The 107,376-nt window shown below is 40.3% G+C and overlaps 12 protein-coding genes and 1 pseudogene across 13 annotated transcripts; 7 read left to right on the forward strand and 6 right to left on the reverse strand.

The window, feature by feature from the left end:
- The first annotated feature begins 2,621 nt into the window (after positions 1–2,621).
- On the forward strand, positions 2,622–62,155 carry LOC108110191. The gene is given in 14 exon segments (XM_017219144.2): positions 2,622–2,677; positions 3,677–3,912; positions 20,778–22,547; positions 25,267–25,388; positions 25,920–26,529; positions 26,594–26,716; positions 33,674–33,710; positions 51,802–51,935; positions 56,891–56,939; positions 60,123–60,196; positions 60,198–60,414; positions 60,482–60,660; positions 60,728–60,931; positions 61,005–62,155. Coding segments are annotated over 12 exon segments (4,167 nt in total). The 5' UTR covers positions 2,622–2,677; positions 3,677–3,912; positions 20,778–20,915; the 3' UTR covers positions 61,791–62,155.
- LOC108110193 (protein artichoke) lies at positions 5,696–7,619 on the reverse strand. Its single transcript, XM_017219154.2, has one exon. The coding sequence runs from the start codon at positions 7,554–7,556 to the stop codon at positions 5,898–5,900; it is 1,659 nt and encodes a 552-aa protein (XP_017074643.2). The 5' UTR covers positions 7,557–7,619; the 3' UTR covers positions 5,696–5,897.
- LOC108110195 (leucine-rich repeat-containing protein 15) lies at positions 9,471–12,350 on the forward strand. Its single transcript, XM_017219156.2, is given in 2 exon segments — positions 9,471–10,979; positions 10,981–12,350. Coding segments are annotated over 2 exon segments (1,287 nt in total). The 5' UTR covers positions 9,471–10,640; the 3' UTR covers positions 11,929–12,350.
- On the reverse strand, positions 12,453–15,099 carry LOC108110194 (sensory neuron membrane protein 1). The gene is made up of 7 exons (XM_041819794.1): positions 14,878–15,099; positions 14,665–14,822; positions 14,452–14,599; positions 13,687–13,941; positions 13,127–13,633; positions 12,889–13,067; positions 12,453–12,831 (listed from the first exon to the last, which is right to left on the reverse strand). The coding sequence occupies exons 1-7, from the start codon at positions 14,986–14,988 to the stop codon at positions 12,573–12,575; spliced, it is 1,617 nt and encodes a 538-aa protein (XP_041675728.1). The 5' UTR covers positions 14,989–15,099; the 3' UTR covers positions 12,453–12,572.
- Positions 62,156–62,918: 763 nt separating the features above from the next.
- LOC108110252 (DDRGK domain-containing protein 1) lies at positions 62,919–64,078 on the forward strand. Its single transcript, XM_017219240.2, has 2 exons — positions 62,919–63,103; positions 63,163–64,078. The coding sequence occupies exons 1-2, from the start codon at positions 63,013–63,015 to the stop codon at positions 63,993–63,995; spliced, it is 924 nt and encodes a 307-aa protein (XP_017074729.2). The 5' UTR covers positions 62,919–63,012; the 3' UTR covers positions 63,996–64,078.
- Positions 64,079–64,090: 12 nt separating this feature from the next.
- On the reverse strand, positions 64,091–65,448 carry LOC108110251 (transmembrane emp24 domain-containing protein eca-like). The gene is made up of 4 exons (XM_017219239.2): positions 65,224–65,448; positions 64,611–65,158; positions 64,380–64,551; positions 64,091–64,322 (listed from the first exon to the last, which is right to left on the reverse strand). Exons 1-4 carry the CDS (start codon positions 65,366–65,368, stop codon positions 64,114–64,116), a joined length of 1,074 nt encoding a protein of 357 aa, XP_017074728.2. The 5' UTR covers positions 65,369–65,448; the 3' UTR covers positions 64,091–64,113.
- A 287-nt stretch (positions 65,449–65,735) lies between these two features.
- Positions 65,736–67,392, reverse strand: LOC108110166 (SET and MYND domain-containing protein 5). Its single transcript, XM_017219089.2, has 4 exons — positions 67,284–67,392; positions 66,620–67,234; positions 66,389–66,566; positions 65,736–66,327 (listed from the first exon to the last, which is right to left on the reverse strand). Exons 1-4 carry the CDS (start codon positions 67,317–67,319, stop codon positions 65,978–65,980), a joined length of 1,179 nt encoding a protein of 392 aa, XP_017074578.1. The 5' UTR covers positions 67,320–67,392; the 3' UTR covers positions 65,736–65,977.
- Positions 67,393–67,877: 485 nt separating this feature from the next.
- LOC108110211 (protein O-GlcNAcase) lies at positions 67,878–71,563 on the forward strand. Its single transcript, XM_017219186.2, has 7 exons — positions 67,878–68,193; positions 68,246–69,005; positions 69,063–69,284; positions 69,345–69,834; positions 69,891–69,985; positions 70,036–70,460; positions 70,529–71,563. Exons 1-7 carry the CDS (start codon positions 67,959–67,961, stop codon positions 71,356–71,358), a joined length of 3,057 nt encoding a protein of 1,018 aa, XP_017074675.1. The 5' UTR covers positions 67,878–67,958; the 3' UTR covers positions 71,359–71,563.
- A 3-nt stretch (positions 71,564–71,566) lies between these two features.
- LOC108110212 (ATP synthase subunit C lysine N-methyltransferase) lies at positions 71,567–72,334 on the reverse strand. The gene is made up of 2 exons (XM_017219187.2): positions 71,970–72,334; positions 71,567–71,909 (listed from the first exon to the last, which is right to left on the reverse strand). The coding sequence occupies exons 1-2, from the start codon at positions 72,244–72,246 to the stop codon at positions 71,572–71,574; spliced, it is 615 nt and encodes a 204-aa protein (XP_017074676.2). The 5' UTR covers positions 72,247–72,334; the 3' UTR covers positions 71,567–71,571.
- Positions 72,335–72,423: 89 nt separating this feature from the next.
- On the forward strand, positions 72,424–78,362 carry LOC108110209 (negative elongation factor A). 2 transcript variants are annotated; one of them, XM_017219184.2, is made up of 7 exons: positions 72,424–72,879; positions 73,606–73,860; positions 73,923–75,323; positions 75,458–76,609; positions 76,689–77,111; positions 77,170–77,325; positions 77,496–78,362. In XM_017219184.2, the coding sequence occupies exons 1-7, from the start codon at positions 72,670–72,672 to the stop codon at positions 77,625–77,627; spliced, it is 3,729 nt and encodes a 1,242-aa protein (XP_017074673.2). In that variant the 5' UTR covers positions 72,424–72,669; the 3' UTR covers positions 77,628–78,362. The 2 variants fall into 2 exon arrangements, with proteins under 2 accessions (XP_017074673.2, XP_017074674.2); XM_017219185.2 differs by having other exon boundaries at positions 75,461–76,609.
- A 310-nt stretch (positions 78,363–78,672) lies between these two features.
- On the reverse strand, positions 78,673–86,213 carry LOC108110238 (mycosubtilin synthase subunit C). Its single transcript, XM_017219226.2, has 7 exons — positions 85,944–86,213; positions 80,799–81,922; positions 80,566–80,733; positions 79,659–80,430; positions 79,501–79,591; positions 79,258–79,433; positions 78,673–79,197 (listed from the first exon to the last, which is right to left on the reverse strand). The coding sequence occupies exons 2-7, from the start codon at positions 81,904–81,906 to the stop codon at positions 78,873–78,875; spliced, it is 2,640 nt and encodes an 879-aa protein (XP_017074715.1). The 5' UTR covers positions 81,907–81,922; positions 85,944–86,213; the 3' UTR covers positions 78,673–78,872.
- Positions 86,214–91,037: 4,824 nt separating this feature from the next.
- Positions 91,038–93,556, forward strand: LOC108110153 (nose resistant to fluoxetine protein 6-like). Its single transcript, XM_017219074.2, has 9 exons — positions 91,038–91,227; positions 91,282–91,651; positions 91,713–91,786; positions 91,841–92,040; positions 92,101–92,213; positions 92,268–92,484; positions 92,545–92,717; positions 92,777–93,245; positions 93,302–93,556. Exons 1-9 carry the CDS (start codon positions 91,038–91,040, stop codon positions 93,554–93,556), a joined length of 2,061 nt encoding a protein of 686 aa, XP_017074563.2.
- An 867-nt stretch (positions 93,557–94,423) lies between these two features.
- LOC108110175 lies at positions 94,424–97,154 on the forward strand (annotated as a pseudogene).
- Positions 97,155–107,376: the final 10,222 nt, after the last annotated feature.

The raw sequence follows: 107,376 nt of genomic DNA on the forward strand, positions 1-107,376 counted from the left end.
AAGTATAGATATATATATATATTCCTGCAGTTGAATGACTCGGATGGCACACTTTTAAAGAATTCGTTTGTGCACTTTTCGAGATTTTCAATTATGAATCCACGGAGAGAAAGAGAGAGAGAGAGAGAGGAAAGAAGAGAATACAGAATATACAAAGTAGCCGTATAATATGTAGTCTGCTTAGAGGCGCCAAGGAAGCTAAAATAAACTCGCGTGCATTGAGCCCGTAAAGCAATTTCTTCGACTGACTCTGACCATTGCACAGTGGGAGAAAAGACTATAACCTTCTTATTAACAATAAATATTTTTTCTCAATAGGAACAAAATGGCGGAGAAGTAATCTTACTAAATAGAGTGATTAAAACCGCTGAGTTGTCGCAGATTAATCTACGTTAGCTATGTAGGTTCTTATATAAATCTCTTAGGTGCTCAATATAACTAATTATTTTCAAATTTCATAAGAAAGAAAAAATGCAATGTATAACTCCTTATAAGTATGCTACATATATGTCTTTCAGCAAGCCGGCTCAATTTTTTCTAATATTTTAAAAAATTTGTAAAATATAAAAAACTGTATTTTTCTGATATCACTATGAATTCATCCCAGAGTATTCTGTATTGATTTTGACTAGCACCGTCTTCTCTCACTCCATTGCAGTTTTTGGTGAAGCAGACGAACAAGCATCAGCCACAGGATGCAAAGCAGTGCTGGCGGAGCGGCAGGGGGTGGCAATTACGAAGATGTAGCCGCTGCTCGCCGTGGCCGCTTCCGTGTCACCTCCTCCACGCCACAGGGTCCGCCAGAAACGACGCTTGGCCGCTTCCGTCTCATGCCCACGTGTAAGTTTGCCCAAATTATAAGCATTCCTTTTAATATACTATTATTGGGGCGTAATAGAACCACAATATTTTTAGATTTAATTTATAGCCTAATTCTTTGGCTAGGGGTTAGGAAAGATATATTTATGTTATATTAATTGTAAGAAATGCCTAACGATTTAAGTACCATGGTTTAAGATTCTAGTACTGGGTATCATTTGTTCTGTACCTCGATTTAAAGTTCCTTGCTGCTAATAAGCGACCTGTTCTTTCACCATTGCAGCCAATTATGGCGCCATTTCGCCAATCCTCCAGCGGGGTCGATTCGCCGTGATTCCAGAAGAGCCTCAAGCTGGTTCCCCCGCACTAGGAACTCCACCGCCAGGCAACCGAACTGCGCGTTCTCCATCGCCTGAATGGGATTTCGACATTGAACAGGTGAGTGTCCAAGAAATATAAGTTTATATTTAAACAATAATAAATCAAATTAGCTGAATACCACAGCTAAGCTTAAATATCTGTTAATAAAAATCATAAAAATAACGTAGGCAAACTTAAATTTTAAATAGCTTAGCCTTGAATAATTTTGGGAATCCAGTAAATCAAACTGAAGTTTGTGGGTGGTGGAATATTCAGTGACTCCGATTTCGTCTACTTTGCTGTTTCTGGTGGCGTCATTGTGTGCTCCTAGGGTGGCCTCAATGCAATGCGCCATTTTTATCGATTTTCTTAACTTAGCTGAAGTTACAAAAGAGTTTGGTTGGGACCTAAAAGTGTGAACGCCATGCCAAGGCATATTATTTATGAGGCATAAATTCTACTTCTAGCAATATGATGGAAATAGAAATATTGCAAATAGAGATTTGCTTGATTTTGTCTTTTAATATAATGTTATGAAATACCTAGAAGTTAAGCTGTAGAGTACTGAATTTATTTTAAGAAAGATCGATTCTCTCTTTTTCTCTTTATATTTATGTTATTGTTTATAGAAGACATTTTTTGAGGTCACTTAATTGCTTTATTCAGAATTGTGAATTTTTCCCATTTAAAAGAAAAAGTTTTGGCGCCAAACATCGGTGGTGCTTGACAAAAGCTACTTGATTGCAAAAGGTCACCTTTATCTGGCAGCGCCATCGAACTCAGTGTGGCCGCAGCTATATCATGACTGTTTTTTTAAATATAGCAGTCGAATTTAAGTAACTCAACAACAGTTTTTAACATTTCGCATTAAGAGACTTCGTGTTCGTTCAGATAATTTATTGATTTTAATTAATTTTAAAAAATGTTTTAAATTAAATCAATGTTTTAATTTTTTTCGTTGGAATTTTTATGAATTTTGAATTTTTAAATCTGTTAAAATACCAAAATGAGAAAAAATCTAAAACTAAACTGAAAAACACTAAATCAATTTTTTAGATGAGGTTATTTTAATTCCAATTCGACAATATAAAGATCCACTTTCTTAACTATTGGAACTTGGAAATATTTTTTTAGCCGAAATATTGGTAATAAGATAAGCAGTTGGAACTTGTTTCTACTGAGTTTTTCTATAATCGTATATACTTTTACAAATAATAAATTGTAAGCCATTGCAAAGGCTAAACATCGGTTTTTTTAATGATGATTAAGCTTTCAAACAATTATGAAATTTATTATAGAATAATAAATAACTAAAATATGAATCATTTAATATTAATAAATAATAAATTTAAAAAAATGTGCATAATGATAACATAAAGGTATTTTGCTATGAGTTGGTAATATTCATGCCTAGACTGGTTGATATTTTGTATCGTTATCGGAACGGTCACACTGTTTGGTTGAGAACTTTGGTGAAAACGCAGCGGATTACGACCAGGTTGGGGAAAAACTGTTAGCCCGCCGTAAAACTTAGTGCAGTGAAAAAATGGTTTAAATAAAACGTTAAAAATAAAAACTTATTGGTAATAAATATTATATAAAATACCAGTAATAGAATCGGCATAAAACATCGAACAAGTGAAAGCTCGACAACAATGTTATTCTGTGATAAGCTGCGTAGACAGCATTTAATTGTGCGCGAATGGATTGCAGAAATTGCAGCAACAACAGAAACAATAATCGCACGATAAAACAATCGATCTTTGTTCTTTTGAGTGCGCAAATGATTTGCGAAACTTCCTTGTTTCAGAAAACAAGAAAACCTAATCACTTTTGCTTCTCATGGATGTACATATAAAAAATCAATAATCGGCGATCAGCTGTTACGCACACAAACAAACACATGGCGTCGCCTGCTGGAAAGAGCAACAAAAACGTTTGAAAATTTTCCACGGACAAATACTTTTATTTGCCCCGATTTGTTGTTTGTTTTTTCTTCAACGTTTTTTGTTGTTTTTCTTGTAATAATTGAATAGATTCTTAATAACAAAAAATGATCAAATTATTGAGAGAGTGACGAACATCCTGCTCTCTTCTTCCTCTTCAATCGCTTCTATTCCCCTTCCATTGTCTGATCAGCGTTTGTGCGTGTTCCAATTGGAAAGTCGAGTCCAAAGTGGAAGCGCGCGCCTGAATAATTTTTCTTTTTTTTATTGCTCGCATTCTTTTATTTTATTAACATCGATTTGGTTTTTGTTGCTGCTGTTCGTTTTTGTGATTTATTTGGTGTTGAACAAAATGGCTGATAATTAGCCGAGTGAAATGAGTGAAATAATCTAATCTGAAAAGTCAACACCTCGAAAGTGTTTGGACATCCAGCGAAAAAAGTTATTATAATTTTGCTCTAATCTCTAAAAATATATACATACCTATATATAATATGGCGGCACAACCAGCTAATTCGTTACGTTTCTTCTTATTTACAAAAATTTTGTAGCGCAGCTAAATGCCTAATCGCGAAATTGTTTACAAAAGTTTTGTTTTTTACCCGTTCATGTGAACGTGAATGTGGATATGAATGTGGATGTGAATGTGAATGTACATACATACATATATGTGTCTCTGTGTTCGTGAGCGTGTTAAATAAAATTCTTAACCAGAAATCCAAAAATTGCGATTCTGCAATCGTTTTAACAACACAACCAATTTTTATTGATTAATAAACACAAAAAGGTGGGTGCCAATTTCTATTCTATATTTGTCAATGATTTATTTCTGTGCCTTAATTTTTCTTTTGTGTTGATATGAGCGCGTGACATTTGATTTTTCCACCATTCGTGGTTCTTCTTCTTTTTTGCATCAGTGACTAAGTTGAGTGGGTGGGAAATTCCCCCGTTTTGGGAAAATACCCGAAGTGGGGACATTCTTGTTTTTTGATTTTTAGATATTTTGGACATCTTATTTTTGATTTACGAGTCAAGATACCAATGAATTTTCCCCTAACTTTTAAAATGATGTCTTTGAAAAGAAATATTAGGCTCTTATCTACATAAAACAAGTAATAACTTGGGAAATATTATTCAAGAACAGGATTCTTTAAATAGACAGATTTATTGGTTTATATTTTCAACGACAATACTAAAAGAGTTGCAAACAAAAAATGATTTTAAGGCTTCTTTTCATTTTTATTTTTTACTCCAAAAATTTGTTGGCTTGCAATTTTTAAACGGTTATGTTACATATGTTAAAATTTATTAAAAACCTATAGATAAGAAATATACGTAACCTCAGTCCAGTATGAATCTGAAAAACCCCTCAAATTAAACAATACTAATTGTCAAATTTTCGTTATCTTTTGGCATTGATAATTAGACAGACACACTTCAATAGAATTCCCAAAAATTTGAAGAGATCGCCACTGAAGCAGGCAATCGTGGCATGTTTCGAACTTTGATCTGCGGATATAGCTACTAGAAACAAGCCCAGATAGCCTAGCCGTACTATACTCGTATCTATATGGTAATATTGAATGTTCGCATTTACAGTTGCTGGATCGGCACGAGTTGTGTGCCAATTACCGTTAAAAAAAATATTGCACTGCCAATATACACAAAACTTTATTCGATATTCGTGTACAAACGGGAATATCTGTGTGTATTTATTCCTAATCACATGCACACGATACTATGGATCAGCAGTTCGACCAGTGATCATCGTGTTTCGTGGGATTGGATTTGGGATTCGGATTGTTTCGCTTCCTTGCCAAGTGGCTGCATTGAAACCGAAACCGAAACTGTTTGTTTATCTTAGCAATTAGTTACCCATTAATTTTGATCTAACGAATCGGGGGAATAAAGCATAAATAATTAAAACTGCTGGAATCAGCTGAGCAGAGTAGCAATTAATTGCTGAATTTGTAAGATATGCGATCGAGTTTAATAATTTTTGTTTGTTTATTGACTTTCCGGCCCTTCAAGGGTTTTTACCAATTACGCAAGTTCCTTTTTTTTTGGGTGGGCCCTCAGTCTTATTTTCTGTCGGAATTCTTATTTGTTTGCTTTTCCGAGTTGAACGAACCTCTTTCAATATCTTTCAGCAAGAAAACACAAAGCCCTGGCTTTGCTTCGCTCAAAAATCAATATTATTGTTTAAATATTATTCTAGGTTTGCGACACAGCGTCAGAAAAATATTTACCAGATGTGCTCATGTTGCAAATTGCATTGGTTTTTGGGGGTTGGGGATGGGAAAACGTTGGGGATTTGGGAAACGGGAAAAAATAATAATCGTTTCTAAGTATTTCGATTTTGCAAAGGATAGGTTGGGGGATAGGGATAGGAATGTTATCGATTATTGGAAAGAGCTGAACAACTAACAAGAAGTAAGAAGAAGCCCAATTATCAAAGACAGAATGAAATAATTCAAAAATAAATTAGCTATTTTAATAAAAATGTGATATTTTTTAGGTAATAGTAAAGTAATCACTTTCAAGAAACTAAAAGAACCCGAATCAGAAAGTGTATTGCAAAGACAGACAAAGCCTTTAAAGTTATTTTTTTATTAACATAATTAAAGTTTATTTCAGAGAAAGATAATAAGTCAATGACAATACTTTTACTTTCAGTTAAAAATATTTAAATTTATAGATAAAAACATTTATTGATAACATCAAAAGGACTATAATTTACACAGCTTTTTATCAAACAAAATAATAAATGCCTTAGATCGAAAGGGTGACCTGACTCCAAACAGTTTTGTTAAGTACTTCAAAGGCCTGCATTTGCTCATTCAGCTGAGACAGTTGACCAAATATGAAATCAAACTTGGCCTCGAAATGCTGCACCACCGCCTTGAGTTCCTGACGCAGTTTTTCCACTTCACTGGGATCAGAATTAGCAGAACCTAGCTTTGGCGTGGACTCCACACTCGCTGAGATTTCCGAGGAGCCACTTGAGTCCAGTGGCTCCTTTTCAGACAAGCGATACATACAGGCTATACCATGGAAATATTCACCCGGAAAATTTGGATTGTAGTCGTCTATGGTGTAGGTAATGCCATTGGCACGGATGAGTACATCCATTATGGTTGTCAGACTAAAACAGTTCCAGTTATTGCCATGGATATAGAAGTGAGTCAACTGCGAGAGCGTTGCGAAAGAGGAGGGATCGATTTCCGTGAGATTATTGCCGGAAATATCCAGCTTCTGTAGATTTGGCATTCCCTGCAAAGCCTCCAGTGGGAGTTCCACTTGCCCAGTGTTTCGTAAAACCAACATTTCGAGATGAGGCGTTTGCCAACCTTTGGGTAATTGGCCAAGTTGCGGATTATCGGCCACATCCAGGTGTCGCAGCCTGGGAACCCGACTCAAAGATGCCAACTGAACCAGCGAGTTGTTGCGCAGCACCAAATGCTCAAGGGCCTCCGAGGCGGGAAAGTACAGCTCCCGCACGCGATTATTACTCAGATCGACATTCGTCACCGAGCCGTACAAATTGACACGGTCCAGTGAGCAGTTGCGAACGGTCAGATTGGTGGCATTAATATTCAGCAGCAGCACAGTCAGCTTCGGGTTATGCGATAGATCTACGTATTGCATCTGATGGTCACGCCCCTGGGATCGAAAGGCGTACTCCCCCACCTCCCGAATTCGGTTGCTCTGCATATTGACTGATAGAAGTCCCGGGTTTTGGGCAAACAAATCACTCTCAATAATGGTCAATTGGTTATCAGCCAATCCCACGTGCATCAGGCTTTTCAGTTCCGAGAATATATTCATTGGTAGATCCTCCAAGAGATTCTCTGTTAGATCCAGATACTGCAACTTGTTTAGGTTGTCAAAAGCACCCGCCTGGAGTTTGTTTAGTTTGTTGCGATTGAGGAAGAGGAACTCCAAGTTTCCGGCTCCCCTGAAGGTTTTCGATGGCAACATCTGAATTTTATTATCCGTTAGCAGAAGGATTACCAACTTGTCAGCGCCAATGGAGAAGTTCTCCCAGTAAATGAATCGAATGCCACAGCCTCGCATATCCAACTCAGTCACCTCCAGGGTGTAGAAAAGTCTCAGGGGAAAGTTTGTGAAGGTACAATTCTCAAAGATCAGTGTTCTTGAGGGATCTTCATTGCCAACTTCATAGGTGGTACCATCCTCTCTAATCCTCACCTCTGTTGGCAAATCAAACGTTGCCCTCTCTTCCTCATCTTCGAAATTGAAACCTCTACAGGTGGTAACCTGGCCCTCTGTTTGGCAATGACCCTCTAGACTAGACACCAGCAAGATTCTGGCCGGATTATCCTCATCCTCGGGGACGGTGACGTCGGCGGCCGCCAACGAGATCAGCGTACAGATCCAGTAAAATAGCAAACAATTCCGGACGTACATTTGGCGTGCTCCACGATTCACGTTCGACCTGATACTGATTCCCAACGATGACCGTCAAACGCCTCGCCAGATAAGCCTCTCCCATAATGCTCAAATAATGATCATCACATCTATATAATTTTCATTCTATTCATGGTGCTTTGATTTTGAAAAAATAATAGTTTACATATAGCCTGTACAGTTCGTTTCGAAAGTTTAGGTCAAAGTGATATAGCTTTGATATTCCAACGAATATATCTTATTAATATTGAACTAATAGTTTAAATACAATTCATATTTAAGGAAATTAATATATAGACTTTGTATGGAATTTTGTTAAAAAGGGAAACTGCTTATGATTTGTAATTTTTGCCAAAGTCCAAGAAAATAGTCTGATTCATAACTCTAATCAGCCTTTTGAAATCTTTTCAATAGTTCTACTTGCTGTGTTTAATCACCCCTCTTTGTTGTTCTTATTTGCTGACTAGCTAATTTATTTAATACAAATCTATTCAAGGTTTTCATAATATCCCGTACCTTATTCGGAAGATGAAAAATCTGATTTATTTCGCCTGTCATTATAATTTTGACACATGTTTGTGGTTGCCCATTTATTATTCATTATTTTTAAGTTCCCGCTCTAGTGGCTCCATTCAGTGATCTGCCCTCTGCCAAGTGAGAGCCACTAAATTCGAACAAAACATTGTACCATATCTGCTGAACAATTTCAGCCAGTTCGGTACGCTGTTCTGTTATCATGAAGTGTTTACTTGGCGATTTGCTGAACAAAAGGTGGAAATCTCTTGGCTGCTGATAATGGACAAAAGGCCAGACACTTGAGGGTCTTAGCCATTAATATACCCCTTTATGTAAGAGTATTTCCATGGGTGGCTCATTGGCTTTTCTCATCTAATTAAATGAAAAGCAGGGCGCGTGGAAATGTTTTTAAAAATACTTTTTTTATTACACATTTCGTTGGTCGTTAAAGTCTTTTGTATTTCCTAGCGCTATATATTTTTGTTGTGCTCATTGCTAACCGAATGACTCAATATTTATCAAACGAAATGATTTTTTGCTTTTGTGGAGGGCATTTAGGTTTCGGCTTGATAAGGGGCTGTAGTATTTCCTGTTAAAGTACCAACTTTTTCGTATGTTATTTTTGGCAGAGGAATGTTTAGGAACCTTTTGGATTTCTTTATACTCTTAAAAAATCGTAAACAATATTAACCTAGAACTTTCGCCTGGCCAGGGAATACAAATTGCTGACATGTCAGTGGAAAAATATATAAAATTCCTAACCAATATATTAACGAACGAGCCGAGAACACGTTCAACCTGCTTTCGGTTGCTCAATTTGTTATTTACAGCTTTGCGAGTGAAAACAAAAAGATTATGACGACCGCAAAGACAAGCAAAGCTTTATTAATTTGAATGCAAACAAATTTATTTGCTTGTTGAAATTTCAAGAAATTGTTTTTGATGGGATTTTCCTTGGCTTTCTGAGGCTTCTTGGGCAAACAATTTGAATATCAAAAGGTAAACTTTTCCACTTTAAGCATATATCACAATTGATTTGACTGCAATGACTGCATTGGGCTAATTATAAGCCAATGGTTTTTAAATTATTTGATACAAGATATTGTCTTGCTGCTGTTGCTGTTGTTGTGTGGCTCAATTGAAACGGCATGACTTCGTTTAGCGATAAATTCTGTCCCGTCTGTGCCCCTTTGTGGAATTCAATTTGCCGCAATTACTTTGCATACAAGGCGCTCGAGAAAAAGAAGAGTGTTTCTTGTGCCGCCCAGCAGACTTTGTCCCCGCCGTGTCTCTGTCTGTACTTTATTCAAATCAAATTTCCCCCAATAGTTTAGCATGGTAAACAAATGCGATATACACGTAGGTGTATATAGTATATAGTATAAATGAACATATAGCGGGCAATCGGTCACAAAATTGTGCCTCTATTGTGGGTGATTTTATATGGCGCCTTCGGGTTTATGGCACTTGATTTATTTCATTAGGTTTATTGGTCATTCGGACGCTAAATGTTTAAGATATTCAAAGGTTGTTTTACCTATTTCGATGCACTGATGACGACATCGGTAATGGGTTGAGTGATATAAGTGCAAAATGAGCTAATTGCCATTAAAACAGGCCAGTTTATTGCCAAGCGCTTCTGAACATCTCTTTTTTTTTTGTTAAGGCGGAAACGTTATAAAATATTGTAGAATAATAATATTCACGATTAAGAATATATATAGAGTGAGAGATGTCTGTATTTGCTATCCAAGCTGAAAAACAAGTTTGCAATCGCTAAACGTTGACAGATCATACGTAATCAGATTTTATGATCTGATTTATAAGTTAATTATATAGCAAATGCAGTCTAATACATTATAAACTTTCATGATAAAGTTAGTAGGTAAATGAAATATAGATTACGTCTTGAGATAGTTCAAGATGATTCATTCTGATTCAACGATGCACTTGTAAAATGTTTACTTTAATGATTGTATCTCTATCTTGTACCTAAGGGTACCTAAAGTTTACCATTTCTGTAAGCCAAACTATAATCAGTAACACCATCTAGACTCCAGAGACCTTCGCCTGTCTAACAGATGACAATCTAATGTTTATCAAACACGGGCCAGACCCAACGTAGCCTGACTTGGCATACTTTTGGAATGGATGTATAGTACACCGTCCACAACAAACAGTTCCATATCAGCTGACACAACTGGTGCCATAAACTATAAACTATATAACGTGGGGCGACTCGCTCTGAGAGTCGTTCTGAAGTGGCAAAACGAGAGAACGTGCTTATCACTCGGGCATTATGCCAAATGTCTGAAAACAGAGCGTAGAAATAAAGCCACACTGCCAATATTCATTGAGAGGAATCATAAAATTTTATTAGCCCAAAATCGAACGGGGAGAGTTTCAAATAATAAAAAAAAAGAAGAAATAATTAAATGCAAAGAAAACAAACAAACACTTAATGAAGACCTGTTCGACTCGTGTAGGGTTGCTTTTGAAGGTTGTGTTCTGGTTTTGTATTAAAATGCCCCTCCAAGCCAGTTATAAGCTCAGTCCATTTTAGCCAAGATGCTGATGCTAAACTATCTTAACTATATTTTGATCGCACTGATCAGTCGGGTGGTCTGTGAGTCACAAAAACTAGAGGAAGTTACAGTTAAAACTTTGGATTGCCGGGAAAATACTTGCACGAACTTGGATTACCCTAATATTTCGGAGGTGGCCTTCTTGTCAGCAGAAGTGACTAAGAATTTGAAGGGCTACGAATCTCTCATACTCCACAGTTCCAGCTTGGCCAATCTGCCCAGAAACATCTTTGTAAACCTTCCTCAACTTGTGGAGTTCGATGTCTTAGAGTGTCAGCTTCAAAGTATTGAAAAAGAATGCTTTGATGGTGGCAAGAACTTGAAAAAGACTCAATCTGGGAGGCAATAACCTTAAAATTTTGGATAGAAACACCTTTAAACTGGCCACAGAGTTGGAGGAGCTCAACTTGTCTGACAATCAGTTGGAGGATCTGTCCACCACAATATTCCTGCCTCTAAAGAAGCTTCTCAAAATCAACTTATCCAACAATCAGCTAATGCAAATTTCCCAAAATACCTTTTCACAATTAAGATCTCTAAAATCCATAAATCTGAACAGCAATCAGCTGAGGGAATTGGCTGCCGAGCTATTCAGAGATCAGCGAAAACATTTGTCAGAATTCTCAGCCAGAAATAATCAACTTGAGCGGATTCCTTCGAATATATTTTCAGAAGTAGAACTTCTAACACTATCCTTCAATCCTCAGTTAAGAAGTTTGCATCTAACAGCCAAAATCGATGAGCTGCAGGCTACCAACTGCGGCTTGGAAACAGTCAAGTTGGATGGCCGAGTTCTTGGTGTCCAACTGGAGGATAATCTAAGTCTGAATGAGTTGAAAATATCCCAGCCTGAGGATCTAGAGCAACTCTATCTGGCCAATACCAATCTGTCCCGACTTGACTTTCTGTCCAAGGCCAGTAAATTAGTTGACCTGGATTTGACGGGCATTGAGAATCTCTTGGATTTGCCTAAGATTTCCTCAGCCAGGGGATTGGAAAGATTGAGTTTTACTTATGATAACTTAACATCGGACCATATGGACATGTTGCCTCAATTAAAAGATCTCAACTACTTGGAAATATCACATGACAAGGGGAGGGAGATATATATAAAGGACCTGGATGAAGATTTCTTTGTGGAGGAAGCAGAACTTAATTGCGGGCAATTGGCGGATCTGTTGGAGTTCGTTGAACTGCCCAAGGACACTACTATCTTAGAAGATCGATTGGTTGGAGATCCCCGAATGCCGTTGAGATGTGGAACTACGTAGTTCTAGATTTAAATGGTGTTAAGTTTGTAGAAATGAAATAGGTTATATAAATTAAGTTAAAGAAGGATTAAAACTGAAAAAGCAGACATGAAACCAAATAGAAATATGCAAGAAGTTTTACATTTTTGTTAATTAGGTCCCCAGAAGAGTTTGTAAGCCTTGTAACAAAACAAGTACTTACAATGCATCTTCGTTAAAAATGATTTAAAACAGCAAATGAAGCTTTCTGTTTACAAATCATTTATCAACGCCTTACAAATCGAAGCCCCTTGCAAGTTTTCCTGTTTATTTTTGCCGCCTGTCTCGGCAATTGTTTTCGGTTTGCAAATATTGCAACCATTGTTAAAAAACAATTTGTCTCGAACTTCGATACCAGCTATCTTGCGTTTTTCGCTGCGAAACGATTTCACTGATCGCCGCTGATTGGTGTCAGTAGAGCGCACAGATCTTGTCGTCTGCGATCAACGATCATCGATTAGCGATCACTCGATTGGCCACCGACCTGTTTCCCACACGAATGTGCCTTTAACTGTCTCAATTTATTAGCTCATGTTGGACTACACAGGTGCATTGGACTACGACTATGGGTGAAGAGATCGCTGGAGCTCCGTTGTTAGTATCGCTCACGATGCTCCATTTTGAGATTAGTGATGGGGTTTGGTGCCGGGAATTAGTGTATTGGCACCTTGAAGTGGTTGCAGATTGTTAGGCGGATGCTTTGGGTTAGCCGGTGGCAGGGTCTCCTTAGTGCTGGCCACATCGTCCACCTTGTTGTTCTCTTTCAGCATATTGGTGATGTCTAAGCTATCAGATTTGTGATAGAAAAGATAGGCAGAGAACATCAGGCCAACCAGAGAGAAAGTGATTAAGGACCAGCGCAGGACAGAGTTGATTTTGAGGCCACTGAAAATAAAGTTATTTAAATAACATTGTAAAGGTAATTTAGAGACTAAAACTCACAGAAACAGAGTGTACTTGACCAAATTGGTGTAGGTCTTGTTGAGATGCACTCCCTCCTCCACCCAAAACAAAGGCAATATTAGCTTAGGTAAATTCTTCATGGGCTCAATGCCTTCCACGGGTTCCATATCCAAGTTAAACTGCAATCGCTTAGCAGCCTGAAAGGGTGTTCCAGACATCTGAAAATGATTTAAATTAATAAAATTCTAATATCAACAATATAAAATTCCTTTCTTACAAGTTCAAAGTCTATGTAAACCGCATGATCCTTTTCATTGGGATTAAGACCATCCACATCAGCCAGCAACTTTGGATCAGCTAGATAGAAATGTGGCATGGAGGCCATCAAAGGACCTCCCACACAGGCTGCCAAATTCATGGTTCCTTTGGGTGGACACGTGTCCAGATCCTCGGGATCTTCACAGAAACAGTGCAGTTTTTCGTCAGCACGTATATCCCCCATGTCGAGGGTATATCTCATCGATGGCATTCCGTGGTACGATGACTTATGCTGATAATATGCGCCCAAAGATCGACAAAGGTCTGGAGTAAAGGCCCACAGGCCATCCTCCTTTTTAAGACCTGGGGCAAAAACAGTGGAGTCGGTGCCCACAAAGGTGTTGCATTCGCCGTCCGGCCAAATGGATTGCTCCGGCTCATCGTCAAATTTCACGACCTTGCCCAACTTTTTGTTGTTCTTGACTCCACGGCAAACTGTAAACCTTCCAGCATCGGAATGATTGGCCTACAGGGTAAGCTGTAACTAACTTTTAGTTAGAGTACAGTTAGGGAACTCACCTGACCCATAAAAGAGAACAAAAAGTGTGTTTGATTAACTTGCTTGGCCTGCTTAACCTCTCCCGTGTAAAAGACCGTGCAGAGGGCCTTGGCCGAAAACTCTTCCGAGGAGCAATCCACGTTAATCCCTCGGAAAAACAAATCCATGAACTTGGCCTTTAAAAAGGCTTTGGCATCCGGAAAGACTATGCTTAATCCTTTGGAAACGAGCTCCATCATGGCAGCCTTTTCCCTTTGAACGGAGATGCCGCCAGGCTGCAAATTAAGCAAAGAAAATAATAATTACGAAATACAAAAGACGCTATTTCCACACACACAACCGGCACAGCCTATTTTTGTTTGTCGAATTTAATGGGTTAATTTTGTGGCTGCCATTATGGGGCTGGGAATGTGATTTGCATAATTCACATGGCTAACAATGGGCCACGTGGTCATTAGCTGGCGCCTTAAATGCAATTGCCAATAGCTCTGGCCATGCGCCGGCAGAATCTCTAATGTTCTGCCTGCGGTTGCTATAAAATTTATATTGTGAAATTAAAATATTAAAATTTTCAAGTATTAATTTAAAGTGATATGCATGTGTACTACTTTTCCTGCTGGACTTTTGGCAGGTATACAGACTAACTTAAATGTTCTTATTAAAAACAAAGGGAAGGTTTAAAAGAGTTGTGGAATATACCCAAGTTAATAATCGGAACCAATCACTTTCAAATACTTTTATTTCTCTCATAGAGAGAGCTTACTAAGTTTTCACCCAATCCTCACCTGCATTATAGGATGCGGAAGTATGATCTCCTCTTCGCCCGTCAGTGGAAGCGTTTCCTTTGCGTTAAATATAAAAGTATTCCGCATGTTAAAGCTCACAGTGTCCTCGACGACGTCATCCTCCAAATCATACTTGTCCTTCCACTCACTTCAAATAATATATAGTAAAACTGATTTATTAAAATATAAACAAAAACTAGTTCCGAAACCCACTCGAATACAAAGGGACCCACTTCCTGTAATCTTGGCTTAGCACCTTCGGAGACCTCGTCGGGATTGGTGACGTTGAAAACATAGATGTAGAAGTGCAGGGGGAAGGGAGTGTTGGACCACAGTTCACGAACATCCGAGCCCGGCTTAAGAGTTACTTGCTAACGAGGGAAAGCCAAGATTAGATCAAACTTAGAGCTTACACCTCGATCACACCTTTGAAATCATTAGCTTTAGAATTTTTGGGAAGATAACCCAGCCATAGATAATGGCAAAGACGAACATGGCACCCGAGCCCATCAGGAGCTTCACCCGAGGTACTTGCATCTCTGGGTTGTGTTTATAACTTTGGCCAAAGGGTTATCCTATTTAAGCCGATTGCCTCCTTCGAGCAGAAGACCTGAGGCTTCCAAAGTCGCGACGCAACTGAATTGTCTAGACTTCGGAGTGCGGATTCCCTCCCAAATGGACGGGGAACGTGCGAATATTTTTCGCTCGCCGGGAGGGAACTTTGCGGTTGGGTGGGAGGTAGCGGCAGGCCGGATAGCAAAAACAATCAGATAACACGGCATTACTTATAAAATCAATAATTGCATGTATTTGAGTATTATAAATTGTTTCGACTCTACGCTCTACGCTCTACGCTCTAAGCTCTACGCAGATTCGACCATAGTCGGACACACGAATGCGGTTTAACTGGCTTTTGTTCTGCTACCCTGATCGTCACTTGGTCATGCAGCTAGCAATCTCATTTAATGGCTCACTTCGACCAAAAACAGAAACCAGTTTAACGATCTTAGCGGTGTGTTTGCGGCTAAAAATGTTCTAATAACATTTTTAATCTATTTCGGTTTTAAATCTAACTTTTTTGAACTTTTTTTGTATTTTGTATTCTATTTAATGAACAACTTTGATCATCAGTTAAAAGTCAAAATCTTTGGACTTTGTAGGCCTTTATAACTTACAGACTTTCGATAACATTTATAATTTGTTTTTCAAAAATTATTTACATTTTTCCAACATAATATAAACTAGATTTCATTCCTAACTGAAAGAACCTACTCTCACCTACCTAAACGATATGCACTTGGACTTGGAAAAACTTATTTATGTATTTCTGTAATTGAATTTTCTAAATGACTTCTGCGACACCTGGGCCATATTCCATTATTAGCTCTTATAGCATTTCCTTAGACGTTTTCCTTCTGTAATTGCGGCAATTACATTGCCAATATCAAGGAGAACTAGGGCAAGTGTTGATGGCTAATTAGGAGAAGGACTAAACGGAATTTCCCAAAAGTAAAGCCAACATTGTGGGAAAACCTGAGGCAAAGCAAACTTTAACCTTTACAATCATCCGGATTTTTATACCCTTTGGTCTGATGTTTGTATTGAGTAGATGGGAATTCTATATTATATAGCTGATATGGGAAAACAGGATATGGGAAGTAAATAGGATTAGGGCTTTGTTAGGTTAGGTGCATTATAACCTAATCTGATATTAATCTAAAACTCTATTTAATGCTTTAACTTATGGGTTTGTCCTTAGTATCTCAGCTTAAAAGACCCAATAAATATACAGACATCGTTAGAAGATGCACTAAAACTTTGAAAATTCATTAAACACCTTAGTTACATTTTCTTAGCAACGTAACGAGTGATCTTCAAGTAACCAATAGATCACATCAGTTTAGATGCACTGCCACCTTGACCGGCGGTGCTCCGCCTGGCTACGCCCCTTCAGTCGGCCGTTTGTTGACATAAACAGAAATCGAAACTGAAACCGAGTGCAAAACATAATGAATAACAATGGCACTAAAAAACCGAAACAGAAACAAAAACAGAGAAAACAACTTAAACAATGGCAAAACCCAAACACGTGACACTGACGTCGACTCGAGAAGCATATAGAAAGACAAACGGACAGACAGACAGGGCCTCTCCAAAGTGACACAGAAAAGCGAGTCGAGTCGAGACGAGAGTGGAAAATGCGAATGGAAGTGCGCTTGACAACAGCGGCCGATCGTTCAGATTCAGATACAGAGATACTGCCTGCCCCTGCAGTTTCCTCGATTTTCTGCTGAGCAAATGGAAATGGAAATTGAAAATGAAATGCCAGCATAGCCAACAATTTGATTACGCCCGAGAGCCCGAGGCATTGAGTAACCGGGCGAAAGAGGAAATTCTCAATTTCGATCGCAGCCAATTATTGTTGCCCCAAATCGTTTAAATATTTCCAAGCTTAAGATTGGAATTTATTTAAGCTTTGGGTTGTGTTTCTTATTTTCTTTGGGGTTTACATTTTGGGGTTTCTTTCAAAATGTGAAAGAAGTCTTTTTATAGGAATACCTCATGAAAATCATTTGCTTACCTTTTAGGGCTTAACTGGAGTTCCTTAATATACAGGCAAGCCTGTCTTCATAGTTACACTATAGCAACTAAGTTCAGTTTGTCTTTAGTATGCAATCTTAAATTGCTTGCTCAAAAACATTGTCATAACCGCTGTCGTTGCTTGATTAATAATATTATTAAACTGTCAAGCGGTGCAAAAAAGTGGTTCTCATGGAAAACTGGCTTAATCGTTGGAAACAACTTTAATAGGTAAAATAATGAAGAATAATTTGATTATCAGAATAATTTTGTATGACATTATACACAGTTTTGTTAGTGTTTTAGCTTCACAATGAATAACTTTCTTAGTTGTAAAATATTATGAAGTTTATGCTCATAATTAATAGTGCCAATTGGAAATTTAAGTCTCCATGATAGGCCTCCCACACAAGCGGCAAAGAAGACCAATTTATAACTCCGCAAACATTTTCTAATTGGCGGCTAGACTTGAAAGTGGAAAAGTTAACCAATTAGCGGGCAACTGCGAAATCCCACGATCCTCCACCCACTGGAATCCACATTGCAACGCTAATTTCCTGACGGAGTTCATTGTCATAACTTCAAGTTCTTATCTTGAATAGGAAATGTCTTCAGCCTTGTGTTATTCGCTTTCTAAATGCCTAACCCACTTGGTTCTCACTCCTAGCGACGTTTGGAATATCAATTATGCGCCGGCTGACAGCGGTTAATGAATCGCTCCAAGTTCAGTGGAAAGCAAGTGACATTTGCACTATCAGCTATCCAAAACGACAAGTGGAGTGAATCATCTATTATGATCACGTGAGAGTGTCAACGGATTGATTGCATAAACCTCCAAAGAGCACTCCGACGATCATTCATTCAATCACTTGTGGCAGCGCCTTGAGCCAGCTGCTCAATCCTACATCATTTAACAGCAATTACAACCCACTCATTGTGTACTGTTTATATATATATATTTTTTTTATATAAATATTTATATATATTTGCAGTGCACCAACCTAATATCAAGTGCCAAAGTCACCGCAGCAAATGCATTTAGCATATTTATACTCGTAGACGACTTGCATTAGTACCGCGTATTGGTATACTATATGTGGTGTATAAGGTGGTTGTATAAAGGACTATATATAAAATTAAAAATACAAATTAAGAAAAATACATTTTAATGAGGCAAAGGTCATGTACAAGAGCTACCAGTAGCTTATGATCTTATATAAAATCGAATGTTTTCTTATCTCAAATTACATAAATAAAATGTAAGAATCAGGCCAAAACTTTAAAAGATAAGGCCTCAAAAATGATATCTGTTCTTAAAAGTGATAAAGAAAAGTCCATAAGGGCCCAATTACTTAACTACTAAATTAAAAAAGTAAGAAATATTATCAACTAAGAATTATTATAAAAAATAAAACACTTTATAAAGAAAGATTAATCTTTGTTTGGGAAACTAAAATTGAATTTCTTAGTAAAAACTAATTTGTAACTTGCTTTCTGTTAAAGAGAAATCTTAAAGTTAAATATCTAAAAATATATTTAAAAATTGTGAGACTATTCTAGAGTATCAAAGAACTCCGTAGACCCTGTTTAGTATTCATATAATTTCATTATACCACCCATTGAGAATGCAGCTTTGGATAATTTATTGCCAGCCTGTAATCTCTCAACTTATGTCATTCGGAACTGGATGACCCCTCCTTCAGCCAACACCCAGTAAAGTTGCATTTTTATTAAGTTCGCTATTCAGGCGATATTTTATATTGCCAAATGAAACAGAAAATTGTTTGAATGCCAATTTTGCGTTTGGCATGCCATTTAATTATTGTCGTCGTCGTCGCCGTCGTCGTTGGTTGACGTTTCTTTGTTGCTAAAAGTTTGCTTGAGATACTTTTGCGGTTGCCTTTTCCATATTGTGTTTTGTTTAGCGAAAATCAAGCATTTGGTTTGGCTGTGCGGTTTCTTCAATTAAACAATAATATCGATTACGTGACGAGGGTTCAATGCCTAAAAACAATATGCATTTGTTGTTTGAAAGCAAAGTGCAAACAATGCGTTGGAAATTCAAAATGGAAGTGAGAGAAAAATGCGGAGGAGAGTCACGTATTGTGCGTCTGAACTTGAGAGGCTTTTGCCTAACTAAACTTTCAAAAGTTGAACAAATCTAGAAAGAAATGTGCGACTAATTAATTGTTCCCCTTTTAAAAGTCTCAAGTCACAGCACAGACGCCCGAGTGTCTGGCAAAGTCAACCGCAGATGCAAAAAGATACTCGTAAACAGCAGATACAGATACATAGATAAAATGGCAGGCGGGTCAATCGGTGGCTATGGCTAATAATTAATAGATGCATATAGATATATATTATATAGTCCAGCGATCAGCTGACTGCAATTGATTCAGTTATGCAATTAACTGGAGGGAGGAGCTTTGGGGGTCGTGTAATTGCATGCTAGTATCCATTGGATACAGATACAGATACAGATACATTGCAATAATGCCAGCTAACTGGAAATTGGTCGCGATTTGGGATTGACTCAGTAACAACAACGTGCCCGTGTAATTAATGCGATATTTCTAGCTAAGCGAAATTCCACCGAATCGAGCGTGAAAAGTATCTAAGTATCTTTTAGCTTCGGTACTTGTAAGATTTGATGTTCGAGCTTTTGGGTGACCTTTTAGGTTGACTCACTCGTCACTTCGTCAGCCAAGTGCGTCATCCACCGCCAACAGAAGACCGCAAAATAGGCGCTGGCATTTTGCATATGCACGGATACCAGATACATTTGTATCTAATTGCCATTAATTGCGGTTGGTATCTATTAGATGCGTACGCCATATGCTCGATTACACAACAACTTGCGGTTTGTCTTTGATGGCGTTTTTTTTTTTTTCGGCGGCACAAAACGGGGGAGGTTTGTTTTGGGTTGGGCCCAGGCCCAATCGGTTTTAGCCATAATTTCAGCCACTTGTTGCTTAGATACGATTATATTTATTGCGGCCATATATTTGGGTAAATCATTTTTGATTTGGTTTATGATTCACGGGTTTGTTTGGCAAAGTTAGTTTAAATTTAGATGAAATTTTTGTTTCAATAATGCAAATAATTTATGTAGCTGTTCTCAGTCATTCTGGGAAAAGAGGATAATTCTTGTTGTTATAAAGTTATGTGGAATGGAAAAAGATTCAAAGTATATATGTGTAGATTAGCTTAAGATTTATGTACATTAAATGGAATCTATCTTTATGGAAAAGCCAAAGAAGTATTCCCATTAAGCCAACGTAGATTGTAGATGATGTTTCCTTCACGTAAAATCGCTTTTCGGGCAGCTTGTTCTACATTTTTAAATATATCTTTGGCTGATTTCTGCTCTGTCAGTCCATCAGCTGCCATATGTCGAACACTTCCAGCTTCTGTTCTTCTTTTATTTTTCCATTTGGCAAAATTCGCGTTTGACTCGTGTTTTTCCTTCAACAACCACGCCGATGACGAAGCGTAAATAATAAAATTAGCTTTTGTTTTGCTCGATTTCTGTCTTGATGAATAAAGAGTGGGAGAAAAATATCAATCGACCTTCACCTCTAGAAAAATGTTTGCTGGCTTTTGTAGGTCTGTGTTTTGTTTACTGCTTGAAATAGAGGTGAAAAAGGTGTCCGACAGCTCATATCAACACACAAGGGAAATGATCGAAGGCTCAGTTGGAGTTGAACTCTGGACAGCCGATTGATATTGAAAAACTCTTCTTTCAGATTCCCAAAGAAGGCGGCATATCAATGTCGTACAAAAGAAAATATTTTGCATAGCGCATAGAGATAAATCCATCGAGACTCAGCAGGAGCAGCGAGATCCCAAGCAAAAATCCAAAGATATAAACGCAAAATAACCAAATGGCCACGAACTGCGACTTCATCGAGGAGCAAGTGAAGCAGCAGCCGTTGGCCAATGCAGCAGTAATGGGCGTCCAGGAGGATAAGGGCCAGGATGCCAAGGAGAAACCCGAGCAGCCGGAGAAGCCGCCACCTGCCAATCCCTATCAGCCATTCGAGGATAGTTTTGAGTGTGCCTTCGAGTCCACCATGGATGACCTTGAGCAGGGTGTCCTGGATGGTTATGAAACCGACTCGGAGGCAAGTGCCAATGAACAGGTCACGGATTCCGCTTCATCCGGCAGCCTGGGACAAGTCGTGCAGCAGCGAGAGGAGCGGATGAGGGGCTTGCCAGGTGCTCTACATGGCCAGCACATCAACTCCGAGATGCTCAGCTGCATACCGCGATCGAACTCTTTTGACTTTCACAGCAGCAGTGGCAGCAGCAGCGATGATGAGGATGATCCGGATGACGATGATGATGACAATGAGGGGGATGAAGTGCACCACAGTCTGGGACTGAGTCTCAGTGGGAAATTTGCTAAGGTTGATCTCTATTCGGGTCACCAAAGGAATTTTCATTTGCTACCTCCCTACATTGAACGTCGTCGTTTGTCGCAGTGTAAAGAGGAGGACGACGAGGACGAGGGTGATAAGACCCAGTTGGGCGGAGGATCATCTCAAGGAGAAGTAACTAAATCCGAGAGAGCTTCCAAGGCACCACCACGACCTCCAACGCCGCAGGATGAGGCGTCCAAGGAGAAGTTTAAGGACCTGGAGAGGCTGAGGCAGCAGTTTATGCACAAGATCGATAGGATTAATACGCGGAATATTGAGGAGAGTGAGGCGCCACCGCCGCCACCTCCTCCGCCGCCACCCATACCAGCCACGATTCTACCAAAGGCCCTGAAGGCGTTACTTCACACCCAGGAACCACCATCGCCTCCACCTCCAGTTAATCCACCAAATCCTGCTCCGGTCACCAGCTTGGATTTAGCCAAGGAAACCCCAGTTCCAGTGGTGCAGGAACCGGTATCACCTCTTCCCTTGCCCACGGAACCGCCACTAATTATCAAGGGCAAGTTTAAGGTGTCCCTAGCCCAGGAGACGCCTGAACTGCGAGTTGAGGCCAAGGAATTGAGCAAACTGAAGGCCAGCTCCAATGCCCACACCATCAGCTTTCCCTCCAGTTTCGGGGGCTATTCCTCCGTGCAGGGTTTATTCTCCCAGCGATATGGCTCCAATCGGTTTCCCGTTGCCGCACCGCATCTGTCCAAACAGTTCTTCGAGCCATCGCTGGTGGAGATTCGCACACCGGCCCAAAGCAACGTGGCCCTGAATACAACTGGCCTGGGCAATAGCAATCACCAAAGCCTCACTTGTGATACAAATAGTTTAGCCAACAAACCGCGAACGCCCAGCGAACGGGAGCTGGACGATATCTGGATAAAGCGGCAGGATGGAGCAGCGCCTTCGCTGGCTCCTCCTTCATTATTGCAACAGCAACAACAGCAGCAGCAGCAGAGGCCTGTCTCCTTGGGCGGTGCATCGACCATGCCTCGTTTGCTGAGGAGCGAAAGTGGTGCCTCCAACACGAGTCCCTCTCGCCAGCTGACCAACTCGGGATCTGTTTCGGTTTCTGTGTCGGATGATGTAAGTGAAGGGGTTCAGATGAAGATTAACATAATCATCGATCAATAGCTTAGTTTTTCTTGTAAAGGTTAAATGTTATTCAAAAGTTTATTCTTCTACTTTAAAACCCATCAGTTAAAGAACGACTAGATGGTTGCTATATCTAAGACCAAAGGCTAACGACAGTTTAAGTTTTTGGTTAATACAAACAGATGTTTAAAGAGTTAGCTTAAGCTGATGATGATTATCGTTATTAAAATGGTAGTAAAAAGATCTTAGGAAACCGAAGCACATAAAATCTAAATCGCAATCTTAATTGAGGCTAAACAGGGCTATGTGTAATCTTTATATTCACAAAACAGACTGACGTCATTTGAGATATGTGCACTTTCCATTATGAAATCATTTAGCGAGTATAAATTGGGCAGTGAAAAGTCGGAGGCACGAAAACAGGGAAGGGCACTGAGTCAATAATGTGATACTAACCGGTCCAATACATCATTGGTAAAATGTATTTTTAACCGAGAACATTAAGAGGGTTTTCTTAAGTCGTTAGTTATCCAGAACTGACTTGCTTTTTTTGAATTTTTTTGAACTTTAATCGGGGTTTTTTTGAGATATTTTTGCACCTTTTTGAGTGGATTAAATCCGCCTTCCCACTTGACCTGCGCATTTTGGCTGCTTTTAAGTTATACATTTTGTTTACACTTTGTTTATACAATATTAATAATTCGCTTCAGCCGATTGTTCCAACGATACTCATAAAGTTGTCTATTTATAGTTTAAAAAGAGAAAGAGGCAGTCGGAGCACCTTTGTCTTTCGCTTCCTCTTCGGCCTTTTCGAATTTATTTGTCTGACTGGAAAGTAAACACGGCCAAAAATCAGCCTTTTGGGGCTTGTTTTTATCGTGCCACACATGTAGGCTATATATAGTATATTATAGTATAGTATAGAATGGTTATTTATCTGTATCTCTCTCTGTATTGGGTGGCAGCTTTCCGCTTATCATGACACAATTTGTCAACGTTCCCGGCTCGGGAACTCGTCGCTTCTTATTTGTTTTGACGGAACGCGGACATATCGCGTACGTACAAATATGAGTATAAAATTTCCATATATATATATATAGGCAGATATTTACCATGTCTTGGCAAACAATGACGTCAGTTTTGTCCAATTCCAGCCACTCCCCAAAACTTAAAAAGGGAACTCTCTTACCGAACCCAACGTCTAGCAAATTTGATAGCTGTTTAAATATTGAACTAGACTGTCTCCAAACAGCTGATATCAAGTTTAAAGCTCCCCCCAAATCACACACACATTTTCTATTTGACATTGCTTTTCTCTCTGTGTACTTTAACCCATTTTGTCCCACTGTTCCCATTTAAGACCGTCTTTGTTGTTAGCTCATCGAAGTCGTCTGGGACCCTCGGGGCACGTGACTCGGCAGTTTGGTAATGAAACCCTTGGCCATAAAAAAGCTGAGCAAAAATAAAGCAACACTTTTCGGCTTCGATCTCTTTGTAGTTTTTGCTAAAAATAAACCAAATACAGGTGTTTTTCTTGCCAACGTTAAAAAGGCTAAATTACAAAAAAAAAATTTGTTAAAGTGATTGTGAAAGTTTTTAACAAATGAAGGAAATCATCAGACTACATTCTTGGGGCATTTATTGTTATTATCTAAAGTGAAGATACTCTTAGCTTTACTAGTGATTACGTCCTGATTTTAGTGTTGTAAGCAATTTGAAGTACTAGAAGTTAATTGATTTACTTTGATAACTCATCTAAAGCTTTTTATTGTTGACTATTTTGTGACACTTCCAAGAAATAATACAGCAAATAGGCTTTAGAGAGCTGTAATTAAAGTTGTATACTAATTCTATTCACATTTTCTTTTCCATTCGTAGCAGCAGAGGGAAAATGTCTGAAATAGATAGAAAATCAAATAAACTGAAAAATTATTTTATTCTTTCTCAGAAATGATTATTGATCCGCATGACAGATCATTTGTCATTACTAGCTTCTCATTAGCATTATGATGTCTTTAAAATGGGATCCCCCTTAAACGTGATTATCGTTAACTTAAAGCTCTCAACAAGTTTCCCTAAATAGATTTCCATAGCCAGCAAGATTAAGCTCTTTGGAACTCTGGGTAGAATTCCTAGAACCGTTGAACGATTGCTTCCTTGGCAACTGTTGTCCTGGCCCACATTCGGTTGCAATTTTGCGTAATCATAAATTAATTGATTCGGTTCGATTGAAGGCGCCGCAGGATTGGCAAAAGCAACAGGCGGGATAGGTCTTCCTTCCTTTTGCCTTCGTCTTGGCCCAATTAAAAGGACGCATCGGGTGTCGCCCGCTCCTCCAATTCACTCGTCACTCCGGGTTACGCCGCCGTATTCCCTACTGAGCATTGTGTGTTGTGGCGAATAAATTGTATTTGTAGACAATTCGGCAATAATTGCAGCTCCTGGAAAGAGAGAGACAGAGAGGGATGGCTGGTATAAATAAGTGTGTGAGAGGTGAAAGGATACGGGGGACAATGGGTAATGGATAATGGCGTTCAACTTGGTCTTTCCAATCAGCCTTTAGTTTTAGTTTGTCTTGGCCAGCGGCGCCAGAAACATGCAAAATACTCTCGAAATCGAAATCGAAAGCCAACTAGATGCCAATTCTAATCCCACCATCCAACCAAGTCAGGCACAAACTAATTCCCAAAAACGTCATGTTCGTTTCCAGGAGCAAGATGGCAGCCTCGGTGGAACCGGACGGATACCAGGATCCCGACCTTCCAGTGCCCCCGCAGAGCCAAATGCCAAGGCGGCGAAGAAGGCCTACAAAAAGATGGAGAAGGAGCAGCGGTGAGTTATCTGAAAAACTGAAAATCCTTAAAATATGACATTGGAATAATGATTAATTGGAATGTAGGCCAGAAGATTATATTTTTTATTTTTAATTCTTTGATTTTGAGTAATTTTTAGTCAATTAAAAATGCTTTCATATTTATTAGAAATTATTATTTTCTTAAAACTTACAGTAAAAGTAGGCTAATAGAAAAGTCTTTTCATAAAATGCTACTAATAGTGAAGAGTATAATATTATAATATTATAAAACTGAAGCATCTTAATAAAAAGTAAAACTCAGTAATCTATTTTATTTGATTAAACATATTTTTTCACTTTGGTGCTCTCTGCTATCGTTCTTGGCTTTATTTGGTATTTCACTTTCCGACAACTATCAGTTTTGCAATGCTTACGATGGTACTTAAGAGATTAATTTTTTAACTAAGATTAGTAAAACATAACAAAAAACTCCACCATCAGGCTTAGTGATTAGTTCAATGTCATTTATTTCTAAATAAAAATGCTAAAATTTCTTTACCCCCTCACAGACGCCAAGAGAAGGAGCAGTCGCGGCGGGAAAAGGAGGCCCGCAAGCTGGAGCGCGAAACGGCGCGACGGATTGAACGCGAGGCAGCCAAGCTGGAGAAGATTAACCGACACAGCGAGAAGATCTCACGCAGCACAGAACGGATGGCTATGGCAGGCGTTGGATCAAGATCCGGTTCACTGGAACGGCGGAGAAGTGGTGAAGATTCACCCGTGCTCAATCAGTCCACGGTGCATGGCATAGCGTCTCCCAATAGAAGGCCCACTATCTTCGATGTGTTCCGACCCAGAGCGAAATCCGATGCCAAGCGGCAGAAGGAGAAGCACCTGTTGGATCCCTCTTCCGCAGACAGCAGTGCCACCAGCAGTACGTACTCCGTTTCCGGAGGTACGGCTCCCGCCTCAAGAGCTGAGGCAGCTGGAGCAGCTGCGACGTCGGGTGGAGCGGGAGGAGCCGGTGGCCTTATGAACTCTATGAAGGTGGCAATGCAGAACTTTAGCCATCGTCAGCATCCCGCCGTGACGATAACGAGCGCGGATGGCACACAATCCACCGCGAAGAGCAAGTACAAAGACGGCAGTGCACATCCGCATCAAGGTAGCGACGCGCAGGTGAGTCTTGAAATCTTGGATAAATATTTGGTTTCCCTTGACTAATTGAGGTTTTCTTGGGCAGTATTACCACACGGTGACGGCGGTGCGTCCAAACTCTTCCCAGCGGTCGCCAATGACCAAGGTTATGGATCTGTTCCGGCATCGATCCAGTTCGGTTGTCAGCGAAGCCGACAAACGCAAAGCGGTAAGTTGAGCTTACTTCGTTTTAATTACTTAATTATGGTTCAGCTGTAAGTAGGTCAAATTATTTGACACAATGTCTGAAGGAAAACAAAGTACTTTTAAATTATATGCTTAATGGCACATGATTTAATCTTGTAAAGAATGCAAAAGAGAAGGAAGTGTAAAAATTGTATTTAAATTTATCATTGAAATCCAGTTGGTAAAGATAATATGATTTTTGCCGTTAATAAATCCCTAAGTTTGTTTTTAAGCAATTTCTTTTTAGGTAGTTGTTAAGCTAATAAATTACTAAACTACGTATGATGTTTGACTTTCTTAAATTTTGATTTTACGTTTTTATTTTCTTGAATTTACCAAATTACGAGTAAATATTGATAACAATGTAAATCGTACGTTAAAATTAAAATTTAAACTATGGTTTTTATAATTATCGATGGACTTGTAGAAACATCGGTTCATATCTTCACTAAAGCCTTCACGCCACCTGGCGTATTCTAGAAGAATCTTCTCTCGTGGTTCATTTCTTCGCTATCGGTTCAGCGCTAAGAATGTGTCTTCGCTATTTGAAAATATCAACATTCAGTTTAAATTTGAAATCTTAAGTATTAATTTGATCATTCTGTTAATGTTCTCTGTAAATAATAGTTATTTAAATAATTCTTAAAGCAATTGGTGTATTTATATAAAACATTAAAACAAAGCGCTTTTAATATTTCATAAGTCAAGCCAAAACTCTACCCCATTCCCTTACATAAATCGACATGTACTTTTTGATATATAATATTTCCCCTAGCAAATCACAGCCTTTTCAATTAGTGGGATAAGAATAATTATGGGTTATTTAGCTCATAAATAAGCCCAAATCGTGTACCATTAGATTGCTATAGGTGTCAGATTAAATGATTTCCGGAGTGTCACTCGCAAATGCCATGTTGTCTCGAAAAGGCCACTTGAGAGCCTTATCGGCGGTAAGAAGGCGTCATTAATAATCATCATGTCTATAAATAATTATGCACAATAATTGATTTGGCAGCGATAGGCCTCAATCGATTTGATTGATAAGCTTCGCTTTTGTGTTTTTATATATGGCTTATCATAGGAGAGGCGAAAGAATTAACTTACCGCGTGTGAAAAAAGCTTTTAAGAAATTAGTTTAATTTGGAAATAATGGGCACTGAGGAAAATATTTAGTTTTACTTTTTGTAAACAGTTTCTTAGTTTAATTTTACTCTAATTTCTTTATAGAAATTATTTCTTGATTTTGAGCAAAACTTTAGAAAGCGAAACTTTAATCTTTAAAGAAAAATTAATAGTCATTTTTATTATTTTGTAGATAATAATAAAAGTTTTTTCCAAGTGTATGAAAGTGGTCAAATCCTTGAGAGCGAAAGCTTTGCCAACAGGTGATCGCCACAGCTGTTTCTTGGTCTCTCTCTCTCTCTCTCTCTCTCTCTCTGTCTGTCATCTTTCTTCGATACTCTCTCTTTTCTCTGTCAGTTTTTGGACTTTTGCGGAAAAGTCGCGCACATACGTATATTACGTATACGCCAGCGTCGCCGTCGTTGTCATTTCAACATTTTTTGTTTAGCCTCCGATCGGTTCTGTGTTGTTATTTTCACTTGCATTTCCAATTCAACTGGCCGTGCGGCAAATTGTGCGCGTACTTTTCAACGCCTGATCCTTCGGCTTCTGTCCACCGGATATTGAACTGGAATATAAATATATATTTTCATTCCATCTGTGCGTTGCTCAAAGCAAAAATAAGCCAAACCGCGTTCGTGTGTTGACATCGAAAGTGTCTAGATATTTATTGTTTTCTTTGGCAAGAAAACGCTCCCAACTGTTCGAAATGAAATAAAATGTGTGCCTGGAGTGCTGTTTGAAATAATTTATTACTCGAGAAGATCGCTAAAGGGCTTGTAAATAGTAAATAAATATAAATACTAAATGGGGACACTTAGTTCTGGCGTTACTTGTGTTAGATGACATTTTGAGTTTTAGGAAATTACTAAAATAAAACGGACTTATCGACGTAAATGAATTTTAAATTTAGAAAACAAAAGCCAGCAGCAGCGAGTAAACAAAATAATATTTTTGCATTTGTGTCGTGCAAATATACTAACCAAAACGTTTATTTTCAAATCAAACAACTTGATGCCATTTCATTTCTGTTGCCATTTAAGTTCTAATGTGCCGCTGCAATTAATTTAATTTATAACGCTCGTGGATTTCCTCTTTTTTGGCGGACAATTTGTGTTTTTAATTTTCAAGTTCATTGGCGAAACTCACGCGTCACGTTCATAGTTTTCACAATTATATTATTTAATTAAAAGAAATGGCATGGAAATAAGCAAAAACATAGTGCGGCAAGAAAGTTGTTGTGTTAGTGGCCAAGAAAATAAATGGGCAGCATGTGATCGGTATTCTTGTTGCTCTTTTGGTTATTGTTGTTACATATTATCGTATTCATGAAATTCGCTAAATAATAGCTGATGGTGTGCTATCTGATGACTTCGTTGTGCTCAAAGCCTTTAAGCCAATTCTTTAGTCACTAATTTGTTAAGTGTCGAACTTTTGGATGGAGAGGAGTGGGTAGGGCTGCGCAAAGCTTGCTACCTCCCAGCTGGTCTTTTTAGTTGAAAGACAATTATAAACTAAAACATATTTCATACCAGTCTCAGCAATTTGCACTTATTAATCACTAAAGCTAATTGTTTTAACTCTATTATTCCATTAGAGATAGAACTAAAGAAATATGTCCAAATAGTTTGACATTTTCCTTTGAGGACTTGCAGCTGTTAATCACACTTTGGGATTTTCCACGCATTGACATTGTTTTTGGTTAATTTGTTGGCCATTAATAATGACTGGCGGTTGACTAGTTTATGGCATCTCTCAATGGTATGATATCACTGCTAACTGGCCCTTTTCCTGTGATTACTTAACCAGACGATAAGTACTATTTGCAAAATGAAAACGAGCTAAAAACAAAAACTTATCAGTATTAGCCACAAATAAACAAAAAGGAGGATTCTGGCTTGGAGAAGCGAAAGCGGCGAGAAATTAATTTAGAATATACAACGGAAGGCGCTGGTGAGGAGATAAGATAAATGCAAGTAAGGGCGGCTAAATTAAATAGACAGTTTTGGCAGATAGTCGGGGGAATAAACCAAAATCGAAAAAATCTATAATTGCAGCTGATAATTGATAATTGAGTAGATTGAAAGGCGAATCGGAAAAGAGGTGTGATTCCTAATCGGAAAGCTCTGGCCATATCAGGAATCCGCCTTCCCTAAATGGCAAATGCCCACTTAGGCGTCTTTTCTGTTTTGGTTGCCACAAGGAAGTAAAAAGAAGAAAGTGAATTATTTCAAACAGACATTTCTCTGGTTCTGTTTTCGTTTATTTAATTATTTCTATTTCTGTTTTTGGCTTTTGTTCTGTTCTGGCTGCTTTTGGGTTTTTGCTTGTTAATCAATCATTTGTCAAGAGTGAAAACTTTCCTCTGTTCTCACTATTTACCAATATTCTGAGTTTCTATTATTTGTATTTATTTTGATTTTATCTCACTTGCTTAGAGGTCAACCGCATGACAGCCGTCGAAGCTTTTTTGTTGATGTGGAAGTTTGTTTATGGTGGGAGCAGCTTGATTGGGAATGTGTAAAAAATATATATTATTTTGTATGTAGAGTTTTTATAATCGTTGCGGATTGCGTTTGGAATTTTGCTAACTTCCAAAGTGGTTTTTTCTAAAAGAGAATTGGGGAAGACCTGAGTAATAGTGCTAGATAGTGAAACTAAAAGTGTTTACGTTTTTTATTTTAAATATAAATAGAGACACTAAACTGGTATGTCACATAATATAATATTATTCTAAAGTGTCTTAAAATCAATTTAGAATTAATTGGTTTCTTATCATATTTTCCAATCGTTACCCAAACTATATTGATAAAACTAAGCGTCTAAAAAGACTTTCAAAAGTTCCTTACTATTTTTTATTACCAATACAAATTTGCAATTAAATATTCCACATTCCCTGAAAGGCTTACTTAATTTGGCTTGGCTTTCTTCTTGTTTGCTAACGAAATTTAAAAATATTTTACGTGGTTGGTCACATGCCAATTGGAAATTAACATGCCCCTGTTAACGCAATGTTAATGAAAGGCTTCTGGATTTGGCGAACTTGAATCGATTCTGATCAGAAGCCGCTGGCAGTAGTCCAACCAGACATGGAATGCTAAATGGAACTAAACCGTATTGATTTATAGCTGAAAGTTGGTCCAGTTCCTCTTGAACCCCTCAGCCTTTCCTCTCTGAAAAACCCTTCCGATCACACTTGCCTGCCTCCCTTTTGCTTTTGTTTTTTGTTTGTTTGCTTTTGCTCGAGCAGCTAATTAACGTTAATGACTTTTACATTCTGTTTGCGCTTTGTTTTGTCTGCCCAAGGGAGTCTGTTTCGCTGGTCTATTATTTATTTATTAAATTTTCCGCGCATTTCTCTAGCAAATATTGACGATAATGGCAAAGAAAGCTTTTCTATTCGAAATGGCAAGCAAACTAAGTATTTCCAAATGGGCAAAAGTCGCATAAAGTCTAATTATACTTTTATTATTTACGCCTATAATATTTGCTGCCTAGTATTTGTCGTGCTAAAAACAAAGTTACACCGGAAAACGTAAACAAAACAATCAAAATTGAGATAAGAACGCAAAAGCTCAACTCAAAGCAAAACTGACAATATTAAGTATACGCCGCGAGGTGTATGGGGAAATCAAAAGTCGCTTAAGAAATTATCAATTCCTTGGGACTTTGGCAGGTGTTAAGTCTGAGAATTAACTAAGATTGGGTAAAATACTTTGTTCAGACTTTATATATTTGCATGAGTCTGCGGTGGCTTATTTAGTCGGGTGCTTACTTTCTGTTGGAATATATAGAATATATATATAGGTTTTAATATCTTTGTGACATTTGCTTATATCTTTGTCGATATGCGGTTTTGGCCATCGGCAATTTTGAGTGTGGAAATTTTGGTTGGTTGAACTTAAATATTTTCGGCAATTGTGGTAAAATTATCAAACGCCATCTGGCGTTGAGTTGATTTTTAAGTTAAGGAGTTAAGTTTTGCAGATCTTCCTAGGTTAGAGTTTAGTTAAAAATGCCATTAAGAAGCCAAACCAAGCAGTGTTCTTATTATTGTAATATTTTTAAAAGGTAAAATTATAATATTTCTTAAAAAAGTTTATTGCCATTAATTCGCTGATCTCATTCTTAATTTTCAATAATATTTTCCTTTAATTTCTACCCTTAATTTCTATTTTGCCCTTGACCCATTGCCACAATTAATACATTTCCGTGTCGAAGAACTTTTTTTTTTTTGCCCCACTTTTAATTGTTTTTTATTGCATAGAATCGCCTTCTTCTGGTCTCGTGTTGCTTGCCTCTTTTCATAGTATGCACCTTTCAATCAAAGTTTTTGTCAATTTCAATTGGGCGACACACGACAGCAGACAATCAAGCGACAAAAACACGCCTCCTCTCAAATCCACTGAACTTTATTTTATTGCTGCGTTCAATCAACTTTAATGCGTCATCAGTTTATTCTTCTTTTTTTGCCAACGATCATGCTTTGTGCTTATTTGTTAATTAAAAGAGTTCGGGGTCAAGGATTAATTTGTGGGGTGACGGAGAAAGGTATTAAGACTTGGGACAGATGGGACAGCTATGGCAAAATGTTCCAGTGTTATTCGGCGTCATTGTCATCATTTCATTTATTTTCCCATTTCCTTAAAGTCTTAAAAAAATCCGCGAAAATTCTTGCCGGCAATTAAAAAATATGCATAAATTGACTTTCTCTCGTTGCAAAAACAAGAAAATTTACATAATTTATGGCTGGGATGGTTGAATCTGATAAAAATAATTAACAAACAGGCGGACTTGGCTATGTTGATCAATAATTTATATAAATTATAGCTTCGAAAATGTGTTCTCGTTAAAAACTTTTTAATAAAATTTCAATGTTCTTTGCTTAAGTATAAAAACCACAAATTAAGCGCCACCTGGCGTTGAGTAGTAAAAGCAAAAATTACAAGCAGTGGAAAATCAAGCAGCTAGGGCGGGCAAACAAGCAGTAGATAACTGAATTTAAATTTAAATTTCTTTTTTTTGAGCAGATAAACTCTTTATCATTTCATTGTAAATAAACAGTAAAAAAAAAGTGAACTTTGATAAATATGACTCACATGAGGTGATAATAAAAATATAAATACAAAAATATATACAATAAAATTGTGACAAAATGTCGGCGGTGAAGCGTTGGATATATAGGCATACTCATTCGAGTAGTTCTGCCACGCCCACCTCACCAGGCCTGCCGCCCGTATCGCCCACCAATAAAACAAGGCGAGGGCGAAGTCACTCCCTCGATGTGCAATCACTGCCAGGAATTCGAGCCATGATGGTCAATAGTGTAAGGAATTTAAGTAAATAAATATAAAAAATAGTTAAGAAAATATATATTATAAACCTTAAAGCTTGCAATAAATATACAATTATTTATAATATTTTCACATAAAGTTAAATAGGTATGCTGAATAATTAATTTAATTATTAGTCAAACCTTGGAAATATATATATATATAATATTATAACCATTAAATAGTATTTTTACGACTCGTATTTATAAATGCCAACTGGAACTTTTATTTATTTGTTTTTCCAGTTTTGCAGATTTGTATAGAATTTGTGAATAAGTAAAAAAGTTTGTTTTGTTTATTTGTTTACCAAATTGACACATTTAAAAAAGTTAAAGTGCTTCAATTTATGATGTTAATGAGTAAAACACATAGCATATTTATCAAAATTTAAAGACTTCAATTATAAAGATAACTTAATAACTTAATTTATCCTAATAATTAACTTAATATAAAAATTAATCTTTTTTTTCTTTTTTAATTTACAGCGTGCGGCGGCGCATCAACAACAGTTGGCTGTACAAAGTGAGTAACCTTTTAAAAATTTTAAATAACCTAGTCTAGAATATTATTAAAAAAGCAAGTACCAGGTGGGAAAACTAAAAGCAAAATAACCATTTACATTTACAAAGCCCATAAACAGATTTAATTTTCGTCGAAGCTCCACAGCAAAGCGACAAAGTCAAATTAACCTTGACTTTGAAAACAACGCAAAACCGAAGAGGAGAGACCTTAAACAAAACGCGAAAACTGAAACACAAAACAAATAAAGCAATAAAATTCAGCAGGGGCAGCTTAAGTGGAGTTATACCTTTGCATAGACAAACAAAGTGGTTTTACATATGTAAATGCCAAATGTTTAAATTACTTAACACTTTTTTTATTCATTTCGTTTGGATACCAAAAACCGCAAAACAAGATCGGACGTAGAAGCATGCCCAAAATAAATAAACAAGACGCCGGAAAGCATTTAATTCGATTGCGTGGGTGTGGGAACAGCTGTTGTCGTGGAATATTTTCGCTTCTCATTGATGAACCCCAATTAAATGGAATCAAACCACTAAATCAGTAGGGTAATTCAATCAATTAGTTTTATTTTAATTTTTGGCCATCAAAATGTTGCACTTAATTAGGATTTGGGTGAAAAAACTAAAAGTTAGTCAGAATTCTGCGGTATAAGTTTTAGGGCTTTTCTAACTTTCAACTTTTTTTTATGAATGAGTAATATCATTAAAAAGTACCTAAAAACAATATGTATTTACATATATGTACATACAGTGGAGATATCAAAATATTTTTGCATATTTTAAAATACAAAATTTTATATTGGCTTCAACAGTAAATTAGAATTAAAACGAAATTTTAATAAAGGATATATGAGGTATGTATGAACTTGATACATACCTATGTATTTTAATAAAGTTTAATATAATTTCCCTTTATCTAAAGAAACCAACTTTTTCTCCCACTGTACATATACATACATATATTTAAATGGCTTATTAAAATGGAAAACATTCTCGTATTGTTATTCTTACAACTATGTTACGAAATAACAAGAATAACAACTGAACAAATAGCCGCAAAGAATGTGCTCTCAAAGCAATTTCCCCATTTTGCACAATAATATAAATAAAATGTAAACCAACAATTCACGAATAGAAAGACGAAAACAAAATGAGAAAAATTCGGTCACCCTCTATAGTCCCAAAATTTGTGTTTACAATTTACGTACTTACCGTTTAAAATACCGAAAAAATAAATAGTAGAGGTGAGAGAGAGACCGGGTGAGATGGGACAAGAGAACTTTGCTCCAGTGCAGTGTGCGAGCGAGAGATGTGAACTAACTGTTGCTGGGATGTGTTTACCCTTTGGCTGACCTTGAAAGTTTTCGTGTACAGGCTGCACTTTTTGTGTTGCTGTTGTATTCCTTATGCTAAGCTGCAGTTTCAATGTCAGGCAAAAAAAAGCAAAAGTAAGAACAGCAAACAGGCTCCCCAGTGCTGGAATGTTAGCTATTTCCTAGCTACTTTTTCTGGTATTAAAAGCCCTTAAGTACATTTGCAGAAAACTAATTTGAACAGAAGCAATTTTTCATTTTTATATCTTATCGCTTTTTTGTTCTCTTACAGAAGTGGAAAAGTTGTCAAGTTCATTTTGTTAGTGTAAGCCTTGAAAAGATAATCGATATCCATATCTTTAGCATAATTATTTATTAATAATAAAATCGTAAGAATTTTTTTATATAATTTATGGTATCTACAATTCGACCCCCTAAACTAACCTTTTTGAAATGTGTCTGCAGTTTCTTTAATGAATAAAATTGTATTTTAACTTTTAAAATGTAGGTTTTAGACATTTTTGCAATCAAACAGTGGCACCACTGTTTCTCTCCCTCTTTGATGCATTTTGCTTTTTGGTCTTTTGTTTATCATGTATTTCTGCTTTACCCCTCTTACTGCCTCCGTATCAAGTGTCTCAAGCCCATGACGTAATACAATTGAAATGAGAGAGCGGGATGGAAAAGAGAGCAAGAGATAGGGGGAGAGGCTTAGAAAGCACATAACTTGGAGATTTTTGCAACCCACAATCAAATCTCAAGCGGCATTGATGTTGAAGGCAGGCCAGACAGTGACAAAATCAGTGTGGGGGCTTGTTTTATATTAGTTTATTTTTTTATTCACACATACATATACAAATGTTGCTGTGAGTTAACACAATTAAGTTTTTTTATGTCGAGCCAAAGCATAAAAACAACGACTGCGTTGCGAGAGAAACTAGAACAGACTCGGTGTCTGCAGACAGAACGAGACGGGGACACAGTACGAAAGAGAGATAGATTGATGCCCAAGGGGTGGGTGGGGAGACACCACCCAATGCTAAGGGCAAAATATTTGGACTGTTGTTGTTGGTGTAGTCGGCCTACGTGCGTTACGGCACGCACAAAGCAAGCAAGAATCAACAAAAAGAGCATTAGAATCGATAGAACCAAGAAAACGAGCGAAAAAAACAAAATAATCACAATAACAGCAATGTAAATGTTAATGCCATGTAAGGCAACAACAAGACAAGAGCAGTACAGTGGAACCTCTGTTAGTAACACCTTTCGTAAAGACTTTTGATCAACTTTTCGCTGAATAGAATTTGTAACATCTAGACAATTTATGGTTTTAATTTATTTATTAATAATTTGCAAAACTCGCAGATTAAGTTTTGAGTTACAAGATTAAATAATCATAAAAATGTGACTTTTTAAAGGTCTCCCAATGTTACTAGGTAGCCTCAGAGTTTGAGTTATAGAAGTGAGACTGTTTTTCCATATTCCATTGTTAAGCAATCCAGAGAGCAACGGAGAGAGTTCCAGAAATGGATTGAAAAACAGAAAGTGGTTTAATATTGTCTGAGGCGGTCAGCTGACGGTATGCCACGCCCCAAAACGCCCTAGCCAAAGGCCCTAATCAACTTAACGTTGGTTATCTATGCACAGTCGTTGGGTTACCTTTCCAGTTTTTTTCATATTTCTTTTTTTTATTTTTTTTGATTAGGTTTTTGCTTTGCTCGCTTGATTTTCTGTTGTGCTCACCTTTTTCTCGCGTTGTGTGTAACGTGTATATAAAACAGAGAAACAGAGAGGCGCGCTCTCACGCACACACCCTTGGACCGCCTTGCCGGTTTTACACACAAATACGAAAGTATATAGATACAGATATAGACCGAACGAGTACGGACCACATGGGCGGACCGCAGACCGCATTCACTTCGATACCAACTGCCGGCAGAGTCGGATGCTCCGCCACGTGATCTTCGTCTAGTTACTACTAAACTTTGTGATTTCTGCTTTGTGAATTGTGACTGGTGACTTGTGCATTCATTAATTGATATTTAAATACCTTAAACCCAAAAATTGGAAAATCGAAAAGCAAACGGAATACCGAAAACTCGCCGCCCGTCGCTCAAACAGAGTGAAAAATATTTAAACGGTTGGCAAGGGGGAATTATTAGTAATTTTTTTTTAAGACGCGAAACATAATTAGTTCCAAACAAAGACTAAGAAAACTGGATTTTCGACAGCACACGAAAATATTTTCAAGCTAACGTCGACTATAAATAAGCATGAGCGTTCAATTTATGGTCAAAATCAAACAATAAAATCACCGCGAAGTCAGCTGAATGTGCGTGGAACAAACATTATTTCGATATGTGAATTAAAATTTTTCGAAAAATCGGGAGAAAATTATATTTTTAGTGACAATTTAAAACAAGTGACTTATAAAAAGCAGCTGTGAGCAATGCAGATTAACTAAATGCCCAAATAAACAAGTTGATAAACCGTCTCGCTAATTAACAAGATAATACACGAAATTAAACCAAAAATATTTACAAAAAAGATGAGCACACACACAACAGAATTCGAAACGATGCGAGAAACATTTGCATAAGTTAAAATTGAATTAATACAATCAGCCAAGGACGTGTAATTGCCATAAAAATTAAACAGATGAAATAATTTCAGTCGCTTAAAGCAACTGCGAAAAATAGCCCATGCCATGTGACAGAATCTTATAAATAAAATAGATTTAAATACAGAAAAAACAAAACAGTCGTTAAGGAAAGTGTGACACAAATTTTGTGAAATATCAGGAAAATATATATATATATATACATATATATATTTTTTTGGTGAAAGTTTTGATACTAGAAGTGATAGCTTTTTGAAGGACTATTGGGAATCCCTAATTTGGCTTTCTGTAAAAAAAATAAGGTATTATTGTAAAGATTGGGAGATATAGTAATATCTTTTTTCCAAGAAAGTGTTATTACCAAAAGAGACACTTTTTCGTGAATATCTAGAAAATATATTTTCAAACTTTTAGAACAAAGTGTCTGCTAACCGGCGAAAAATGTTCTTTCTGCTCCTCGTGAATTGATTTGATTTAAATTTTTGTTTTCTTGTCGCACAACTTTTCGGTTTCTTTTTTCTTCTCGCCAAAGTTTATTTAAATAACTGAAAAAGAGGGAATGATGGGATTTGATTTATAGCCAAGAGGCGCCAATCGGCTGCTGTTTTGCCGCTGTGACGTAAGCGGAGGATGATATTTTGATTAGCCGGAAAAAAAAGCAGCACAGTTTTGTGACTGTTTCTGTGGTGTTTGTTTTGCATAATAAACCATAATTAAAATTGGATAAAGTCAAATGATCTGGAAACGGGCTCTGCAGGTGTTTGCCTGATCGTTGCTCCTTCTTTCTCTTCCACTTTTGTGTTTCTCCCGCGGGGGGGTGGCAGAGAGAATTTATAAATAACTCCAACAAATCTTTTAATGGTCAGTAATCAAAAGCGAAGGTAAAGCTAATAAAAAATTATAAAGAGAACAAAAGTTTATTTTTGGATTTATTCGGATGCGATCACAAATGCACACCCGGATTTCCCGCGATAAGCTTGAACTAACTAACCCACATTTTAGTATACATTGTTAGGGATTTGATAACCTCACCGAGCAATAGAGCTTTCCACAATCAGTCAGCCTCAATAATAGCGAAAACAGCAATTGAAATCCACTTGGAATAGGTCAGTTTCGTATTCAGTTTCCTTCGCAGGCCATTTATGAGCATAAACAATCTGTTTGTCGAGATATTAGTTTGGCTGGGAGGGAGTAAACAAATAGAGAACACACCCCAAATATCAGCTAACCCACATGCTGGCATCGAAAAACTTGAAATGTTCTGAATGAATATGTTTTTGCAGCTAATTTAATTGAAATTTATGCATGGCATTAAATGTTTGGCAAGTGTTCTTTAGACCCTTTTTTATGGTTTTTGTTTACGTGGAGGGGCTGCTTCATAAATGAAATGAAATTTCGGCCCAGCCGGCTCAAAACAAGATAAACAACAACAGCATGTGGGAAGCTACTCTTTTCACTCGTATTTCTGGAAAAAGGGGAGAACGTCGGCCGAAAAACGAAGAAGAAATGAAAACACGGCAAAGAAGAAATTGCGCAGCAAAAATGTTCTCGCTGCGTTTTATTTTTGTATTTTTGGTTTTGTTTTTGTTTTTGGACAACCACCACTTGAGGAAAAAGAGAGAACATTTTTCACTCTCAGAGAGAAAGAGATATAATTGGTATTTCTACTTCATTTTTTTCTTTTTGATTTTTGATTGCGACGCAAAAGCCTCCCAAGCCGAGACAAGCCTTCAGGCTCACTCAGAGATACATTTTGGATTCTGTTCCTTGCCTAGATTTATGCGGATGAAGGGGTCTATCATTCGGGTTAGTTGAGGTGCTAAGAGCTGTGTTAGGGGTTAAGCGTTGTGACAGGGCAAACAAAATATCCATGTAAACACACTCGGTGGGTCATAAAAAGTTTACGATCATGTAATCTCAACATTATGCGGTTGGAATTATTCGTAATTCACTTTTAGATTGGTTTTTCTGGATATTACTTTTTGTGATATCATAAGTTTTTGCTGTGTAGTTAAGAAACACAAGCGCTAGTAGAATGTATCTTAACCTATTAGTGGTAGATATCAGATGAGTAACTGTGGGAAAGAAACACAAGCAATAGTAGAATGTATCTTAACCTATTAGTGGTAGAAATCAGATGATTAACTGTTTTAAACTACAGTTTTTAATGAGGAAAACTTTGTCAAACTCAAAACATAGATAACTTTACTTAACTTTATGTGATAAATCCTTATTTTAATCCTACTGTAATAATACGTATTTATCAAGCAATTCTTCTATAATCTCTTATTTAAATCGCAACCAATTAGAACCTCTTTAACTTTGACTAATCCCAAAAATGTGGTTTCATTCATAAACAAAAATATGCCTCTATTTTGCCCATCATATTTGTTTTTACATTTTGCTCATTAAGTTTTTAGAAAACTTTCCGAAAACAAAATTACTGAAAGCAAAACTAGATTTATATATTTTTCGACTGCGCAGAATGCAACCAATACTGTAATCAGCGGCATAGATAAATTCTATATACATATGCATATACGAGAATATTCACAACCTGTTTCAAAACCAAACTAAACCGTTTGTTTTCCGTTGACTAGTTCACTGAACTTCTAGAAAGTTCTAAACATTTGCGTCATTATATGGATCTCAGCCATATACAAACCAGATGAATGTTTTCGATATTTTCAATGGCATGTTTTGTGTTCATCAATCATGATTGCACTTTTCCCCGAGGTGATTTTTCATTTTGTAAGCTGTAAAATCTGAAATGCGTTTTCCCGATTTGTACTTGTAGATTAGAACTTAACTTTAGAAGTTACTTCGGATGTTTGTTGTTTGCTTTCTGTGTTTATACTCGAGGGGGTCGCCTGAGAATTGGGTCAAGACGAGGAACTTACTTTAAACGGCAATTAAATTTCTGTTCATTTCGATTCGTTGTTGTTGCTGTTTGTTGTTATTTGCTAGCCTGTTTAATTATAATCTCGGCCCGCAACAACATAAATATTTCATATTGCTGATGATCGCTGTGCCTTATTGTTGTTCATGCTGTGTTGCCTTAATTACAACACGTTGCGAGTGCAATTGTCTGCTCTTTTTGTTGCCGCATAAATTTTATAGTGCACTTAGCATACAGGGTGTCCCAGAGTTCCAGACAGTGATGTCTGACATTGAACTTGAAATATAGTAAATGCTTATTTATATTGCTAAGTTACTGGGATAAACAGATAAAGAAAATTCAGGAACTTTTTCAGGAACAAAATTTCAAGACATTCTTGTTAACTTACCACACATTGTAAAAGGCGTCAAGTTGTGCAATTAACTTTTACTCTTAATGATTTGAAACCGCTCCTATTTCACCATTAGTCCGACTAAGTATTCTTGGTAATTCGAGGACATTTCTCTCCGTTAATTGAGTTTACGCCAGTGAACTTAATGAGATCCCCAGGCGGTCTTGGCCGTCGTCTTGGACTCGCTTGTTAAGTCCCGCGGAACGACCGACCTCTGCCACTTCGTTGGATGCCGCACGTCAGCTCCAGACCACGCCCGTGAATAAATAAATATATATTATATATATTCGAGTGTATTCTGACTCACACACGCAGCAGCGATTGTCCTTGAACTGTTTTGTGTCACTTAATCCTGTATCATATGGACAATAAAGGCATCTGCGTAGCTTTGGACCAACGAAGCGCCGCATTATCAAGTAAACGAGCTGAATGTGCATCCTGTGACACGTACAGTGGGTGTTGGCTAGAAAAGGTCAGCTTTAAGTTGGCAGATTAAAGGGATTTTTTTCACTAAAGGGTGTTTTTATGAGGCCGATCGAAGAATCTTAAATTATAAAGAGAATTGGTCTTGCAGGCAATATTAAACCCTAAAACGTGACATAAACTTAGTTTTTGCTTCCTTTATTGATGACTTTTTATTATATTTTTAAAGTTTAGATCCTTTTCTAATGACTAATTGTGTTATTACCTAAACGTAAACGAAAAATGATAAGAATTCGTTAAGCAAAATAAACCGGAAAATCAATAAGTTCTGGTTGAGGGCTTAACTTTATAACCTTGCCTTTAGAAAATATAACAATAAATTGTTTATTGTTAAAGCTTTCGCCAATGATTACAAATCAAGAAAATCAAAATGAACTATATTTATATCGGGAATAACAATAAATCTCCCACAGTTAAAACCTATATAGGGCCCTAAAACGTGACTTATTCTTGGTTTTTGCTCCTTTTCTTTGTTCGCCGTTTACGAGCTGCTAATTTAAAATACAAATTTTCAGTGCAATTTACGGGTTTTAGCACGCAGCTCTTTATTGTGATTTATATGAGTGGCAGATATGTACATATATATAGATTTGAATACTGATGTGTGATATATATATAAATCAAATATGAGTGTGGCTAAAAGTCAAACACACCCACTTTAAAAGCTGATAATTAGCATGCACGATTGACTGTCCACAATAAGGCTGCCTCTTCCTAGCCACACTATATACCATGGATAAGATCGGGAAAAGGAATGACCTTGACTGAGTGCCAGTCCAGAGGGAGGTGACAAATTAAACAGCTTTCGATTGCCATCGAGATATGAACATTAGTTGGTCAACAGCAAATGCTCAAATTCGCGGCGCACTTGAGTGGGTAAACAACTTGCAGTTAGCCTCTCCTCCCCAGCCACTCTCCCTTTTGCACACTGAAAACGTGGAATATAGTTTATATTTATATTTACCCAGAACACACACTAGCTTTTTATATATCGCCACTATACTCGTACACTAGACACAAAAATCATACGTTGCAGCCAAGACTTTGCTTCGCGCGTTGATAACAAAACAAGAATAGCAATTCAACTGTTTGTTCATCGTTTGCACACACACTTGGATCTTCATATACGATCATGCAAATATATATCTATATAGAAGATAGGTATACTATATCCAAGTGCACTCTCCTACAGTCAACAAATTAATTCGTTGTAAAATCTGTTGAGAACCCTGCAGGCAATTAATAATGTTTTTCTGAGTGCGGGATGATAATTGTTAATTTAGCTAATTGTGCATTTTTTTATGTTTTCCCATTGCGGAAGTTGTAAAATTTGTTGATTTAGGGAAATCAAGGTTCACTGAAATGACAAGAGTGTTAAAAAACAGTAGGAATATTTGCCAAGACATTGCAAAATCTGTTCAGGATATATATTACTTTGTCTTTGTATGCTTTTTTAATATATCATACAGGATATGTACAACAACAACCTCTATACATTTATGTCCTTTATGCTTTCCATTTGAATTGCGTGCGTGGAAAGCATTTTCCTGCCCGGCAGGCTGGCTTTTTCATTAAGCTTGACATTCCCATTTCCATTTTTCATTCAGAGTGTCTCCCTACAACAACTGTCAGCATGCCATATCTCTCCTAACCATCCGCCGCCCCCTTCACTTATTTTGTATTATTCTTGGCATTGTCCTTGGTCTCTGCGTTGGCAGTGAAAGAATGTGCTTGTAATCTTGGTTGTTTTTCCAGTTCTCTGCAAATCTTTAAATCGCTTCTTGGCCAGATGCCAAGAGTTAAGTTCAATGGCTACCTCCACCAACAACACACGCCCTTAAGCCACAAAATAGGCTCGTAAAATGTAATTAGCACCGCCGCAAAACTTGCCAAAATCTAATACGATCCCGAGACTCGTGCTCGCTCATTTGCATGATTTCCCAAGCCCAAGACCACATCCCATTTCCATTGACGTCAGCAAGTGGGAGCTAATAAATAACACATTGTCAAGGACGGAGAAGAGTGGCGGGAATTGGGGGAAAGGTATAAGGTCTCGAAAGATAAAAACCTTACAACTTGACATTCCCATCTGTTTGCTAAGTAATAATTACACTTATTAATTGCCTAGTGATTGGAACTTGTTGGGGAATTTTAAAAAGGAAAAATCAATTTATAACACAATGTACTATCTTAGTAAAAATAATAACTATAATGATTATTAAAGAAAATCATTAAAAATTGTTGTTTTCCTTCACATTTTTCTATATTTAACATCTCTGAAAAGGCTATTAGTCTTGTAGAAACCACTTTGGTAGGCAATTTACTCCAAACGTTAAAGACTTTTCCAGCCTATTATCCATTGCTAGTTCTTGTTCTTCTTCTGCTTCTATTTTCGTGACTTGTTTTGATAAATCGCCTTCGTGTGACGTCAGCAACTGATAGAAAGGGAATTATTTTGTTTCGGGGCGCGTGAATCTCATTTGTTATGGTCCCATGAAAGCCCAAACAAAAGAAAGTAAGCTTGAAAATAATGAGATATATATATATACATGAAATGTACAGAAAGAACTCTATCTATATATATTCCTACGTTCAGCAGTACTCAATGTCAGGGTTGGGTTAAAGATCAGCAGATAATATAGATTCGATTGCGCGGAAAACCCAAGTCGAGCCCCTGCCGTTGGCCCCTTTCCACTTTCCATTTGCCAAGAGGCAGGCGGGCTACTTACTTCACCGGTTGGTTATGCAAAGAACTGCAAATGTGAATCAGATATCCGACTCCATTAGAACAGTAAACAAAAAGCCAACTAGCCGGAAAAAGCAAACAAACAAACAGCGGTGCACTCATTAATTGAATTCAAGTCAAAGTTACATAGTTTGCACTGATAAAAAAGCCGTCTTAGATAAAAAGAAATCTTTAAGATTGCATCTTAGTATATGATTTGTTTTATTACTCAATTTTCAAGTTAAGGAAGTACTTTTATCTCTTTCTAAATCACTGCATACTTCTAAATTTAATCATTTTTAAATCTTGTTTGTTTTATCAATATTCATTCTCCTACTTGTTAGTATAAATTGTATTGCACAAAATTAGACAAAAGACCAAAACTACTTTCCAAGTCTGTTAAATATTTTATAAAGAATTTTCATTTAAGATTTTTGTTCATAAACTTAATTTTCTAACTTGTAGAACTTTTTGCTCTCAATCTGTAAAATATATTTCATCAGTTGAGATAAATTTTTCTCTCTGCCTAAGTAGGTGTGTGTGTGTGTGCCCTTGTGCATGAACTGCACTTGTTGCTGCGAGGAAATCTTGACTCGACCGACTGCCGGCTCATTTCATTTGCAAATTTCACCGGCTGACAGCGATTGCACACGGTAAACACCGGCCTCTGGGGAAGCTCCGTATGGTATGCACACCTATCCGTATGACCACGTCCTCTCGGTATATATATATATATATATATTATATATCGAATCATTATATAAGCCAAACGCGTGAGTCGAGTCAACGTTGAATCGCCACTGGAAGGCGAGTCATCCCCAGAGGGCGTCAAAGGTCTTTTCCAACTGGCAATGTTTGTTCTTTTTATTGTTTTTCTTTGCTCATTTTTCGTGGTTGACTCTTATGGAGCTTCTTATGCTAGAAAAGCTTGTGAAATTCTATGGAATGACTCACGAAATGTGGTATGTTCCACTTTAAATTATACACAAAGTTTCGTCTTTTGACTATTTGTGAATTGGTTTGGAATTAATTATTTGTCGTACGAGTCATTGATTTGTTATGCGGTTCTTAATGAGCTGTATAATAACTTAAATAAACTATCAGATTATTGTTAAAATGCTGTTCTTGGTATTCGCAAAACAGTTCATAAACATGTTTCGTTGAATATTCTTGAATGGGGAATATCTTATTTATTGTCTTGTTAAGAATTTTAGTGAAGTGGCAATTTGGTTTATGAAAACATCTCTTAGATGGAAGATTTTTTTTTGATTTATGCATTCTTGCAGTAAAAGTTAGGTAAAAGTTTTAGTTTTCTGCCGCTGTTGACCCGCCTGACAGCGAAATGCAAACCTAGTCAGCCACTCGAACTAAGTGCGGTGCCAAGAATGCATTAGCCAAGAAACCAAAAACATGTAATTGGAGGACATTCTCTTCTCTACTATTCGGTGATGTGCAGCGGAAAATTCCCAGCCGCCGCAAGGTTCCGTTTCTTTTCCCAACCCAAAACTAATTAACGGATGGCAACAGCGTGCAAAGTTCTGTAAAACGTGCGGGTGGAAGTGATTGCACTTCCGGTTGTCTACGTTTGTTGTACTTACATATATTGCGTTTGTTTAATTGCACGGCTCTAATGATGCGGAAACAGCAACAAAAAATGGCTAGAATAGGAGAGGGGTAAACCTGTCCCGCCCACAAAAACTTGGACGAACGCATGCGGCACACATCATTCGCACTAGTAATTCGCAAGTGGAAATTAGTGACAGTTTTATGGGTTTGTTCTTGGGAAATAATAATCTTGAGGGGGGGTCGGAAAATGCAAGGACTTTTGCCAAGGGCTGTTGTGTTTTCTAAGAGCTTACAGTAAAGTCAAGAATTCTTCCCTCGTAACAAAAGTTCAAAGTTTTCAGCGAAGGTCGTGACCCGTGTGCATTCTGGTCAAGGATCTATTTATGGTCTATGGTGTGAATTGAAGAAAAATGGGTTCAGCGACTCTTTTGAAGGTCTCTGCGTGTCACAGTTCTATTCACTTTTTAAGTGACAATGGCCAGTGTGAAACAAAAAACAAATCGATTAAGTTGATAATTGTCAGTTACTTGAAATGTGGCACTTTACTTTGATAGCCAAGTGGGTTCAGGTTATGAAGCTTATGAAAGAAGACTGAAACTGCTCGATTTATGGAAGAAAATACAGTCATTATAGGTGATCTATATAATGGCTGTGGTTAGTATTCATTAAAGTGCAATTTCAATCTAATATCTTGTTATGTAAACAGCTGAGTCAAAGGTGTCAAAGAAATCTCTTATAATGCGATAAAAATTTGACACCAAATTAGTTGCTTTTTAAATTTAAATTGCAAATCACAGTTTTGCAGTAAATATATATTACTTCAGTAATATAAATATAAAAAGATTTAAAAATGACTTAAGCTTTTCTAGAAAGTGTTGAAATAGTTGAAAGGGGCTAGAAAAGCTATAGTTTCATTCTGAATTCAGACGTACGAAGATCAAGAACATTGCCCTTAAAACTGTTATATCATCCAACTGCTCGGCTTTGGAATGCTCTGCCCCCCTTAGCACCTCTTCAAACCCTGGACAAGTTCAAATATTTACCCTGAAATCTCCGTCTTGCCCGATTCCCTCTTTTTTTTTTTGGAGCTGATTCATCGGGTTATCTGCTTTCAGCGCAAACAGAAGTCAGCACAAAAACAAGCCAGAGTTGAAGCCAAATTCGAAATTGGAGGAGACTAAAAACAAAAATAAGAACCCCAAAAAAAAGAGGAGAAGAAGAGGCTACTTAAATCGCACACCTTAGCACATCCGTCAGAATGTTACCCACATGACCAGTGCATGGCGATAAGGAAGGGGATTCGGGGGAATGCTCGATACTTATTTACACATATCCAATATCCAATCACGTTCAAGGTAAATGATGACCGAATTTCGCACAAAGTCACAAACTTAACTGCAGAAAAGAATAAAAACAGAAGCGTAGTTTTGTTTACAGTTACTCAGGGCACTAAAGATAAATTAAGCATACGCCCCATGGTCGGTTAAACATTTTGTTTGCACCTTTTTTGGCCTTTATTTATGGTTGCCTGTCAATCACATCTATTTTGCGATAGGCCCAAAGCAAACGAACAAAACGCCCTTATCAGCCCAAAAATATTCCCGTAGTATAGTATTTCCTTATCGCCAAGGCTTGTCTAGAGGGGGTCTGTCTGATAACTTAGCATTTTAAAATTTCGCACTCCCAATCAAAGTTCTTTTGCGTACACACTTGACCTAAATGCGCAATTTGCGTTGGATCCATAGACTTTTGGAGCCTACTATGTACTACATAAGCTTATATCAGAGGGGTAGACCATATATATTCAGGGGGTATAATTTTAAAGTGTTTATTTCTTTAAGCATGTTTGTTTACTTATGATTTAAATTTGTTTATTTAATAAAATAGTTTCTTGAGAAGAACGAAGGCACCAATAAGACCTAACCCCTTACCTGCGCAACTTAGGTATATAGTACAGTATTATATACAATCTATATACTTTCACTTTCTTCGCACGCATGCGTCATAAGTAGGGGCCTGAAAGTGAAAGTAGGAAAGGAAGTTGACCCTCGACCCAGGTTTTTTTTTGGTCATATTTTCGGCATATCACGTTTCAAAATATTGCATACTTAGAAGGGCATTCAAATCCTTATGGGAGAAATGCGGTGTTAATGGATTTTTTCCACACTTAAAAGCCAAGTGGAAATTTTCTATATTTGCCAAGAGAATTCTTTCACATTTGAGTGATTTATGGTTGGATTTATGTATATGTGTGCCCTTGAGATGCCCCCCAGACTAATTCAGATGGTAATTCATCCGTATTTGCGAATGGATTACATGTGCTTGAGTATTAACTGCACTGAACTGAAGGGAAATGGTTTAATTCATGCTTTCACTTTCGCTTTTTGCATTTATGTACTTAGATTTCAAGGACGCCCCAAAAACCCCCACTGTTAGCGCTAACAGGGCTGTTAGTCTGCAGCCTCTCTCTTTCACGTCATCTCTCCCACTCACTCTCTCGCTCTCTATGGCACTTGTTCAACAGCACGTGCACCGTTTGTTCTTTTCATTTTCATTCTCATTCTTCTTTGGGATTTTAAGCCGAGCGGTTGTGTGCGTACCTATATCGGTGTGTTCGTGTGTGTATGAGTGTACGATTGCGTGGGCGGCCGGCCGTATATATATACGTAGTATATGTTTGTGTACATATAGAATTTTGCATTATTTATACAAATTTGATTGGCGGTAAATAAATGAGTTGGTGACTTAACCTCAATTGAACCGGCTGCAGCTCTCTACGCTTACTTTGTTCTACGAATTTGACAAAATTGTGAAATATATTACCCAGAAAGCCACTTAAGAAAGTTAATCAATATTCCTGTGTTATTTTCTTGTGCTTTCTGCATATTTTCCATATTCCCATTTGTTTTTATCAGTGCGCCTTCTCCTCTTTCTTCATTTGAAATCGCTGGCCGTGTTGTTATTGTTGCGTTGATAATAAAAATAGAACTTAACTTTATTTTTCTGTGCTTTGCTTTGGCTTTTGGCTTCTTAAATGCCCCGCCTCCGATTCCCACTCCCTCTTGCATCGCTCCCTCTGCCTCTCGCCCTGCTCCGTTTGTTGTTTGGTTTTTCACACAGCGATAAAGATAAAGGCCGTTTATTTAAATCAAGCATACGATTTGAGTACTAACTCGTGTGTGTGCGGTTGTGATTCTGTGGAGTGAACGATTTATAAAGCTATCAGCGCACTTTTCTCGAACAGATGCAACTCGTATTTATTGCATTATAAAAATGATTTAATTACCCAAGAGGGGTTGACAGCCAGGCAAAAACCGCAAGAGCGGTGGGCCTAGAAAGAGAGCAGTCAAGAAGAGGAGAGTGAAAGAGAGGAAAAGGAACAGGATTATTAAGCCAGCCAGGCGACAAATTTGTCAGTAGTGATTTGGCATTTAACTCAATTCTTGAAGATCGGATTAGTTATAAATTCTCCAGTACTTATGCAATTCTCAATTTCGCACCTAAGACGAATTAAGATATCAATATATAACCTAAGGAACTATAAAATAATAATCCGTTTTTTATTGAAAAGTTTAAAGTTCTTTTACACTTTTATGGCATTGAACTTTGCAATTTTTGTCGCCTGGGTCGCTGAACTCGCCTAGAAAACTGACCCTGAGAGCAGGCCGCAGTGCGTGCAGGCGACATAAGTTTTGCAAACGTTCTTTGGCAATCGTTTCGATCGATTAGGTATTTATTTATTTACTCAGCACATTTTGCAATGGGAATTCAACGATAACAACAAGGCAGAGAATTAAGTGAATTGAAATAAATAAAAATAAAGCTATGCGCTCATTGACTCCGCCTTGTTGTTATTGTCATCATGTGGGTGCTGAGGTGAACTTGCTCAAGTGCATTCATCACTCAATATGTGTTGTTGCAAACGGTTTGTCGATTATAGCCAATATGTAGAGACAAAAAGTGTTTAAAAATGTTAAAAATAAACAAACGCGTCGTGGCAAACAAAAAGCAGCAGAAAGAACAAATAAAAACGCGACGATGTGTGCAGCTTTGACTTAATTTCAGTGCGTTCAACCTAGGAGCAAGCGAGACGGTATCAATAGAGAGAGATGCAGAGCAAAAGCTCTCGAACAAGTGCATAGATAGTGGGCGATAAAAAGAGAGCAGGAGAGTGATTTGTGTTGTAATTTTTATTTACAGTCGAAGGATTATTATGTGACTTTCACAAGGCGGAAAAGAGACGGCGACAAAAGGATCGCAGTGTTTACATTACCCAAACTGACAAGTGCAACAAAAATAACTATTTTACACTGCGTAGCAAAAGTGTAACAACATATAGGACTAGAAAAAAATAACAAAATATTTGACAAAAGTGTTTAAAACAACGGCCCAGAAATGCATGGAATCACGCACCTGTACCGCCAGCATGCCGTGGAAAAACAGCTGAGCGGTGGCGAGAGTTGGTCTCGTCAAATTTATCCTAGCTACGGAAGCAGTGCCGAAGCCTCCTCGCAGGGCAGCCGTCTATACAGTGTCGACTCCTCCAGCAGCTCTAGTTCTAATTCCAATAACTCTGGTGGTGGCGGAGGAGGAGGAACTGCAGGTGGTGGTGAGAATCTTGGAGGAGTCACCGGAAGCGCCTATTCTCAATGGCAAAGCGAACGTCATTCGCTGCCCCAGGCTGTGCCCGATGCTCCACGGTCGTTGGCCAACCATCACTACCGAAACTCGCCCACCCACCACTCCCACTACCACCAGCAGCAACAGCAACAGCCCACCTGCGGCAGTCTCAAACGGACGCCCTCCTCGAAGCGCAGCTTCCTAGAACGATCTCATAGTCCGGGACTTTATGCTGTGAGTAGAATATTGAAAACAAGGATGCAAATCGATCGAGAATTTAGATACAGTTTTTGCTCGAATCAGGAAACTGTTTGTAACAAATTGTGTGACCGTAACAAATGGAAAAGAAAAACATGTTGTTTTAGAAAAGGCAAATTTACCATATTACCATATTTTTACTCTTTTCAGAAAAATGTACAGTAACAAGTCCTCTTTTATAGCTGCAATGAATTGTAACCAATTCTGTAACTAAACAAATATTATTAAATAATAGGAATAGCTTATGATCTGAACTTAATTTTTTCCCTTGCCAACAAATTTTAAAACTTTATAGTTAATAATAGTAAAATTTCAAGAATTAAAACTAATATTTTAGAGGTAAAATTTGATCACAGGCTGGTTAAATCTCGTTTCGTTTGATCAAATCGGTTTGCATCTCTTAAATCGGATTCGTTCTTAAGAAATCAAAGTTAATCATATAAAAACCACCTTGCAGAGCATACGTCGTAGTGCAGTCCCGGAATTCGGCTCTCCGCCACCCACAGCGCCTGTAGGTGGAGGCGGCTACTTTCCGCACGATCTCGACGACATTTACGAGAGCCAGGCGGACCATCAGTATTTCACCCATACGGGTGCCAGCGGACAGCAGCAGCAGCGGCCCACAGCGATCTCGATCTTCCATCGCGTGAGTGCTGCGCACACCTCGCTGGATGATTATACCTTGGCTAATGAGTCTTCGCGTCAGTCGATAAATAGTACAGACAGCGGGATGAGCAGCGGACCCTTCAATCGCCAACGTTTCGACAATGCGTCGTTCGCCAAGAGTCTCAGCATTGACGAACAAGAGCAGCAGAACTCACCCCGCAAGGATAGTCATAGCAAGCACGGAAAACACCATCATCATCATCACCACCATCACTCGATCCACGAGCTTGTGAAGCATTTTGGCAAGAAGATGCACCTGTGGCCAAGGAAACACCACGACGCCCAAAGCGTTTGCACTTCGCCCCAGAATGATCCTCAGGAGAACTTCCGCACTAGATCCAAGAGTTTGGATGTAAACACGCTCAGCCGCCCCAATCGCATTTTGGATGACTGTGGGGCAACCTACAAGATTTATGATAATATAGTTAAAGAAGGTAAAAGGTTTTGGGAAGGGTTACTTGGTACTTGCTGTTCGATTAGGTTTAGGTTTAATCTTACAAATCTTCTAGTGAAAATTTGTACTTATGATTATTTGTATTGCCTTTCAGGTGCTCATATGCGACGTGCCTCAGCGGATTTGGAGAAACGCCGTGCTTCACTTGGCGCCGCCGGTCGAGGGCTGCGAGGGGATGGTACTTTGGATCCGCACCATGCAGCCATCCTTTTCAGAGACTCCAGAGGGGTAAGTCTTAAATATGGTCTCATGATTTAAAAGCATATCATAAGGCTGGGATTTTTTACCTAAACAAGTCCAGTTAGGAAATCTAGATGTCAACAAAAGTTATCTTCCTAGTTATGCGTAATAATGTGTCATCCAACAAACGATAAATAACTGCTACCTCACGACTTATTCAAGAATTTATCTCCTCAACTTAATGTAATAATATATTATCTTGCTCAAATCTCACAAATATTTTCCTTTTCTCATTATATTCTGCCTTTCTTATCGCCATAAAAGGCAATGTGGTCGCCCCTCTGATTCGAAGCTATTAATAGCTGAAAATAAGCTTCTGTGAATTCCCCCTTTTCTCCTTAGCTTCTACTGTTTGACTCCCCTTATTTGTTTACCTCACTCAGTTCACTTCACCTTGACATTTCTGATTTACTCTGTTGCTTGTTGAGAAATGCGTTGTCCCATTTGCTTATATAATTCAAGGTCAGGTGCATTTATGTATCTTCTTCCTCTTCTCTTTGCACCTCTTGGAAGTTAAGTGCATGATGCACATACAGCTTTTTGTGTTCTTTTAAAACTCCACATAATCCCTTGGGTATTATATTTTTATTGCATACTTTGAGGTTTATGATTGTTCTACATTTTATGTAGTTTACGTGTAGAGTAGCAAACGACGTATTAAAGGTATTTATTGCGTATACGTAATATATACAGAGATAAGATTTGTTACCAGAGATCCGTACTTACAAATGAAATATTATCGGAATTGATGAAATGAACTCAAGTCAATGAATCACGTCAAAATAAAAACAAGAAATCATGTTTGTAGCCAAGTTATTTCGATATTGGCTTTGTCGTCAACTTTGGATTAGTAGAAGAATTACCTTTCTCTCGGGTTTTCGCCCACACCTATGTAAACACCAAGGTCACATAATCGGCCTAATGGCCATTATAAACATACTGTTATTATATTGTTAGAGTCTGTTGTTATTGTTTATTTCGCACTTCACAACGTGGTCACCCATAGGAACTGGTTTTTATCGATTGATAGATATAGAATCATGTGTCAAGCATTTTTTCTTCGATTGCATATGCCTGGGAATTCTCTGTGAATTCTTTCTAACTTTTCTGTACTCTGACGTCAGCGGCTTGGGCTTTCACCGTGGAATTCTTTTTGCTTTTAGTTTGTTATTGGTATATGCACGCTAATGATGATGATTAATTAGCCAAGTACTCGTCATATGTCAGTCTTTTCTCACTATTCTTTGCCATCTCTCTATCTCCCGCTCTCTCACTCTTTCTCTTAGTCTTTGGCAAGGCCACAATCTTGCAGTAACGTTTGCTTTACTTATCGCTTAAACAAAACATCAAATGTACACACAAGCTCTTTGCTTTTTCGATGCGTATTTTGCTCTGAGTCACTTAACTTAAATTGAGTGGTTTAACTTTGAGTCGAGTACTTGTTGCGCTTCTTCTTTTCCTCGGAATGCAGTGGCCTTCTTGAGCTTTTTTGCATGTGGGTGCAAGTGGGTCTCTCGCTCCCTCTCTCGTTGCCTCCACCTCTCTTCCACTTCACATATGCCCATCTCTGTCTGTGAACCGTTTGTTTGCTTTAACGATTTAACGATTTAAGTCGAAAAGGAAATAAACGAGCACCATTCTTCAGATACCCTATTTTATCCGGTTAAATGGATATTAATGATTCTTCGCTCGGTTTGGCAACTCTCTTAAAGAACCCCGGCAGAAACCAATGGGAGAGCCAGCGAAAAGATAAGTAAGGCAAACAAGGTGTAAGAAGTGAACCGTTGGACAAATAAAAAGTTTATTTTCGATGCAGCCAACCCACTTTTTTTATTACACTGAAATATAAGGTGAAGACGATTTGAATGTTACCATAAAAATAAAATGGGTTCGCCGTTGCTTAAATATGGGTTATAAGTTAAGGAACTTATTAATAAAAATATTCTTTATATATACACCTAAACTTCCATGGAGATGGGTTTTAAAAATCTTAAATTATTAAAATTAAAGGCTGAATTTAACATATTTTTTTTAAGTAGGGAGACGTTTAGGGCTTATTTTAGATTATTTGGTAGATCTGAAAGCTAATGTTGCAACCCAATTTTTTCGAGTGCTAGTGCATTCTAGAGTGTTGTAGCTTCGTTACATTTACAATGTAGCCTGTCGCGTGTGTTCTTGTATTTGCCCAAGCTTTAGCACTGTTGCTCTCCTAGCCCAGCCCTCTCTCTCTCTCTTTTTCGTTTCCGCTCTTTGTTGTGGGGCGATCATGTGTGGGGCTCGATTGGCCGCTCGCGAATCTCTTAACCATAGGCGTTTTTTTAACCAGTTTAAGTTTACATTTGCGTGAGCGCAGACGTGTCCGGAAAACGAACGGAAGCCAAGTGAAACGAAACGGAACACGGCCGTATATAATCGGGGATCCAACAGCGTAGTGGTGTCGTCATATTGTTCGGCTCTTGTGATAAATCGCCATCTGATCGAGGCAATTCTTTGAGTGCGGGCTTTTCATGTATCGCCGTCGTTATTCCGCCTTCGAGTCGAGCACGCCTCGCGTGGGAGTGCTACCCTCTCCGCCACCCCAATATGCCACCGCCGCCGCTCCGAAAACGCCGCCGAAATTGAGCGTACACTTTGACCCCAATTTGCCCAAAGACAACGATAGCAACAACAATCTTAGCAGTGAAAATGCAAATGCCAAAATCGGTCGCAAGGCGCGCTCGCTCAGCAATTCGCCGCTGTATCATCGCAAAAAGCGATATAGCCATCTGCCGGCGCTAATGTCGAATAACGGGCCGACGGCCAGCAGCAACTATCAACTGCTGAATAGTGCAAATCTTCGCGATCTCGTCGACGGCCAACGCCACTCGCAGCACGTAAGCAGGCGCGATGACAACAGCCAAAACCACATTAGCCAAAGCAATGAAAGCATCTCAAGCCTTCCGAGCGGCAAAAACAAGGCAAAAGATGGCAAAAAGCTAAAGGCAACTTTAACGGCGGCCATGTCATCATCGCTGCTGCGTCGCAAGGCGCACAGCAATCACAGTCAACAGCAGAAAATGCAACAGCAGCAACAACAACAACAACAAGAGCTGCTGCAACAGAAACTCCAACAACAGCAACCGAGAAACAACAGCCATACAATTGCAAATGCTGCTCGCCATTCGCTGGGTCATTCACCCTCTGCTGCCGCAGCCGCTGCTGCAGTGCAGCAGACTCTAGTCTACGAGCGAAGGCGCGTCAGCAGCGCCCACTCCTCCCCCTCTCCCAAGCACCACTCGCCAGTGCACCAATGCATGTTGATGCGACGGCGTAGCGACTACAGCGTCGAGCAGATCGAGCAGTGGAAGCGCCAGCAACAATTGCTGCCGCGATCGGGACGCAAGATTAGCGTAAGTGCACTGAAAGAAAAGTGTGTTGGATATGACTACAACAATTCAAGATAACTTTATATGGTTTTTATAACCCGAATTTAAATTGGGAGTATAAAAACTCTTTTAACTCATATAATCTTATAAGCAAATATCTCACCAATATTTGTTTATTTACCATTTGGATTTAAAGCCGTGCTAGCCATTGCTCCAACATTAATCACATGTCAAAATATTTAGATCTGATTTAAAGATTATTTTTTACTGTGTGGAAAATGCATTGAAATGAAAACAAAGAAAAATCCATTGAGTGTGTGTCAGTGGCGAAGCTTTGAGGGGAAGCTTTTCCGCCGATTGAATTTGGTTGAATTTAGTACAATATATATATTTAGAAAAATGAGGGTCAGCATTACCATATGCCTACGGAAAATGCTACTCTTAGTAAAGATATTATCTTTAAGAAAGAGATATTGAATGGAAAATGGCATTCAAAATGCATTATGTATTATCTTATCTTATAAGATTTTCATCTTTTGTTACATTAAAATTCTAAAATATTGAATATTTTTATTCAAAACGAAGTAATTTTTCTCAGTGCACACTTTTCTTGACCCCATTTTCAGCAACAGAAGAGCGCGACGGGAGGCAAAGAGAGAATGATTGGGGGTATAAGCGTTTAGGCTAAACCAAAATTGGCCCGTGTTGTTCGTATACGAGCGTAATTTTTCAATTGCCGTATCTGATATGGGGTATTTGTCGGTCCTATTCTCCGGTGCCCCCTTGCTTCCCTAACTCCCGCCCTCTCGCTAATGTGTCATAATTCCACAATTGCACATTTCAATGTTAATTCAAAGCGACTCGAACGAGTGATCATACACCTTAACCCACCTCACCACCTCTTTCCACGCGGCTCATAAATATTTCATTGGCGCTGGAATTGTTTTTGCTTCTCTGGGTTTTATCTGTGATTTCGCCTGTTTGATTAACAGATAACGTGTATGAGAACTATATCAGCGCAACTTGAACTATTATTTACGTAGTGTGTTCCCTTATTGTTTACTTTTTCCATTGTTGAGTTCACATTTTGTTTTTATAATCCTTGGAAAAAGGCCCAATCATTGTGACCCACATATAATACCTGTATCGCGAATAATATCACAACAATAATATCGCAAATCGGAAGGAGGGTGTAAAGAAAGCGGAAGCGGTCAAGAATCGTAATTTACGGTAAAAAGAGGTGTAAATATTTCTACACCTGAAATGAGCTTGCATAACGTTTTACGTATGCACAGTTTACGACTTTTCAAGTCAGCCTGTTTATTTCTTTAATGATAGTTCACTTTGCACTGCCTTATGTAGTTAACAGCTATAAATATAGTTTTATCATTTCGAAAGTAATTAAACGAGGTAAATAAACGGAGAAAACTTGATTTTAACAGATTTTAAAGTTACTCCTGGACTTGTGTAAAAACTTTTAGTCTTTTAAAAGTTAAAATACCTTCCTGATCTTCTTGTGTTAAAGATAATATATACTGTATAATAATATTAACCAAATATTTGTTTGTTTCTTTCCAGTTGCCTGTCGCTGATCCGTTCCTAGAGAAAGTAAATCTATCTGACCTGGGTAAGTTCTCAAACCACCCTCTCAACGCACCCCTACTTCACCTGCCGCCCCTCGAGATAAACAAAAATGTTTAATTTAAATAAATTAGCAAACACACTTGGCATTCGATCAAGAGTCGGCCTCTGAGGATTTTCTATGGGCACACGACGCTAGAATAGAATAAAACATCCTATATTTACCTATATATAGGTCCAAGAGGCAGACAAGTTATGGAATCGAAGTCATAATTCACAGGGATTATGGTAGCAGCCATAGGCGGTTCGGCGGGTTCTTGACGTGGGCGGTCTGAAATGCGACATGGAACATAATCGTTAGAATATATACATATATCTATACACTTTTCTTTATCTACTCTAAGAATAGTTTGGGCTTTTGTTAAAAAGTTCTTAACGTGGGCCGAACACACCCCCAAAAGTGGGTATTTGTTTTTCTTTTTTACCATAGCTAATTATAAGTTCCAAGTACGCCGGGGACCACTCAGGGGAAAATACGTAAAATGTGAAGGTACGTTGAGAGAGAGCCGCGTGGAAGGAAAATAGTGCATGTAATTTGTTGGCAATTTCAGACATTTCATGATCCTCATTAACGTCAATTCCCAACCGATCCGATTCAAACCGATCTCTCACCGAAGATTATATTCAATTTATATAGCGCTCGGTGAGAACTTTTCGAATTTTAAATTTTGTTCCTCGGTTTTAGTGCTCGGAGCAGCATTTTCCCATTTGTATTTTGTGTTCAGTCTATCATTTGTTTGTTTTTGCGCTTTTTCACTGACGAAAAACTTTTCCGACCCAGAGAGCTAGCAAGGAGGAGAGGAGATGGAAAACACAGACTGCAGATCAGTTTATGATAAAATTTCGAATCGTTTAGAACGTCGCCAACGAAGGCGGGCAGACGACAAAATTTCGGCAATTTTCCGTGTGTTTTTCGGTGTGGAATTATTGGCAGCACGAACTATATATCTCGATATCTATATGTGTCTATATACGTGGAAAAGTGTGTCTATGGCCATTGCATTAGTGTCTTAGGATATTACTTACCAACCCAACAAACGAACAATCAACCAACTGCAAAGCAAAGGCGACCCATCGAAGGTCTTCGCTTCTCTCTTAGTCATTCGTTAAGAATTTTCGAATAGCGCCGCGACGCCAAAAGCAACTGAACCATCACAACTACCTCTGCCCGCCCGTCCAATTGCCTCCCACTGAGGAAATGGGTTTTCAATTGTTTTGATCCCACACAGAAAAGAAGAGAAAAAGGAGGAGAAAAATAATAGCAGAATAATCAACAAAACCAGCAATGCCAAGGAGCATTTCAATTAACTCGTGTGGCCCGTGGCCCGCTGTCAAAAGAAACGCAAAACCCAGAAGCGTATAGAATGATATAGAATCGGAATCGATAACCCATATATACCTTTGCATTCTTTAGTATGAATATATATATATATATATATATATATGCATTGAAAAGCAATCAAAACAACAACAAACCTCTCGATGGTAATGAGATTGAGAGCGGAGTGCGAGTATGAAAAGACCTTCACCCATCTCTCCCAGCTTTTTATCTCGATTTCCTTCGACTTTCTTTATCTGTTCGAATATCATTATTGTTCGCCGCCCGGCAACCGCAGTAAATTCCATTTATTAAACAACATTTAAATGTTTACACAGCAAAGTCGGAAAATCTTTTGCCATTTGCTTATATCTCCAAATATTTTACAATTTATTTCGTTGTATATATTTTCCTGCCGCGATATCTGGCCTTCGTGTATTTTTCTATATATTATTTTTGGTCGTTTTTAAACTTTCTGTTTGTCTTTTTTCCTTTTGTTTTTGCGGTGGATATCAGCCGGATAATTTGTTGGAAATACTTGTAGCGATGATAGGTTTTATTTCTTTCCTCCAAATTAATATATACCCTAGTTTTCCACTTTGATTATTAACAAATTCACTTTGATCCGCGCTAAATAAATCCTCAAAGTCTCTGTGCATAAAAATAACTCGGCAATTGAACGAAAATAATTTGTGGACTATAAACAAAATTAATTATTTCCCAAATAGATTTCCAAATGCAAAATTCGCTAAAGAAGCGCAATAATCTTTATAGACACTCGAGATTTCAGTGTTGAGGCCTTATGCTGCGGTTAATTAATTTCTTGGCACAACCGTCTGTCCCAATATCTGTTATGTGTCGCTATAATGGCTCCGACAAATGCTGAATCGGCGAATGTTTGGCTTGCATTTATCAGACCCCTGACAAGACCGATCTACAGCCCCTGTGCTTTTATATAGTTTTTGATTAACACCTTTTGGCCCCGCCTCAATATTTATTTGTTTACATTGTGCCATAGCCCAGACTACAGTGCACTCTTCCCTACCCCGTCTGTCTTTCACTGTCTTGAGTTCTCTTTTTTTGTCTCGATGAGAATTGAAATAATATTTATTGTTGAACAATTTGGTGAATCTATTCTATTCTGGTGTGTTTGGCGTGCTTGTGGCTGCTTCTGTTGCTTTTGTCGCACGCTAAATTTATTTTAATTAAAAATGTCTTAATTTAATTTAACGAAAAGCGTGCTCCCAGAAATTTATGACCGAGGGTTGTTCTTTTTTTGGGTTCGGTTACGGTAAGGGCACATCAATATAGTTTCACCGCCTTAGCTAGACGCAGTGAGAAGCGCATAGAGCGGCTCAGCTCTGTTAGCAGCACTGTTAGTGTCCTGTTAGCTAAATGGTTGATCAATTAGGCAAACCAATTAGCAGAGCAAATCGAGTCGCCCAGTTAATTGTTAGCACCCACAGGCCGCAGACAAGATCAGATCGGATCGGATTAGACTATATAGCGTAATGCGACTCTGAAGATCGCTAAATAAGAAAAACAATAAACCAACAGAAGGGAGTGAGGAAGAGTCGAACTAGAGCAGAGAGAGAACCTAGAACGCATGTTACAGTTGCACTTCTACTCTAATCATGCGGGTCGTCTGGTGCTCGGAGGTGGCAGCGGTCGCCCGGCCGACGTTCTTTGCTATCCATTGGAGAGCATCAAAGAATTCGAGCAGATCTCCGAGGCCTGGAAACGTCTGCTAGCCGAGTTGCTCAAGAAAGGTGCCCATCCCAGACCCCAACTTTGCTGCCCAAAGCTTTCATTATCCAATTTATAACAAACTTATTTTTCTTCTTTCTGCAGAGGAGGACGACTCACAGATCTTCGTGAAGTTCTTTCGTTTTCACAAGTGCTATGATCTAATACCCACCTCCGCCGAAGTTGGTCGTCTTCGACACACAGCTTCTTGTAAAGAAGGCCTTCTACGCCCTCGTCTACAACGGGGTGCGAGCGGCACCGCTCTGGGACTCGGAGAAACAGCAGTTCGTTGGCATGTTGACCATCACGGACTTTATCAAGATCCTGCAAATGTATTACAAATCGCCAAATGCGTCCATGGAGCAGCTGGAAGAGCACAAACTGGACACGTGGCGAAGTAAGTGACCCCAAACAATGCAATATTTAAGAATCCCTAGCTAACTTTGTTCTTCCCTCTGTTGCAGGTGTGCTGCACAACCAGGTGATGCCGTTGGTCAGCATCGGACCGGATGCCTCCCTTTACGATGCCATCAAAATTCTCATCCACAGCCGCATACATCGCCTGCCCGTCATTGATCCGGCGACCGGCAATGTCCTGTACATCCTGACACACAAACGCATACTGAGGTTCCTCTTCCTATATGTAAGTGTAAAGCTATTTCCCTTACTTAATTATGAGTAAAACCCTATATTTTTTATTCTATATGCAGATTAATGAATTACCAAAGCCCGCGTACATGCAAAGGAGTTTGCGCGAACTGAAGATTGGCACCTACAATAACATCGAGACCGCCGACGAGACGACAAGCATAATCACGGCGCTCAAGAAGTTTGTGGAGAGACGCGTCTCAGCGCTGCCACTGGTGGATGGCGAGGGACGACTCGTCGACATCTATGCAAAGTTTGATGTGATTGTAAGTATCTCAAACAAATCCCAAGGGATTCATAGATTGAAATATATGAACATCCTTTATTATATTCTTTAAGAATCTCGCTGCTGAGAAAACCTACAACGATCTCGATGTGTCGCTACGCAAGGCTAACGAGCACCGAAACGAGTGGTTCGAGGGCGTGCAGAAGTGCAACTTGGACGAGTCGCTGTACACGATTATGGAGCGCATCGTTCGCGCCGAAGTGCATCGACTGGTGGTAGTCGACGAGCACCACAAAGTGATCGGCATCATCTCGCTGTCGGACATCCTGCTTTACCTGGTACTGAGACCAAGCGGTGAAGGTGTTGGCGGTTCAGAAAGCTCACTGCGGGCCTCCGATCCTGTCCTGCTACGCAAAGTGGCCGAGGTCGAGATACCAGCGGCTGCCACGACGACAACGCCCCCGCCTCGCAGTCCATCGGCCGGATCCGGCAATCGCAGCCTGATCGAAGACATACCCGAGGAGGAGCCGGCGCCGACGAGGAGCGATGATGCCGATAGTGATAATAATAAGTCCGCCAGTGAGGATAAGGCCAACAACAACCAGCACGATCAGACGACGACGACGACGGCGGTGGCGGCGACAGCTAATGGTGATAGCAGTAACAGTCCCGCGGAAGTGTCCTTCGCCGATGAGGCGCACGAAGAAGAAAACGCCGACCAGGTCGAGCGCAGCAATTGTGATGATGATGACCAGGCAGCGCTGGCGGAGATTGAGCGCAAAAAGGCATCGATGGACGACGAGGAAGACGATGGTCTGAGCAGCGCCGTGTCCGCCGCCTCCGCATTGGGCCAGTCACTGACGCCCGCGGCGCGAGAAATGGCGTTGGTTAGTGAATAAACCCAAACCCTTAATTTAAACACAAGCTTAAGAGATACAGCTGCTACAAGAGAAACAAAAACAGAAACAGAAAAAGAATCAATTGCTAAACAAGAAGATCTAAGAACCCAAAACACAACAATAATGATAAATGCAGAGAAAATTATATTTGAATATTAATAGTTGTTAAGGATATATTATTACAATTATGAAATATTATGTATTTTACAACAACCAACTAAAAGCAAAACAAAAACAAAAAGCTGTTAACAAGATGTTTATATATACACACAAGAAACGAAAACAAAACAACAAATTACATTAGAATGTCTTTAAATTTTAAACGATGTAATTGATTATTATATGATAGTACAGTACAAGTCAAATAATGTGTTTCTATGGGATTTGAGTGGTTTTTATCCTGAAGGGGAATTATTAATTTTGTAGTCCGGTACTGAAAGTATGTGTCAATTGGAAATTACAGATTTCAAATCAAATTGAAATCACGTGGCATCGTCCTTCTTAAATAAAAAAATATATTTCGTTTAATCGGAAATTTTAAAACATTTTGAAATCTTATTAAAATTATTGTGTTTATTAATTTTTAGTTTCGATTAAAGCTGTTTTATTAAAGAGAAAGAAATATTTCCTTCCTACAATGATTGGCGTTAATACATTTTTTTTAATGAAGAGATCTTAATTGTTGTTAAGATTAACATTGCAAAATTCGAAAAAAAAAAATGTATTTATTATTATTTCTGTTTACCATTATAAATTTGTTAATAAATAAATGTAAAGCACCCAAAAATTCAATCAATATTATCTTTATTATTTTTTCTCAAAATTTGCAAATATTATGTTTACTAAAACGGATTTACAACATTTATATTGCGTATACTAATTTTTATTAACTAGGGTTATACATATTCAAAGGTAAGAATTTATCTGTTGATAATGTGTGATTATAGGAGAAAAAGACTGTAAAACATTATTAAATATGTGGTTATATAATACACGGAAGACCCCTAAACTTAAATTGAAAATTTAAGGCGATTAAGGTAACAGAAAGAATTTACAAGCACTTGCAATCGAATCTATCTATAAAATAGCTATATTGACAGCAATATTACGAAGTCACTGCCGCTATCTTGACGCACAGTCCATATGTTCATTTTGTTGACGTTTACTGTTTTTGCCAAAAAGCATTGCGCACCAGGTTGAAACCACTCCATAGTTATTCACAATGGAGCTGATCGTTCTCGTGGGGATTGCCACGGCCCTTTTGGTCGTGATCATCACACTGTATCTATTGCAGAAAAAGAATGCCAGTTCAGGTGAGTTGGATTATGGCATCTCTTTCCAATATGCAACTAAACCATTGACCCCAAAACAGAATCAAAACCAGCTGCAGCCCCACAACGTGGCGTCCCACAGCGGGCCCAGGAGGGAGTTCCACGTCGGGCACAAATAGCTCGGAATCAGCGCAACCGTCTGCGCCAGAATGCTCCGGCTGCTCCTGTCGCTGCAGCAGCAGGTGCGGCGGCCCTCGGAGACTCCGACAACGACGATGATGCCCAGGTTGATGCCGATGGTGCCCGTGTGCCACAGGGCGCGGTGCTTGATGAAAAAATGGGTGCAAAGAAGCGAGCCAAGATGGAGGCCAAGGAGCAAAAACGGCTTCAGCGTGAACAGGAACTGCATGATCGCGAACAGCGCAAAGTGAAAGAGGCCAAGGACGAAGCAGAACGCAAACAACAGGAGGACCTCGAAGCGGAGGTTGAACGCAAACGTGTGGAAGCCGAGCGCCTGGCCAAGGAGGAGCGTGAGCGCAAGGAACACGAAGAGTACCTGAAGATGAAGGCCGCCTTCAGCGTGGAGGAAGAGGGTTTCGAGGAGGGTGACGCCGACGAGCAAGACAACCTTCTTGCTGATTTTATACAGTACATTAGGGATAACAAAGTGGTTGTTTTAGAGGACTTGGCCGTAGCCTTTAAGCTGAAAACGCAGCAAGCCATTGATCGTATCCAAGAGCTACAAGCAGATGGCACGATCACCGGAGTAATCGACGATCGCGGCAAGTTTATCTACGTTTCGGAGGAGGAGCTGGCAGCCGTTGCCAAGTTTATCAAACAGCGCGGACGCGTTTCCATCGCTGAGCTGGCCGAGAGTAGCAACAACTTAATTAACCTGACGCCAGTCTCCGCCGGCGGTGGCGATAGCTCTTGATAAGATTTGTTAGACATTTATAAATTAAATTTATATTTAGATGCGATGTGTTGGTAGAAGAACAAGAACAAAACGAAAACATATACAACGCAGACGTCTTAATGGTTAAAGGTTCACTTCATTTCTTGGCCTCTACTTCATTTGGATTACTGGCCTTGCAATCGTTGCACTCGCAGACCAGCAAGAAAGTGTCGCCTTTCAAGTGAACACTGCGATTTCGCTGGGCGCTATATAGAAGGTTAGTTAGTTGGACATTGGATGCGAATAAGCTTTCTTTCCGATTCTCCGGAATCGTTGGTACTGGCTTGATGAGGAATTTTTCAACAACTGCAAGTTAGAGAATGGTTTTAAATATGTATTAACTGACGCCTTATGATCTCTTACATTCTTGCACTTTGGCTTGAAGCTTATCACCGACAATAATCTCTGTTTTCTCATCTGTTGATTCGGGATCCTCCACCTGGGTGATCCATTGTGAAATGGCACTGGTTGTTAGACCCTGACCGTTGATTCCCAGAATGGTCATGAGAGTTCTGAAAGCCTCGGGTGTCGTGAACTAATCGGTGGATAAAGCTTGTCATTTGTTTAAATATCTAGGACTCTCCATATATTTACCCTCATTAGTTCCTTTTCACTCAGAATTTGGCAGTAATAAGTGTACAAGGACTTCTTCCTTATTAAGAAATGATACTGGACGGCCCACAAAAGAATTAGGATTACAGCTTGGGCTATGCACCATAATATTATATTATTGTATATATTAGAGGATGTCTGCCGGAAGCGCTGCTCCCGAAAGCGCTGGTAATTTTGCTCTTTGGAGATCTGGTCTGCCTGATTCATTAGCTGAAGGACTCGCAACTGCATATCATCCAGGTTATAATGCCTCCGAATCGTTTCGTAGTCAACAGTTTGATCACCCGCCCTAATATCCAAGTGGACACGCACAAGGGCCCCCTGGAAAAAGGCGGAACTGTTGGTTTGCAAGCAAATCCGGTGGTCTCCAGGCCAGTAGGTTGTAAATTTCAGACAGGCCTTTGAATTATAGACGCGGCTCAGAATTATCTTGTTATCGCTGTCCCGAATATCCACGTGCATCCCGACACCGAAGGGCATTGGCATAAAGCCGCCTGATCTGGGGTCCACCACCTCCATCTTATACTCGACTAAAATGATGCAAAGTTGAGCAGTCAGAGATGCCTAGCCGCTTAAGGAATGTTTTAGACTCTACCAACAACATCTGTATCGCCGGGAGTTTCTTGGATAAAGCACTTTCGCTCCTTTTCGAACATTTGGAAGAACATTCCACAAGTGGTGTGCAGGATACCCAGGAGCAGGACCAGGTAAATTAATATCTTCTGCATTTTGAAAGACATTTGAGTCAAACTTTCCAAATACGTATTTTTGCACGACTTGTTGAAATATTTACTCCACACAAAGCGGATCGCAGTGCAAAGCTTATTGATAACGAAGTGTTGGAAAACGTTTTCCATGGCCAGGAGTGGATGGGGGTGATGACTAATTTAAGTGTTTTTCATGCATTTAAAGTAACCAATTCTCATGCGATTTATTAAGAAAAGATGGTTTTAACATATAGGCGCATTAACCATATAAAACTTTGTATTTTATTAAATATTAATGATCAGTTGAGTGTTTACTGTCAAAAGAATGTGCTGTTAAAATGGTAAGAACAAAAATCAGTTATTTTTCAAATTTTAAGTAAATTTATGGTCTATGTTCAAAAACTTTTTAGCAATTTATTAAAAAGTGTTATATTCTATATAAGATTTACTGGGACTTTAGTTTTATAAACTCATCATCATTTTATGATGACCAATTCGTTTTCATAACTTTTCAGCATATAGACACATTTCTACTCTTCTCCAAAATCTTTAACATATATTCTATATAATCTATACATACATATATTAGAGTCGGTTACTACTCTAATAAATACATCGCTGTATTAAGAACAGTATCTTAGCCTAGTTCATTTCATCGTCATCATCGTAATCGTCCATTTCATCGTCGTCCTCGTCCTCACTCGTTTCATCAGGATCGGAAGCCTGAGCCCTGCACTTGGGGCACTGGCACACGAATATATAGTTCTCGCGCAGGACTTTGTGCCTCGAGTGACGACTCCTCTCCAGCATGCATTCGTCCAGGTAGGAGATGCAGATCTCGTCACCTTGTTGGATTGGGGCCAGGGCTTTCAACACAACAATATCGTTGGAGTATGGAAAAGTGGAGCAGGCATTCGGCACGCAACTATGGTTAATTTTGCTCTGAAGAAGGTAAAGACCAGAGCCTTCGTTGTTCAAGAATTCGCCAGCAACTATTGAATAAATTATTGTTTCAAGATATATTACTCATTAGATATTATTTGGGATATTTACATTCTCCGACTTTGGCGTAGAGTTCATCAATGACAGTGTCCAGCTGGGCTTTGTCCGCATCCGGAAGAGGTAAGTCGGAAACCTTGGCGACCCATTGGGAAAGCACGCTCGTTGCGATCCCCTGGCTATTGGTGCCCATAATACCCATTAAGGTCTTGAACGCATCCGGTGACCGGAACTGGAAAACAAGGATTTAGATACACTTTAAGGCTTATCTAATTTAGAGCATACCATTGAGAACTCCTCGCCAGAGAAGGCATTGCAAAAAGCTAAATACAGTTGCTCCATCTGCTGCTCGAAATTCTCACCCAGCATTTTGTGATATATCTTCTGTTCGCGATTAACTATCAGTGCCTGAAAAGATTGCAGTTGTTCGAGGAACTCGGCCTTTTTGGAACTCTGCTGATAAAGAGCCATTAGGCGGACAATTAGCATTATGCTCCCCGTCTCAGGCGGATAATGCATCTTCTTCCAGGTTTCGTTTAGCACATTGATAGGATGTGTGTCGTCAGAGCGAAAAGCGCCCATGCAGGCTACGCGATGGTAGCGCTTCTGGGCCTCCATTAGGCAGTCCTCGGAGCAGTAGCGCACTTTGCATCGCGGGCACTGGGTAAACTGCGCCACCCATTGGGCTGTTGGATCGTGCTGCAGCAGAGGGACTTCCACTCGGGGGTCGCTGGCCAGCCGGCGCACATTCTCCAAAACCGTCTCCAGCGGTCGCATACAGTGATCACAGGCCGCATAACCGTAGGCCACGTTCCAGGAGAACTGATGAGACACAAAGGGCTCCTCCTCGAAGATCACCTCGTCCGTCGCAAAGTTCTTGGTTGCGATCATGGCACGGCCCTGTGAAAATCTGTCGTTAGAAGTGTAAGGCTCCTAGCACAAAATTTACCTTTCCGGGTATCTCCCGAATCTCAAAGTGGTTCATTGTTGTTTATTTCGGCGTTTTGCAGTTTGTTATTTTCTTTCTTGCACGTGTGGCGCAGTGTGGACGATAAAATATACCAAAAGGCTCATCATATCAAAAAAATACCAAAAACCGTTAAAAAAATTCAGATTAAAAGTTTAGCAAATCACCGTTTTATTTGATATGTTATAAACAAAAATGTTCTTTCACTCGATATTAAGCTGCTACAACTTCTTTATCTTCTGTACTTTGAACTCCTTGGACTATCTAATTTCCTACAATTTGAGACATTTAACAAACTGATTAGGTTATTTGCTCATCCGGCAACTTTGAACGGTTGGAAATATATCCTTTAATTATAAAAGTCCTTGCAACTAGCGTTTCCAGTCACATTTCCCAGGCAAGTATAAATAAGGAATTTCCCACTTAGTAGTAAAAATTATTATGTTAAATTGGGTTGCATCGGCAATAAAATTAAGATGAGTATCTGAACATCGATTTCCTTAAGCAATCGATATCTCGGGGGTGTACATTGTCCGGTCTTTTCGATATATACATTTTTAGAAGAAAATAAGACTATCGATATATAAATCCTGAGAAGAAAATAAGACTTATTCGGTTCTGTCCAATCGCCACATCCGAATCCCTGGCCTTTTAAAAATGGCAGATGAAGCGGGCACCCAGGCCGATGGCCAACGGCAGTTTATATGCGGCGTGATCGAGGGATTCTACGGCCGGCCGTGGACCACGGAGCAGCGGAAGGACCTATTCCGAAAGCTGAAGTCCATGGGTCTGGGCTCGAGTCCGTCGTACATGTACGCGCCGAAAGACGACTACAAGCACCGCGCCTACTGGAGAGAGCTGTACACCGTGGAGGAGGCGGATCACCTGTCCAGTAACTAACCTTTGAACTGTATAAATCCTCCGGTAAAATTATTTCATTTTAGGTCTAATCGCGGCTGCCAAGGAAGCGGGGATCACCTTTTACTACGCCCTATCGCCCGGACTGGACATGACCTACAGCAGTCCAAAGGAAATAGCCACGCTAAAACGAAAGCTGGATCAGGTTTCGCAGTTTGGCTGTGAAGCATACGCCTTGTTGTTCGACGACATTGAGTCAGAGCTCTCGAAGGCGGACAAGGAGGTCTTCCAGACCTTTGCCAACGCCCACGTCTCGGTGACCAATGAGATATACTCGCACCTGGGCAGCCCCAAATTTCTTTTCTGTCCGACCCAGTACTGCGCCTCGCGGGCTGTGCCCACCGTTCAGGAGTCGGAGTACCTCAACACCCTAGGCTCGAAATTGAATAATGAGATCGACATTCTCTGGACTGGAGATAAGGTTATCTCGAAGACCATATCGCTTGAGTCGATTCGAGAAATTACTGAGGTGCTGCGTCGTCCACCGTGTATCTGGGATAATCTGCATGCCAACGACTACGACCAGAAACGCGTCTTTCTAGGACCTTATAGTGGTCGCTCGCCGGAGTTGATCCCGCATCTTCGGGGTGTTATGACCAATCCAAACTGCGAGTTTTACGGAAATTTTGTTGCCATTCACTCACTAGCCTTCTGGTCGCGCTGCAAGATGGACTCCAAGGTGAACAGCTCGCTGAGCGCGGACATAAAACTGGAGACTGAAAACGAGGATGACCTTCCGACGGAGTTTCTTTCAAAGAACGTTTACCACCCGCGCGTGGCTCTAAAGTGAGTGAATTTGACAGCAACATTTAAGCAAACTAGCTACTTTTGAATATTTTAAAGGAACGCTATTACGGAATGGCTGCCGGAATTCTTTATGAAAAAGGAGGCCTGGGGACCCATAACCAAGCCCCAACCGCAAGTTCAAATGGTCATGCCTATCATTCCCATTATACCTTCCATTAACACCTGCATGAGTCTCACCACTACCACAACCACTTCGACGAGTTCGAGGACGGTTCCAGAGGTTAACACCACCCAGTTGCAAGCCTTGGCTGACGTTTGGTAAATAACAGTTATGTCCTGTGCAAACGGAATTATTACAAGTTAAATCAATCATTACAGCGTTGTGACCTCCTCCCTGACACCCATCTCAAATCCAGTGATGAATTCGTTGGTGTCGCCTACAAAAGTGATCACGAACGACGAGATAATTAATCCCATTCCGACCACAGCTGCCAGCAACATTGAACTGCCCAAAAAGATACCCATCTCCGTTGTTCCCGTGCCCATTATGGAAACGAAAAGTGTAGAAGCATCTGTGGAAGTGGATCTGGACAATGCCGCGTTTAACGACAATGAAATTGAAACAAAAAATGATTCGACAAAGGAGCGGCTTGAAGTAGAGGTGGACTTAGAGGATAAGCACGAAGCGGTGGCCAGTCTTATTGTCGACGCAATGCTGGATGATGCCAGTCTGAGTCCAATGAGTGGCGGAGTCAATGAGCCCATGGAGTGTAGCAGCAGCATAGCCTCTCAGGTCTCTCCAAGGGAGGAAGAGATAACTAAACTGGTGGCCGACGATATTCTTATGGAATCTGTGAACGATGTGCATGTACGTTTAATTCTGGATCTGGGAAACTATTACTTATTCTACTTTTTGTCTTCTAGAGTATGCATGTGGAGAGTGGAACTTCATCGCCGATATCAAATGCGGAGATGCGCGAAGAAAACGAAGCTCAGTCCGATAGGATCATCGAAAATAAGTAAGAAACTTTACGAAAAATTCTATAGCTAAAAATGTTTCTCCTTCTAGTATAACCGTCGGTGAAAGAATAACCGTTGACGATCTGGGTCTGCTCTGCGATTTGTTTTATTTACCTTTTGAACACGGTAGCCGTGGCCTAAAGCTGCTGATTGAGTTCAATTGGTTAAAGGCCAACGCCAATGTGATACTGCAGGACCGTTCTGTTGCTGGCGGAAACGATGGAATCAAGGCAACTAAACCGGAGGTCAGCGAGTGGAACCATCGGTGTGAACAGTTTGACGAACTGTGTGGCGCCGTTGTAAAGCTGCTGATCAAAATCGCTAACTGTGAGAATAAGGAGATCTGCCATGAGCTGTATTCTTATGTGTGGGATATCTCTGGAGCCCTTTCCCTGCTCAACTGCTATGTCAAGTGGCTGGCTCTTGGTCATTTCCCACAAAACACGTCTTCCTACACAGAGGGCAGCTATACTTGTGAGTGCAATCGTATTTCATTAGGGTATTCCAAGCTGTAATATGGCAATATATTGAAAAACTTTCAGGGTTTAGCAAAGGATGGAAGGAGGCTTTCATGTCTGGTGACCAGGAGCCGTGGGTATTTAGAGGCGGGCTCATTGCGGATTTGCAGCGCCTAATGCCCGTGGATTCGGGAAACGACCTTTTTGTGTACAAGCTTCCTGAACAACCCACAGCGAACTATTATCTTCTCCGGCCCTACTGCAACTCTGACGAGCAGAACGTCAACGATGTGTGCACCCGTTTGTATTTGCAGTGGCAAAAAGAGGTGGACGGAGGCAATCCCATACAGTTTCCTCTGCCAGGAAATGTGGCTAACATCGTGGCGGATGGACTGATAGGTGGACATCTCACCCTCAGTCCTCAGCTGTGTATTGTTGCCTACGATGAGAATAACAGTATAATTGGCTATTCCTGTGCGGCCTTGGACGTCAACATATTCCGGCGTAACCTGGATCTTTGCTGGTTCACCGAGCTGCGCGAGAAATACCCCAAGGATCTTTGTTCACAGGAGGGTGACGAGGAGGTAATGCAGCTTGTCACTTCATTTGTGGACAAGATTCATGGCATAAGCGGCAACTTGGCTCTAGAGCAGTGTCCGATAGAGGTAAGCGGCTCATTTCCGGCCGTCCTGATCTCGGGAACTTTGAGAGAGGCAGAGGGGAGGGACTCTGGTATTACCAAGCGGATGCTCACCGTGCTCTTGGCTGCCCTGCGAGCGAATGGTTGTTTTGGAGCTCACGTGTGTGTCCCCGAGCAAGACGTTGGCCAGGTGAATTTTTACTCAAGAATTGGTTTTGTGGATGTCTATCGTGAGGAAGCAAGCAAATGCATTTATATGGGTCGTCGTTTCTAGCGTTTCTGGATGCCAGCTCCACTGCCTCCACTTTTAATGTTCCTTTATCTTTGGTATTCCGGCTAGCAGCGCTAGCCTCTCTCGTCTCGACCTCGTCCTTTTTTGTATTCCCTTAAGGTAAAAGTTTGTATTACTGACCAGCCCTTTTAGCATTTATCTCATCGTTTTCTTAACGTGGAAAACAATAAAAATACCAATTTAATAACTGTTGCGCTAACTTTTGTTGAGGTCATAGAACCACACTGTATTTACTCCATCCTCGATTATCCTTACATGCTCCAAGTTGGGCAGTGGGAAGCGACAGGCAATAATCTTTGTGTTGTGCGGACACTCAGCGATCAGCTTGTGCTCTAGGTCTTGCATCATTTGCTCCACGCCGAAAATGACAACGAAGTTGTAGTCTTTGATATCAAACTTCCAGAGATCCCGCCGAAAGAATCTAGTTTGCTTTGAGACGCCATGTCGTAGTGCATTCAGACGGGAGTAATAGACCAGCCATGGATTCAGTTCAACGCCGTCTGTCCTTAAAGCTTTATGGTGCTGTGCCGCCGCTGGAGGGGATTACATAATTGTTGGTGTTTTACGAGATACAACTAGTGACACCAACTCACCCACTACGATGCGCCCGTCTCCGGAACCAATGTCCAACAGTTTACCGCCCGCGTTTTTGGGCAGAAAGCTAAGGACATTCTGTATTTGCTCGGTGGTAGCTGGAACATACGGCAAGCAAATCCTCCGGAATGCGGGAGCCACAAAGGAGGCGCACACAATCGATAGCCCAATGCCGACACCACCCGTAGCAGCTATCAGTATTTTGCCACCCGTGGACATGCCACTTTTCGGGGATTTGGAAATGGTTTTTGGTACTTCTTCATTCATGAGTTCCATTTCAATCAGCTGTTGTTCATTTTTAGATCAGTGAACAGGCGGCGTACCTTTCGGTATTAATTTTCTCTGCCGCCTCTCTGCCACCAAAAAACCATCAATCGTAAGAAATGAATCGATAGTTAATCGACATTTTCCAGTCCTGCACCATACGGTCGCACTGTGCGGGGCGCTGTTAACGGCGGCGCTTTACAACACTGTGCTGTGCACACTGTTTGACATGTGGCAACACTTTTTTCGTGCGTTTGATGTGTGCGTGCGCTTCCTATTACAATTTTTTCGAAGGATTTTCCGTGTGTTTTGTTGACGTGCAGCGCGGCGGAAAGTGAAAAACGCAATAAAACAGTGCCGTGCAACAGGGCGGGTCAGCGTTTGGCATAAAGAGCAGTGTGTGCCCCGCGTGCGGTTAGGCGTAAGCGTTAAAAAATGGCGAACGTAAGGGACAGCGACACATCACTGTGGCTGCATAATAAACTGGGCACCTCGAACGACTCGTGGATAAACGGCTCCATCTGCTCGCAACTGAACAAGGAGGTGCTACGAAACATCAAGGAATGTTTTCCCGATCTGCAGACGCAGGTTAAGCTGAAGCTTCTCCTCAGTTTCCTTCACATTCCGCGCCGTCTGGTGGAGGAGGTAAATCAAAAGAAATAAAATCAAATCGAATCAAATGGCGTTGGTGTATGGAAAAAAAGTACACCAGTGCAAACGCACATACAGACACATACGCACACAGCCACCCGCGCGCACACGTATACAGCGTACACTTGCTGTTGGTGAAAAAGTGCGGAAAATGTGTAAATACTTAACTATTATTATAAATCCCATCAGCTGGAGGGTGCTACAAAGTGTATTTCTCAGTTTTTTTTGCAATTAAAAAGCGGTTGATTTCGCTAACTGGTGAAAATAAATATTAGCAACGTTTCCCGCCACTTCTACTTTTGTGTACACATTTCTCAATTTTACACTTGTGCGTGTATTTCTCTCTCGCGAATCTTGGTGTGTGTGTGCGTATGTGAGAGTGGGCTGTTGTGGGTGGCTCGCGGATTCATTTGTTTGTTATACCCTTCGCAGGGAGTATTTTGAATTTTGTCAGACTTTTGTGACACAGTAAAGAAGATAATTTGGTGATTTATAATATAATATAAGACAATTAAATTATTTTTTAAATGAGGATTGATTCATTTGTGTATCACCTGTTTGAATATAAAGCTAATAAGAATAGACTTTAATAACAAACGCTAAATAGTATCATAATCCGACTTTTATGTTTTTTAATAAACTCTATTTGCAAGGGTATTAAGGCCTCGGTGTGCCCATATTAACTTCTCCACTAATTGAAAATTTCAATGCGCTTTGCAGTGGAAGGCGGAGCTTGAAGAGGTGATCGAGGTGGCCGGTTTGGATTCAGAGCTATGGGTTTCCATGCTAGCGGAGACGATGAAGACCTTCCCGGCCACCAGCTCGCTGAACACAGAGATCTCCGACTACGAGGACACGCGTCCCATCTTCACAGACATGGTCAACGACCTGCGCAGATTGGTTACCAAGCACTCGGACCTGGGCATGCTGCCCCTTGAGTGCCAGTACCTAAACAAGAACGCGCTGATCTCAGTGGTGGGTATACAAACTACTAAAGTTAGTACCTAAGCTTAACTAATTATGTTTTTTGATTATAGGTGGGCCAGCAGCCCGCTCCCGTGAAGCATTTCACGCTGAAGCGAAAGCCCAAGAGTGCCCAGCTGCGCACAGAGCTGCTGCACAAGTCCGCGGATGCCCAGTCTTCTCTTAAGAAGGCTTCGGCACCAACGATTCCATTGCGATCTCGTGGCATGCCCCGCAAGATGACGGACACCACTCCGCTTAAGGGAATCCCATCGCGGATGCCTACTACGGGATTTCGCTCGGCCACTGTGCCGGGAAATGCCGCCCAGCGACCCAATCTCAGTCGCACGCCCGCTGGTCGCAAGGATGGTGGCATTAAGCTGATCGAGTTCACCGAACAGCCATTAGGCTATGCGGCAGCGAAGAAGCGGAAGCGCGAACAGCAACTGGAGGAACAGCAAAAGAAACAGGAACAAAAGCAGCAACAGGCGGCGGCAGCAGCTGCTGCTGCGGCCACAGCAGCGGCAACCAATACTGGCGACAGTTCGCCAACGGACGGTGCCACGGCCAGTGGAGGAGAAACACCAGTCACGCCAACGTCGGCTAACAACAGTTTCGAAATCAAAATGGAACCACAACTACTCAACCAGAGCTCTGGAAGCCTGGAAGAACCACAGGACGAGGAGTTGACTGGCAAAACAGCCATGGAATGCGACCCCGAGACACCGGAGTACGCTACAGCCACTCTAGACTTTGCCCAGGCTAATACAACATCCGTAGCGGATATCCAACCCGGAAAACCCACAGCAGAGGTCAAGTTGAAGACGCCTCGTGCTCCAAAATCCGCAGCGAAGGTAAACAACAATAACAACAGCTTCAATCACACCCCAAAACGAATCAAGCAGGAGATCGAGATCAAGAGCGAGGAGATAATAGTCCCCGCCAATATAAAGTTGGAAAAGATCGAGACTTCTCCGTCGACGCAGGGACAGCAGCAACGCGTTATCATCCAGCAGCAGCCGCCTAGTTTGGTTCAACGCACCCCGCACCTGCTCATTCGCAGTTCGCCGCAGAAGCGGCAAAATAATGGAGCCACTACAAGCACAGGCACCACCACCACAGTGGGCAATACCACTATTAAAATGGAAAAGTTGGACATCAAGCCTATGCTACGAGCCACCGGCGTTTCGCCCTCAACGAGTGCGGGCACTATGACGACGCTTCTCACCCCGCAGCAACTGCGTCAGGCTGCCAATCCGTTGGCCAATTTACCCAATAATATCTCTGTAAAGATAACCTCTGCCAAGGCGAAAGCAGCGGCTGCCGCAGCAGCAGCACCCAGTGGCAGCCAGACCCAGACGCAGCAGCCGCAAACGGTACAGCTTCAGCAGACACCACAGCAGTCACAGCCCCCGCTTCTGATCAACAGCTCAACGCCCGTTATCTTGGCATCCTCGCCTAGCGCTCAAAGAGCGGTAAGTACTTATTATAGAATTTTTGTTTTTAATAGATATGCGGACGTTGCTTATGCTAATTATATAATTATACATAACTTATATAAAGATTTAAAATATAGTTTACTAATCGACTTTAATCTGTTTGCTTACAGAAGGCATTGGCCATGCCCAGTAGCAGTACCACCCCCACCACTACCACGACGATACCGTCGCAAGCCATAAAAACGATGCCTCTGAGCCAGCTGAAGACGGCCACCAACAGCGGTCCGGTGATCATATCGCAGACCATTATTCAACCGGCGAAGCGTGCCCAACAACAGGCTGGAACCTCGAGTGCAGCGGCCGCTTCTCAACAGCAGCAGCAACAACAGCAGCAGCAGCTGTTGCACCAGCAAATCCAACAGCAGACGCAACAGCAGGCACAGCTGCCACAGCAGTCGCAGCAGCCACAGACGCAGTACATACTGGCAACACCCCAACAACAACCGCAACAGATTCAGCAGCAACAGCCCATGTTGCCAACGCTTACCTCGTTCGCACACAGTCGTCCTTTGCCGCAGACAACGACGGTTTACCAAGCCACAACTCCTGGTGGAAATGGCCAGACACCCACCAAGATATTGCTAAAAACCTCGGGCTCGTCGAGTGTGGTGATGACACCTCTTCGCCAGGCCCAACCGCAGCAGGCTACCACAATGGTGTCCTCGAATCCTCCGCCCCTGGTGGCCACATCAGCGGCAATGGTTTCTCCCGGACAGACGAACACCCTGAATATTCAAAACGTGCAGCTACCCAATCGGCCAGTGACAATCCAACCAGCTTCTCAAGCTGCTCAGCAGCAGCATATGCAGGCCCAGATGCAGCAGCAACAACCACATCCGCAACACACGATCGTGGCCAATACAACGGCAACACAGCAGCCAAAGTTGTCGCAGGTCCTGATGCAGCCAACTGGGGCAGTAGGCGCCAGTGGCGTGTCAGCTCTAAACGTGTCCCCTACGTCCGGAAAGAACAAGACCATCATTCTGACTCAGAAGGGCGTTATACTGCGCAACATTGGCGGCGACATGTACCAGCAAATACCCATTAGCAATGTGGGCAACCTGCAGGGTCTCGGCAGCACAACGCTGATGACCACCACGGCTGGACCGCCTAGTCTGGTGAAGACTACACCCTCAAGTGGTGTACAGTTGCAGCAGCAACAGCCAGGAAAACAGATCCTGCCCACATTGATACCAACCAGTACGCTTGGTGGACAGCACGTCATTGTGCAGCAGCAACAACCCACCAACGTCATTGGCAATGTAAGTGTAATAAGCTGAGCATCTATCCATAGATTATTATTCTTTTTAACATCTGAAAAACTAATAATATTTATTTTAGTCCCAGCAACAGACAATTATTCGGCCTGTGATGACCAACGTTGGGGGAGGCTTGACCACGCTGCCGCAGGGCCTTACGCTAATACAACGGCCGGGCCAGCAGCCGCAGCTGGTGCAGGTGCAAGCGGCGCCGGGCAGTACGCAGCGTACGATTATTACTCAATCGAACACGGCGTCGCCGGCGTCGCAACAGCAGCCGCGTCAACAGCAGCAACAAATACTGGTTCAACAAAAGCCGGCTCCGACCTTGCAGCAGCGTTTGGTCACCTCCACAACCAGCGGTGGCCAGCCGGGCAATCCAAACGCCGGCATCGCACGCACTGTCCAAGTTCAGGTGCAGGCCCAGCAGCAGCAACCACAGCAGCAGCAAGCTGCGCAACAACAGACGCAGCAGGCACCACAGCGTCGTGGTCTTTCGCTTTCTGTAAGCTCACTATATTAGTTATGTCTTAACCTGATTTAACCTTTGTACGTTCTTTTAGAACGAGCACGTGCATAAGGCACATGAAATGTTCCGCAAGGCAAATCGCGTCTCGCGACCGGACAAAGCCCTTATTCTCGGATTTATGGCGGGTCTACGCGAGAACCCGCGCCCAAATACCGAAAATGTGCTGGTCATCAAATTGGGCGAAACAGAGGTAAGGTTATTTGTGTGTTCGAATGTAAATCCAAAATAAGATGAACAACTATAAATTCGGAACATAACTCTTTTGGAATTGAATTTTAATTTCAAGTCTAATGCTTTTTTAAATTTGTTCTTTTTTGTTCTTATCACGAAGTAATATTTTTTTTTTTTTAATTTTCGCAGGAAAAAGTTCGACAGGAGGACGGCAACACTGCACTGTGCTTGGTTGAGTCGCACATCCGGCTGGACTACAACACCGGCGAGTGGAAGACATTCCAGAACTACAGGCTACAGGATCAGAGTGCCGCCTCATAGTCCACAAGGGTCATACGCATAGTTCGCAGCACCAAGTGAACATGAACAGCCAGGCTGAAGCCGAACTTGCGTATATGGATTATGGATTATATTTTTTGATTTGTCATCCGTTTTGCACGGGCTGCTTCGTTGCCGCCCCTAATTAGGCTACTAAAAACCTCTCTCCTTTCCCCACCCTCAGCCCTCCCGCAGTCAGCAAAGCGCCCTAAGAATTGATGGAAATAATGAAACTATTTAATAATTAAGGTAAATTAGCTGTACAGTTGTTTAGTATGTAGTAAAGGCTAGCGCTTAAACATTTATTAAACATGCCCGTTCACACATCCACAAACAAGCACCCAATCATCCATCCATCGAAGCACACAGACATATTCATCTCTGTCTGAACGCTTCACTGGAGAGCAGTTGGAAGGGCGGATGGGCCAGAAGTGAACGTTCGGACAGATCACATAAGCACACACACACACATAACATATGCACACACTCATGCATTTCAAATCTGCATATATATAGTGTATCTAGCTTATGTAATTATTGTCGAGTAAAAAGTGTGTAATTATCTTACCAAGCAGCATAAAATTTAGAGACGCTGATCGGCGCTCGTTATTCATTAGAAATCCAATAAAAATATATAGAGATATAGATATATATGTATGAGCCGCAGCAACCACAGCAAAATTAACTTAAATCTTGAAGTGTGTAATAGACAAACAATAAAACTAGCATATGTATTTATGGCTTAAATGTTTAAAATAACGTTGGTACTTCATTACTCTCAAGTTGGTAAATGTGGGTCATGCAAACTTCAATTTAAATACCCAAACACTCGATCAGTTGATCAATTTGATTACCATGAATTCTTAGTCTAACTGGAATTTCAAAGACATTGTGACATTACATGGGAATTGATTTAAGAATTTTCTGTTACAAGACAAGTAACTCAAGTATCTCAACAATCCAACTTGGATTAGGAATTTCTATCAATTATTGGAAAGTGTCTGGCCCACGGTCAAGTGATTGCCTGTGGAATCAATCAACATTGTCGTTAATTATCGATTGTTGTTTCTTTAATTGTATCGAAATCGGAAGCTTACAACTAGTCAACACAAACTTACGAAACTTCTCGCTAAGTTACACTATGCCTAGGGCTAATACTAGGTGGTACGATATCCTAGTTAAATATAATACGTGGTGCGTGATAAATTCGCTGCAGATCTGGTTTGGTGACAAGTCCACCGGGTTGTCCTACTTGGCTACCTCCTTCCAGTGGACGATGGCGCGCTGCTCGTCTGGAGCATCTCCGAAGGGACGGCTGCCGTCGGAATGCACATACTCGTTCACCTGGAAATTGAGGAGCGTTTTGTAGTGGTAGACGTCGGCCAGCTGTTGCGTCAGCGGACTGGTGTTGGTGGTGAAGATGCCGGCAAACTGCTTCTCACGGGCCACCCGCAGCACCTCGTGCTCCATGAAGTGCATGCAGGCGATGTTCTCACGGGGATTCAGTTTCTCGGCGGTGCCCATCATAAACGAGTGCAGGATCTGGTTGAGGCCCTTTGGCAGGTAGTTATCCCTGTTAAGGATACGAATTGAGTAAATAAACGGAGTAGGGGTGATTGAAAGGCTAACTTACCTAATTGGACCTTCGCAGAACTCAAGGAACTCGAAGACAATGAGCAGCTTGGACTTGATGTCCACCTCGGGCTCGTTCCGCGCATCAAAGTTCAGCGCTGTGCCAATGATGCGATCCGTGTTCCGATCGTAGATCACGAAACTAAGATCCCGCTCCACCAACACATTCCAAATATCCTTCAGAGTTATAACGAGATTAATATTTAGCTATATAAAATTTCGGGGTATAAAATGATCAACTCACGTTCAGGATATCGCTGTAATCGGTTCGCAAAACTCCAGGTTTGAGCCATTGCTCCAGGTCGGCCTTATTGTAAAAGCTAGCCACAATGATGCTGCAAAAGGTGTTAAGTAATTAGTATTCAAATTTGAAGTGTTCGAAATATTTATCAGTAAACTCACTCGATGACTTCCTGACGGTGCTCCAGGCGTAGAGGCACCGCCTCCATCTTTAGATGGGGACAGGCGTTCAAGGTCTCCTCTTCGAGCTGCACTGCATCATGATTGGCTTCCATTTTCTCGATTATTTCGCCCAGATTCTTGGCCGCAATGAACTCGGAAATGCTAATGTTGTAGCCCTTCTCGCGCAGCAGGGTCACCGTGAAGATGGAGTTCAGGGAGTTGCCGCCCAGCTCATAGAAGTTACTGTGTGGAGCCAAAGTTGCCCTAGTAGAGCGACCAATTACTCCACCCACTGTCTCGAAGAGATCCCGAGCCGTGAGCTTCAGATCCTCGGGTACCTGGGAATAATCAAAGTCCAGGACAATGCTAGAGTCACCTTCATTGTTGTTGGCCGTCTCATAGGTTTTAAGTAGCGCCTGACGATCAACCTTGCCGTTCACCAAAAGCGGAACGTGCTCCAAAATGACCACTTGGGGCGTCATGTAATCGGCCAGTTTGTCCTTGAGGCGCGCCTCCATCTGCATCTCGGTGACCATGGGTGCGTCATCGCGGAGCTTAACAAACGCCAGGATAGCCTGATCTACCTGTCCAGCATGGTAGCACAAAACGATGGCCTTCTCCACGAGCGGGAGCTCGGCTACATTCTTCTCCACCTCGGAAAGGTCAACGCGATGTCCACGGATCTTTACTTGGGAGTCGGTGCGTCCCTCGTACATAATGCTGCCGTTCTTCAAGGATCCGTAATCGCCAGTGCGATAGAGACGAGCGTATTCTAGAAAGACAAACGGATAAGTCGATTAAAAACTGTAGTGAAAAGATTCCAAAGTTCCGTTCCAGTGTTTTAGGAAAACTATATCATCCGAAATATAGCCTTAACAATGGTCACATATAGAAATGGCAAACTTACTCTTTTCCACAGCCAGTGGGTTTTCTAGGAAGCGCTCGGGATCGCGTCCGTTGACATAACCAGCAGCCAAGTTGAGCCCCGAAGCAAAGATTTCACCAATCTCGCCGTTCTTCACCGGGCGATAGTCAGCATCCAGAAGATAAATAACCGTATTCGAAACAGGTATGCCTATTAGATGAGGAATTAAGACTTGGTTCATAAACTGGAAGCTAAGAGTCAGGGATTAACCTTACCAATAGGCACATTGTCGTACAGACTCAGCTGCTTCTTGCTCTCGCAGGCAAAGAAGGTGACATCGCCCAACACCTCTGTAGATCCGTAAAAGTTATACAGCCGGTGCACTCCCTCATCAAAGTAGTCAAAGAAGCTGCTGGCAAGAGCCACGGATAGGGGTTCCCCGGAGCAGACCCATATTTGCAGGTTATAAAGGAGTTTCTGAGCTGCTCCGCCTCCTTCCATCTTCAGATACATAAGCAGCGATCTCAAAAGAGTCGGTACCAGCACCAAGCGCCTGATCTTATAACGCTCCAGCAGGGCTACCAATCGCTGTGGATCCTTAGTTACAGCCTTGGGTACCACCAGAATGGCTAGACCACACATCAGCGGACCCCACAGTTCGGCGATCGAGTCCACGAAGGTAAGAGCCGTCTTGAAAACGCTTACTGCTTCATTGGTCGTATACGGAAAAGTGGCCCACTGCCACTGCAGCCGGTTAAGGATGCTCTCGTGCGGCAGCCGTACTCCCTTTGGAACACCCGTGCTGCCCGAGGTGTAAAGTACAATGGCGATGTGGTCATTACCACCGCGTAGCATTTCCTCTGAGAGTAGATTGGAACCAGCCAGCTGAAGGGATTTCGCATACAGTTCCGTAGCGGAAAGTGTTGGAGTTCCCTGGAAACGCCCAGAATCGATGTCGTCGTCGCGTATCACTAAAGTGGGTTTCGCCTCAAGCAGGATGTGGTGAATACGGTTCGCCGGGAAACTGGGATCGATGGGGAGATATGCTCCTCCAGCCTTCCAGATAGCCAGCAGTGTAGTGACCAGTCCCTCAGAGGGCTGCATGCATACGGCAACGATGAAGTCGCCATCGCTGTTCGGCTGCAGGAAGCGGCCATGGGTTTCGGCTACCAAGAGCCTAGCTGCTCGGTTTGCCCGCTCGTTCATCTGGCGATAGCTGCTCTGACTGGGCGCCATACCGTGTCCTGGAGTGTCCGGCTGATAGATCAGAGCCACCTTGTCGGCATGCCGCAGCTGCTGCTCCTCGAAGATGCGGTGCAGGGCTCTCGGCACAAAGTCTTGCTGCAGACCCTTAACAATCGACAATTGTGGCAACGAACCCATCTTTATTTTATTTTAACTGTGAAGGGATTTAAAAACAAGTATTATAAAATAAACACTAAATATGCAAATTTTAAGCTAAAATCAATTAGGATTTCATTCTACTTAGCATATCACTCGGAGATTCCCTAACTTGCATCATCTTTTCTAACTTTTATTATGCAATGCGGGTTATTGGCTTATTGCCTTGTAGCGGCAATTAAATTCATTCATACATGCATATTTATAACACTTTGTGTTAATGGAGCTCTCACACAATAAACCATTATAATGAATGAGTACTGGACTTGGCTTAAATGGATGACTTCTGGTGAGCATTATTAAGTTAATTAAATAATATTCTCTTAAGCTGTAGAAAATTGATGATAATTAGAATAGAATTTAGTTGGCTATTTTAATGACTTACTAATTGTTGGTTTAGGGGCGATAAGAATTTTTATTAATCTTTTTTCTTTACAAGAATGCAAATTATTTATATATGAGTATTCAAAGCAGGTAATGGTTATATTTATCGACGTAATGCATACATATTAAAATCAATTTTTATTTTCCAAGATAAATGTTTAGAAGAACATCTACCGATATCTTATCCACACTTCAAGAAATATCTTCCAGACTACTTGGTTAATTAAAATTAGTAGCAAAATGCAACTTTTTTATTTGGTTTTTCATTGCTACTTAAATGCTTAGCAACAGCCACATGTAATTTTAAATTATGGCGACGTTTTTATCTCTACGCTTAGCACCATATTTTTCCCTAACCTATCAGTCATACTTTCATTACAGGTTTGCTTAATATGATACCAGAGTCCCTCCTTCAGCTTACTTATTTTTACTTAATGCATTAGCATAGCCACCTGCTTGTCGATACTAATTACGGTCGGTTTAATCTATGTGGGCTTCTACTATAGATTGAGATGTTTTCCGGCTTTGGAAGTCTAGTATATAATATTGATGGGAGTATGTAAATATTTATTACATTTCTATTTCAAAGTTACTAACCTAAAAATTCTTCGTCTTGAAAGAATTTAATTTGTTGAAATTTTATAGCTTGGTCGTTGGACTTGGCTAGAAGCCTAAACAACCGCTCGGAATGCGGCATGTTAACTCTCGTTAATTGCATTAAGCCAGCCAATTGCCCGAGCCACCGGTCTCCGTCCTATTTGACGTGCCGCCATAAAATTGAGGCAAACGCCGGCCCAAGATTGCTGGAGGTCTTTAAGCTGTGCCAACCTTATGCTCATGTTCGTTAAGTTCCATTGGCGTGTCATAAAACCCAGTTAAAATGTCATTGTGCCGACCATTTCTGGTGTGTGTGTGAGTATGTCCGAGACAGTGTCTACTACCTATATCTGATTCTGTTTGGCTCCAATGTCAAGCGCTCTAATCCAAAACATGAAGACAAGCAGTAAGTCTGCTGGCCCAAGAACGCCAATTACCCGTACCCCTGGCCTTAGCTAATGTTAATCTCTGATTTGGTTTTAAAATTTGATTTCATTTGATTTGAGACCTCATTAAATAGACTCCGGATCGGGGAAGCAGAAAAGGCGTTAGCCACTGGGAAAAGCAAGGTGGTCAGGAAGCTTCTTGGGCCACTGCTGTATAAATTATTTATTTGTTTCCGCTTCTTCTCCAATGGAGGAGGAAATGGAGTGGAAGTGGAAGGTGGAGGCTAGTTGTAACCATTGCGGCAGCTCCAAAGTTCGAAAACAAGTTATACTTCAATTGCGCAATATCAAAGAGCTGAAAATTGTTGCGGCTTGGCTTCTGGTTCTGGTTTTTGGACTTGCTTGGTTCTGATTCTCGGCTGGCATACATTTTTTTGGCAGCCAAGTAATTTACAACGGTTTACGGGGCGTATACGTAACGAATTCAAGGCTGGGCAGAAATCATTTCCCAAGCGCCCATTACGTATGCGCCGTGTGAGTCCAATTAGTTTGTTCACTTGCATACATAACCTGTGCGATGTTTGCCTACTCTATACCATATATATGTTTGCAGCAGCATATATAGTAAGTACACATATATCGTATCTGCATACAATGCTGATGAAGTCCATTGTTTTGGTCCCGCCATTTGAGTGCATTCTTGAGCCCCTTTGGTTCTTGGCATTTCACATCATCGATTTAATGCATCCAGCGACTTCTGTTCACCTTCGCTGCCTCCGTTGATGAGGTGAAATCCATGCGGCTGATTTAATGTTATTACTTTTGCCCCTGTTGCCATTAAATCAACGAAAACAAAAACCATTAAAAACTAAGGTGCCAGTAGTCAGTAGCCAGTAGCTCGATTGAAAAGCATTTAAGACCGACAAACACACTCTTACAGTTGCTTACAATTTTCCGCCCAAGGTTGCATTTGCGTTAGATTGTTTTCTGCCGATGTACTGAGGTTCTGGCGCTTTTGGAAAATCGTTCCATAATTATCAGCCAGCCAGTGCCATGTAATTTGTAATTTACATAATTATTGGCTGCGTTTCGGCCGGGTTGAATGACTGTTGGTAGTCAGTTGGCTGTTGCACTTGCCAGATCAACAACATTGGCTAAGGTCGCTGGGTTTATCTAGTATCTCAAATGTTTCCGCCGCTCGCAATGCCAAAGAGCGTGGCTAATTAATTTGTCGAACCGTCGTGGGAGGTGGTCAAATCAAAATACATCTGTTCTCCCTGCCAAAGTCCGAATCTGCTCTTTTATTGGATGTATTACTATGTTTTCTTTCTTTTTGTTGTTATTTTTTATTTTGCTGTGACTGATTTGCTTAATTGAGTAAAAAGCGCCTAATTTAAGCCATGGTGGGGCGCACTGCATCTGCACGACATTGGGGGTCGTCCCCGGTGAGTGTGATCTGTTTTTTGCCTGAGTGGGGATTTTTCCCCACCACCGCTGTCGTTTTCCGCAGTATTTCCGATTGTGAGTCAATTGGATGACAAGTCGCCGTATACATATGTAGAAAAAAACAAAAAAAACTGCACTTAAGAACAGGAATCCAGCAAAAACTAACGATCTCTGCAAAGAGATCTTACGTCAATCTGGGAATCAATTCTCGTGCTCATTAGCGTGCCCAGTTCAAATCGGCAAATGCAAATTGTGCACCATAAAAAGCACTTGTAACACTCGTTTAGCACATACTTAACATAATTAATAGCCGATCGCCCTGGCCAATGACTCAATTGCAATTATAAATCCATCACCACCGCTGGCTATGGCTGGTACCATAAGTTGGCCGCTCTTAATAACAGTTCACAGATGTATGGCAAGCGATTTGTTGAGCTCGCTAAGACAAATTAAATGTCAATTGCTGGATACTTATGTTAGCATTTATTATGTCGATGGTTTGTCTAACAAGCCAGGTGCTAAACGCTAAGATAACAACTGTAATTGCAAGGGGATTCTAAGAAAAAGGAAGGTTTCAATCTTGACTTTAGAGCTGCGGTAATTATATTTGCCCCCTGTGCCATTACCTTTTATAACCCAGCCCCGCCTTGAGTTCTGTTTGCATTTTGCATTTCGAGTGCATTCTCAAGGAATGAGCCGTTTAGCAAATCAAGTTTCCTTTTTTATTTTAAGCTTTTCGCTTACTTCCTTAAATTTTGACGAGTTTTATTAAACTGGTTTAATGCTCTGAAATCCAAAGCAGGTCTCATCTTGGCATTTAAAACAAACTGAAATTTAAAACCCTAAAATGAATAATTAATAACAATTATGACAAGGAGAACATTAGCCCACAAAGATTCTCCGTCGAGTGAAGCGAGGGAAAACAGTTTTGTTCTATCCATTAATTTTTAGCTAAAACTAATTGCATTTTTTTGTTGTTCTTTTTTATTCTTTGTATTATTCTCAGCTTAATAAACTTTATGTAATTTCTGTCGGAAATGATGCAAGTTTCGTAACATACTGAGGAACTTAATTTAACCATTAAATTACGCGAGAATTATTTTGTTAACAGCTCCCCAACATGCATGCCAAACCAATTTGCATGCTAATTTGGGGAAAGCAAGTTTACCGAATCTTAATAAATAATTGATTATCACGTATACGTACCGTGGGTATTGAAAAATTCTTTTACTTGGATTAATTTGAACAGTTTGTTGTATCTCGCTCTTTCAAATGTTTATCTGTGGCCGTTTAACACTAAGCACGTTTATTTTGACCTTTATTTATTTTTAATTAATTTTGACTTTAAAGTGAGTCTACCAGTTTGAAAACTTCCTTTTTGGTCACTTCACTTGCGTTTCACTTTTGATTTTTGGTGGGCAGCCAAAAAAAACTTGATACGCACTCTGGCAACTTAACGTGCTATGTACTTGTAAACGGCGCTCGCAGACTAATCAGAATCCCAGCACCCGACTATCTTATATATCCGACCGATCCACCGCAGTCTCAGTCGCCGCGGGCTGAGCAGTCGCAGTCGGTTGGCGAAGAATGACAGAAAAAAAAACCAGTTCCTGCTCTTACAGCCGCTGCAATTACCGCTCGCAGCATACTACATATACATACACCTATATCCGTATAGTGTGTGTGTGTGTGTGTGTGTGCTTGGATGCCAGATTAGAATTTGTATCGCTTCAGGTTGGTCGCCATTTTTAGCAGACCAACAAATGGTGACGTAGGAAATGAAATGAAATTCCTGGCGGTCCCCGTACTCACTAATTGGAAGGCAAAACACACAGTTATGATTGTTATTATTCTAGCTACTAGACTATTGGAAATCCCTCGTATGACACACAAATAACAGCGTTTCGAGGAAAGTGAGATATTCGCTGATTAAGCCTAACTAGAAAGTCGCTTGGAAATGGTTTCGTCCTCGGATCGGTTTAAATTTAAAAATCTTGGTGATAAATCAATATAAGAAAAATATAAGAAGAAATAAGAAAAAATATATAAGAAAAAGTTTGTTTTTTAGTATGAATGAGTGAATCAGTTCATAATAAATGTGTTATATTTCTCAAAGTAAAGTGTGTATATCAACTACTTAAAAGACGCATATGAAGTTGAAGAAAGGCTTTAATAGTTTCATAAAACTGTGAAATGGTGAATACAAGAATGACATAGAGGTTTTGTTTTGCTGCTCAACTAACATTGTATAGTCTACGAAACAAATTAAAACACATACAATATATTCCTGAACAGCAGGACCAAGAATATATCGAAATTTATAAGTCATATATCATTTGGGAAACTGACTATTTGTTGTGTTTTTTTTGATGTGTTTCTCACATCCAACTGTTTTCAATCAGCATTGCCTTTTAAAGGCCAATTAATATTTGAACTTGACTCTGAATGTTGTTACAACTTTATTACTACCAACGCCTCCAATTCGCTACGAAATGGTCGAATTTATGACTGGTTAAGTTAGAGGAGACTGTGGCCCAGAGTGATTGTGATTTATTACAACTTTGTATCGTGCGAAAGTAGAATCGCAATTAAAAATGGAATTTCCAATAGACCGAGGATCGCATATGGTAGATGCAATTTGTAGTTCGATGCTGTAGCTGTCAGTTAGTCGGTCTTCATGGAGTTAACTATGTGAGAGGGATTGCTCTAGTGCTAGCATATATGCCAGCCGTCATGTTGAGAAGCTCAGAAGCCCATTACGAAGTCAGTGTGAAAATTTGCAGTTGAGGCGCCTGTCCCCTGACTTTTAAGTCGATCATTACTCAATAAATACCCAATAGTTGCTAACAAATGCAGTTGAACTCGTTGAAATCTTAGAATAAAATGGACTTCGTAAGTAGATGACAAGTGTGGAAGTCGATCATTGTTTGCAGTACCAAGGCTAAGCAGTTAATTGATTAAATGCTTAAAGAAAGCCAGGAACATTCGAATGTTCAGAAATCCGAATACGAATTCGAATCCGAAAATCATATTATTTCCAATTAATTGACTATTAATTAGCGAATCATGGGAGTTCCGCACAAGAATCAACTTGAAACTGCGATGCGGGCAAAGAATTTGGAGCTGCCATAACCGTCACGTCATTACCGCATTTATTTGCATTTATATGAATTTGATTTAATTAGAATTAAAAATGTGACAGCTCGATCATTAAATAACTAATTTATGAAATCAAGAATGGCTAAAGAACGACTTTTTTTATTTAAAAAGCAAACATTAAACAAATTATAAACAGGCATTAGAAGTAAATACAACAAGTAGTTTGTACTTAATTTAATCTAATTTTAATTCAATGTTTATCACAACATGAGCAACTAAAACATTAATGGTTTTAATAATATAAGTTGCTTTCATAAAAATAATTGTCGGCAGTTTAGCTACTTCAACGCTTGTTGCATTCGCCGTTGATTGGCCATAAAAATCGCTGATTTTCTATACATTGTAAGCGTTCCATAAAAACTAGTAACTTCCTTCCATCAATTGCTCTGCCAATTAAGCATTCTGCATTTTAAGTAACCCAATTGCAAGTTCAGCATAATAAACACCCCTTGGGGGACTTTTTACCGAATCGGAAAAAAAGGATTCACATGCAAATTTGGGCCACGAATTCTGTTTAATGGGTATTTGTTTTTTAAGTGGTGTGATTCACTCCCTAAAAAAATGTTACGACATCGGACTACCGCTGATAAAGTGATCTGCAAGAACTCTTAATTAACTGATTACCTAAAGCTAATTGATTCCCATTAAAGCGGGACACAAAAAGTGGGTGTGCCCAATTAACCCGTTGTTTGCCCATTTACATCTTTATCCATTTGTATCTGGTAGATGCTAAGATTCATATCTCTGTGCTCAGTTCACACCCGAGTCACGTTTCCAGACCGCAACGTCAGCGACCGTGAGGAGGCATCTTTGGAACCGGCTACTAGTCGGCTGATTCGAGGTGCTCTCGCGCATCCGGACTTCCCCAAAAAGAAAGTGTGACGCATCCGTCATGTCGGTTGGACAATTCTACGAACCGAATCGCTTGTCGGCAACAATCTTCTCATTTGTTTTTGTCGTTTGGCGCGATTTGTGCTTTTTAAGGCACGCTTGTGACGCGATAATGCTGTGGCTATTGCACAGCGAAAAAATAAATCCCCTTAACTCAAAACATTTTCGAGTGTTTGCTTATATCTGATTGATGGTTATTCAGCTAAATGTTGTAGCTTATTATTGTGGTTTGAATTTTAAATAAGTTATCCCATTTAAAAGGATTTTTCTATCCATGTTTTCAAAACTATTAGAAATTTATAATATTTTACTCAGTAATGATTGTATATTTATTAAGTTAAAAGCATTTTATGAGCATGGTTCTCTAATATTTATGATATTTAATAACTGAAAGCGTTTACTTTTCCGTTGCCAAAAATAAAAAGTTCTTAAGCCGCTTTGTAAATAATTGACTTCTTGATTGCTTATAAATACTTTGGTTTATTAAAAGTTAAATAAAGTATATTAATATATCGATTTTCTTCCCGTGTGCACTTGCAGGAGGCAGTCGAACTCGTTTGCTCCCCAACAAGTATTTCCCTAAACAACTCGCGACGCGGGACAAATTTACTGTTAAGAACCGCCGGCGGCTATCGGATCGAACAATTCGACGGCGCTGATTGCTTTCGCATTTGTCTGATCGATTCTTTTGATGTTGTTGTGATCAGCGGCTGTGATTTGGCCTTTTTCGATTGGCTTTGCTTTGTTACGCATACGCCGTGTTGGACATGACAATGACAGCAAAGCTTTTTTTGTCAACATGCTAAGCAAATCATAATCAAAACATAACAAATAACGAAATCAAAGCCATCTTAATCGCGAACGTGTCGAGTGGCGGGTAACGTATTTACTTGCAAGAATCTGGTGCCTGCACTTACGGAAGTGCCTAGGAACTTCCCTCTACCAGCCAGCCAGACAGCTGGTCCAATTCTAATTGAATTACGCGGCAAATTAAACTATCATTAGAGCAGCAGGCCGAAGGCATTTTATCCATATATAAGCATATTCATATCTACGGAGAGTGATTTTAATGGATAGGCGTGGTGCCGGAGACGGGCCACTGGTCATGTTAAATGCAAATTTTGCAAATGTCACAAAATGTTAATAAGGGGATTGTAAAAAATAGAATCGGGTTTATTTATAAGTAAGAACACACCTGAAAAATTAAAAGCCCTGTGTATGGCCTGTGGCCTGTGGCACGTTTTCCTAAGTTGACCATGGCCAAAAAAGTCCCCAACTTATCTCTTAGCTGAACTAATTTTAGAGACATCGATTGTGGCAATATCAACTCCCACACTCTGGAATTATGCAGCACGCAGTAGACACATGAAGATAGTATTTCTCCACACAATAATTTCCCACATCATTGGGGTTCTGAGGAATTTTAGCTAAAGTAGATTTATTGATAAGATTAGTTAAACAAACATTTAATACAAAAATAGATAATGAGAGATCAAGAAACTTTAAATAGTCTGAAGTTCAGTTACATTTGTCTATGTTATCATGTTTAGAAAGCTTTTAAATAACATTTGAAAACGCAATTTTAATCATTTGAAATTTTCAATATTTTCCGTTTAATCCGTCACTGCAAATCGGCTTAAACTGTCAGTATATTAATTTTGCTGTTGCCATTTTATCAGTATTGAATTTATTGAATAGTCTGCAGAGGAGCACTCTGCTTAGATGCTAGAAAGATTTTAGCGATTAGCTGTTCCTTAACTTCAATCGTTCGTTGTTCAACCTAATCATTATCTTTATTGCCCTCTGTATTTCGGCTTTACTTGACCACGGTCAAAATAAATGAACTCAGCTAAGAACTGACGAACTTCTGGCTAAACTAAGTCAAAGGAAAATCCAAAGGGGTTATTAGAGCTTACAATAAGTGTTGATACTCTAAGCGATAAGATTTGGCACACGACAAACATTCATAATGATTTGGTAAAAATTATCATTTTGACTCATACAGAACAACCGACTTCTTTAGAATATATAAACATGTAGATTAATACTTAGGGCTAACTCCAAATCATCGTGAACCGTGCAAGTTGGTTCAATATTATAAAAGGTTAGCCGCCATCCAAAGATCGATCATTCGTTTGCAAGGCGATCGGCGAAATGGCCACAAGTATATTACTCATTTTCTTAATAGGCGTTGCCCTAGGCAAATCGCAAAGTCCAGAAACGGAATTCCAAAATGGGGAAATTAAGGATATGGCGGAGTATCATCGCCTCACAAGACTTCGACACTTGTCAGAAGAGTTCTTTAGTTACTATCAGAACGTCACAATCTCAGATTTGGTTCCTGAAACCAGGTTACCTACAACGCAGGACTTACAGTGTTATGCGGAGTTCGCCCAGTTAGCCTCAGGATTATCTTCAGGCAGTCTATGGGCCTACAAAAGTAAGTTTGATGGGAAGCAAAAGTCATTAAAGTGATTAATATGATATGTGTTAGTGGTCGACGCTTGGGGATCCATACCTTCGGGAATCCTAATGGGTCACCTCAAGGATCTGGGTCACTATGATGAGTGCGTGAGGATTGATCAGGCCATCGGATCCAATGGCCATGTGTTGGGCAAGTATTGCCGTGCCCAGCTGCCACTTCAACAGTTACTGGGATCATCTACAGCAATCAGTCTGTTAAGTCCCCAGACAGCTGTTTGCTTTCCCGCCTCTTGCTCTGCCGCAAATATGGATACTCTTCTGCGACGGGTCATTCAGCAACTTCTTAGTGTCCAGTTAAATTCGGATTTAACTTTTGTCAAGGAGAGTACCTGCAAGACTGCAGAAAGGGAATCCTACGATGGTTGGACTATCTTCACAATGTATGTCTTTTACTCCTTTTGATTATACAAAACATAGACTAACTACGTTTAAAACTTTCAGAGTATTATTATCTATATTCGGAGCTGCAGTTGCTATCGCCACTCTATATGACTACTTCCTTTGTGAGGATCAAAGTAAGTAAGTAAAAAAATCTTAAGATAGAATGCTTAAATGTCTTTTATTTATAGAAAAACTTCCTCCATTGCTGAAGGCTTTCTCAGCTCGTGCCAATTCCCGAGCTCTTTTCCACGTCTCCACTAAATCCAATCCGAATGTCATAGAGTGCCTTAATGGAATTCGCTGCATGTCCTTGATTTGGGTGTGCTATGGCCATGATTATATAGTGACATTCACTTCCCCCAACATTAACTATGTGGATATTTATGCGGTAAGATAAACCTCTTAGTTCTAAAGCTTTTATGTTTTTAATATTTAATCATTAAAACAGTGGGCCAAGACGCCTTTCATGGAGTTTATCAATGAAGGAGTTTTCGCAGTGGATACATTCTTCTTTCTCAGTGGACTTCTTGTGGCCGTTGTCTCCTTGCGCGCTATGGAAAGGTAAGTTTTCTAAATATTAAAATTGTTTCATTATTTTGAACAAGATAATCACAGAGCCAAGGGAAAACTCAATATACCCTTGATGTATCTTCATCGATATCTGCGCATCACCCCCATGCTGGCAGTGGCCATCATTGTCCATCTGAAAATACTGCCCCTCATGGGCGATGGTCCGCTCTACGGCCAGTGGAACTTTGACAACTACGACAACTGCAAGAAAAGCTGGTTCTGGACCCTGCTATACGTGCAGAACTACGCCACTGAGAATGAGGTATTTATATCTTCATTAATTCAAAACTAAATTACTTAATCACTTTTTAACCTTTTAAAGTGCCTCATTCAAGCCTGGTATCTGGCCATCGATATGCAGCTCTATATTCTGGCCCCTATTTTCCTCTTTGCTGTCGTCAAGTGGGGCAAGAAAGGTGCTGCTGCCATTCTAGTTCTTATTCTTGTTCTAGCAGGTTTTCTCATTGGTTATGTAGCAATTAATGAGTATTCACTGTAAGTAAAAATTAATTTTGGACCTAATATAAAGTTATTTTAACTATAATTCTTTTCAGAATATCCCTTAACGCTGTTAGTTCCCAAGGGGTTTCCCATCACACCCACAATCGGGCATCTGGCTGGTTGATGGGTTTCCTCTTTGGCTACTTCCTCCACACAATCCGTGGAAAGAAGATCAAACTAAGTCGTCCTGCTGTCTGGGCAGGATGGATCATCAGTCTGGCTATCTTCTTTACTATCATCTTTGCCATGTATCCTTATGGCATTGCCAAGAGCAAATCCCTATCTGCAGTCGCTGAGGCCTTTTACATTTCCCTCTCCAGGATTGCCTGGCCTTTGGCCCTGAGTTGGGTGGTTTTTGCCTGTATGCAGGGCTATGGAGGATTGGCTAACGCCTTTCTGTCCTCGCCACTGTGGCAGCCACTCTCAAAGTTGTCCTTTTCCACCTACATCTGGCATCTTTTCATACAGAACCTCAATGCGGGGCGTACTCGCGTGAACACCTACTTTTCCGATTACGATGTGGTAAGTTTTTAGTAAATTGATCTTAAGATTAGTGGTTAAACTTACTTTTTCTTTAGATGCTACGTTTCTGGCAAGATTTTGGGTTTTCAGTACTGCTCGCCTTTGTCATGTACATCCTGATTGAAGCTCCTTGTGGCGGAATAGAGACTTTGTTACTACCAAATCGGAGACCTACTCCTCAGCCCAGTCAACACATTCCAGAGGCTGCGCCAAAAGCAGTGGAAACATCTAAAGACCCTGAGAAGCAATCAGGAACTTTAGATGCCGATAGTGTAGCAAGGGAAATCAAAATATTTTCTGGGCAAGCCTGACCTGTCTTCAGGAAACACTAGTCAATTGTTACTTAAAATTACTTACTAAATAAATTGTGTTAACTATGAATTATGTGATCAATTACAATGCCATTAAAGATGTAGACTGATTTACCTGGCCATATATTAATGGAGACATGTTGCAGGCACACCAGCTGATCACTTTTCAAGTCAATCAAGTTCCACGCATAACCAGCTACATGTTAATTAACTTATTGCAAAGATCTGATCATTAAGATATACTCGCTATCAACTTTCCAGACTGATCGCATCTACTTAATCGAAAAGCAATAAATAGCACCTGGAAACCCACCAGATCAGCAAAAAGCGTGTTCGTATTACCAGACATCGGAAGATAAGAAGGTGAATTGCACGAATTTTGTACGTCGTAATGTTTGGTTTTTGGACTTGAGGAAATAGTTCTCAAGTGGACAAGGTCGGGAGACTCCTAAACAACTCCCATCCCAATTTGAAAGGCCTTTCCGGCTACCATCGCTATATGAAGTTTATATTATGACCTTAAATTATGAGAATCCGTTTGGAATGCTTGCAGTACTACACGTTTTATTATAATTTAAAGTGTTTTGACTCTTCTAGCACCCGAATTGTGTGGCATCGATAAGATAATCATACTTCGACCCCCATAATATGCAAAAACAAAAATTTCTTCAATGATTTTAATCAAAAGTATAAATTTGCCCGATTATATTTAAAGGCAATTCGGAAAGTCATGCTAAGGTAAAAAATTGGGCTAATCAAAGTGACCATATATTACTAATCCTTATCTCAGACGAATGGCAGACATGGCTTATAAAAGGGGTCGCTCTTTAACGGATCCCAAATATTCGGCGGTTGGACGTCCACAGAGATGGTGAGAGTCACAGTAGTACTACTTCTTTTTGGCCTGGCCATGACCAGTGCCCTCAACGCGGATCTGGAGCTAAATCAAGGCATCGAACTGGATGTAAAGGATTACCAAAAACTAAACCAACTGCGGCATTTGTCGGAGGTGTTCTTTAACCAATACCAGAATGTAACCTTAGAGGACTTTGTTCCCGAAGGACGTCTTCCAACGGTTTCGGATTTACAGTGCTATGCTGAATTTGCTCAGCTGACCGCCGGACTGGCCTCTGGAAGTCTGTGGTCCTATAGAAGTAAGTGATAGGGAAAGTGAAAGTGTAAACAGTGAATGTAATAATTTTGTGCACAGTGATTGATTCCTGGGGATCCATACCTGCTGGCATCCTGAAGGGTCATCTCAAGGATCTGGGTCACTACGATGAATGCGTTAACATCGAACAGGCCCTCACATCCGGCTCTACTCTGCTGGGCAAATACTGCCTGTCCTCGTTGCCACTGCAGCAACTGCTGGGAAATGTTGGCAGGATGATGAATGTCCAGACGGCCGTTTGCTTTCCCGCCTCCTGTTCGGCCACCAATATGGACACCCTCCTGCGACGAGTCATCAAGCAACTGATCGGATTGGAACTGGATTCGAATCAGAGTTTGGTCAGGGAAAGCTCCTGCAAAACTTCGGAGCGGGAGGACTACGATGCAGTCACTATTTTCACCATGTATGTAAAATAAACTTTCTTATAAAGTGTCCTTTAATTTAAAGATAACTTTGCAGCGTTCTTTTGTCTGTGTTTGGCGGTGTGGTGGTTCTGGCCACTCTCTACGACTATTTCCTGTGTCAAGATCAAAGTAAGTAGATAAAGTTGTCCATAAAAAGGATCCGTTTTTTTACTGGTTTTTTTCAATTTGTAGAAAACTTGAATTCTGTTGTGAAGGCTTTCTCTGCACGCGCCAATTCCCGATCCCTGTTCCGCATTACCATCAAACCCAATCCCAATGTGATTGAGTGCCTTCATGGATTGCGTGGAATGTCCTTGATCTGGGTCTGCTATGGTCACGACTATATTATTGGAATGACATCACCCAATATCAACTTGTACGATATTTATACTGTGAGTATTAAAATTTAACTAAAACCCTTTAATATAACATTTATTCTCAATCTCAGTGGGCGAAAACACCCTTCGTAAGCGTTATCCGGGAGGGAGTGTTTGCAGTAGACTCATTTTTCTTCATTAGTGGACTTCTGGTTGCCATGGTTGCCCTTCGTTCAATGGAAAAGTAAGTTTGAATACTAACATAAACTTGACCATCCTATTTACTATCACAATTTTAGGGCCAAGGGAAAGCTGAATATTCCGCTGATGTACCTTCATCGCTATCTGCGCCTCACGCCCATCTATTTTGGTCTACTGGAAGATACTGCCCCTTTTGGGCGATGGCCCGTTGTATGGCAACTGGAACTTTGATAACTACGATAGCTGCAGCGATAACTGGTATTGGACCCTGCTCTACATTCAGAACTACGCTACCGATCAGGAAGTAAGTCAGCAGTAGCTCTATTCAAGCACTCTGCTAATCATTATCTTTCCTGTTAAGTGCCTGGCTCACACATGGTACCTGGCCATTGATATGCAATTGTATATCATTGCTCCCATCCTGCTGATTATTGTGTACAAATGGGGCAAGAAAGGTGCCGCAGTGGTTCTGCTGCTCTTGCTGGGACTTGCCGCCTACTTGATCAGTATTATGGTGATCAACGACAACTCCTTGTAAGTAACGGTGATCAGAATGTAAAGTCTAGAATATATTTAATATTTAATACTATTGATAGGATGAACGGTGGAGGCGGCGGAGGTCCCGATGATTATTCTGAAGATCTGGAGCACTATACCCACAACAGGGCTTCTGGATGGCTGGTGGGTTTCCTCTTCGGCTACTACCTGCATACAATCCGCGGAAAGGCCATCAAGCTGAATCGTCCGACTGTCTGGTTGGGATGGCTTACCAGCCTAGCCCTGCTGTTTACTTGCATCTTTGCCATGTATCCTTATGGCACTGGCAAATCCAAGACAATACCCATTCTCAACGAAGCTTTCTATGTTTCGCTGTCCCGGATTGCGTGGCCTTTGGGCCTCAGTTGGGTGGTTTTCGCCTGCATGCAGGGATATGGTGGACTGGCCACTTCCTTCCTTAGCTCGCCTCTCTGGCAGCCTCTCTCGAAGTTGTCCTTCTGCACCTACATGGGACATCTGGTGATTCAGAATCTCAATGGTGGGCGCACGCGAGTTAACACTTACTTCTCCGACTACGATATAGTAAGTAATTTAGGAGTTTTTTTTTAAGTTTTAAGATTAAAAGGAATCTATTTTCTGTTACAGATGTTGCGCTTCTGGCAGGACTTTGGATTTTCAGTGCTGCTAGCATATGTCATGTACATTTTGATCGAAGCTCCTTGCGGCGCATTGGAAAGTCTGATTCTGCCAAACCGGAGACCTGCTCCTCAGCCTAAAGTGCTGCCTGCTGAGACATCCCCAGAGGAGCACCCAGCTCCTGTTGATCTAGAGAAGCAAAATCCGGAACCTGCTGCTGCTCTAAACGAAAGTGTTTCGGCATCAGCTCCTCCTCTGGAAAGCAAGATTGACCTTCAGCCTAACGAAGAAAAAGAAACTATTACTACTAGTTAGAGGGACTGAGGAAGCTACGACCTATGAACAAAGCTTAATGTATATAGAATTTTTATAGTTTGATAGGATATTATTTATAAATATTTGTAGAGCTAAAAATATTAAGTTTAATCTTATGATTCTATTAAAAAACCAATTTTGAAAAACTATTGCGTTCTTCCTGGTAATATCAGATAAAATCTGATCGTAAAGCTGAACTGAATAGTGCAGTAAATATAGTTTGGTTAATGATTGTTCTAAATAAAATCAAAAACTTAAATAATGTTAAACTACGACTTCTCTAAAAACACTTCAATTCAAACATTAGTACAATGATGCAAAGCTTTACTGCAGCTCAGCAGTTTTTGATAGATTAAATCTTAACCGCCAGGAAATAGATTTTGAAGTTAAATAAAAAATATTCCATAAAAGGAACAAAAGAACACGCTCTATGAGCATGTAGACTCCTTTTACTTTGATCAGACTGTGACTCACAGAAGTCTCGGAACGTTTGAGTGGGTTTTAAGTGAACTTTGAAGTTGATTGCTCTTTATACTAATAAATTGCGATTAGTATTATTTCTTAAACAGGTGAAAACAACACTGCCTATTGCGAACTAATAAAAAATCGAAGAGGTTTCTCAGGATTTGGTTATCTTTCGTCTGAGTTAAGATAAACTCAAGAGTTTTAAAGGCCTCTTGGAAATGCATATCTGATTGAGTTTCAAGAATCGAAATAAAAACAGGCGGCTGCCAAGAAATCGCGGCGTCTGGGGCTTGGGAAATCCAGGCTAGCAGTAATAATATTTTGATTGCTCATTTGGCTTCCTATTGCCCTGATAAGCACCAGTCGCTCTTTTCGCCAATTAATGTTGAGTTGCCTCAGCAGAAGCCACAAGGAAATCCCATTTATTGTTTTCTTGAAACGTCTGACCAATCGATTAGATAATAATTCGATGAAATCCAAAGTTTACTGATCCTTCAGTACAAAGTGACTGTGTTTTCTAATCACATACTTGCACGTGTAGAAGATTGAATGTCATAAAGTCACCGTTTTAAAAATATAAATCTTTTTTTTAACATTTTAATCGTACTTAATCTAGCACATTAACTTCAGAAAAGTATTAAGTAAAGTTAAAAGTAAGTAAGTAAGTTAAGTAAGTAAACTGCATATAACCGTTTTATGGTTAGGATTAACTACTTTAACTATTCTGTTAAGGAATTAAAAGGATATTAAAAACCGCCTTTGTAGCCATCAAACATATTGAGTTGATAACCAAGTTAAGTACTGACTAACAACCTTAAGAGTACGCAAATTCTGTTTACTATTTTAATAAACACTCAACATATACATATATATCTCGAACTTCTTAACAAAAGTGTGGTACAAAGTCAAAATCGTTAAAGATTATTATAATCAGTGAATATAATTGGAAAAGGCCTTAATTAGTTACCAATTCTTTTACTCACTTGTAAATATAGTTCGAACGAATAAAACATAAGTGTTTCGCTGGCCAATGATAAGAACAAGTGATTTATTATTGGAAAATTGCAGCGATTAGTAATGGTACTTAGAGCCACTTACTATTTGACATTGTATTTTAAGTTTTAAACGCTTTTGACTACTTGTCATCATTAGCCTCTTATACTCTTTCAAGGGCTATTATGGTTAGTAAGTAGTTTGTAGTTTGGAACAAAGATTTACAGTTCCTAACGTTCTAAGCAATTTAGTCTTTCTAGGCTTATATTTTCTTTGTTCAAAGTTTAAGGCCTCTGGATATAATGAGATTATCATAAAGATCTGAATAAATAATTACATCAAGCAATTTAATAGAATTAAGGCAGCACCCTGTATTGTTTGTGATTGCATGCCAGCTTTTACGCGCACTTCATTCAGGTTGCGTCACAGTCATAGTTGATCCCCCGTGATTTCTACGCACCCCTCCGATCTAAATCATGGCCAATTACCAGGGCGCTTTGTTTCTCCATTCACTAAAGCCCCTTCGAATGCTTTTCGCGCCAAAATGACAAATTGCTGCGGGGGAAAAGCCGAATGGAAAAGCTCTTGGCTAGCTTCAGCACGGGAGCTTTGCCGATTCCGAATGCTGAGCTTTTGCCAGTTGTTTTGGCCATGCCGGCAAACACGGCGTATGAAAATTGTTTGCTAGAAAACCGCGTTGTTAGTCTTTTGGAAAACTTGCCGTCGAGCGGTTGGCTGGATCGGTTGCCGTCTAAAAAAACCAAAGAAAGTTGATTCTGGAATCGAAATTTTTGGGAAATAGAATTCACGAGTCTGGCGTGTCGGAACAGGTGCATTTCGGTCCACGTCTCGGTTCTTTGTGGTTGATGATTCTCATTCTCAATACGAACCGAATGCACTTTGCTGCCGCCATTAATGTCAACACCGTTGTCAGCTGGCTGCGGTTGTCGGCGGCGTCGTGTTAATGCTTTTAATTACATGCAAAACATAAAAAAGTATTTCGTTAAGTGTTGCCGTGAAGTTTGACATCGGAAATTAATGCACTTGCCACCGCAGGCATTTTGCGGGGGCCGACGTAGCACTTCTCGACATTCCCGATCTATATTCCTCTCTGATCTTGAGTTTTCCGCCGGCTTTTAGTAGGTAAGTTTTTTGTGTTTTTTGTAAACCGAACACGCAGTTTTCCACTTGCGGTGTGTCAACAAAGTGAAGGTGTTTATGATAATGCTATTGAATGAAACTCTTATGCTCTTGATAATTTGAAAAGTAAATTGGGCTGAATACAATTTTTATGAAGTTTATAAAGGGTGTTAATGGTGATAATATAAATTGCTCAGATATAAAAAATAGACAGTATATGGCTTTTTAAAAGTGATTATAATTTATATCGGAGTCTTAAAATTGATTCTTGCCTTTAATATATCTTTGGAATACTCTTCAATCTCACCTCTGCCTCAATCTAAGCTGCCACATTAACTTTTTGATCGAATAAATGAAACCATACGACTTGCCGGCATTTGCATACGCGTTTCTATGGTTCTGTTTACCTCAATAGCCCCGACTATCCATTGAGCCGCGGCCCAAGCATCGTTATTAATAATGTTTATTTTGTTGATAATATTGATTTAAAAATATAAACATTGACAAATTAATGCCACTACTAAGCGTACGCAATCGTCAAGTCATGATCGTCATTATCGTGCTCATCGTTATTATTTCGATGATCAAGATCGTGATTAATTCGAGTTGATGCTTGAAACCGCACTCGAAAAGTGTGGCGAACTGAGCTTCTTGAATTTTGTTTTTACTCACCCCAAACTCCCTTCGCTGTGACCTTGAGGAGCCGCACTTGAAATCCCAAGCGATGTCGCAGAAATTTTTTAACTCATTTTGACGGCTCACGTTCCCATACTCATGTGCCGGCGTCCAGAAATAGGCGAATAAGTTGTATAAATATGAGTTTTTATTTGCTTAAGAACACATTTCCAACACCCCATGGCTGCTGGCCCACCTCCCAACACCCAACGGCCACCCATCGACGGCTCATTAAATAAATGCAACATCTGTTGGCGCTCTTCTAGGCCTTTTGTTTACCATTCGTATTGCCGCGCAAATTTAATGCCAAACATGTTTAATACGCACCCAGGTCGAATTAGCCCGGCTCAGTTGTGCTTGTTTATAAATTTCGGCAGTCGAAACGTCATATATGGGCGTGGGATCGCCCACCCCCAGAAGTATCATCCCATTATATCGTTTACAGGCCAACAAACAAGCTGGGGGTAAATCGGATAACAGAGAGCGCGAGCGGCATAAGAAATATGAAAATTTATTGCGTATACGCCAGAGAGGCCGGCATTTCGTTTTCAAGAATTTATTTTTCCGCCTGCATCACAAGTTGATTGGGCTTTGCTATTTTGGTCAGCAGCGGCAGCAGGCCAGACCCATCATCTAGAGGCCCAGTTCCAAATCAAATGTCTTTATTTATGCGAGTATGAATTGTGATTTATGCGCTCGTCTTTCATGTTGCGATTTTCTATCTGGCCCGTCTCATTTTTTACCTAATTACGCACTGCTGGAAATGAGAAAAGCGACCGAAATCAGAGGAGAAGGGAGAAGGCAAAAAAAGGAAAAGTATGCGGTCAAACACGTCGGAGCTGTCCACTAAAAACAAGACAGAAGATGAGGGGAAAATTAAGTCAGTCGCTTGTCCATTTGATTTGCCAGTCGTGGCGTGTGTGTGGCGCCTTTCGATTTCTTGACTTTAGTTTGGGTTTCGATGTTTTGCTTGTGCTTTTTTTCTGTTTTTTTTGGGGCAATCGCGATCGCGTTTGCAATCGCAGGGACGCCGTCTGAATAAGAAATGCCCGCCGTTTTTGTCGCCCACTGACTCACAGACATAATAAACAGCAGCCACGCCATTCTCATTTCTTTTCAAAATTCAAAAATTTAACTCAACTGTCACCCGCAATGCAAATAAAAGGTGGGCCTCCCATAAGGGGGTTGAATGGGTTGGGCTGCTTTTCCCAACGCAGCGTTTACTTAACCCAAATCGAAACTATTGATGATTGTCGATATGGTTTTAATGTGCCTTATATTTATTTTGTTAAAATTTTGTTACTTTTACTTTACTGTGTGTGCTAATTCTTTTTTATGGCCAAATTTTCGATTGAACTTTGGCGAGTGGGTTTCTTTATGTTTGGGAAAACAAACAAGGGAGCAATGTGAAAATGAGCTCAGCGATTAAGTTTAACGATTATGAATCGTTGAAAGGGCACGTGCAGGGTTAGGGGTTATGCTAGAGGGGATGTACTAATGCGTGTTTAATTTACTGTCAACGCAGTTACTATAACTACACGGAGAAAAAAGATACAAATCACAAATGGCTTAAACGGAAATAAGAGATATAAGTGACAAAAATATAAATTAGCTCTTTCTTTTGAGCTTCCTATTTTGAAAGTTCACACTTTACAAGTCAATACTTGGAATAAAAATATATTATTTGTTAATGCTTTATCCTCTCTCTCTCTGTGTACATATTGGATTCCTGCAACTGGCAAAGATAAAGCGACTTCTGTTAATTATCCGTATTGTTGTCACAGATTTCGTTCTAATTCGATTAATCCGTAGCTCTACCCTCTCAACCCCAAAAGTCAAATGTAATTACCAACACCCTGAAAACAAAGCCAGGGCCACAATAACAAAATATTGTACAATCATTAACGAGAAGAAAAACTCCACCGCCTGTGGAAGGGGAAAACTCCCACACATTTTCCACATTTCACCATTCCATACCAACTGGCTGTTTACTTTTCAGCCTCTTGACTGCTGACTAAGAACCATGGCTATCACTTTTGGCCTTTTGGCGGGGAATGGCTCTGGCAGTCTGAGTAATTCATTAGACGTATATTGTGCCGGGGCATTTGCATAATTATGCAATCAGTTTTGGCACACTTACACATTAGACGCAGACCTCTGATAAACAAACCACTCCTGGGCACCAAAGATACGCTTCGCAGACAGGGACTAGACCCAATTTGATTAGCGCGCGCATACAGAATGAAGGCCACCACCTCCTCCGGAGTTCCCCGTAGTTCCGCCGTAGTGCCTCGTACGTGGGCGCTTAATCATAGCCTAGTGGGAACTTGCGTTTTCTTCGCCTTCGGAGCTTAATTAGAAGCCAAATGTTTGCCGCCCGGCAAGGTCGTTCCTCTGCGTTTCTGGGTGCCGTTTCTACTTTTTTTTATGGCACCGCGGCATATGTATGTCTCGCTTTTTCGACTGGTGTTTATGATAGGTCTTATTGGCCATTTGTATGCCCGGGAGTCATGACTCCGAGATCAGCCAACAAATGGGTTATTAAGTCTGTGCGCCCTCCAGATAAATGATACCGGCAAACGTTGAATGGGAAAACTTTGCATGGATATGTAGAGAAGAAGAATGATGAAGAGGAGTTGACACCCGGACCATTCGACACCCTTGTCAACCCGTTCCACGACCTTTCCCCCCTGAGAAATGCCGGCAATCAAGAAGTGAGTCCCCTCGATGAGAGCGCCTCATTTGTCATGCAAAGTGCGGCCATATGGCCTCTTGGAAAATATGCTCCCATAGCTCCCTCATTAAGTTCTATTTATATTCAGCCACGCTTAACTAAACAATTAGCACCGCCTTTCCTCGGGAAGTCACATTCACTCTTTTGGCCTAATGGCAAATGTTGCCAGTCAATTGGCCAATTAAACGCAATTGTTTTGGTTCTTTCGGTGAACAATACCTGATTTCCACACACACCTACGACTCGAATCAATTTGTTTAATTCAAGCATACGCATATTTATAGCCGTTTTATTCATGTCTATTGATTTGGGCAATTAAACCGATGAGGCTTCTCGGTTTGCGTCTATCAAAAATCAATCGATGCCTGCTAGAAGATAGCTGGAAATGGAAAGCTGAAAAAATAACAACAGAGCTAGTGAAAATCCAGAGGCAAGCCTCTTTAAATAAACTGCCAGTCCATTTTTCACGCCATTCCTGAACATATAAATTTATGCATGCCTATTTTCCACGAACCGTTTAGATTATAACCCGCTCTGCTCTGAGGCTCCAAGAAGTCCCAGTCGCCGTCCGTCCTAATCCCAATCCCTGACAAATGAGCCACACGCCGAGTAACAACTTTCTTCATCATTACTCTCAAATTGTTTCTGGGCGCATCAAAATTGAAAAACTGTGAGCACCCACGCAATCCTCGAGACCGCCCAGCCAACCGGTTCCATCCCCCAAAAGTGCCGGCCACTTGTTCCGCACTTTGGTGCCATTTCCGGATTCGTTTTCGTCTTCGTCTCCATCTTGAGCTCGGATCACCTCGCCTTCGCATTTTTATTTTTGACACACGCTCAGCTGCTGCTACTCTGGTTGTTCTGGTTTATATTTTTGGCTCTTCTCGGGCAGTTTCATTTGCAATTCTAATTGCCAGCAGAGTTCCCTTAATTGAAAGCCAAACAACAGCAAACCGGTTGAAAAGATTTCGGGACTCTCTCATTTAAGGCATTAATATGGAGGAGTAAAGGTAGCCTTTGTCATCGAAAATATAAGATTCCATTCGTGAGGTTATTGCAATATTCAGTCTATAAATACATAAATAATATATATGCACTGTGCTAGCCCTTATATTCCACTTTCTGCCTTATTGATCTGAATTTATTTGATTGCTGTGGCTTAATCAGAATGCCATAAGGTTCGCAAATGACATTTATCGCCTCGATCGCGTTGGCATTAACGTGTTTTTCCTGTTCTCTCATTGATAAAGGGGAAGTGAATAACCCCCATATGGAAATTTGTTTTTCTGCTCACTGGGAGTCGTAAGTTTTTTGATGCACTCTTTCCTGAACAACCGCCGATTTATTTGGTCCGGACTTGGGCCCCAACCCATTAAGGATCGGCATATTTCATCAGCCATAATCGTTATGTTTAGGTTGTAAAAGGCAAGGGAACAAAGTTGTTCCCGCTGAGAGCATGGATTTATTGTCCTCACACTTTTTCGTCGAATTCCCGCGGATTCTAAATTTAGTGGCCTGGCCAGTTGGTGATGCTTGGGTGATGGTAACCGCCTCGGAATTTCATCATGCAATCTGCAGTGAAGACGATACTCCAGATAGATCCAGACAACTGACAGGGCGTTTAATTTACTGATAAATATTTTTATTTCACAATAAATACATTTTTCATTACGCACTTGGCCAACTCGTGGCCGGCAAAGTCATAAAAACATGGCCAAAACCAGCAGCCGTGTACGCGTCCATTTCCATTTGTGTCCTGCGGTCATTATAATGTTGTGTTTGCATATTAAGCCACCGGATGGCGCGTTGGTGGTGGTGATTGCGGTGGTATTGGAGTCCAAGGGTCGTTGAACTCGTAAAACATTTGGCATGGCCAAAAGTGAAAGTCAGCCATGCTACCAGGCCAACGGTTAACTATGCAGGCAGCTCATAAAAATTGCAGCCAATAAAAGGCGACAATTGCCAAGTCCAAACACTTGGCACTTCAGTCTTGTCTGCTGGCTTATCGCTCATCGGTGGCTCAGCTTAATGCAGTTTTAAATCTCTCTCATTAGACGGTGACAGGTCGTAAGTTAGTCACCCCCTCATTCGTCATTCTTCGAGGACTTCTCTTTTCGAGTGAATTATCCTTCGAGCTGACGTCAGCAGTTTAGCCACGCCCCTTAGCCATCGGTGGGCGTCAGTGTCACGATGACAAATTAAGTGAAACACCGAAGGAGTGCAATGGATGGCAGTGGAATGTCAAAGGCGGACTGGGGAAACGCCCAAGTTTGTTTAACAGCCACTTGGCGGCAGGATGCGAGTAAGGGCCAACTTAACGATGTGGGGCCACGCACCGCTTAATAACGCTGCGACGGAAGTGCGGCAAGCGCCATTTTTCAATATGCGCACCGGAAATGACAGGGGACAAACGGCAACCGAAGTCAAACGAAGGACGAAGGCCATTGAGTGCAGCTCATTCCTGCCGAAGAATGAAAAATCCCACACATCTGCGCTTATTGCATTCTCCCATCGAACCGGGAGCCATTCCCATTTGGAACTGGAAAATGCGATAACTTTCAAGGTCAGCCGAATGTTAAATACGCATTAGTGGTCCATATTCAAATGCCACATGATACGCTAAGCACACATGCTGGGGATACCGCGAATCGAAGCAATTAAAGTGTCTTTAGCATGGGCTATGTTTTAGTTTCCCAAGGGTACAGCCGGGAATATCCAATCAGCGGAAGATTTCAATGGAAATATTTATATCTTTATCAAAAAAAAAAGGAATAAATAAAATTGTTTACCTTAAAGGGTATTTAGTTCAAAAATAGGTATACGGAATGAACATGTATTTTGTGGCTTACAAACTTTTACTAAATACTTTTTATGGCTTTTATAAATTAACAAGAGATTCTTCCTTCTAATCCTTACAACAGAAGTCCAGATCATTAAATGTTTTAGTAATATTTCCGATATTCCAAGGTATCTAAAGGTTCAGCTCATGACATCGCCATTCTTCTGCCCTATTTACAATATACACGAAATCGTAAAACAATAGCTAGTGCTATCAGTGCTATATGACCCACCGACTGTCCGCCCATCGGTCTGCACAGCATTGTGTGTGCTGTTTGAATTCCCATAGCTGGCAAATAGACAAACAAAATGGTAGAGGGTATAACCAATACGGGGAGTATTTGGAGAGCAGCTGCAGAGTTTCCCGGCCTGCGGCGATGGCGATGGCGATGCCGAAGTCCATGGGCAGTCGCATCTTTCACCGCTCCGTTCCGAATCCGGCGATAAAACGCCTTCCCGGGCCAATGTCTTATCAATGCCGGGGCTCTGGTAAGTTCTCCCAGCAACAAGCTGCGAGGAGGAATATAAAATTACATTCATCTGGCGAGATGGAGCGGGTGACTGGCAGACAGGGCGTATGAGCAACTTGAACGAGTTCAAAACAGCGGGCACATTCTCCCGCCAGATAAAGAATTTCAGCTTTAGAAAAACATTAGTTGAACGACCAACCCATACGCAATTGTGTATATTTATACTTACATGAACCTACAGTTGTGTTCACCAATATAAGATTCCTTCTTAAAAAACAATATTAAATTAACATGAATTTGCAACTTCTTGAGTCTTAACTGTTAATGAGGTACAATAAATAATATTGATCAATTCAGCGATATTCCTAGACTAACATTACTTTTTCAGGGTTTGTCAGTATCCCCTATTATTTTTTGGCGTGTTGCTGTTAGCCAAAGTCTTTGGCCATTGTTTGAGCATTTAGCCCACGACCGTTGCCTTTTCTTATTGCGGGCAAACAAACAAACAAACCAACGGACAGACAGACAGACAAACGGTGGCAGTTACAGTAACCAGTATCCGCAGTAAGGAGCAAACAGTTGAGAGGGGCAAAGGCAGAGTTGCTTCTTGCAGTCGCATAAATAAGTGAAATCGGACAGACAAAGGAGTTAAAGCTGGATAGCTGAGCCAACATCCTTCACTCCTAGCAGAAAGCAGCCCCAGTAGAGAGTTATTGAAGCCAAACGGCGGCTGGAAACTCACACAGGAACTGGTCTTCTCTGGAATCCGGGGCATGAAACTGTAATTCCAAATAGCGTGCCGAATCATTCAGAGCTTTCAATTTAAATTCCTGTCTTCCTAAGCTGTCTCTGCAACTATTTAGTAAAGGAAAAAGAAACATCAAATTTAATTTATATTTATAAAATATAAATATCAAAATATTTTAGTAAGTGAAATCGAATAGGACAGTCAAGGATCTAATC

The sequence above is a fragment of the Drosophila eugracilis genome, unplaced genomic scaffold, assembly GCF_018153835.1.
Source record: "Drosophila eugracilis isolate 14026-0451.02 unplaced genomic scaffold, ASM1815383v1 contig_974, whole genome shotgun sequence".
Taxonomy (NCBI): domain Eukaryota; kingdom Metazoa; phylum Arthropoda; class Insecta; order Diptera; family Drosophilidae; genus Drosophila; species Drosophila eugracilis.

Coding starts and splice junctions, on each gene's coding strand:
- LOC108110153 (XM_017219074.2), top strand. CDS start 91,038: ATGGCGGAGTATCATCGCCTCACAAGACTTCGACACTTGTCAGAAGAG. Junction 91,228..91,281: donor CAGTCTATGGGCCTACAAAA/GTAAGTTTGATG, acceptor GATATGTGTTAG/TGGTCGACGCTTGGGGATCC. Junction 92,041..92,100: donor ACTATGTGGATATTTATGCG/GTAAGATAAACC, acceptor TCATTAAAACAG/TGGGCCAAGACGCCTTTCAT.
- LOC108110251 (XM_017219239.2), bottom strand. CDS start 65,368: ATGTCTTTCAAAATGCAGAAGATATTAATTTACCTGGTCCTGCTCCTG. Junction 64,552..64,610: donor GTGAAAAGGAACTAATGAGG/GTAAATATATGG, acceptor TCCACCGATTAG/TTCACGACACCCGAGGCTTT. Junction 64,323..64,379: donor TCAAGCCAAAGTGCAAGAAT/GTAAGAGATCAT, acceptor TCTAACTTGCAG/TTGTTGAAAAATTCCTCATC.
- LOC108110211 (XM_017219186.2), top strand. CDS start 67,959: ATGGCAGATGAAGCGGGCACCCAGGCCGATGGCCAACGGCAGTTTATA. Junction 68,194..68,245: donor GGAGGCGGATCACCTGTCCA/GTAACTAACCTT, acceptor ATTTCATTTTAG/GTCTAATCGCGGCTGCCAAG. Junction 70,461..70,528: donor CACAGAGGGCAGCTATACTT/GTGAGTGCAATC, acceptor AAAAACTTTCAG/GGTTTAGCAAAGGATGGAAG.
- LOC108110193 (XM_017219154.2), bottom strand. CDS start 7,556: ATGTACGTCCGGAATTGTTTGCTATTTTACTGGATCTGTACGCTGATC.
- LOC108110194 (XM_041819794.1), bottom strand. CDS start 14,988: ATGCAAGTACCTCGGGTGAAGCTCCTGATGGGCTCGGGTGCCATGTTC. Junction 14,823..14,877: donor TAAAGCTAATGATTTCAAAG/GTGTGATCGAGG, acceptor TTCCCTCGTTAG/CAAGTAACTCTTAAGCCGGG. Junction 14,600..14,664: donor GTGGGTCCCTTTGTATTCGA/GTGGGTTTCGGA, acceptor TATTATTTGAAG/TGAGTGGAAGGACAAGTATG.
- LOC108110209 (XM_017219184.2), top strand. CDS start 72,670: ATGGCGAACGTAAGGGACAGCGACACATCACTGTGGCTGCATAATAAA. Junction 75,324..75,457: donor CGCCTAGCGCTCAAAGAGCG/GTAAGTACTTAT, acceptor GTTTGCTTACAG/AAGGCATTGGCCATGCCCAG. Junction 76,610..76,688: donor CCACCAACGTCATTGGCAAT/GTAAGTGTAATA, acceptor TATTTATTTTAG/TCCCAGCAACAGACAATTAT.
- LOC108110166 (XM_017219089.2), bottom strand. CDS start 67,319: ATGAACCACTTTGAGATTCGGGAGATACCCGGAAAG. Junction 67,235..67,283: donor TTCGGGAGATACCCGGAAAG/GTAAATTTTGTG, acceptor AGATTTTCACAG/GGCCGTGCCATGATCGCAAC. Junction 66,567..66,619: donor CTGGCGAGGAGTTCTCAATG/GTATGCTCTAAA, acceptor CTTGTTTTCCAG/TTCCGGTCACCGGATGCGTT.
- LOC108110238 (XM_017219226.2), bottom strand. CDS start 81,906: ATGGGTTCGTTGCCACAATTGTCGATTGTTAAGGGTCTGCAGCAAGAC. Junction 80,431..80,565: donor CCCACTGGCTGTGGAAAAGA/GTAAGTTTGCCA, acceptor TTGTCTTTCTAG/AATACGCTCGTCTCTATCGC. Junction 79,198..79,257: donor TTCTGCGAAGGTCCAATTAG/GTAAGTTAGCCT, acceptor TATCCTTAACAG/GGATAACTACCTGCCAAAGG.
- LOC108110212 (XM_017219187.2), bottom strand. CDS start 72,246: ATGGAACTCATGAATGAAGAAGTACCAAAAACCATTTCCAAATCCCCG. Junction 71,910..71,969: donor AGACGGGCGCATCGTAGTGG/GTGAGTTGGTGT, acceptor AATCCCCTCCAG/CGGCGGCACAGCACCATAAA.
- LOC108110252 (XM_017219240.2), top strand. CDS start 63,013: ATGGAGCTGATCGTTCTCGTGGGGATTGCCACGGCCCTTTTGGTCGTG. Junction 63,104..63,162: donor GAAAAAGAATGCCAGTTCAG/GTGAGTTGGATT, acceptor ACCCCAAAACAG/AATCAAAACCAGCTGCAGCC.